This window comes from Gobio gobio (genome assembly GCF_949357685.1).
Source record: "Gobio gobio genome assembly, chromosome: 25".
Lineage (NCBI taxonomy): Eukaryota > Metazoa > Chordata > Actinopteri > Cypriniformes > Gobionidae > Gobio > Gobio gobio.
The window spans coordinates 13,509,280-13,653,458 of NC_137121.1; the positions used below are offsets into that span (position 1 = coordinate 13,509,280).

General features: G+C 40.0%; 5 protein-coding genes across 26 annotated transcripts in view; 2 read left to right on the forward strand and 3 right to left on the reverse strand.

Annotated features, from left to right (window-relative positions):
• Positions 1-25,868: 25,868 nt before the first annotated feature.
• LOC307121338 (major histocompatibility complex class I-related gene protein-like) lies at positions 25,869-31,538 on the forward strand. Of its 2 annotated transcripts, XM_079808867.1 has the most exons (6): positions 25,869-25,985; positions 26,509-26,766; positions 27,494-27,772; positions 27,862-28,134; positions 28,207-28,323; positions 28,985-31,538. In XM_079808867.1, exons 1-6 carry the CDS (start codon positions 25,922-25,924, stop codon positions 29,056-29,058), a joined length of 1,065 nt encoding a protein of 354 aa, XP_079664993.1. In that variant the 5' UTR covers positions 25,869-25,921; the 3' UTR covers positions 29,059-31,538. The 2 variants fall into 2 exon arrangements, with proteins under 2 accessions (XP_079664993.1, XP_079664994.1); XM_079808868.1 differs by lacking the exon at positions 25,869-25,985 and having other exon boundaries at positions 26,547-26,616.
• Positions 31,539-38,429: 6,891 nt separating this feature from the next.
• Positions 38,430-39,420, reverse strand: mespab (mesoderm posterior ab; the record flags this gene model as incomplete). The annotated part of the gene is made up of 3 exons (XM_079809582.1): positions 38,430-38,483; positions 38,577-39,227; positions 39,310-39,420. 3 exons carry the CDS (start codon positions 39,418-39,420, stop codon positions 38,430-38,432), a joined length of 816 nt encoding a protein of 271 aa, XP_079665708.1.
• A 6,211-nt stretch (positions 39,421-45,631) lies between these two features.
• mespbb (mesoderm posterior bb) lies at positions 45,632-46,716 on the reverse strand (the record flags this gene model as incomplete). The annotated part of the gene is made up of 2 exons (XM_079809676.1): positions 45,632-45,682; positions 45,985-46,716. The coding sequence occupies 2 exons, from the start codon at positions 46,714-46,716 to the stop codon at positions 45,632-45,634; spliced, it is 783 nt and encodes a 260-aa protein (XP_079665802.1).
• Positions 46,717-50,737: 4,021 nt separating this feature from the next.
• sv2bb (synaptic vesicle glycoprotein 2Bb) lies at positions 50,738-99,986 on the reverse strand. Its single transcript, XM_079809937.1, has 13 exons — positions 99,672-99,986; positions 69,841-70,540; positions 58,710-58,890; positions 56,792-56,943; positions 56,560-56,693; positions 55,300-55,389; positions 55,053-55,166; positions 54,885-54,973; positions 54,469-54,633; positions 54,234-54,367; positions 53,966-54,163; positions 52,790-52,949; positions 50,738-52,035 (listed from the first exon to the last, which is right to left on the reverse strand). The coding sequence occupies exons 2-13, from the start codon at positions 70,301-70,303 to the stop codon at positions 51,852-51,854; spliced, it is 2,064 nt and encodes a 687-aa protein (XP_079666063.1). The 5' UTR covers positions 70,304-70,540; positions 99,672-99,986; the 3' UTR covers positions 50,738-51,851.
• Positions 99,987-118,987: 19,001 nt separating this feature from the next.
• akap13 (A-kinase anchoring protein 13) overlaps positions 118,988-144,179 on the forward strand; it is a 149,017-nt gene continuing 123,825 nt past the window's right edge. For 18 of the 21 annotated variants that reach the window (XM_079809941.1, XM_079809948.1, XM_079809949.1 and 15 more), the window contains exon 1: positions 118,988-119,364. The gene's annotated coding sequence lies outside the window, so the exon portion shown is untranslated. The remainder of the gene's footprint in view (positions 119,365-144,179) is intronic. The other 3 variants (XM_079809943.1, XM_079809951.1, XM_079809950.1) reach the window with 1 other exon arrangement.

Sequence of the window (144,179 nt, forward strand, 5' to 3'; positions counted from 1 at the left end):
TACATCTGTAATTAATTTATGTAGTTACATTTGTAATTACACAGTTGACACTTCCCTTACACCTAACCCTACCCTTAAACTTACCCTTACCAACACACCTGTCCCTAACCCTACCCGTATCCCACCTCAATATCAGCAAAGGTGTTTTGCAATACAATTTGAACACAGTAAGTACATTGTAGGCCTACTTATTTTTTTGATGTAAGTACATTGTACTTAAGGCCACCTAATATAAAGTGGGGCCAGTTATTGGACATATTAATTAACCCTCTATGGCATAGTGTTGCCCTCAGGCAACAAACCACCTTTTTGGACCTCACACCGCCCCTTTAACTTTTTTTAATATTTTTTTTAAATATATAATATCACCTGACATGTCTGTTCAATGAAATGAGGGGCTGAAGTGGGTGTGACTTTTTGTTTGGGGGTGGAGCAGTCCTTTCACGAAGCAAAGCCACATGGGACACAGTGCCATCAATTGGTTGGATAAATATCACTTTTTAACATGTTTAAAATGAAATACATTTATTAAAAAAAATCTATGCATGTGCATCAGCATGTAAAAAAGTATGTTTGATTGTTTAAAAATTGTTTATTTTGTTTTTATTTATATACTAAAACTGTGTTTTTTTGTTTGTTGCCTCAGGGCAACACTATGCAGTTAGACCACTTTTGTTCAGGCCATATCATAGTGTTAGTACCATATGGTGCATTCAAGTCTTCCTGGGAAGTTTGTTTTTACACGTTCAGAAAATTCAAAGAATGTGCATTATGAGTATCATTTATGTTTTTTATTATTATTATAAACACAGATCAGGCATAACATTATGACCACCTCTCTAATATTGTGTTGGTCCCCCTTTTGCTGCCAAAACAGCCCAGAGCCATCGAGGCATGAACTCCTCTAGACCCCTGAAGGTGTGCTGTGGTATCTGGCACCAAGATGTTAGCAGCAGATTCTTTAAGTCCTGTAAGTTGTGAGGCCGGGCCTCCATGGATTAGACTTGTTTGTTCAGCACATCCCACAGACGCTCGATTGGATTGAGATCTGGGGAATTTGGAGGCCAAGTCAACACCTCAAACTCGTTGTGCTCCTCAAACCATTCCTGAAGCATTTGTGCTTTGTGGAAGTGTGAAAGAGTTAAAGAGGCTACAGCCACCAGGGAACACTGTTTCCATGAAAGGCTGGACATGCACTGCAATAATGCTTAGGTAGGTGGTGCATATCAAAGTTACATCCACATGGATGGAGGACCCAAGGTTCCCCAGCAGAACATTGCCCAAAGCATCACTGCCTCTGCCGCCACACCTTCTTCCCACAGTACATCCTGGTGCCATGTGTTCCCCAGGTTAGCCACACACACGCACCCGGCCATCCACGTGATGTAAAAGAACATGTGATTCATCAGACCAGGCCACCTTCTTCCATTGCTCAGTGGTCCAGTTCTGATGCTCACGTGCCACTGTTGGTGCTTTGGCCGGTGGACAGGGGTCAGCATGGGCACCCTGATGGGTCTCAATTAGCCTAGACAGCCATGACCCTGTCGCTGGTTCACCACTGTTCCTTCCTCTGAGCACTTTTGATAGAGACTGACCACTGCAGACCGGGAACACCCCACAAGAGCTGCAGTTCTGGAGATGCTCTGACCCAGTCGTCTAGCCATCACATTTTGGCCCTTGTCAAACTCGCTCAGATCGTTACGCTTGCCCATTTTTCCTGCTTCTAACGCATCAACTTTGAGGACAAAATGTTCACTTGCTGCCCAATATATCCCACCCACTAACAGGAGCCGTGATGAAGAGATCATCAGTGTTATTCACTTCACCTGTCAATGGTCATAATGTTATGCCTGATTGGTGTATGAATATAATACATGAGGTGTTAGTTGTAATTAGTAGTAGTGTTTTTGTATTGTTTGATGTTTTTCAAAATATAATTTTATCTAATGCACATATTGCTTGTTTTCCCTATTGAAAATCTATGTAGAAAACCTTGGAGTTTTAGTACCCTTATGGCACAGTGTTGCCCTGAGGCAACAAACCAAAATCTGGTTCAGGGGTGGGGGGGCGACACTTTTTATGATGGATATATTATCAGGGACCCCCAAGCTCCCAAAAAATGGGGTGAAATATTTTTTTCCCCAAAAAATAAAAAGTCATGCCATAGAGGGTTAACTACATGAACTTACTATAGAGTTATGGTTAGGGTTTGGTTTAGGGTTAGTTACTCATAAATATGCATAATTTTATAATTTGTATTACTATAGTAAGTACATTTAGTAAAGTGTAACTGCGTCACTTTAAAATAAAGTTACCGATCTTTCATACAAAATATTTTTTTTAATAGTTCCTCTAAATAAAGCTACGCCTTGTAATTAAAATACTATTTTAATTTTTATAATGCACAATATAATGTTTGTTCATCAAAACAAACAATAAATGTTTAGATAGTTTTTTCCCCACAATTTTTCATATTCTAATTATTATATTTATGCAACAATAACATTTTCACAGTATTTCAATGTTTACGTAACATCAGATTATACCTTCTTCATACATTTCAATATTCCCTCTAATTTGTTTATGTGACCTGCTGTCACGGTGTATTTTGGTTTTGTTTCATGTTCATGTTTCATGTCTTTTATTTTGAAGTTTATTACAGTCATGGTTCCTGTTAGTCATGTGATTCCCTTGCCCTCATGTGATCTTGTCATGTGCTTCCCTTGGTTCAAGTGTTCTGTTGTCATGTTCTGATTGCTTCATTGTTCACAGGTGTCCCTTGTCTTGTCATTAATAGTATGTGTATTTAGCCCTCATGTTTGCCATGCTCCCTTTTCTAGCTTTGTTTGTGTAACCCATTGTTGCTAAGTTCAATAATCATGCCATTATTTATGTTTTGTGGGGTTTTTTTATGGATTGTTCACGCATCTTGTTTAAAATAAACTGCATTTGGGTTCTGCAACTTGCCTCCAGTGGACTCAATCATTACACCTGCCCTACAGAATCCCCACTACAATTCACTGTTAGCATGAAGCCTATATTTCAAGGACACACCCACAATAGGGGAAATTTCATGAATATTCATTAATACTCTACCCGCTGGAACAGTTTTTCATAGGAGCTGAATAATACGCAACAACGGCTTATTAAAGTAGTCAGGATTAAAGTCATGTGGGACTGAAACTACAGCTGACAGCCTGACTCAGTTTTTCACTGATAGGCTGCTGCTCAAGTAAATAGTTCACATGAAAAGTTTGTCTTACAAGACTCACAGTATTCCTATTTACATGCGAGATGAGAACATGATGATCAAGTTGTTTGTTTTTCTGTGGGTGCTTTCAATTCCAACATCTATTACAACAGGTGGGTGAGGATTTTGGATTTGCCAAAAAAGCAAAGTAATGTATAAAAGTATTGAAAAATAGGTTTTGTGTCTGGTCACAATTGTGACCGGTGATAGAACACAGGGAGTCTGGGTCTATGGTGTTAATGCATTTACAAAATGACAAACCTCCAGCAATTAGTTTAAAGACTAGGTTAAATAGTTGAATTTAGCATTTTATTGCATTAACAAAGAAGAAAACCTTGTCTGGCTCAGTTTCAAAAAGGGATAAAATAGCATTCCTATGCAGCAGTACGGTTCAAGATAGATAGACAGACAGACAGACAGACAGAGAGGACAGATGATTGAGCTTCCTCAAGAACCAATGAGGTTCATTCTGGTGTGTTACGCGGCACGTTTGAGCTTCTGCAAGAACCAATGAGGAACCAATGACTAATTTCTGGGTTTCAACTCACTAGTTAAGAAGTGCTTATATAAAGTAGCCTACATTTCAGGGCCCGTATTCATAAAGAGTCTTAATGCAAAGAGTAGCTCCTAGTGACAAAATTCTAAGAAAATTCTTAGAAATGTGGGCGTTTACTCTTAAAATTAACAAAAAAATCCTAGTAAAGAAAAAAGGAATTCGGAAAGCATCTTAACCCTTAAAAGAGGTCTTAAGGTCAAATTTGTTAGGAGCACGGACGAGGACTTTTAAGAGGCTTAAGTTTCTTTAGCAGCGGAGAAAATGGCAGAAAGACAAAGAGGGAGAAGAAATGTGTTGCAGACAATGGAGGACAGTGACTTAATAAGACGCTATAGATTAGATCGTGCAGGGATCATGTTTGTTGCATTAAACCCAACTTTCAAACCACCAATTAAATAGACATGCCAGCAATTGGAAAGAGTGGAACAATGTTTATAATTCTAAGCCAATCAAATACCTTATAGGAAATTAACAGCATGGTAAAAAATAAAAGGATTTATATACAAATATATAATGTGTGTGTGAGTGAGAGAGAATGGTAAAATAGGACAATTTGCGCTTGTAATTTCAAAGTGAAGGCTTAGAATAGACCCTATACTTAAAAGCGCTCCTTTTTCCCCCTTTTTGGACAACCAACCAATCACAGTCTTCAAAAGACTGTCATACGTAGCAACGGGGTCAGCCCGCCTCTTCACTAAGATAAAAGCTTTGGTATTTTCCTTGCTCAGAGTTGCTCTCAGATCGGTCCCGAATAGCTCTTAAGCTAAGACTCCTACGTAAAAGTTTTTAAGCTAAATTAGGAGTTTCCAGAGAGGACTCTTAGAATCTTTATGAATATGGGCCCAGGTTTTTTTTTTAGGGTAGGTCATTTTCTCGGATCTCAAGAAAAATCTGAGATAGAAGGTCGACTTTGTTTGGCAGTCTTTTTTTAATATTTTCAAACGCCTATTAGTGGCCGAAGCTGGTACTGATTTTACAGTATGTTGACCCGACATACGCAATAAACTTTGTGATGTGAAAGACAGAGTGTCTGATGTTTTGAAACATTTAAGTAGAAATTTCTCCTAACCAGAACAGTACATAGACCATAACAGCATTATTTCATATGTGTGGAAGTGTAGTTGCATATCTCGCATATAGCATGAAAGTACGGGAAATTTTCGGGGGGAAATTGACGCTCGCCATATGGTTGGCCTATACGAAATTTGATGTGATTTTGTGATTTTAGATGGAATTTTTTTTTGTAAATTAAACCCATATTTCCTGTGAGAACATGTTGCATTTACTTTCCAATCACTTCCACCAATTCAAGCACTTCTTTAGTTATCCAGTATCCCATGGATTCAGTTCCATGACAATGTTTGCTAAAACACACTGGAGGATCAGACATGTTTAAAACTCATCCACATATCTGCATAGCACTTTTATAATTTCAATTTAATTGAATTTTGTTGCTGATGTCTTACAGCCAGATTAAGGTTACTGACTAAAGACTTTCACATTGTGTACAATAAAATTCATATAATGAGCTGTAATTTTTCACGAAGAAGATTAAACATTAAATTGCAACATAAAATTGTCTTGCCTCAAAACAACATGAACAGAGAAACTTCAAACAATGAACAGCGACAGAATTATTCTGATAATCTGTCTGAAGGGTTCATTTCCCCCAAAGATAAACTATACGTTCCCAGTATTTTGCATATTACAGTTAGTAAATGAATGCTGTAAGACATGTTATGGTTATGGTGTGCTGGTAGAGGCCACTGTTAGTGGAAGGCAGACAAATGCAAAAGACACATTCATTTTTTATTGCTAGCTAAATAATAAAAGCTATAAAGTTGAGTCAAAACACTCACTAACCAAGGGTAGAACAAGTTTATTTCAAAGTTGCAAATGTGCCTAGGCCTGTGTCAGAAACATGGACAAAAGTGTTCTTCTTTTTCTGCTTTTGCTTCCAATAGCTGCTTCAAATGGTAAGATTTCAAAATAATTCTATTGAACCAATTTTTGTAAACTTCTATTAAAATTTGCTTTATTGTCACACATTTCAATAGGTTTTTCAAATTTCAAATTTTCATAGGTGACCACTTCATTGAGTTTTGTATAAATTGTATTTTAATTTTGATCAATGTTTCATCAACTAATTGTTTGTATATTTAATAAATAAGAAGCAAACCAAGAACGTCGGGAATGGATTGACGTGCGTAATGAACACTAGCCTATTTCTGTGCAGCCTTTGAGTAAGGCTCAAAATGTGTGCTTTGGGCACTGCCACTAATACAGGCAGTGGAAGAGCCTATTTTATGCTGAGCTTGCTTCTGCTTTTCAAACATGGAAGTGTGACAAAGGCACATAGTGTCAGGGTTCTGTCACTTCGGTCTAGTTTACTCGTGGTTTTTCAAAACACGGCATCATGAAGCTTCGAAGCATTATGAATCAGTGAGTCGATTCATGATTCAGATCGCGTGTCAAACCGCCAAACTGCTGAAATTTGGCAATCCAAACTGCTGAATCGACTCACTGATTCATAACGCTTCGAAGCTTCATGATGCTGTGTTTTGAAATCGTCATCACTATATAAGTTGTTATTTAGGGTTTTTTTGCGCACAAAAACGATACTCGGTTACTTAACGTAACCTCGGTTCTCTCTAGAAGAGGGAACGAGTATTGCGTAAGTTCCTTACGCTACGGGAAAGTATTCTTTCTTCGAGATTTCTGAAAAACCCAAAATAATCCTTAATTTTGTAACATTGTCAACGCAGTGCGGCAGCCTGGCAGACCATAGCAGGCTATTCCAGCGTGCTATTGGCTGCTCTGCTGGCAACTGCAGCAGCCTATCGGTGAGCCCGCGTGACGTGGCGACCAATGAGGGCGCTTCGCGCCCACCTGGCTTAATTTGCCTACAGGTGGGGCGTGGCCACGTGTATATAAGCAGGGCTCACGGGCTGCATATTCGGTTTTCGTAGTTCTGAAGCGTAAAAGCCCGCGGGGCGCACGGCAAGGAACGCAATACTCGTTCCCTCTTCTAGAGAGAACCGAGGTTACGTTAAGTAACCGAGTATCGTTCTCTTACGAGAGGTTCTCTCGTATTGCGTAAGTTCCTTACGCTACGGGAACATATTGTCAACGCCGTGCGCGCCTCGCATACAGCATATGTATCCCAGGGAACCGGGGACCATAACACTGCTCGGGCAGGGTGGCCGGTAAGGAAAACGGGCCACCACATATACAGACACTTCATTCGAACTGACGGGTGGTTTACGACAGGTGGTTACAACACCCTGTCCCATGAATGAGGGAACGGCACCTGCCGGTCTCCTTCAAATTCACCACACCTTGTCTCATGAATGAGGGAGCGGCAACGCCGGTCAAACTCATCACCTTCAAACTCACAACAGCTCGTCTCGTAAATGAGGGAACGGCACCGCCGGTCTCCTTCAAATTCACATGAGCCTAGTACCGAACTTACTACCAGTATGTGAGCTATGTCTGCGCAGAATCACTGGGCAGAACCAACGGCCCTATTGAACTGATAACACTTTCGCCTGTAAGGCAGGAACTTCCAGATTGTAAAATCTCACGAACGTAGACGGGGAGGCCCAGCCTGCCGCCATACAGATATCGTGGATGGAAATCCCTCTGGCCCAAGCCCACGAAGAGGCCATGCCTCTGGTGGAGTGTGCTCTGACACCTAGTGGGCACTGCAGGTGTTTGGAAGCGTATGCAGTTGCAATCGCGTCCACTATCCACCTGGACAGGGTCTGTTTCGAGGAGGCGAGACCTTTAGTGCGCCCACCAAACGAAACAAATAGCTGCTCAGAACGCCTGAAGGCGGCGGAGCGTGTGACATAAACCCTCAATGCCCTGACAGGGCAGAGGAAATTGCCACCGTCCCCCTCATCGGATGCTGGCAGAGCCGAGAGGGAGATAATCTGCGCCCTGAAGGGAGTGCCGATCGCTTTGGGGACATAACCATGCCTCGGTCTGAGAATTACCTTAGAGTCATTAGGACCGAACTCCATACACGTCGGGCTCACTGAGAGCGCGTGTAGATCCCCCACGCGTTTCACTGAAGCCAGAGCTATCAGAAACGCGGTTTTTAGCGAAAGGAACCTTGGTTCCACAGTCTCGAGCGGTTCAAAGGGATGAGCCTTCAGGGCCTCTAGGACCAAGGCCAGATCCCATATAGGAACCGACTGGGGCCGCGGGGGATTCATCCGTCTGGCTCCTCTGAGGAAACGGACGATGAGCTCGTTCCTTCCTAGCGTGCTACCTAGCGTCGTCTGAGCGAACGCTGCTATAGCCGCCACATACACTTTGAGCGTGGAAGGGGACCTGCCCAATTCCAAAAGCTCTTGGAGGAAGGAGAGCACCCGCTGGACTCCACATTGCTGTGGGTCCAATCCCTTGGAAACACACCACTCAGTGAACACCGACCACTTAGAACTATATAACCGCCTCGTCGAGGGGGCTCTAGAGTGTGAAATCGTGTTCATAACCCCTTCGGGCAGGTCAACGGGTATCCGTTGGTCACCCATACATGCAGAGACCATCGCTCTGGATGGGGATGCCAAACTGACCCTCCTGCTTGAGAGAGAAGGTCTGCTCTCAGCGGAACTGGCCAGGGGGGTGAGTGCGACAGCTTCACCAGCTCTGGGTACCAAATCTGGTTCTCCCAGCGCGGTGCTATAAGGAGCACCGGACGGCGCGTTTCCCTGATTTTCGCTATGACCTGAGGCAATAGGGAGATCGGCGGGAAAGCATACAGCGGGAGGCTGGGCCAAGTTTGGGACAGCGCATCCTCGCTTTTGGATAGAAACGTCGGGCAGCGGGCGTTCTCTTTTGTTGCAAAGAGGTCGAGCTCCGCTCTGCCGAACAGGCGCCATACCAGCTGGACTGTCTGGGGGTGCAGGGACCATTCTCCTGGGAGAATGAGGCCCCTGGACAGCTTGTCCGGACCCACATTGAGGTGGCCCGGCACGTGCGCAGCTCTCAACGAGCGCAGCGAGCTGTGTGCCCACACGAGCAGGCGTTCTGTCAGTTTGCCCAGACCTCTGGACCTGACACCGCCCTGCCGGTTCACGTAGGACACCACTGTGGTGTTGTCCGACCGGACTAACACATGGTGTCCTCGTATAAGCGGGAGAAACTGCTTGAGCGCGTTCTCTACCGCTATCATCTCCAAACAGTTTATGTGTAGGAGTTTTTCCTCGCTCGACCAAAGGCCCGAGGCTGATCTGCCCTCGAAAACGGCGCCCCAACCCGTGGTGGAGGCGTCCGTCGAGATGACCTTGCGGTGTGAGATGGCTCCCATCGTCACTCCCCTCTGGTACCAGTCGGCTACTAACCAGGGCTCTAGGGCTGACACGCAGCCCTGAGTCACTCTGATCCTGAAGCCACCGGACGCCCAGGCCCTGTGAGGCACTCGGGCGTTTAACCAGCATTGCAGCGGGCGCATGCGCATTAAGCCCAGCTGGAGCGCAGCTGCAGCTGAGGCCATACGTCCCAGCATCCTCTGAAACAACTTGAGAGGTGCGATTTTGCCCGGCCGAAAGTACGCAGCCATGCGCCGAACTTGGCGCGCGCGATGGGGTGACAGGCGGGCTGACATTGCCACAGTGTCCAGATTCAAACCCAGAAATGAGGTTGATTGCGTGGGCACTAATGAGCTCTTGGTCCAATTGACCGTGAGCCCTAGGCTGTCCAGATGGCTGAGCAGCATTGCCCTGTGGGCGAGGAGCTCGGCCTCCGACTGCGCCAGGATGAGCCAATCGTCCAGATAGTTCAATACTCGCATCCCTCGATTTCTCAGAGGAGCGAGGGCCGCGTCCATGCACTTCGTAAATGTACGGGGTGCTAGTGACAGGCCGAACGGAAGGACGGTGTATTGATAAGCCTGGCCGTCGAAGGCGAATCGTAAGAATGGCCTGTGACGCGGCGTTATCTTGATTTGAAAATATGCATCTTTCAAATCTAGGGAGATTAGCCAGTCTCTCGGGCGAATATGCGCGAGGATCTGCTTGGTCGTGAGCATCTTGAACGATCTTTTCATAAGAGCTTTGTTCAGACGCCTCAGATCCAGAATCGGTCTGAGCGACCCATCCCTTTTTGGCACGAGAAAATACCGGCTGTAAAAACCTGACTCGCTCATAGAGTGGGGAACCGGTTCTATAGCCCCTTTGCACAGCAGCGTGGCTATTTCTGCTCGAAGTAGATGTGCTACTTCCTCGCTCACTCTCGTCTCTGTACGCACACAGAAGCGCGGAGGGCGGCGAGCAAACTGCAGAGTGTACCCGTGCTTCACTGTTTTCAGCACCCATTCTGATACACCCGGAATGGCTTCCCACGCTCTCGCGTGCGCCACACGGGATAGAACGGCCTCCGGGCTCGAAACGCCGCGCTTCGCGGGTTTGACGGCCTGTATAGGAGGGGCGGGCGCAGTGCGCGCGCTCTCTGTGCTGTGGGCCAGCCGATCGCTCGCGATGGCTGGCCGCCCTACACACTGCATCTCTGCCGCTTCGAGCGGGGAGTGGCTTGTGTGCGGCCCTACACTCATCGCTCCGGCCACCCTGGGCGGAAAACAAATGGTGTGTGGCGCGGCGCGTGGCGCCTGAGGCATAATGTTCGCGAAAATGTGTGAGCGCGTTTGAGCGGGCACAACTCTTACGCGTGGAACATGACCGGTTAAGAGTGGCTGTGTGACAGCGCGTGTGGTGGTTAGTCGTGGACGCAAACAAGCGGACACGTGACCTAACTCTAGCACTCGAGCGGCCGGTGGCCGCTTTATGTGAGTGGGGGACACAGGGTTTATAGTGCTTGTGTGCAGGGGTGAACACAGAAAAGTGGGCACATTTACTGCATTTGAAACACATACGGCGCGAGCCGTGCGACCAGAAATAATGCAACTTTTGTGATTTCTCTGGTTCGCCGTAAAAACGGCGGTTATTGACAGGCGAGAAGGCATTTTTGCCGGCTCGTTGGCTGCGTGAAATCCATCTGCAGCAGCCACAGTGGTGGGGGCTGACAGGAAAAAGAGTTTTGACGGTGGTCCGGCCGCGGCGGGACTTAACCGTCGTTTCTCGCCTCTTGCTAGGAGGACTTTGGAGGCTCGGGCTTCAGCGTGATCCTAGGCCGGGGGCCCCGAGGTGGAGGCGGCTTACCACGGCTGGAAGAGCGCGATCTGGGGCGGCCGCTCGGTCTTCTCTGAGACGAAGGGGGCCGCGCTGGGCGCTGCGCAGAGCTCGTTGCTGGCTGGTCACGAGGACGGCGAGCAGCGGAGCTATCGCTAGCGCCGGGGCGTCGAGGCAGGAAAAGGTTCATGGCCTGCGTCGTTTTCTGCACTTCGGAGAAACGGTCGACGATCCCCTTGACCGCTGGTCCGAAAAGCCCAGACGGAGAGAGCGGGGCGTTTAGGAAAGCCGCGCGCTCTGTTTCTCGCATGTCCGCGAGCGTGAGCCAGAGGTGGCGCTCAGCTACCGTGAGGGAGGCCATAGAGCGTCCGAGGGCCTGTGCTGCGGTCTTGGTGGCGCGAAGGGAGAGATCCGTCGCGCTTCGCAAATCCGTGATTAACTCAGCGTCACAGCATTTCTCGTCCAGGTCGCGGAGGAGATTAGCTTGGAGGATTTGCAGCACGGCCATAGAGTGCAGAGCGGACGCAGCTTGACCGGAGGCAGCGAAAGCGCGGCCGATCAGCGATGACGTCACTCTGCAGGCCTTAGACGGGAGGGCAGCCTTTGAGCGCCAACCAGAAGGCGGGCAAAGGTGCGCTGCGACCGCCTCTTCCACCGGAGGGATAGCGTTGTAGCCTTTCTCAGCCGCGCCGTCAACTTGTGAGAGCGTCGAAGAAGCCTGAGACGAGACCCTCGCGGAGAATGGCGCGTTCCAGGACTTTGCGAGCTCCTCGTGAAGCTCTGGCAGAAAGGGTGCAGTCCTGGAGGTGGGCGCACGGCGGTGCCACCTTGGGCGGGGCCCATTTGAGGCCTAGCTGCTCGACAGCCCGGGTGAGAAGGCGCAAAAGTTCGGCGTCCTCACCCGCTCGAGAGCGTCCGGAGCCCCGGACTGAAGAGGTCGCGGAAGACCAGTCCTCGCTGTCGGAAGCCATGATGGAGCAGCTGTCGGCGCGTTCCGCGGCCGCATCCGCGGCCGCATCCGCCTCATCCCCGGAGGCGGCAACAGAAATGGCGGCCTGGGGTGGGGGCGGGGAAGGCGAGAGTGAAGCGGGCGGGAAAGGTTCCGGCGAGCTTCTCTCGGCGAACTCCGGAGTCCGCTGCGAGCGGCGCTTCTTTCTGCGCGGCGTGGCAGGGACTGGAGGGATATCATCTTCGAACAGGACGAGTCGAGCCCGCAGGGCTCGTGCGCGTGACACGAGCCGCAGGTGGAACGAGACATTTGTATCAACGCTCGGCTCTTTTTGTGAAAAGTGTGACGCAGCGGCGACAACACTTTGAGCGTAAAAGGATATGGGGCTGCCGGATAGCAGAGCAGGCACGGAAGGCTGAAGGTGGCGCGATGCTGCCGGCTTCCTCAGGCGCTGTCCTCTGCTTGCTTGTCTGCGCGTTCACGGCGGCGGGTTCCAGATCCAGCGATGCGAAGGGCTTCGCTGAAGAAAAGAAAATCGAATATGCAGCCCGTGAGCCCTGCTTATATACACGTGGCCACGCCCCACCTGTAGGCAAATGAAGCCAGGTGGGCGCGAAGCGCCCACATTGGTCGCCACGTCACGCGGGCTCACCGATAGGCTGCTGCAGTTGCCAGCAGAGCAGCCAATAGCACGCTGGAATAGCCTGCTATGGTCTGCCAGGCTGCCGCACTGCGTTGACAATGTTACAAAATTAAGGATAATTTTGGGTTTTTCAGAAATCTCGAAGAAAGAATACATTCCCGTAGCGTAAGGAACTTACGCAATACGAGAGAACCTCTCGTAAGAGAACTATTCTCGTCACTCCATAAAGTTATTGTAGAACCACTGTAGTGAGATGGACTTTGTAACAACGTCTTTAGTACCTTTTAAGGGTCTTGAGAGTGAACCGTGCATTGTGCCAATGGAGGCCTTTCAGAGCCATCAGATTTCAACTAAAATATCTTCATTTGTGTTCTGAAGATGAACGGAGGTCTTACGGGTGTCGAACGACATGAGGGTAAGTAATTAATGACAGAATTTTCATTTTTGGGTGAACTAACCCTTTAAGTACTGCAACTGTTCACATTTTCAAAACAATGCATACTTTGTGTAATATGATACATTGTCTGCTGTTTTGCTTGATTGATTACAGGCATTCATCAGATAGGTAAGGACACAGCAGAGCAAACGAGTAACAAGGCTCAATTTTATACCCTAATCATTGTTAACATGTATCCTTATTTCACTTAGTCCCATTGTCTGTGCCTAAATTTGTTTTTTATATTGATTAATAATACATTGTTATTCGTATGCATATATTTCTGAAATACATAACTTACAGTCTCCTCTGATAACAAATCACTTTAAATTGTAATGTAGACGCATGCATTTTCTGTGAAGCTGCTTTTACAAATAAATGTGAAAAGCGCTATACAAATAAATGTGAATTGAATTGAATGAATACAGTTTTTACTCTTTGATGTGTTTAGCTTTTTTATTTCATTTGTGAGGCTTTAAATTTGATTAGCTAAGCTGTCATTCGGTGACTAGACTGCAGTGTGTTGACAATGCCTGAAGTAAACCTCTACATATGTAGGGGAGAGCGGGGCACAACCTAACGCTTTTTGACTTTCTCAGTTTGTGTAAATCCACTTGGGGTTCAGAATATTAATTACATGCACACACACACACACACACACACACACACACACACACACACACACACACACACACACACACACACACACACACACACACACACACACACACACACACACACACACACACACACACACACACACACATTTATTTTCTCATTTTACATTACTTTATATTTTTGTGCTTAATTTTTGTGCTGACAGTCGATATTAGAATATCTTTTATCCAAATTATTTTTGCTTTTGAATAGTTCCTCTAAATAAAGTTAAGCCTTGCAAGTAAAATACTATTTTAAAGTTTATACACAATACAGTTACAATATGTTTGTTTATTAAAACACACAATTAATGTTTAGATGGTCTTTCCCCACAATTTTCCGTATTCTAATTATTACATTTACTGTATGCACCAGTAATATTTTCATTTCAATATTTAAAGTAACATCAGATAACCTTCTTCATACATTTCAATAGTCCCACTAATTTATTTATGTGACCAGCCCTACACAATCCCCACTATAATTCACTGTCAATACTATGGTAACGGTCACTGTTGATTATTGTAACCCTTTTGATTTGTTGACCTATAATGCAAAGTTGAGAAAAAGTTTCAGAAAAATGTACATAATTACTATGAGCAATTTTCACACTCACCACATTTTTATTCATGTAACTGTTGATGTTTTGATGATGCAATGTCTGTACATATGAACCTTTAATATAACATTTTTTATTTTCTTAAGTAAGAGAAGGTTATTTTAATAAGGTGGATTCATGAATTTTCTATATTTTTTACTCTAGGTGAATAATTATGGAAAAAAAAATTTTATTTATTCATTTGTATATTATTTTAAGTTATCTTATTTCATTGATAAACCAACAGGCTACATGCTATAGCCTAAATGGCAGAAGGATGCCACAATGAATTTGCTTTTAGGGTCAACCAACAAATTGACGTAAAGACTGGTCAACTCTATTGCTAGTAAAATATGAATTTACTATTGGTGCTGATATTACATGCTGAACTAGTTTAAAGGTTAACTTCTATGGTCCTTTCACTTTCTTGTCTCTTAACTGAGCTGTTTGAAACAGACAGCAGGACATAAGCTATCTTTGCGAGGGAGCGTAAAGTTTTTTTTATTGCTTCTGTCAGCTCCAACAAGTGTTTCAATTGGTAGGATTCAATTTGATTTGCATTTTGGCATATAGTTGCAGTTCATTTTTAGCGTGTACCCCGTCAATTTGGGCGAGGAGCTCGGCCTCCGACTGCGCCAGGATGAGCCAATCGTCCAGATAGTTCAATACTCGCATCCCTCGATTTCTCAGAGGAGCGAGGGCCGCGTCCATGCACTTCGTAAATGTACGGGGTGCTAGTGACAGGCCGAACGGAAGGACGGTGTATTGATAAGCCTGGCCGTCGAAGGCGAATCGTAAGAATGGCCTGTGACGCGGCGTTATCTTGATTTGAAAATATGCATCTTTCAAATCTAGGGAGATTAGCCAGTCTCTCGGGCGAATATGCGCGAGGATCTGCTTGGTCGTGAGCATCTTGAACGATCTTTTCATAAGAGCTTTGTTCAGACGCCTCAGATCCAGAATCGGTCTGAGCGACCCATCCCTTTTTGGCACGAGAAAATACCGGCTGTAAAAACCTGACTCGCTCATAGAGTGGGGAACCGGTTCTATAGCCCCTTTGCACAGCAGCGTGGCTATTTCTGCTCGAAGTAGATGTGCTACTTCCTCGCTCACTCTCGTCTCTGTACGCGCACAGAAGCGCGGAGGGCGGCGAGCAAACTGCAGAGTGTACCCGTGCTTCACTGTTTTCAGCACCCATTCTGATACACCCGGAATGGCTTCCCACGCTCTCGCGTGCGCCACACGGGATAGAACGGCCTCCGGGCTCGAAACGCCGCGCTTCGCGGGTTTGACGGCCTGTATAGGAGGGGCGGGCGCAGTGCGCGCGCTCTCTGTGCTGTGGGCCAGCCGATCGCTCGCGATGGCTGGCCGCCCTACACACTGCATCTCTGCCGCTTCGAGCGGGGAGTGGCTTGTGTGCGGCCCTACACTCATCGCTCCGGCCACCCTGGGCGGAAAACAAATGGTGTGTGGCGCGGCGCGTGGCGCCTGAGGCATAATGTTCGCGAAAATGTGTGAGCGCGTTTGAGCGGGCACAACTCTTACGCGTGGAACATGACCGGTTAAGAGTGGCTGTGTGACAGCGCGTGTGGTGGTTAGTCGTGGACGCAAACAAGCGGACACGTGACCTAACTCTAGCACTCGAGCGGCCGGTGGCCGCTTTATGTGAGTGGGGGACACAGGGTTTATAGTGCTTGTGTGCAGGGGTGAACACAGAAAAGTGGGCACATTTACTGCATTTGAAACACATACGGCGCGAGCCGTGCGACCAGAAATAATGCAACTTTTGTGATTTCTCTGGTTCGCCGTAAAAACGGCGGTTATTGACAGGCGAGAAGGCATTTTTGCCGGCTCGTTGGCTGCGTGAAATCCATCTGCAGCAGCCACAGTGGTGGGGGCTGACAGGAAAAAGAGTTTTGACGGTGGTCCGGCCGCGGCAGGACTTAACCGTCGTTTCTCGCCTCTTGCTAGGAGGACTTTGGAGGCTCGGGCTTCAGCGTGATCCTAGGCCGGGGGCCCCGAGGTGGAGGCGGCTTACCACGGCTGGAAGAGCGCGATCTGGGGCGGCCGCTCGGTCTTCTCTGAGACGAAGGGGGCCGCGCTGGGCGCTGCGCAGAGCTCGTTGCTGGCTGGTCACGAGGACGGCGAGCAGCGGAGCTATCGCTAGCGCCGGGGCGTCGAGGCAGGAAAAGGTTCATGGCCTGCGTCGTTTTCTGCACTTCGGAGAAACGGTCGACGATCCCCTTGACCGCTGGTCCGAAAAGCCCAGACGGAGAGAGCGGGGCGTTTAGGAAAGCCGCGCGCTCTGTTTCTCGCATGTCCGCGAGCGTGAGCCAGAGGTGGCGCTCAGCTACCGTGAGGGAGGCCATAGAGCGTCCGAGGGCCTGTGCTGCGGTCTTGGTGGCGCGAAGGGAGAGATCCGTCGCGCTTCGCAAATCCGTGATTAACTCAGCGTCACAGCATTTCTCGTCCAGGTCGCGGAGGAGATTAGCTTGGAGGATTTGCAGCACGGCCATAGAGTGCAGAGCGGACGCAGCTTGACCGGAGGCAGCGAAAGCGCGGCCGATCAGCGATGACGTCACTCTGCAGGCCTTAGACGGGAGGGCAGCCTTTGAGCGCCAACCAGAAGGCGGGCAAAGGTGCGCTGCGACCGCCTCTTCCACCGGAGGGATAGCGTTGTAGCCTTTCTCAGCCGCGCCGTCAACTTGTGAGAGCGTCGAAGAAGCCTGAGACGAGACCCTCGCGGAGAATGGCGCGTTCCAGGACTTTGCGAGCTCCTCGTGAAGCTCTGGCAGAAAGGGTGCAGTCCTGGAGGTGGGCGCACGGCGGTGCCACCTTGGGCGGGGCCCATTTGAGGCCTAGCTGCTCGACAGCCCGGGTGAGAAGGCGCAAAAGTTCGGCGTCCTCACCCGCTCGAGAGCGTCCGGAGCCCCGGACTGAAGAGGTCGCGGAAGACCAGTCCTCGCTGTCGGAAGCCATGATGGAGCAGCTGTCGGCGCGTTCCGCGGCCGCATCCGCGGCCGCATCCGCCTCATCCCCGGAGGCGGCAACAGAAATGGCGGCCTGGGGTGGGGGCGGGGAAGGCGAGAGTGAAGCGGGCGGGAAAGGTTCCGGCGAGCTTCTCTCGGCGAACTCCGGAGTCCGCTGCGAGCGGCGCTTCTTTCTGCGCGGCGTGGCAGGGACTGGAGGGATATCATCTTCGAACAGGACGAGTCGAGCCCGCAGGGCTCGTGCGCGTGACACGAGCCGCAGGTGGAACGAGACATTTGTATCAACGCTCGGCTCTTTTTGTGAAAAGTGTGACGCAGCGGCGACAACACTTTGAGCGTAAAAGGATATGGGGCTGCCGGATAGCAGAGCAGGCACGGAAGGCTGAAGGTGGCGCGATGCTGCCGGCTTCCTCAGGCGCTGTCCTCTGCTTGCTTGTCTGCGCGTTCACGGCGGCGGGTTCCAGATCCAGCGATGCGAAGGGCTTCGCTGAAGAAAAGAAAATCGAATATGCAGCCCGTGAGCCCTGCTTATATACACGTGGCCACGCCCCACCTGTAGGCAAATGAAGCCAGGTGGGCGCGAAGCGCCCACATTGGTCGCCACGTCACGCGGGCTCACCGATAGGCTGCTGCAGTTGCCAGCAGAGCAGCCAATAGCACGCTGGAATAGCCTGCTATGGTCTGCCAGGCTGCCGCACTGCGTTGACAATGTTACAAAATTAAGGATAATTTTGGGTTTTTCAGAAATCTCGAAGAAAGAATACATTCCCGTAGCGTAAGGAACTTACGCAATACGAGAGAACCTCTCGTAAGAGAACTATTCTCGTCACTCCATAAAGTTATTGTAGAACCACTGTAGTGAGATGGACTTTGTAACAACGTCTTTAGTACCTTTTAAGGGTCTTGAGAGTGAACCGTGCATTGTGCCAATGGAGGCCTTTCAGAGCCATCAGATTTCAACTAAAATATCTTCATTTGTGTTCTGAAGATGAACGGAGGTCTTACGGGTGTCGAACGACATGAGGGTAAGTAATTAATGACAGAATTTTCATTTTTGGGTGAACTAACCCTTTAAGTACTGCAACTGTTCACATTTTCAAAACAATGCATACTTTGTGTAATATGATACATTGTCTGCTGTTTTGCTTGATTGATTACAGGCATTCATCAGATAGGTAAGGACACAGCAGAGCAAACGAGTAACAAGGCTCAATTTTATACCCTAATCATTGTTAACATGTATCCTTATTTCACTTAGTCCCATTGTCTGTGCCTAAATTTGTTTTTTATATTGATTAATAATACATTGTTATTCGTATGCATATATTTCTGAAATACATAACTTACAGTCTCCTCTGATAACAAATCACTTTAAATTGTAATGTAGACGCATGCATTTTCTGTGAAGCTGCTTTTACAAATAAATGTGAAAAGCGCTATACAAATAAATGTGAATTGAATTGAATGAATACAGTTTTTACTCTTTGATGTGTTTAGCTTTTTTATTTCATTTGTGAGGCTTTAAATTTGATTAGCTAAGCTGTCATTCGGTGACTAGACTGCAGTGTGTTGACAATGCCTGAAGTAAACCTCTACATATGTAGGGGAGAGCGGGGCACAACCTAACGCTTTTTGACTTTCTCAGTTTGTGTAAATCCACTTGGGGTTCAGAATATTAATTACATGCACACACACACACACACACACACACACACACACACACACACACACACACACACACACACACACACACACACACACACACACACACACACACACACACACACACACACACACACACACACACACACACACACATTTATTTTCTCATTTTACATTACTTTATATTTTTGTGCTTAATTTTTGTGCTGACAGTCGATATTAGAATATCTTTTATCCAAATTATTTTTGCTTTTGAATAGTTCCTCTAAATAAAGTTAAGCCTTGCAAGTAAAATACTATTTTAAAGTTTATACACAATACAGTTACAATATGTTTGTTTATTAAAACACACAATTAATGTTTAGATGGTCTTTCCCCACAATTTTCCGTATTCTAATTATTACATTTACTGTATGCACCAGTAATATTTTCATTTCAATATTTAAAGTAACATCAGATAACCTTCTTCATACATTTCAATAGTCCCACTAATTTATTTATGTGACCAGCCCTACACAATCCCCACTATAATTCACTGTCAATACTATGGTAACGGTCACTGTTGATTATTGTAACCCTTTTGATTTGTTGACCTATAATGCAAAGTTGAGAAAAAGTTTCAGAAAAATGTACATAATTACTATGAGCAATTTTCACACTCACCACATTTTTATTCATGTAACTGTTGATGTTTTGATGATGCAATGTCTGTACATATGAACCTTTAATATAACATTTTTTATTTTCTTAAGTAAGAGAAGGTTATTTTAATAAGGTGGATTCATGAATTTTCTATATTTTTTACTCTAGGTGAATAATTATGGAAGAAAAAAAATTTATTTATTCATTTGTATATTATTTTAAGTTATCTTATTTCATTGATAAACCAACAGGCTACATGCTATAGCCTAAATGGCAGAAGGATGCCACAATGAATTTGCTTTTAGGGTCAACCAACAAATTGACGTAAAGACTGGTCAACTCTATTGCTAGTAAAATATGAATTTACTATTGGTGCTGATATTACATGCTGAACTAGTTTAAAGGTTAACTTCTATGGTCCTTTCACTTTCTTGTCTCTTAACTGAGCTGTTTGAAACAGACAGCAGGACATAAGCTATCTTTGCGAGGGAGCGTAAAGTTTTTTTTATTGCTTCTGTCAGCTCCAACAAGTGTTTCAATTGGTAGGATTCAATTTGATTTGCATTTTGGCATATAGTTGCAGTTCATTTTTAGCGTGTACCCCGTCAATTTATGTGAATGATACATAGCCTGCAGTGTGGCAGATATGATACGTAGCCAATCAATGACAGATAATGAAGTTCTGAGAAGTAGACCTGAGCCGTTTGCATAACTAAAAGCTATATTGTCTCAAATGTAGTCAGCACAGATATTAGCATTTATTTTAGGAATAATCTGATGAGGACATTCATTGTTTTGGGATTATTCAAAAATGAAAGTGAAAAACCTAAAATGTATTGATTACCTTTGGGGGAAAAAAAACAAACGTGTATATATTTATCGAGTCCAAAACAAGTAAATAAGATGTTTTCTTAGGAACACGCCGACTTTTTGGAACTTTAGCTTATTCACCGTATCTCCCAGAGTTAGATAAGTCCATACATAACTCTGTCTGACGCACCCACCGCTAGCCTAGCTTAGCACAAAGACTGGAGGTAAACGGCTCCAGCTAACCTACTGCTCAATAAGTGACAAAATAACGCCAACATTTTCCTATTTACATTTTGTGATGTGTATAGTTACATCGTGTACTAAGACTGGCGGAAAATGAAAAGTTGTGATTTTCTAGACCGATATGGCTAGGGACTATTCTCTCATTCCTGCGTAATAATCAAGAAACTTTGAGCCGTACCATGGGTGCTGCGGCGCAATGATATAACGCAGCGCCTGAAAATAGTCCCGCAGGTTGTCACGTTGGTTATGTTGACGGAAGTTAGCCTATTTTTATGCGCTGTGTAATATCAATGCGCCTGTTGAACGATCTGTAAATGCAACACAAACAATGGGATTGCCAAAGTATTTTAATGTAAATAATGATGTTAGTGAGTGTAAATTTGTCTTGCACTATGATCTATTAACCTTATAATTTAAGGCAGTATGTTTTGCTGAATGATTTCAGGGTTATCTAATAGATTAAATAAACTATATATAAATAAAATATTTTTTCATAAATGTTGGTACTTGAGTTTACATTCCTCACTCCTTCATTTTACATAGAAGCATAAAATGCAACCCACAAGACAGAAATTTTAAATAAAAATATATTTTTTAATTACTGGCTGTGTACTGAACAGACCCAGAAGTTACCACGAATTAACCAAGATAACAATGATCAGTTTTCTGTTGATAAATGTATCAAAACAGTTGCTCATCTGTCAGTTGCTCAATAAAACACATAGCCTATTAAAGCGTCTTTGGTGTAGGCCTATCCATGGTTTCTAATCAAGGGTAGCATGGAAATTATGACGCACGGACACTGTCCAGTCCTGGTTAAAATGGCCTACACAAGTTTTTTTTTATTATCTAAAAATCTTACATATTGTGCCTTTAACTGTCCACTTCACGAAGTGGAAGGCACTTCAAAATGGCAACGGGGATTCCCCACTGACAGCATAGACTCTATGGGACTGACAGGAAGAACGAAAGACTCAAACTCGAACTCGAAAGAACGAATCTTTTCTGTTTCCGCTACTGACAGCAAAGACTCTATGGGACTGACAGGAAGAACGAAAGACTCAAACCCGAACTCGAGACTCGAAAGATGAACTAATAATTTTTGTTCTTTCCAGTACAGATTCAGCGTAATGCGCATACGCGGTCAACACAAAATGAACGAATCACTCTCTGAGACAACTCGGTAGTCCCGAGTCATATTAAAGATTCGTTCAAAATGAACGAATCGTTCATGAACGACACATCACTATTCCCCAGGGACATTGTCGGTCCTCGCTCGCATCCTAAGGGGTTATGCAGCGAGGAGATTAAGGGGGATGCACAAATAAGAAATGAGAATTCTCCCATAATAATAAGCACCCTTAGACCCTTCGAAATCCCTTAAAATGCTGTCTGTTCGCTTCCAGTGTCAAAAAGCTTTGTATCTACCATGACTAAGTTTTATAAACATTCTTTACACGCACATGGCAGTAGTTTTAGTGCATCAATAGCCCACTGCGCAGTAAACACTGCGGTAAAGTTTGACATTCGAGATTTCCATCGTTCTTAATTCAGGCGCATATCTTGTTGGTTAAACCTGAATGTATTTTGATCGATACAAGATTTTTTGAAAGCATTAGATGAAAACCCAGTACACAAATACAGCTGTACCGAATCCCTGAAACATTACTTCCCTTGTTGAGGCTGCAACCTGATTGCCTAATCCTAAACCTATATTAGTATTGGGGTAATATGACGGAGGGTCAGAATTCGGCACCTCGGCGCAGAGATCAAAGTAAGGGAGTGTTGCAAAGTGCAACACGTTCAACACCTTTGCCTACAGGCATTTTTCTATGACAATTCAACTTAATGTTGTCAAAAACGAAGTAGCCATCTAAATTCTGTATGATCTGTGTAATATAACTATTCAATATACAGGTTATGCTTAAATAATATTAACTTATTGGTGTTTTGACCTACACATGTCAAACCACATGTATTGCAGACATAGATGAAGCTCATGTCACACATTACGCGGCGTTATTTTAAAAATTATATTTTTGTTGATTTTTTTGAAATATTGAAATCTATTTAACTTAGTCATGTGACCTGATGTTGTCAGACCCACTTCATTAACATTTGCCACACGTTACATGATTTTGTTTTTAGGAATATGTCTTTGTTGATTTTATTCAAATTTTGAAATATTGCAATCAATTTAGGTTGATCATGTGACATGCCTGTCAAACATTTGTATTAGTAGTAGGCTACTATTGCAAATTTTTGTACTATTAACTTGACACTTTCTAGAATTTCATGGGTTCAGGCCTTGGTATCTTTTTCTGAGAAATGCATAGAATAAGAATTTTATGTTGAAAAAGAAAAATCATAATTTGGTAGGGGTTTGTCTTTGTTGTTACATATGTTTATGAATAGGTGTGTTCGACATCGGCTGCGGCCGGATGCAACTGATCGGCGAGAGTAGCCGCGTACAGGCGGGGAGGAGCTGCAAACGGAGACGTGAAGTCGGACACTTCCTGCTTCCCGCAGTGACGCTCGCGCTGTGTTTGCATACTTTATCACAGCTGAAGTGAAATAAATGCAATATTTGGCAATACACAGATGTTTCAGAGACATTATTGTCATGTAATACTTTATGCACTGCTTAATACAGCGCGTGTTTGTACAAGAATAAAGTTCAACATACAAGCAGCTACACTATCAATGAAGTGAGGTCTACGTTTTTATCAGTTTTTGATAAACATGACAATATAACAACGTGACTACATGAAAGGAGGTTTTATTGTTATAAAAAAACAGATTTGTGCACATAAGTGGAGCTGAAGGTTTTAGAATAAACACGAAACACATGTGATCGCTGCATGCGGTGAATCTGGCCAATCGTGGAACAGCTGTGACGTCATCAGAGTCCGTGCAGCCTCATGCAGCCGCTCTGGAGAAACTGCACTGGCTGTATTAGCCGACTGCTTTCGAAACGCTTTGCGGCACTTTGTTGACATACGTCACTGTCACGTGGCGTCGGCGCTGCCTCAATCGGTCTGCGCATAGCTATAGGCTTGTTCGACTTCACCCAGCGATGCGCAGACCGATCGGTGGCTGACTAGAAGTAGTGCATGCCGGATAGAAATTTTGTCCGACTTGAGGCAGCGCCGACGCCACGTGACAGTGACGTATGTCAACAAAGTGCCGCGAGAGCGATTCGAGAGCAGTCGGCTAATACAGCCGGTGCAGTTTCTCCAGAGCAGCTGCTCGAGGCTGCACGGACTCTGATGACGACACAGCCGTTCCACGATTGGCCAGATTCACCGCATGACAGCGATCACGTGTGTTTCGTGTTTATTCTAATGTGGCGTTCACACCGGACGCGATTCGCGCGAATAATTCGCGCTAATCGCGCGAAGGTGGACGCGTGTACATTTTGAGTTTACTCGCGCGGATCGCGCGTGAAATTCGCGCGAATCGCGTGTGACATTCACTGCACAACAGATGCGAATTCGCGTCATGGGCGGGGCTTCCGCCAGCAGCTCGTCTCGTTGAGAAATGGCTGACATGGGCTGTGTTTACATGTCTTTTTTTTTGTTCATATCTACTGTTAATGTGTGACAAAACGTAGTTTTAAGACTTTTTCAGTCGATAATGTAGTTGTTTAAAGCTCAAATCTGTGGTTTATTTACATAAACAGTGCCTATTTGAACATTTTATCTGCCGTTGTCGGAGCTGTGAGCTCCAGCGGACAGCGCGCTCAGCGCACGTGAAAGCCGGCGAGGGCAACCTTTCCTCGGCCAGTCCTTCTGCCGTCTCCCGCTGGCTCTGATGTCTCTGTGGTGTGTCTCGAGCTATAATTCGTCTTGTAACGGCCGATCTTTGGTCTCATGGATCTATAATTTGTTCCCTGGCAAATCGTTTAGGCTGAGGGCAAAGATAAGTTTCATTACTTTATATTTTTAGGCTATAACTGTAGGTTGCAGTTGTAACGTTAGCCTACTAGCACTGACTTTGAATGTTTGACTGCATTGTTGCTTTGTTTCATGTATAGCTTGTTATACATTACTGATACTTTTGTATTATTGGTCATACATAAACTTGCATTTAACAAAAAGAGACTGGGTTGTGTTTCATGTAATTTAATGTTATCACAGTGATAATCATATTGTCTGAACCAGATATCAATATACAGATTTTCTCTTCATTGTTGTCACTACTAGAGCAAGCTCCTGATTGGTTAACGCGGCGCGAAATATCCGCCAAAGTTCAGATTTTTCAACTTGAGCGTTTCGCGCGATTCGCGCGAATCGCGCGTTCAAAACGCTCAAGTCGCGTCCTTCTCGCCGCCTCAATCGCGCGAATCGCGCGAATCTCGCCGCCTCATTCGCGCGAATCGCGCCGCAGAATGCCATTTCGCGTCTCTGCATTGACTTAACATGTAAATCACTCGCGCGAATCGCGCGAATCGCGTCCGGTGTGAACGCACCATAAAACCTTCAGCTCCACTAATGCGCACAAATCTGTTTTTTATAACAGTAAAACCTGCTTTCATGTAGTCGCGATGTTATATTGTCATGTTTATCAAAATATAACTGATTAAAAACATAGACCCCACTTCATTGATAGTGTAGGGTTATATGTTGAACTTTATTCTTGTACAAACACACCCTTAAGCAGTACATGAAGTATTACATGACAATAATGTCTCTGAAACATCTGTGTATTGCCAAATATTGCATTTATTTCACTTCAGCTGATAAAGTATGCAAACACAGCGCGAGCGTCACTGCGAGAAGCAGAAAGTGTCCGACTTCACGTCTCCGTTTGCAGCTCCTCCCCGCCTGCACGCGGCTACTCTCGCCGATCAGTTGCATCCAGCCGCAGCCGATGTCGAACACACCTTGTATCAAGTCGAACAAGTCTATTATAATACATGTGACATCATCAGGTCACATGACAATAAAGTTATATAGATTGGAATAAAATTAAAATAATTAACAATACGCAAAATAATGTTTTCAAAATCCAAGACGTGAAAAATGTGTCTCATGTTTATGTGAATGCACTGCAGGAGCTACAAAACACCTCTTTCTATAAGATAATAGCACAACAATGTAAAAGTAAAAACAGCTACTGTAACTACTGTTTAGTGAATACCCCATTCAAACCTTTACTTGATTTCTTCCTGGCTACTTAAGTCACACTATAAGGTACATTTATAGTTAAATGCAACATATTTTGGAATGTTTGAATGATCTATGTTTATTATCGTCATGCACTTTTATGACATTCCCTTAATTTGCTCAGTGAATGTCAAACGATTGTCCAAATTCAAACCATCTTTACTGCGGTAGCAGAGCACAGGCCATGTCAAGCATGAGAGTTCTTCTGCTCTTTCTGCTTTTATTTCCAGCAGGTGCTGCTCCTAAAGGTAAGATTTTAAAAGACTTGTTGCAAACCATGTGCCTTAGCACCTAGAATTTGCACATCAATTTGCACAACCAAGTTGTACCTCCTGCTTCGTCACCATAGAGGACATATCAGTAACAATGACAGTAGAAAAATAATAATGCAAGATCACAGATTAACTAGTGTAACTGTTAACAGCTATTAGCTAAACAGAACAATGCGCTTCGGTCTGATACACAAGCCTGAAAAGAACACATGAAAACAAACAGTTTGCTTAAAGACTTTTTTAGAAATAGGCTAAGCATTCATGGATGTAGTTTCTACAGATTTGTTAGCCCAAGACTTCGACTACAAACAAGTGCACTTTGTTCTTTTTCACATTGTTGACTCATTTGAGTTAATCTGCGTATTTGACTTACATTTCCTGGTTGTAGCAACTGCTGATGCCAATAATTATTAAATGGAACACATATCAGTTGTTTAACATAGCTACTAGCACAATTTTGTAAATGGTAATGTTTCCAATTACCTGTTATTTTTCACAGGTTCTCATTCGTTGTGGGTGCTTGCAACATACATTAAAGGACAAACGCCATTTCCTGAATTTAGCTATGTAATGATGTTGGATGATGTCAGAGTTCTGTATTATAACGGTGAGACGAAGACTCTCATTCCAAGAGGAAATACAACAACTGAAGATGACGTGTTCGATTCAAATGTTCTTCTTACCATAAGTGACAACATACAAACATCTTTTATGGAAAAATGGGTAGTAGCAACACAATGCTTAAATGAAACTGATCGTAAGTATTTCATTTAGTAATTGAGTAATTCAAATAAAAAAAAGGATTCGGAAAGGCACGGTAATGGCTTCAAAACAAACAACGAATTCTGCCGAATAGAAAAAAGAGTAGGCTAATATCAACTTACATAACATCATACACATTTTCTAATATTTGATATCTGTTTAAATGATTTACACCTTGTACGACATGATAGGCTTTATTTAGGCTATGCATTCTTTATAATTTGTTCATGCACAGTAAAATTTGTTTTAGCAGGTTTCAAACACTGAATATTTTCTTTCAACTTCCATGTTCTCTAATCAGCTATTTAAATAGTCTCTATCAGATTCCTCTTATTTGTGGATGACTTTCCTAACATAACTGTAGCAAACCTCTGGGAAATAAAGATATTTTTACTAGAATTATAATAAAATGAATCATTGTTTTATGAGTTATTTGTTAAATGATAAGTACTAAGGGAACAGATATACATTCCCGGCCCGCCTATGTCCATTTTGATCTGAATAGGCAACAGATACAAATAATTTTGAGATTGCTACAGATACAGATACAAATATTGGCTCCGATGCACACCCTAATAATAATAATAATAATAATAATAATAATAATAATATATTTTGTGTGTGTGTGTGTGTGTGTGATTGTAAAATGCCTAGGAAGATTTCTGCATGTATTGGAATACTTTAAATAAACACTAACTTAAAACTTTATCTCTCCATTAAAGGTGTTCTTGCCCTTCAGAGGTTGGTTGTGTGTGAACTGAGGGACGATGGTGAACCGGGACAAATGATCACACGGGATGCTGTCAGAGGCTCCACCACAGATGAGTTGCTTTATGTTGACAAGAACTTCACATACCAGGGTAATTTAAATGTCTCAACCCAAGTGCTTAATATTCATCTTGAATTTAGCATGAGGCGTCATGAAACTTTTTACCAGCCATTCTGCATCAAAACACTCAAGGGTTATCTTGAAAAAAGAAGGACTCAAATCAATAGAAAAGGTATGATTACTGACTCTCAGCCAAACTAGAAAAGTTTAGCATTTTTCAGATCATGAAATAATATCTTTCTGTTACCTTTTTTCCCACAGTAAAACCCAAAGTCAGGCTCCTCCAGAAAGAACTGTCTTCTGGGTTTCGTGTGAGTTGTTTGGCAACAGGATTTTACCCTCGTCACATCAACATGACCCTGTTCAGAGATGGGCAGTCTGTATCTGATCATGAGATCACTGGAGGAGATCTGCTGCCCAATGGTGACGGGACGTACCAGATGAAGAAGAGTCTGGAGATCAGTGCAGACAAACACAAATACACCTGCTCTGCCACACACCTCAGTCTGGACAACAAACTGGACATCACTTTGGGTAAAAATGATAAAATCTTCCATTATTGAGTTTGTCATTTGTTTGTGACCTTTTTAATGTGTTTGTTTTTAGAATTTGATCCGGGTGAACCATTTAAATCAGTGATTCCCTCAGTGCTGATAGTTTTGACTCTGCTGTCTGTCTTCGGGACTGGAGCCGCCATATATAAATGCAGTAGGAGACCAGCAGGTAGGATCTACTATGGAAGGAATGAAAAATGCATAGGCTGCATCTAAAATCTCATATTTCCCTACTGTATTGTAGGCGAAAAACAGTATGTGACAAAATAAATATGTCCGAATTCACTGTACTCATAAAAGAGTAAGCAAATTCACATACTACTTTAGGAGAGATTCTGAAGTGTGCATTTGATGGACACTTCACTATCCCATGAGGTCAAGGGATAGGATTTGTGAATGACAGTGAGAAGAGACGCAACTGCAGGTCACGTGATAATAAACATGGATGTAGTACATCCAAATTACATTCATACTATATAGAACATACTACTTTAGCAGTCGCAAAGTAATTACTTATTCAAAATAACTACATACTCAAAGAGAGTATGCGATTTTGGCGGCAGCCCTAGATATTTCCTAAAGGAATTTGCATTAATGCTTTTTAACTTCCCTTCATGTTCTATCAGATTTATCATCTAAATCTGATTATTCCTCTGTAATTACATTTTAAATATTATTTTTGTATTATTGTCACATCAAAGTGACTAAAGAGTAAAATGTGTTGTTTATTACTGGATAAATTCTATAAATATATTTATTTTATAATTAATAATGTATTAGTTTTAATTTGCACATTCTGTTGACTAATCAAAATTTTATTTAATTTTCAGAATCTGAAGAAAGCACACATGAAGCACAACAGGAAGCTACACAGATGAGTGAAGCAAATACATTAATGAACTAAGCACCTCTTACAATTGACTTGTGGAGTATCAGTTGCGCTGAGACCGGAACTCGTCTCGGACATCTTTAGGTTTCAGCGCCATAGAGAAACATTGGAAAATACGAAGCTCTCGTCAGTTTGATCGTGTTTATGCTACAAAAATGGTAAAATGATGTGTCTGGGGTACTGTAAAACTGATTCCTGGTATCCTGAGAGGATTTTCTGGTTGTCATAATCTTGTTAAATTACGATTAAAGTTAGTGCTAACGTACAAACCGAAATAACTTAACTGTTCTCACGTCATGTAATGTTTACAGTGTAACTTAGGTCAAAAACACATAAACGAAAGTCTACATTTCAGTGCATCTCTCCATATTAAACTGGTTAAATGTAAATTAATTTAATTTTACCCTGCTGTACATGAACCGTGTTGATCCTAGATGTTGATCAGCTGCGTTCGTGACGAGCGTAACATGAGGCTTCTCCCGCTTGCATTGTGATCTGTAAACCCTCGCTTCCAAATTAATCTCCCACCATATTTATTTTAAAATCTTTTATATATTTATGTTTAAGGTAGTAATGGGCGATATAAACGATACAAAATTGGCCTACGATAGAGATTTTAAGTCTATTGCACTATTGCGATAATGCACGTTGATGACAGAATCTACCCGCGAAATTTAGAGCCACGAGCTGCAACTGGCAGCAATGCATCATCAAATCCCACATAGCAAAATTTGTCTGGCCCAGCTCTGGGCCTCACCCTTGCTTCAGTTCTGGCTGGGTCCCCGGCCCAAAACTGGCCCACACACTGAAAATGGACACAAGCAATTTCCTCTGGCCCAGATGTGGCCCACACCATGTAAAACGACATGTATTGTTTTATGTGGCCCAGGTCTGGCCCAGCCACTGTAAGACAGATCTGGCTGAGAGTCAGGAGAGGTCTGAGAGGCTGAGAGTCAGATCTGGCAGATGTGGCCCAGAAACTGGCAGTGAAACACAAATTCAACCATTTAAAAAGATTAAGGATTTTTTATTATAAATTAACAAATACACTTTAATATAAACATGTATTAACAATAAACAAATAAACTGTAATTTTTTAATCCACAAAATAACTAAATTATATTTACTGTGTATTATTAAAAGAAAATTCTCTTTCACACACAAAAACTACTAACTACTAACTAATTTAACACTAAATAATTTCCTTTTGCAAAAGTCAAGTCACATATAATATATAGTCAATATATAATGCTTTATACAGTAAAGACTGTTTCAAAGCAGCTTTATAGGGAGTTCAATAACTGTGTAATGTTCATAAATTATAAAAAGAGTTAATTTAAACTATAAAGTAGCTCTGGAGAAAGCAGTGTTCGTCCAGCTCAGTTCAATTCTCATCCAATAGTGTCAATGCAGTCAGATCAATAATAGTCAGTGATTTAGCATTAGGCTTTGTATCAGTAGAAACCCGGTAGTATATTCAAATTATGGTACTTTCCCCCCTCATATCCCATTGAGATGAGAGAATTATGCATTTTATTTCTGGAAAAAATCCTCAGATGACGCCAATATCGTCATTTTGCGTCATCGGAGCAGAGTAAAGTGAGTGTTTCAACTTTTCAATGAATTCCTGTGATAGTTTAGCTTTCATATGCGATTAGAAAACGTGCCAGGCTGGCGCTTATCTCAGTTCTGCTCAGCTCTTCATGAGGAATGAAATCTGACACTGCTGCGCCTGTGCCATGACTATTGTTCGGCTCACTCACACTTTATTGAAAAGACACTTTCAGTTTTTAATTGTTGTGTTTATTCTCTAACTGAACGAAATGATTGTATTACTATGAAAATCAAAACGACGGTGTACGGAGTGGCTTTGTAGGGCAGCGAAGCAAGTGCATTCTGGGAGTTGTTGTCTTTAATCCACATGAGACAAAAATACATTTTCTGTATTTTCTCAGTCTAGAAGGCACCAAATTCAAAAATAATTTCACATTTCTACTGCATAAATGACCCAGTTTAAATACAAAGCGTAATGCTAAATCACTGAAGTAACCCTTTAAATGTTCTCATGGCCTTTGTTGAGGATCTGTACCGATGACTGTTGTGTCAACGAGGTCTTCACAGGCAGTTTGTTTCTAGGTCTTGTCTGGCATTCAGGGCCGCACTGTGGTCATCTTAGGGTGCAAGTCCACCATCTGATCTGGATATGGACGAGATCCGGCTGACTACAGTAATCTTGGGATAAGAATGAGACAGACAGACTAATATTACCATCCTCTTAAGAACATTCTGTGTTATGATAATTTTTTTCGGTTCTTGACTTAATTTATGGAGTCTAACAATCCTTTATGGGATTTGAATTATAGAAATGTGATGGTGTGTTTTGTTCATGCATTATCTAATTAACTAATGTTAACAAAATATAACTTTTCATTTGAATAATTAGTAAATGTTGAAATGACCTAAGATTAATAAATTCTGAAGTACTGTCCTTTCTTAATCTATGTTAACTAATGTTAACAAATGAAACCTTATTGTATAGTATCTGTAAAAGGTTTTAGTGTTGATTTCCAAACTGAGCATTCAGATGAACCTTCAGTTTATGTTCGCTCATAATCATAGTAATCCCAACTGCAGTAAAATATATTAAGTACTACGATAACTATGGCGCCGAAAGCTTAACGTTAACTGTAAGTCCGACTGATTCGAGAGCCTAATAACTCTTTGAACGAATTGACAAAATTTTAGCAAACAAATGGGATATGACTCAATATCATTTCATTAGCAACATTGCAGTTCACTGTATATAGAGCAGTTTAAAAAATACCCAGTTTTATCCTAAAAAGAGACCGTATAGGCCTTCATCAACACTACGGGACCGAATGGGTATTCTGCCGTTATGTAACGTAATAATCATTGCAAACCATTTAGATATTAAAAAACAATAGGTTACTGTCATAACCACGGTTCTCTGAAACATCGAGTGGAGAGATCCACCTATGGGAAGGGCATCCATACCTGACCTCTGCAGAAGCATCCAATTGCACCAAGTCCCTTACCTGCGGGCATATATAGCCTGCACGCGCTACTGTACTCCAGTAAGAATATTCGCTTCTCGTGCAGCAAGCGGGGCAAGGCTGGTGGATCTCTCCACTCGATGTTTCAGAGAACCGGGGTTACGACAGTAACCTATTGTTCGCTTTCATCATCTCGTGTTCGAGATCCACCTATGGGAGAGACATGGACAGCTCCCCGATTGCCCAATACACTCACAGTGAGGTTCTGTTAGCCAGAAAAAGACGGTCACCCCAAAGGGCGGTGCTTAACACGTCTCATACTCATGAATCCGCCACACCGACGCACACACGTAACTGCGGTGTACAAGCAGGTCATGAACCATGTGTGTGGCACACACAAGAGAAGGCAGGGTTAGGAAGACCCCACCTCCAAAACCGAATGTGCTACCGGAGTTTTGGTTACATCCAGCCTATAGTAACGCACAAATGTATGGGGAGAAGCCCAACTGGCAGCAGAGTAGATATCCTGCAGTTATACTCCCCTGAACAGAGCCCAAGAGGCCTCGTAGAATGAGCTCTGATGTCCCCTGGAGGTTGCACTCCCTTTGATTCGTAAGCCAAAATGATAGCGTCCACAAGCCAATGCGAAAGGCGTTGCTTAGATAGGGGATCCCCTTTATCCCCTTTCAGGGATCGTTCCCTTAATGACTGGCAACAAGCGGCGGGCACCCTTCATAAATCTGCGAATTAGAGGATGTTGCCCAACCGTTGAGCCCTCAAAGCCCACATGATAAGCAGAGATAAGTGACAGATAGACCTTAATAGTGGAATAGGACCTGCCTTTATCCAAAAGGTCTTGGAGGAAACACAAACTGTCAGAGACTGAACACTGATATGAAGTGAGACCCCGCCCATCACACCACTCATCGAACACTTGCCACTTACAGCCATATAAGGGCCGTGTAGAAACGGCCCTGGCATTCTGTATAGTAGCCACCACGCGCGGGGGAAGCCCTAATGCGCTCAGGTTCGTCCTTTCACGGGCCAGACCCAGAGAGCTACCCTGTCCGGGTGTGGGTGATAAATCTCAAGAGGCAAACTCCTGAGAGATACGCGCTTGCATGGAGACTGAGTTCAGCTCCAGGCCCAAGAAGATCACATTCTGGCTGGGTGCAAAATTGCTTTTGTTCACATTCACCCTGAAGCCCAGGGATGTGATGTGCGCGAGCACACAGCAGGTGTTCTGCAACACCTTTTCCTTCGAGTCGGCTATGATGAGCCAATCGACTATGTATGTCAAAATTCGTAGACCAGACATTCTAATGGTGCATTCACACCGGACGCGATTCGTGCGAGTGATTTACATGTTAAGTCAATGCAGAGACGCGAAATGGCATTCTGCGGCGCGATTTGCGCGATTGAGGCTGCGTGAACGACGCGAATTGAGTGTTTTGAACGAGCGTTTCGCGTGAATCGCTCAAGTTGAAAAATCTGAACTTTGGCGGATATTTCGCGCCACTTTAACCAATCAGGAGCTTGCTCTAGTAGTGACAACAATGAAGAGAAAATCTGTATATTAATATCTGGTTCACACAATATGATTATCACTGTGATAACATTAAATGACATAAAACACAACCCAGTCTCTTTTTGTTAAATGCAAGTTTATGTATGATCAATAATACAAAAGTATAAGTAATGTATAACAAGCTATACATGAAATAAAACAAACAATTCAGTCAAACATTCAAAGTCAGTGCTAGTAGGCTAACTTTACAACTGCAACGTACAGTTATAGCCTAAAAATATAAAGTAATGAAACTTATCTTTGACCTCAGCCTAAACGATTTGCCAGGGAACAAATTATAGATCCATGAGACCAAAGATCGGCCGTTACAAGACGAATTATAGCTCGAGACACACCACAGAGACATCAGAGCCAGCGGGAGACGGCAGAAGGACTGGCCGAGGAAAGGCTGCTCTCGCCGGCTTTGACGAGCGCTGAGCGCCGCTGTCCGCTGGAGCTCACAACTCCGAAAACGGCAGATAAAATGTTCAGACAGGCACTCTTTATATAAATAAACCACAGATTTGAGCTTTAAACAACTACATTATCGACTGAAAAAGTCTTAAAACTAGGTTTTGTCACACATTAACAGTAGATTTTACACCGGACGCGATTCACGCGAAGGTGGACACGTGTACATTTTGAATTTACTCACGCGAATCGCGCGTGACATTCACTGCACAACAGACGCGAATTCGCGTCATGGGCGGGGCTTCCGCCAGCAGCTCGTCTCGTTGAGAAATGGCTGACATGGGCTGTGTTTACATGTCTTTTTTTTGTTAAAATCTACAGTTAATTTGTGACAACTTAGTTTTAAGACTTTTTCAGTCGATAATGTAGTTGTTTAAAGCTCAAATCTGTGGTTTATTTATATAAAGAGTGCCTATTTGAACATTTTATCTGCCGTTTTCGGAGTTGTGAGCTCCAGCAGACAGCGGCCTGTCTTGTAACGGCCGATCTTTGGTCTCATGGATCTATAATTTGTTCCCTGGCAAATCGTTTAGGCTGAGGGCAAAGATAAGTTTCATTACTTTATATTTTTAGGCTATAACTGTACGTTGCAATTGTAACGTTAGCCTACTAGCACTGACTTTGAATGTTTGACTGCATTGTTTGCTTTATTTCATGTATAGTTTGTTATACATTACGTATACTTTTGTATTATTGATCATACATAAACTTGCATTTAACAAAAAGAGACTGGGTTGTGTTTCATGTCATTTAATGTTATCACAGTGATAATCATATTGTCTGAACCAGATATTAATACACAGATTTTCTCATCAATGTTGTCACTACTAGAGCAAGCTCCTGATTGGTTTACGCGGCGCGAAATATCCGCCAAAGTTCAGGTTCAAAACGCTCAATTTGCATCCTTCGCGCCGCCTCAATCGCGCGAATCTCGCCGCCTCATTCGCACGAATCGCGCCGCAGAATGCCATTTTGCGTCTCTGCATTGACTTAACATGTAAATCTCTCGCGCGAATCGCGTCCGGTGTGAACGCACCATTAGACTCAAAACAAAAGTCAGGACCTTGAATTTGTAACAAACGCCTTGATAGGCGAAACGAAGAAACTTCCTGTGTGGTGGATAAATGCTTATGTGGAAAAAAGCATCTTTCAGGTCGACCGACGTGAACCAATCGTTCTGTTTTATGGCCCGGGCGAGCGAACCATGAGTTAACATTCTGAAATTGTATTTCCTTAAATGTTTTTTCAACACTCTGAGGTCCAGAATGGGTCAGAGAGAACCGTCCTTCTTTGGGACCAGGAAATAACGAGAATAAAAACCCTGGTTTATCTGATTGGGGGGTACCACCTGAATCGCACCTTTGCTCAGAAGGGAGGAGAATTCCTCCTTCAGAACGTGGGCAGTGCTCTCTTCTGTGTGTGAAAAGAAAACGCTGCTGAACCGCGGGGGTTTCATAGCAAACTGCAGACGATAGCCCTGCACTATTGTGCGCATCATCCATTCGGGGGCCGCTGCAGTTCGACAAACTGACGCACGGCTTGCGAGTGTACCCACCCGAGCGATGCCGGCTTCGTGTATGCCCTCATCGGCCAAACATCAGGCAGGCCGCTTGCGTTTAGAGTCGGTGGGGGTAGAGCTTGGGGGTTTTCCCGCGGCGGCAGCAGTAGGTTTCCCCCAGGGCTTGGTCGAGGGTGGGTTGCTCTGCCGTTGCGGGCCGGGCTTGTTGCGGGGCCTTTCCTTGCCTTGATGAAAGTGATGCCTCGGGGCCGGGGGGCAAACGCGGAGGGGGGCGCCTGGCGTGGAGCCGCCTTCCTAGGAAGACATAACTCATTCTTTTTGTCGTCGCACCGCTGTTGCATTAGTGTGATGGCGCGCCGCCATGTTGCCAGATCCAGTAATTATAAGCGGTTTTGGACTTGTTTTTTCCCACTTAACGTGACACTTTAGGAAGTTAATAAAGTGGTAAGTTGCATGTTAGGGTTAGTGATATATTTATTATATATCACTAAGGAGGCGCGCCCTCACTTACAAAAAGCTCCCGAGTCCCGTTCTCTCTTCTCGCAGCAACATGAATCGCAAAAAGTCATATGAGCCTATAGGAGGTGGTTCACACGGCTTATTAGTCATTTAGAGAGCTTGACATTTTATTTTTTAATATGAAAAAAATTACAGAGGTCCGGACCTCAGTGACCTCATAGCTGGCTACGGCCGTGGTTGCATGCAATTTCACATTTTTAACTTTAGTTAGTGTGTAATATTGCTGCTTGAGCATAAACAGTATCTGCAAAGTTACAGCGCTGAAAGTTCAATGCAAACGGAGATATTGTCTTTTAAAGTTTTGGCAGTTTATTGCCTACAAAAAACGGCCGGTTTGGTCTACAATAAGCTTCTTCCCGGGTTGGTAAGCCCTTGCTATTAACATAAACACTGTCCCCACGAACACGCAACAAAGTGGGCGAGGCCACGTCGCAGTCATTACGAAAGAGAGAGAGCTGTGGCAGAACTACAAACTACATTTGGCCATCTAACCAATCTAAGACCATTGCGTTTTTCGGAGGGATGGGCTTCACAGAAGCAGGAAGCAAACGAGCCGTTCAAAGGTCAGTGGAGACAGCGGTGTGGAATAAAGGTAAAATATACGAAAAATACAGTGTTTAAAAAAAAAAGAAGTATTAAGACATGTTATACTGCACCCCATAAACACAACCAAGCCTAGAAAAAAAACCACGGAACCACCCCTTTAAAGGGGCAGTAGCCTTTACTGCTGTCTGTTTAATGTCAAACAACAAAAGACAAGGACATCACTCACTGCTCTTGATTGAAATGCGTTTGTGAGTTTAATAGGATTAATCTTTAATTTATACAGTCAAATATGCAATGTTATTTTACATTTGATCATTTTCTGTACCTGAAAACTAATGTTAGACGTAGGCTACCTGAAAAACCTGAAAATCATAGTTTATTTTATTAGTTTCTTTGCTCAAAAGTATTTATTTGTGCTGCTGCTTGTATTTAAATAATTTGTTCTTATTATTTTCTTTATTTTTATTTGACAGTAGTCCTATTTTCCCTGAATTCAAATACTATTATTATTTACTTATGATTAGCATCATAAATAATAACCTTATTGAATTGCATTAATTTTTTTTAAATACTTAAATACTTGTGGTACTGAAATTGGTACAGATTTGGCACGCATCTCCCTGTATCATTGCGTGATACTTTTGTATAATTTTTGTTATACATAGTTTTAGCCTGGTCGCTATTCACTGCCATTATATTGATAAGCGCGTACAGGACGTTTTTAAAACTTTCTGCTTTTTTTTGTTAAAGTCTCTGCAGCTAGTGTACTTGAATTTTATTTATCTGCAACAATATGTTATAATTACAGTTTTGCACAATAAATGTTCTCAAAACTACATACGTTTCTTTCTTTAAAAAAAAAAAATACATTTAGCAGTTTGGCTTTCCTTATGGTCTAACCCGTTCTGAAATGGTTCTATTATAATTTTTATATCGCAATATATATCGTTATCGGAAGAGGCTGCAATGTATATCGCAATATGGATTTTAGGCCATATCGCCCATCCCTAGTTTAAGGTCTGCATTATATGTCTTACTAAGTAGGGACTCCAGATTTTACTGCGTATTATAGTCTACGGAGCAATGCGGGCACCGGGCAGTGCAAGGGAGAGCTCGCAGTCGCAGTTTATCGGAGTTGTTGACAGATACGTTTACAGTTGGCACCCCCGAAAAGGCACACGATCTGTATGCTTGTTTACTGTTAGTTTTATGAGTGCTCTTGCCTAATTATTACAGACGTATCTAATTATGCAATTCATTCAAATCCCAAAGGTATTTCACCATACACTGTAAAAAGATTATTGGTATACATTTTACAAGAAAATACTATTCCAGTTTTTCTACTTGCTGTTTCTTTGTAATTATTTGTGAAATTTGCTAGCAATTTCTAAGTAAAAATGGTTTCAAAGTACACCCATTTTTTCAGTGTAGCCTGTGATTTTTTTTTTTTTCTTTCTTTTTGCAGTGATTTTGAAACTGTTACCAAGGTCATGGTTTTATTTATGCTCAGGGTTTGAATTGTGTTTTCAAAAATGTATGAGGAAAAAAATAAAGAAAATGCAGACATTTGTAATAAAGCATTTAATTGAAAAGGACAATAAATAAGCAATATATACAAATGTATTCAATATAAAAATATGCTATCTGATAAGTAATTACAAATAATTTATGCAACAAACAAATTTAGTCTTTAGGTGACACAGTGACCATCTGGTTTTGGCATAATGCGATCTCAAATCCTCTCTGTTCTTCATTGAAAAAACTGATGGCTGTATGAAGCGTCATGTGGTGTTGTGCAGGGAAACTGTTAAAAGAAGAAAAGGGGATTAATCACTGTGCAACAAACAAATACAATTAAGTTAACATTCAGTATCATTGTAAAGAAAAGCCTCCTCACCGTATAGGATTGTGCATCTCTGAAGTGTGAAGTAGAAGGAAAGTTGTTTTCCATCGGTTGTGTTGAATCACTGAAGGCTGTGAATGTTGGACAGTACTGGACATTGTCTTGCAAGTGTCCCTGTGGTTCTTCCAGACACCAGGTTTCAGTCTGAAGCTGTTCTGAAGTGTCTTGTGAAAAGCATCTTGCTGTTGTTTCATGGTTGGAGGACTCGGACTGTTCCAGCTGGGCAGAAAGGTATGAGATGTAGCTAATAGTGAGGCGAAGAGTCTCAATCTTGGTCAAGGTTTGTCCAGGAGGAGCCACAGAAGGAGGTAAGTAGGTTCGGAGATGCTGGAGAGCTTGGGTCAGATCCCTCATCCTGAGCTTCTCTCTTTCGCTGGCCGTCTGACGCTTCCTTCCAGGGTTTTTGGACCTGGAACGTCTCTTTGCCTCAACAGGTAGAGTTATTCTGGGTTTTTTTGCCATTATGCAGTCGATGTTGGGTTTTCCAGCAGCCTCCAGCTGTCTTCCAGCTTCCCGACATCTCGCAGGAGGAGAAAAACATCCAGAATCAACGGAGGAGCTTGGAGAGAGACTTCCACAGGCACTGAAGTACCCAGGATCAATGCTGGTAGGTGATCGCTCATATTCAAACTGGGATTTGGCTCCCTGGAGCATATAAGGAGAGAAGTTAAATTCCATGCCTGTGATCTTTCAGCAGAGGAGATGTTTCCTTCTTGTTCTCTGGTACCTGAGTGAATGCTAAAGAGCTGGAGGCAGCAGCCCAATATATCCAGGATGAAGAGGTGTGATGTTGCACCTCCACAAGGCGCTTAAGAATTTCAAAGCGGCAGAGAGACATCACACCAGGGGCAGGGGGTCTCTGGGAAAACTCACATCACTTCAAGCACAGGTGGGAGGTGGTGAATGCGCGGGTAAAATAACATTCATTGGTGCAGGACAAGTTCAAGATAGATTTAGAATTGAAGTCTGGAGGGTTTTTTTTATTCGTTATTTAAGTTCAGTACTACATGTCACATGTTTAAAAAATCAGTCAATTTATAAATATATTTTTTTTTAGTTCAGTTTTAATCAGCAATGCAAAGCTAGGCAAACAAAATAATGCCATTCAAAATTATGTTTCTTATTGTGTTTTATTGTATTTTGTAGATTTTTTTTTTCTCTCTCTCATTTTTACACACACACGCACATGTTGTGTTTTTGTGTTTTATGGAGACTTTCTATAGACATAATGATTTTGTAGCTATATTTTGAAACTGTATTCTGTCCCCCTACCCCTAAACCTACTCGTCACAGAAAACATTCAGCATTTTTTCATTTTCAAAAAACATAACTTAGTATGAATTATAAGCTGTTTTCCTCATGGCGACCAAAAAATGTCCCCACAAAGACCAGAATTCTGGATATTGCCATCTTTGTTGGGGACAATTTGTCCCCATAATGTAGGGTTTACAAGGACACACACACATGTTGGGTTTTTATGGGGAAATTTAATAGAAATAACGATTTTTATATGTACAAACTGGATCAAATTCTAACCTACGCACGTATCTAAATTATAAACCTATGCATCACAGAAAACTTCGTTAAAAAACGATTTAATATGATTTATGTGTTTTTCTCATGGGGACCAAAAAATGTCCCCACAAGGACAAGGGTTTCGTACGGGGACAAGAATACCTGAACCACACACATAAAACTTTCGGCAATTTTACATTTTCAAAAATAAAATTTAGTATGATTTATAAGCTGTTTTCCTCATGGCGACCAAAAAATGTCCCCACAAAGACAAGAATTTTGGATATTGCCATCTTTGTTGGGAAAAATGTGTCCCCATATTCTAGGGTTTACAAGGACACACACACACACGTTGGGTTTTTATGGGGACTTTTCATAGAAATAATGATTTTTATATGTACAAACTGTATCAAATTCTAACTTAAGCACGTATATAAATTATAAACCTATGTATCACAGAAAACTTTGTCAAAAAACTATTTAATATGATTTATATGTTTTTCTCATGGGGACCAAAAAATGTCCCCACAAGGACAAGGGTTTCGTACGGGGACAAGAATACCTGAACCACACACACACACACAAATTTTTCGGCAGTTTTACATTTTCAAAAATATAATTTAGTATGATTTATAAGCTGATTTCCTCATTGGGACCAAATAAACAGGTTATCCGGGGAAATGTGGTCAACGTACACCTCTAAAAAATAGTTTCAACCCATATTTGGATCAAATATGTAACCAACCATTGGTTTAAATGTTTAGTATAATTTTAAACCCAACGGTTGGGTTTGTCCATATTTGACCCAAACACTGGTTGAAACAAACCTAATTTATGCATTCATCCTTTTTTAATTAATTTGTTTTTTTATCTAATAAAAAGTTAAGAAATGTTAATGTCTTATGTTGTGCTTTTTATTAAACGCTTGCTCAGAGTAACACATCTTTTCGTGAAGTGTGTAGCCTGTAATCTGTCAGTTGTTCACAGGTTTTTGTTTAGACAACTGACTTTTACCTTTTATGACCTCATGGGAACTCAGGAAGGACTGTTTTTTTACAGGGCATAAATGGTTGATTTTTAAAACTGTTTTACCTAACTCCTCATTTCTACTTTTGTATAAAATTGTAAAATACATAAAATAGAAAGCGGAATAAAAATGTTATTCTGGAGTAAGATGAAATCTCAAAGGTTGTATATGCAGTTGTTGTTTTCTTCTCTGAGGTGTAAGGTGACCTCTTCCTCAGGCCTGGGCTTGTGGATTACGGCTTCAGTGTGAGTAGCTCTGAGGAAATGGTTCCCAGACCACAACGTGTCACTTTTTGCTCCTTCCTGCCCGGTGCTGACCTGAAATAATTAGATCTGGACTGTTCCCAGACAGCACGCTGATCTGACACAAGATCAAAAGAATCTGTGACACTGCTGATGAACAAGGGATTTCAAACGACATAAAGGTCTTGTTTTTTGCATTTAACACGGCCTACTAGGTTAAAAAATAAAGCAAACTTGCACAATGAGAAACTAAATAACAAACACAAATTGTGCGCTTAACTCATTAAAAATGTCACTGGTCCCTGTTAATTCAGCGAAATGTTGATTTAAAGTCTCAGACTTCCCTGCAAATGAGTTCACTTCTTCCTTTTCAAAGCATCTTAGTTTTTCCTAAAGCATCAAAGGTCGATTAGCACATCAATGTGAAGTGTTTTTCTTATCCTGCTCGGTTAAATGTTGATTTGAGGTAAACAACTAAATTGTCTAAATCCTTTCCTCCCAGTGCCCTGTAAACTGTGTATTGAGCTCCACATTAGCATATCAGTCACAGGGTCAAGGGTATCTAAAGCAGAGTCCTAGTTCTAATTACCTTGGCACGGTCCTGAAACGCATGCAGCGGCCCGACCCCTCTCGCATTAGAGGATTATGAAGATAAGGATTCATGAAGTTTAGGCTTTTGAAGGGATCATCCACTCCAGACTTCGAGGTGCGAGATGCTCTTTTTTGTTGACCTGTAGTTCATTAAGAAAGAGCTTCTATTTGCACAGGCCTGATTAGTACTTGGCTGAAGGTTTTGTGTAATGAGCTGGAACGGCTTTGGGAATATCTTTAGTTTTATTTGAATAGTAGAGTTTTAATAGCATTAAATATCATTTAGCTACAGGGAAAAATGTAATCTGGAAATGTAATCCGAAAAATGTAATGTTTTTTTTTTAACATTTAAAAAAATAACAAAACAAATATAAATATAAAGTATGAATTTATCATGAATAAATGAACAAATTTCTGATCAAGATACAAGCTGTTTTTTAAGTTTCTGACTGATTTGAGATTTTTAATTGTCGATATCTCGAGCCAATATATTAATGCAATTTAATGATGTAAACGAGACATTAAACATGCTAAAATTAGACTAATTAAATTTGCTGAAAAGAAGAAAATACATTTTGAGATGAAAGCAAGGTTTAGCAACCTCTTTTGTGAACATTTAAACAAATATTGGCAAATGATTTGACCTGGCCAAATTTAAGGTCTACCTGCATGCTTGAAATAGGTTTCAATTAAAGGGATAGTTCACCCCAAAAAAAAGAAAAAGAAAAATCTGTCATAATTTACTCACCCTCCAGTTGTTCCAAACTTGTAATAGTTTCGTTCTTCTGATGAACACAAAAGAAGATATTTTGCTGAATGTTGGTTACCAAACAGTTGCTGTTCCCCATTGACTGTAGTATTAAAAAATACTATGGAAGTCAATTGGGTCCATAAAAAGGTTACAAACATTCTTTAAAATATCTTCTTTTGTGTTCAGCAGAAGAAAGACATTCATACAGGTTTAGAACAACTTGAGAGGGAGTAAATGATGACAGGATTTTCATTTTTGGGTGAACTATCCCTTTAAGCAACGTCTATCTGTGTCATTTAGTCTGTTAGACCACCAGAGGGCCTCAAAGGGGAAATTTAAGAGGTTATATATTTTACAATTTTTTTTATTTTTTATAAGTAAAATAATACTGTAAAACAGGATGTAAAATGTAATTTAAAATGCATATAAATTTGTAAACTAAAAATGTCATTCTTCAAGAATAGTGTCTTTTTAAGGAGTTTTTCTAGCCAGTGTTTCCTGTGAACCTGCTTGAAAATGAAAATGTATTATGAAAAGTCAGTGATATGCAAGTAAAGTTGGATTTAATTTAAATTATTCTAATATTGGGAAGAAAAACATATTATCTTGTTGTCAAGAAATAAGAATTTTCCAGATGATATATTGTATTGGCTTTAAAATATAAGTCAATATGTCTTTATCAATGTTAATAATATTAATCGAATTTTCTCACAATCTTCACATATAGCTGCTTTTATTTTAGGAGCATTTAACCCTCAAAAAAAGGATATTATTATTTTTTATATTTTAATTTTGTCTTCTTGCTTGAGCAATTGAGCTGTGCTGGTTATTTTGTTAGGGTTTTAACTGCATATTAAATTTGCTTTATCTGCCGGAATCTGCTGTATACAGGAATACTGGCTGAAAAAGCCCATTATCAGGATTTGGGGTTTCATTTACATGTTAATGACCAAGGTGAGACTCAAAGCTTCTCCACTAACACTGTAACTGCCTGTCGCTAGGGCCTGTATTAGATTTCTTCAATTTTTGTAAATTCCAGTTGATCCGAGATGTAGCGGATCCCAACCCATTGTATTTATTCATATATTTTGAATCAAAATGCTGTCAGGGGTAATGTAGACCTACTCGAATCGCCTAACAGGCTAAATGGAGACCTATGAAAGAATATTTGCTTAAAGGGTTAGTTCACCGAAAAAGCAAAATTATCCAAGCCATTAGCCATCCTATGTGTATATGACTTTCTTCTTTCAGCCAAACACAGAAATATTCTGGCTCTTCCAAGCTTTGAAAATGGGAGTGAATGGTACCTTAGATTGTGAAGCCTTTAAAAGCCCATCCATTCATCCATTCATCCATCCATCCTAAAAGTAATTTATAGGCCTACTTATACTGGAATTAGACTCGTATACGGCCGTTACCGGAAGTAAGTGATATAAAGTAAAGTTATAAATATGGATATTTATCGCTTCACTTCAGAAGGCCTTTGTTAACACCCTGGTTCTTTTATGATGGATGGATGCACTTTTTTAGCCTTCAAAGTCTAAGGTAGCATTCACTCCTATTATAAAGCTTGGAAAAGCCAGGATTTTTTTTTTATTTATAACTCTGATTGTGTCTGGCTGAATGAAGAAAGTCATACACCTAGGATGGCTTGAGGGTGAGTAAATTGTGGGATCATTTTCATTTTTGGGTGAGCTAACCCTTTAAGTTTAAGAAAATATTGACACAGTGTCAGGAGTGACATGAAGAGGAGGGGTCATGCAATAAAGCATGGCTATGTGTGCAGCTGCCTGTGGCTGTATAATTGCGCCATCTTGTGGCGACATTAGACATTTCACCACAACAAAACAAACCAACAACCAACTGAAGAGTTGAACTGAACTGAACAGTTTCAGGACAGTAGCACCAGCCCATCAGTCTCAAAAAAAGAAATTGGGGCAGAGCTTATATTATCATTTAGGTTAGATTTAGTGGTGGGGTCAGGATTGACATTCGTTATGGTGGAGGAGCTAGTTATAGTGAAGTTGGGGTTTGTGTTTGGTGCGGGTTGGGTTGGGCAAACGTCAGCTCCACCCGAATTTCCGTCTGAGGCTGCTGTGCTGTCCTGAAACTGCTGTCACGTATATACACTTTTCAGAGCAGCGCCATGACAAGTATGAAAGTATTGGGAGAATAGACTTTAATAGGTTTTAATGACACCCACTGTAAAAAGCTGTATAGGCCTTTTTTGTCTAGCCTACTAAAATATCTTGGAAAGATATTTTTGCAGCGTTTCGTCAGCAGAACAATTGAAAAACACATTAAATAACAGTACAACCCACTGAAAAATGTATGTCTATCCCTCACAGCCTTGCTGTCATTCCCGCTAAAAATCAAAGATGGCGCTGCTGTTCTGCAATTAGACATATCTTCTAAAAACAGGGATTCCCATTGCATGTGATCAATCTGGAACACGTCGAGAACATATTCATAATCAAAAATTATTGAAGTGAATTGCAAAAATGCTAAAAGGTTATAAAAAAATGTTTTAAATATTTGTTTTATGTTATTGACACATTAAGGCAAATAGCCTACTAAGTCGAATTACTGAAGTGACCTGCAAAAATGCTTAAAGTTGATTTTAAATAGTGAAAACCTTTTTATTATTATTTTTTAATAGTTAATCAAGATCTTGAAGTTTAAAGTTAATGTCATTTTCAATTTCAAATTAATACACACAATCAAAACGTTGACATTTAGATCATTTTTTATTATAAATATCAATAAATTAGTACTTTTGTACACAAAGGTAACATACAAAATATATAATATTAAAAATAGATATCTTAAAATAAGATAAAACAATATATTAAAATACATTAAATACTGTACAGTGGAGAAATATTTGAAAAGTTTTAAATATGTGAAAAGTCCAATGAGAGTTTTATCCCCAAAATTCCGGTGCAATCTGACAGTGGACGGCTTTGTTGTAGCCCTAAAAAGAGAGGAAAAAAGATGGTAAGTATTTTATACAGCATTTAGAAACACATTTGAAAATTAAACTACACTGTAAAAAACAATTCAGGTCTCCAATTGAAAATGTTCTAGTGACCTATCACATCTACATTTTTCAGTTGGCCAAATTTTAATTCACAGAAATTCAATTTGGCCAACTGAAAAATGTAGATGTGATCAGTCACTAGAAAACGTTCAATTGGAGACCTGAATTTTTTTTTTTTTTTTTTTTTTTTACAGTGTATTAATAAATCACACAATATGCATAAACAAAGTACACACCTGGTATGTTGTGGCTGTATCTGCATACAAAGGGCTTTCCAGAAGAGATTCTGAGCTGGAGTTGAAGGAATCATCATAAGCAGGTGTTTCAATGCTCATGAAAACCTGATGACAATCCATTTCTGTCTGCCTCAAGACATGTTCTGAAGGTCTGAAGGTGCTTTGACACAGTTCCTGATGTGACGTGCTGAGTCCCAAGTACTCTGGTGTTGAATTGCCTTGATATTGAGGTGATTCTTGGTATCTAGAAGCACTCAGGTCCCTCATCTGGCAGAGAGACTCTTCGCTGAGGCCTAGTTGAGCAGACAGATAGGAGATGTAACGGATGGTGAGGCGAAGGGTCTCGATCTTGGTCAAGGTTTGACCGACAGGAGCCACTGAAGGAGGTAAGTAAGTCCTGAGGTGATGGAGAGCTTTGGTCAAGTCCCTCATTCTGAGCTTCTCTTTCTCGCTGGCACTCTGTCTTTGCTTGCTCGGGTTCTTGGAGCGCGTTCTTCTTGTGCCGACACGGGAACCAGCACCGCCCTGATGTAATGAACCCAAAGCGGGTGCTTTGACACCTCCGGGAGGTGGAGAAGAACTGTTTTGAAGCTGGGCTGAAGGAGAGAAGTCCATGTAGGAGGTAGGAGACACTGCTTCTGGAGATGAGATGTTGTAGAGCTCAGAGTCGGAGCTCTGGCAGCTCCAGGAGTTCTGTGTGAAGTAGCGGAAGAGTGGAGAAGACACGTCCATTCTGTGTGGTTAGAGAGGGTCAGTGATGCTGGAGGGTTTGCAGGAGGGCTTTATACCGGCCTCAGGCCTCAGAGGTGTGAAGTGACACCTCCACAGGCCTCTCCAGGCCACCGCTGTCTGTCTCAGGCCAGACTACAGTGAGAGAGGGAGAGAAGGCCAGTCCCGATGTGGGAACCTACAGATATGAGTCATCATGTAATGTGTGATTTTTCACCCCTACCCAGCATGAACTTTTTTCTGTTTTTAACATCAAGATCTCCAGTAGAATTTGGATTATTTTCAATCCATAAATAGAAACACTATAAAGTGGTATTAAAATACATGTGGGAAAAAATGGTTCATTGAAAAATATTTATGCAAAGTATTTGGCAAATTAAAAAAGAGCTACTGCATAACAATCTGAATTCCATAACATATCTATCTAATATTTATATTTAAAAAATTGTATCACTATTGCTGTCCTATGGTTAACTTTGAATACTTAAGTCACATATATTATTGAAAATATGATCAAATAATATATTTTTTAATAAAAGCAAATATTTTTGTATAGTTTTATGCCAAATAAACATGGCATTAATTATAACAAGAAAATTCACTAATCTAAAGTTTATATTGTATTGCCATTATGTTTAGAAATATTAAGAAATATTATTTGTAACATATTTATCACTATCTATCTATCTATCTATCTATCTATCTATCTATCTATCTATCTATCTATCTATCTATCTATCTATCTATCTATCTATCTATCTATCTATCTATCTATCTATCTATCTATCTATCTATCTATCTATCTATCTATCTATCTATCTATCTATCTATCTATCTACAATAATACAAAATTTGATAGCCATTTATAAACATTTAAAGGACAAATCTATATACCCTGCTCTGATTATACAATGATGTGTGGTCAATAGGTCGTAGCCTAGTTGTAAGAGGACAGAGGCTTGGGTCATTCTCTCACAGCCAAGGTGTTAAACGACACCTCTAATGGGTCACATTAAAGCCAACTCCACTGGTCCACTGTCTGTGTGAACCTTTAATGGAATTTCACACCACACATGTAGGCTACCTAACTGAGCTAATGAGGCTGGCTAAACAATTTTAAGAGCAATCACACCAATACAGCCATTGACTTTGAGAAATAAAGCCTATTGATATGTAGACTGTTAAAAGCTTTTAGATTCCTTTTTGTAAACGTTGATTAGCATTAGCATTGATTAGCATAGTGTGCCACAACATGTCATGTGCTGCTAATTTCAAATTTACAAAATGGCTGAACACTCAAAAATCACTAAAATGTTATTTGAAAACATCTTAGAAAGCTGTTGACTACACAGCTATTTAGACTATTTGAAGGTGTGTGGGTGAGTGTGTGTGTGTGTGTGGGAGTTTTGAGATTCCACTGTTTAGACTGGCACCTCGAAGTGGCACCTTGAGAACTAGCCTACTATAGGTGCTAAACCTGTGAGACACAGTTCTCTGCGACCTCACCCACCTCAAGTCAAGAGTTCATCTTCTCAGAATCTTTCACTAAGTCACCATATTGAACAATGACTAATATCTATTTAATAATAATCTATTTGCTGATCTGCAATAAAGGGGAGAGAAGGAAAATAGATTTAACATCAGTAATTTAATAGGCTACAAGGATATCAGCTTCCCAAAGTAATGGACAGTGACACGAATATATACCTATTATGCGACTTCTGTGTGAATACATTAAGTTATAAATTATATTGACATGCTAGTTCCTTCACAACAAGAAAGAGATACTGTTTATTTTGGTCTCTTACTTTTTCCAGAGCTATATATGTATATATATATATATACAATATGTGTGTGTGTGTGTTTAGAAATATTATATATAAGAAATAATATTATTTGTAACATATTTATCATTATTTCAAATTCCCCATAGAGTATAAATATTATATATATATAACTGAGGGTGCAAAAAAAAAAATCGAAATATTGAGAAATTTGCCTTTAAAATTGTCCAAATAAAGTCCTTATGCATAATTACTACTACTAATATATTTTTTTATATATTTACGGGAAGAAATTTATAAAATATCTTCATGGAACATGATCTTTTCTTAATATCCTAATGATTTTTGGCATATATTGCTGTTTTTACTGTATTTTAGATGCAGTCTTGGTGAGCATAAGAGACATCTTTCAAAAACCAAAACAAATCTTACCAACCCCAAACCTTTGAATGGTGTATTTTTACTAATCCAGCAAATATGGTTTGCTTTGCAGCAGGTTGTTGAGACATCTCAGCTAACATCTGAGTTTTTGCACTATGACTTGTCTTTTCAAGGCCTTGGTATGACCTTTGTGATTGTGAACTTTCCGAGCCCTGATCTCGCCCTCTGGGAGCCGGGAGGTGCCAGGACTGTGGTGATCTTTGGCACCTCAGAGGCACGGAGGGCGAGACAGTTACAATCCATCAGTTCAAAGTCTTATAAGACCACAGTATTCGCATCTTTTCACAATCACAAAAGGATAAAAACAACTATTTTATTAAGGCACATGTATCTATTCAATCCTTACATTTAAAGCAACAACTTTTATCCGAATCAACCTCTCAACCTTCTCATGGGAACGACAATGTTTTCTCTTTTTTTCCCTCCTCTCATGGCGTGCAGCATTTTGCACCCTGAGTGTGAATCAAAACAAAATATCTTGAGACAGAGGTGCTGCAAATCAGGAGAAACATGACATTGCATTGTGAGAACGACACAAGTATGTGGTGCCCAATGTGCAAAAAGTATCAACATCTGAATCTCCAACAATCTAGTGTCTGTTATTCAGTCATTTTTGACCAGAATCTGCATGTAAAATGATCTTTGCACTCATCTTCCCACCCACTTCCACAGTTCCAGTGACCGTAAGAGCTGAATAGCTTGTCTACAAACTGAAACCTCTCAACCAAGCGAAAAAAAGGGACTCTGCTCCAACTCAGTTTCCCATGTCTTGTTGTTACATCTTTCACACAGTTGCTCAAACCCCAGGACGAAATGAGCTGGCAGGCAAAGGAAAGTATTCAGCCAAAAACAAAAACCTGTGCAAATCACATAAATGTTTATTTTTTTATTCATAAATGTACAGTCACAAAACAAAAACATCAGAACGGAAAACATAAAATTAATTATTTCTGTGACAGACAGAAAATATATGCTATAAAATGAAAAAAGCAAGTGCTAAATATGTATTATGCAGAGTTTATTATTAATTATGCATTATAAGAAAGAGGTTTTCATTGCATTTTCCTGCTTTTCTGAAGTGGATCTTCAACCGGTCCGATCTTTCAGGTGTATAAATTACAATCTGGTGCATGTATTGTTCATAATTTGATGTTTAAAGCAAAATAATAATATAGTGAACATGCACATTGTTTGTTGGTTACTAAGGTGACAGTTTCATAAACCTTAAAGGGATAGTTCAGCTAAAAATGAAAATTCTGTCATTATTTATTCACGCTTATGTCGTTCCAAACCTGTATGACTACATTTATACACTAAAGAACCGTTTTTTGTCCATACAATGAAAGTCAATGTGGTCCAAAAGCAATGTTGGACCCCTTTGACTTTAATTGTATTCCACATTAGTTTGTATTCCATATAAAAAAGTCATACAGGTTACTGTAAAAAAAATTATATTATCAATAAGTTATGACAACATATGTTTTTACATTGCTTTAACTCATCAAAATAAGTTCAGCAATTAATCACATTTTTTGAGTCAGTTTGATGTAATTTAAGTTGAAATGACTTAAACATTCAAGTTGTTACTTAGAAATTTAAAGGGATAGTTCACCCAAAAATGAAATGGGTGGGGGCGAGATCTGCTTGGTTACAAACATTCTTCCAAATATCTTCTTTTGTGTTCAGCAGAACAAAGAAATGTATACAGGTTTGGAACAACTTGAGGGTGAGTAAATGATAGAGTAACCCATTTTTTGGGTTAACTATCCCTTTAAGGCATTTTTTTCTTTCTTTTTTTTACAGTGTGACTAAATGATGATAGATTTTTCGTTTTTATGGGTGTACTGTCCTTCCTATAACCAGCTCATCGATGTCGAACTAAAATGATACAGGTTACCAATGACTAGTATGGTCTAACCAGTTTTATTTGCAGTGAGACATACATTAGATCATCCAGACAGCACATTGAGAAAAGACACAAACATTACTTGGCAAGTTACACACATGCAACTCAGTCAACAACAAGTACAGATATGTAGCTCTGTGAAGCTCAAGTCCAAAGTGACCAAACCATCTGACTTTTTCAGGATTCACAGGATGCAAAATAATAAAATAGAAGGGCAGTAGAGAAAGAGAGTTAGGAGAGCACTAAGAAACAACACATTTAGTGAAAGGCAAGGTAAAAATAGGCTAGCTTTTGTAAGGTGTTCCGCCAGATTGGTCAATTTACAGTTAATAAAGCAAAAATAGAAAATGGAGGAAGCACAGGTAATGGTTTCCGCAGTGACCTAACAAACACAAGCGCACATTCTGCACCGAACATCCGAGCGTACAGCGACACACTGAGATCAGTCTCTTGATAGGACACTTGCAAACACACAGGACAGAAATACACCTTTTTTTCAGGCGGAGATTATATCATAAGCAAAGGCAGAGGGTGAGACGCTAGCAAATTACAAGCTATAGAATAAGATAAAAAGAAAATCTTCAACAGTACCTGAATTTTTTTGACCAAGAAATGGCACAGGATTGAGACTTCCATGACTCCATGACTCATTCAAGCAAATCTGGAACAATTTTATTTTTCACTAGAGAGTTTTTCCTCTATAATACTCCGTGTAGACTTTTCTGAAACTATATAGCTAGTGCAGATTTTTTTGAGGCTGCAAATGACCGAACAGGCCTTTAACATACTGTCTATGAAATATCAGGCATATCAATTAATAGTTGACTAGGGTTAAAACCATCATTTGGTCCTTGTAGTTTTTGAATATTGGACACTATATCACATATTATTAATATTTTGCTTGTTTGTTTTCGAATAAACCCAATTTTGCACATGCCAGCAGTTGTTATCTCCACACTATAATAGTCATATAGATTGGCCTGGACCAAACTTTAAGCTTCAGATTTTCACAGCAAGATCTTTTGCCTGGTCTCAGGCAGTTTCAGGGCCAGCACTCCGCCACCGACCAGAGCACCGAAGGACAGAAGAATGGGGATGACTTTGGTAATGCCAACGAATGAGGCGAAGATTGAGCTTCCCAATATAGCCGCTAACTTACAAATGGCATTTAAGACTCCAAATGCTGTGGCTCTGAAAGAGAGATTGAAAACAGGCAATGAAAAGACATTTAATACTTTAAGGGCCAGATTTACTAAACAGGGCAAATTAGCGTGCAGCCAAAATCTAATAAAAGCGCAGATGGGAGTGGGAAGTTCTGTGGGTGATCTACTGCGCAAATTCAATGTCATGTCAGTTGCAAAAGTGTTAAATAATAGCGCAAATACCAGTAAATTGACTATTGCAAACCTCAAATTGCATGATTGATTTAAATACTTTCCACCCAAAATGTTAGTGGTCTGACAGGGAAACTGCATGTGCAATAATGTCAAGCACAAAAATATTGCATTTTCCATGGCTTTTTGAATTACTAATTCCTCATTGCCTATCTTTAGTAAATCCTGACAGTAGTTTTTAATGCCAAAAGTAAAAGTTGGCCTAAAAGTAAATTGTACAAAAGAAAGTTAAACAAACAAATTAAGACATCAGATGTAAAAACCTCAAAGTCTGTATGACAGTTTTCTGACCTTTTTCATTTCAATGAGAATTTTTATGTTTTTAATTGTACTCTTATCACCTTTTTTGAAAATAAGGCTTTTTAATAACTGACTTAAACCTTGCCATTGCCATTATAGTGAAATTACTGAACCTAAATATATAAGCCAGATAAAAAAAAAAAAAATGTCAGACGGACTTAGAGGTTGTGGCATCTGAAATCTTCAAATATACGGTTATTTCATCAAGCATATGATTGCAGTGTGTAATATGGGGGCAGGTATTTATATACCTTTTTGAAGCTGGGTAAAGTTCCACGGTGATGACTTGAATGCCGTTCCATGCTGCTACGCTAACGCCACAAAACAGACACTGCCAGGCTATAATGGCTGCCTGACTAAAGCTCAAGAAAAGGAAAAAGGTGCACCCAGCAGAGATAAGCATTGAACCACCTGTAGAGAGAACAAAAAGTGGATTTCACAAGGCTCTTTTTGGTTAGAAAATACATTAGTGACATGCGTAGATTGCATCGCTGAAAATAACTACCCAGCTAACAAAAACATATTATAAGAACGTTTTGCTAACATTCCCATTAAAGCCTTAGTTCACCCAAAAATTATAATCCCATAATTTACTCACCCTTCAAGCCATAGGTGTATATGACTTTCTTCTATCAGCCAAACACAAAGATTTGTATTAAAAAATATCATGGCTCTTTTTGAAAGCCAAAAAAGCGCATCCATCCATCATAAAAGTAATCCATAAGGCTCCAGGGGGTTAGTAAAGTGAAGCAGTGGGTATTTGTAAGAAAAAAATCCATACTTATAACTTTATAAACTATAAACACTAGTCTAGTTCCAGCAGAAGAGTGACCTCTGACCTGGCGCAGGATGTAGGAGCAGCGTAAGCTTAGCTGAGAGTAGAAGCCTCTCACAATTCAAACAGATAGGGCTGGGCAACAAACTCAAGTCAGAGGTCACTCTTCCACCAGAACTCGACTCGCATAGGGCCATTACCGGAAGCCAGTGATAATAGTTTATAAAGTAATAAATATTGATATTTTTCTTACACAAACGCATTGCTTCGCATCAGAAGGCCTTTATTAACCCCCTGGAGCTGTATGGATTACTTTTATGATGGATGGATGCACTTTTTTGGGCTTTAAAATCTAAGGTACCATTCATTCTCATTATAAAGCTGGGAAGAGACTCAGATTGTGTTTGGCTGATAGAAGAAAGACATATACACCTAGGATGGCTTAAGGGTGAATAAACTATGGGATCATTTTCATTTTTGGGTGAACGCTTTAAGTTCTGAAAAAGTTATTTCTGAATATCCCCTGAATGCTCAAAACATCAATTGTTTCACATTTAAATAACTTTTTTACTGAAAGAACGCTTGTTCATGACTTTAAGAGAACCTTCTCAGAATGTCTTCTAACAGAACCCTGTAAGCAGGGTAAGCTCACCTATAATCTTGATTCGTCCAATTTTGTCCATGAAGAGTGCTGAGATGATATTTCCAGGCAACACGGCTAAGCTGCCTAAGAAGCTGACCAAGTAGACGAGGACGTCGTTCTCCTCCTCATAGTCTAAATGGCATCCCTTCTTGTTGTGCAGGAAAGTTACGTTCTCGAATATGCAGTCAATGAACTTTTCATGTAAGTCTGTGGAAATTAACAAACCATGAGGCCAAGTGCGCTAAAACAACTTTGGATTGTGGGTAAGATCTCTTACCTGTGTTGTAAAACAGGGAATTGCGGATGGTGCAGTTCTCAAAGAGCGTTTCTGTGGATCGGATATTCTCGAAATAGCAGTCCTCGAACAAGGAGTCTTCAAACTTCACAGACTTCATCTCAATGGAGATGAACCTGCATGTAGCCCACAACACGCATTGAGAAACTGTTGCCTGATCATTTTACAAAGCACTCATGCATTACAGACCTTAGAGATGGTGTTTCTGTCAACGTACTTGTTGTTGATGTATTCTCCTTCTCTATGGACTTGGTTTTCCAATGAAAAGTTGAAATAAAATTGCTCCACCTTCTCCCGATGGAATACTTTCAGCTTGGATTCATACTCCTCATGCTGGAGGTGTTTGATCATGTCAGGAAACCACACCGAAAGCCCATAATAACTGAAATATACCAAAGAAACACATGAAATTAAATGTAGAGTGTAAGTGTGAATACTCCTCCAATGGTGTGAGTTTGGGGTGGAACTATCTTTTTTAGAAGGGAAGTGTTCTGGTGTTGCAGTTCCATTTTCTGACACTATAGGCGCTAAAATACACAATTTACATTTAACAGATGAAGAGTTCAAGAAAATAATCAACGCGCCAGTGTTTCAGGACTTCAAAACGAATTAGTAATTAGTAAAATGGTTTACCTAAATGCCATTGTGAACCATATGATGGCCATTAGCAGAGTAGGGAGTCTTAGATCACGACCCAAGAGGGATACAATATTTTTGATGACCTGCACACAAAAATAGCTTATTTCAAGATTACATACTGAATAACTTAAGGTCAACTGAACTGTTAGATTTTGGCTTTACCAGCTTGGTCAGTGTCAAAGTTCGAACCGCCCATCTCTGGAAAGCAGTTCCAGTTGCAGTCTGAATCTCAATAAACTCATCTTCCTGTGTCTTTGGAGTCTTGATTTGAGTTACCTGGATTAAAAGGTTTCATTATTTTTGAGGCATTATGGTAAAAGCCAGCTTTCACCACGTTATCATAGTACATATAATTGCATTAAATTTGAATCCAAACATCAAATCAGCTCTTTAAAAATATTAAACGTACAGTAAACACTCTCTCGGGTTCTCCTTTGGCTCTCCAGTTGGTGTCATGAACCTGTTTCAGGATCATCCAGGCCTCGTCATGTTTAGCATTCTGGAAGAGACAGATATTGTTTTATCACAGCTATGTGAATATTACTCATAATGGCTTGAGTTGTGAGATACATACTCTACCATTAAAAAAAATGGTATTACACTGCAAAAAATGCTTTTCTTACTTAGTATTTTTGTCTTGTTTTCAGTCCAAATATCTAAAAAAGTTTTTGTCTTGTTTTGGGGGAAAATAACTCAAAATTAAGGGAGTTTTTGCTTAAAATAAGCAAAATAATCTGCCAATGGGGTAAGCAAAATAATCTTGTTTTCTGTTTGAATTAAGATTATTTTGCTAATTTTAAGTAAAAACTCACTTAATTTTGATTTATGTCCCCCCAAAACAAGACACATTTTTTTATTTGGCTAGTAAATGCTTCTTGTTTTGAGAACTTTTAGATGTTTGGACCAGAAACAAGACAAAAATACTAAGTAAGAAAAGCATTTTTTGCTGTGTATAATAATAATATTTGTATTCAGCAAGGATAACAGTTTATTCAGTGACAGTAAAGACATATATAATGTTACAAAAGATTTCTGAAAAGAAAAAATTATAATGATCAATATGATCAAAAAGATCATCAATGTTTTTAACACTGATAATAATAACAAATGTTCCAAATTCAGCTTTGTCATCATAGGAGTAAATTATTTATAATATTTTACTGTTTTATCTTTCAAAAACATTAAATAAATTGCACTCACCCTAAACTTTAGAATGGTAGTATAGTTCAAGAAACAACTATATGTGCTTACATTCATTTGTATTTATACATTTAAAAAGGACAATTGCACATTTGGTTTGTTTCAAAACCTAGCATAATTAAAACCCTGCTTATGAAGACCTGTGAATAAAAAAAGCTAAAGAACAAGGTGAAATCTTGATTGTAAAAAAACATTTTCACTCAGTACTGAACCATAGAGATAAAAACATACATTTTAAAAATTGTACCCACATTAATATTTGTGTGTGCTGTTTTGTTTATTAGAGTAGGCCTATCACTTGGTTAGCGTAGCAACATGCTAACGTCAAACTTAGCTCGGATTTGTGTGGTGTGAGTTGCTGCCTATGAAAAATGACAGGTTATGATGCCGTCTGTGTAGGCAGCGAGACAGCTCACTAGGTCTTGGAACAAAGGTAAAGCTATTGTATAGCTGAAATATAGTTATTTACCTCCAGTAGGAAGCGTGGGCTCTCAGGCATGAACATTAGCCCAATAAAAGCTGATATTGCTGGGAGAGCACAGACCAACACAAACACCCTCCAGCTGTGGAATTGGAACTCTGTGCCCATACTGAAACCCCAGCCTGAAATACAGCAAAACACAAGCAATAATGTAAAAACAAAGAGGAAAGGGGAACTTTATTCTTACACCGCTCTACAAATACAAGGTATCTGTTTGTACCATATCGAGGGATGATGCCCCAGGCTGTGAAGGAGGCGTAGATGCCCCCCATCATCCAGAACATACAGAGCCAGCTGAGATGTTCTCCTCTCTTATCCATCTGCAGGAACTCAGAGAAGTATGAGTACACGATGGGGACAGAGCCCCCGATCCTGCAAGACAACACAGGGCCGCAGTTATCTTACAATGCAATTATTCCTATACCTGCAAACCTCTCTCTTGTTTACAAAACAACGGGACGTGAGGAGACCTCTAAAGTCATGATGTAGCCCTATAGCTTGAAAATACTACCAGGCAGCTAGATTGAGAGTTCCCCGTGGATCAGTACTGTAATTACCACCCAGCCTTGCTTGGTTTAAATTAGAAGTTGAGCCAAGGGAGAAGGGCCTGAGCCTGGACAAGCCTGATTTAGAGAAGGGCTTGAGCTCCAATGGAAAACAATCACTTATTGTCAAGCAATTACATCGCTTCCAGGGTGGAGGGCAGACCTTTGTGTTTTTCTTAATATACCATTACTTCTCTTTCTTCCTTTGCTCCAGTAGAGGCTACTGGACGTAAATTTATAGATTCCGGGTCTTAACGCTATAGTTTAGGATCAGCATTTTTTGTAAGCTTTGTCTTCTAATCGCTGAACACACGCAGCACATTTTTGGCAGAGGTTGCATTATTCAGCCTGAGGGTGGCGCTCTAATGTTGATAGACAGGCTTTAAGTACACACGGCACACACTTAGCGTGCGCCTCAATCAGCTCCCTAGTTCAGTAGTCAGGACACTGATCAGGACATAAGTCAATGGGCTGACTCCCTGATCAGTTTCCTGACTACTGAACTAGGGAGCTGATTGAGGCACACCCTTAGAATTGCCTTAACGTAGCACTTATTGCCTCAGAATGTTGTTTTAAAATATTACAAGTTGTGGAGGAATTCCAGTGAGGAAAAGAGTCATTTCAAGTACCAGAACAAACATAAAACAAACACAAGTACTATATAAAGGCTATTCACACATGAGCATGTTTAAACTAAAGGAATTATACTTTCATTAATTTGATACGCTAGTCCACATGGGAAGAACAGACATGCCAACTAGTTACTGACCCGATGCAGACTAATATAAACATGAAGAGGATTGATATAATCTTGGTCTGGAGCGAGGTTTACGTATAATGCAACGTGAAAATGAGCAGGGCAGTCTGAAATCTGCCCTAATGGCCTAATGATGTTAAAATTGTCACTGTTTGAGGGTGAGCAAAAACGTGCTGTTACATGTCCCTTTAAATGCAAATGAGCTGCTGCTCATGGGGCGGAGCTTCAATAACTCCATTTAGCAGCTCTGATAAACCTCATGCAGACAGGCATTGGCAATGAAACTGTTCAGCCTTTTATGTTCAATGGAGAGACTCAAGAAAAAGTGACAAGATGTAGAATGAAACAATATGTTCCTGAATGGTTAGTTGATGAATTTATGTAGCTGATGTGGAGTTAACTATCTTCAAGTCATTGATTAGCATATTCTGTCATGATAATCTCACCCCCTTTGTTGCGTGTTCCCGGGGGCAGGGTTTATGTATATTTCAGGGCTTGTGATGTCACTAACCCGGGAGGAAGCTTGTGTAGTCCCTACCATCTGTTTGTTAGTCCTTAAAAATCAATTTCTTTAAAAGAAAATATCTTCCTTTGCTTTGAACTTTGAGCGTCGCAACTTTGCAAATGTTGTTTATGCTCAAACAGCAACATTACACACTAACTAAAGTTTAAAAAGTGAAATCATAATCAACCACCTCTTTAATCTCACTTCATTGACCAATGTAATTGCTGCAGACCTTCGATGATTTAGTTAAACCATAAGGAAAAATGACTTTAGATTTTTATCCATACAGACGAGCTGCAGCTGCTTTGCTTAGTGTTTTCCTCCAGCTTACCCGAATCCAGAGAACAGCCTGAAGAAGAGGAAGAACCCGTATCCCTGGGCGAATGAGGAGAAGAAGGCAGAAGTGCAGTTCATGGCCAGGACGATGATCAGACATTTCCGTCGGCCCACTTTATCAGCCAGGCCACCCCAAAAACATGCCCCAAACATCATTCCCAGAAATACTATCAAACCTGCAGGAGAAACGAGAAACCATGTGAGATCCATTGACTAACAGTGGCTACATTTATATAACTTATATAACTAACTATATATATATACATACATTATACATTAAAATATTATATATAATATTATTCTAATGAGCATTATAATATTATATTTTAATATTATAAAAAATATTATTTGTTTAGATATTTACAGTGTAAAAACAACACATGCATACAGAAATAAAAAATGTAATATCTAGTTAAATTTAATTAAATTGAATATTTTCTGTTATCTCTTCATGTGGCATCTTAAACATTTTAGTAGACATTGTTTGAGTACCTCTAGGGGGCGTCCTCTCCCTCCTTTCCTCCTTAATGGTGTGCAATATGATTCTGCCACCCCCCCCCCCCCCACACACACACACACACCAATACAATTTCTGTGCAGTGTTTACTTTTAATCACTCTTATCTAATGAGATTCAATAGAGCCTACATGTGTGTTTTTAAATTACATAGAAATATGTACGATCAGAACTCAAATAACCACAATCAACTTAAGCTAATGCAGTCTCAGAAATGGAGTGAAAGGAACATCAAATGAGCAGTCACAAGGTTAAGTGTTTGCAATAATGGTTTTGCGGTCCTGGTCAATCTTGAGTGCCAGTGGGTGTTCCGAAGCTACAGCAGGACTCACAGGTGTGTTATTTGGCTGACGCACGTTTAGTGAATGTACCTGTCAGCGGGATGCTCACTTAAGAGAACACTGAAAGAGCTGGCATTCAATTTGAACCTTTGTGCAAATGCCATACGATGATGGTGGAAGCATGTTATCATTATGCCAGTAGATTAACAACTTTTTTGAAAGGAGAGATTATTACAATCATACTTCAGGAATGCAATAGAAATATAAAAAGTTTCATTTTCATTTTAACGCTAACAAGCATGGCTTCAGTTCCCAGGGAATGCATGACCTTATCACACATGTTTGGATAAAATCATCCAAAAAAATGCATAAACATTAAAGTTAGTTCAAAATTTAGAATTCAGTTCTGCATGATTTGAGCAAAAAACAGGCTCATTTTAACATCATATAAACAGCCTCATCTCAGACTGCAATTCTGAGTCTCTTTTACATTTTAGAAAAACTTATTCTCATTTAGTTTGTGTATTAAATATGATTAAAAAATTAATATATAAATATTAAATACTTGAATGAAAATCTTTTTCTAATTTTACTATATTTTCAGACACCAATACTCTCAACTAATTTTATGGAATCTGTTCTGCATAATGCCCGCCACCCCACCCCCAAACTATAGCGTTACAGAGACATGAAGCACGAGGGCCTGGCGCGGAGTACAGTCTACAGATGGTCATGTGGTGAAGGGAGCTTGGTGTCGGAGTGGTGGGAGAGTGACAGAACTGTCCTCTCTGAGCAGATCAACATATGGAGCTGAGCTGCCATTATCCCCCATCGCTCAGCAGGAGGATCCTCCTAGCATCCTATTGGTCAGCCTTAATCCACCGAGTCACACAGTCGTGACAGTGTTTTAGAGCCAAAATGAGGGCTGTGAAATGCTATGATTCATTCTTTATTGCCATACATATTTAAATGACAACTTGAGTTTATATTTCCAGGGTTAAAGGTGATGTGTTTTCAATATTTTCACATATCCCAGATTAATATGCAGAGACTATAAATAAGATATTCAGATGGATCCTTCGCGGCCTTGCGTATCCCAGAATTAATTGTGATTATGATTTTTGGGAGAGAAATTGCCAGTTAAATGCGAGTATTGGGTTTCAGCTTACTTAAATTTATATCTAATGATACAATGTAAAAATGAAAAGAAAACTTTAAAGTGGTTCAAATGTTGACTTAAATCTTCCTAAAATGTGATTATATTTAGTTTATAAGCTTTATTATAAACAGAAATGTACATATTATTTAGACAGTTTGTGAACCCTGTAATATAAGTTTCAAAAAAGTCTAGTAAACGTTACTGTCACTCATCAGCGGCAACTGACATAGTTGCTAGGCGACAAGAACAGTCCTCTGTAGGCTAGACCGTCCCATTTAACAACACTTGTGGCCTTTGAAGTCCGAGTCCTTCGAAGGATGCAGCCTTTGAATTGGGACACGTTAGGTGTTTCTCAATGTCAAGGATCCTTCCTCTGCAGGACTGGTCCTTCCAAGTCACTTCCTTCAGAGACGAGGCGAGGCGAGGCTCTTCTTTAGCATTTAGAGAACACGTAAATGGAACAGGCTAGCAAGTGCGCGTCAGCCTCATTACGTCAGTGAAAAGGTCCGTTAGCCATCAATAACGTCATTTGTATAATATCAATACGGTTGTAATTTGTACTGGCATTTAAAAGTTAAACTTTACTTATATTTACTATGGTTATAACAAATGTTTGGTAACGTAAATACTTACACTTGAAAGCATATTGCCTCGTTAACGCTCAGACTCCGCCAACGTCCGATATTTTATATTTTTTGAACAAGATAGCAAAGCTTAGGATTGTGGGTGATCTGAGAACGCTAAGTGCACGAAGTCTACTCGTAAGCATCCTTTCCTGAATATGGCATATTTTTCGAACGAAGGACTCAGACCTTGGTTGAAATTCCGAGGATCCTCGACATTGGAACAGCCCTTCAACGGATGTCGATGACGTAGCATCCTCGGAATTCTGGCTTCCGAGGATCCTTCCTTGACATTGAGAAACGCCTTGTCAATTTAAATTGCTTTAGCAATTCACCCTTCGCCGTGAATTTGATTGACAGGCAATCTGACCAATCACATTGCCAAATCTGCCATTTTGTCCGACAAAGCAGTCAGGAGAGTTAGTAGATTAACGTCGGTGGACTTGAACTTGAAAAACGGTGTGTACTGATGTCTTTCCGCGGTTTAATTTTTTGTTGTTGTGTTAATTCATGTTAATTTGATGCTTATCAGTGAACTAAAAGGAAGAAATGATCGGTTCACGAGCAGCTTTAACTGAAGCGCTAGAGTGATCACGACACATTAAAGACCAACAAAACTGTATTTGTTGTTTATATTTCTTAAAAAATGACAACATTTAAAAAAGTAACTGTCCTGTCTGTTGGCGTGCTGTCAGTGTCCTCTTTGCTCCTTGATGTATTTTCTCTACCTGAGAACATGTATTTGGTGTGCGAACGGCATGGCTTGTCGGACATAGCAACAGTAACTAAAGGGGGCGGGTCTTTGCGAACGGTCAATTCCGTTTTTTGCCACTAGTGGCACAGAAATGACACACATTTCACCTTTTAAGTAGACATTTTTGTTTCAATGTTTCATTGCAAATCAGGTAAATATTTGTCAAATTTTTTTTACTTGATTAGTAAAGGTCAGAAAATGTTGCGCGGTTAAAAAATAAATATGACCTCACGTTAATCAATCGCGTTTACACACTGCCTCCGAATCTTTCGTCCGTCATAAAAAAATTCAGATCGGGTTAAATTTTCTGCGTTTTTCTCATCCGTAGCAAGCGTTTTGAGAGGTGTTTTGACACCTCAGAGCCACAGAGCCACCGCACAATCAAACGCCAAAATCCAGAATGGAATCTGACAAGTTGATCCACTTCGTCTCTGCACTGCATGACAAACAAAGTGTCAATATATAATAATATGTGACTCCAGTATCGCAAAGCATCAAACTGAGCCACTGACATCCTGAAGTAAACTTTGAATCACTCTGGATAATCCCACAGCTCCTTGATAAGGAGGTGGAACTCTCCTTCCTCTATCTCTCTTTCTTTTTCTCTTTTTAAGAAGAGAGAGGGCAACAAAATCCTCCTCACTGCTTGAAGACTCCATTTTAATTGTTTTGCAACAAATGAATTAATACGTATCAGACTCAGTGTGCAAAGTTTCTGTGTGTGAAGAATTTTTAGGATGATGAAATATACGAAAAAAACGCACATAAAAATCTCCAAAGACCTTAAGGCTGACTAGTCTAACATTTGTAAAATATCATAACTGGGTTTCACTTTATTTTGATGGTCCATTTAAAACATTCTGTTGACTATAAGTAACGTTGAACCTACATGACTACTAACTGTACTGGTAGGGTTAAGATTAGAATAGGTTGACATGTAGTTGCAAAGTTATAGTCAGTAGGATGTCTGTTGGAGGACCATAACAATAAAGAGTTAGCAGATCTTAGACAGTCTACTAATACTCCAGTGAGTTAGTTGATATGTAGTTGCAAAGTTACTGAATGTTCAAAAGGGACCATCAAAATAAAGTGTTACCCATAACTGAAAAAACACTTATTATTTTTGATATTTTTAGTGCTGGTGCTTAATTTGCATGCTGTGCTTCAGCTGCTCCCTGTCACACCAGCCTAATTATTCAGGCATAAAAGTGCAGTCAAATTAAGCGGTCACATATTCTGTGAAATTTTGCTGACAAAGATGGTCCATGTTTTTTACCTTGTCTATCAAGATAATATTGTCTATCAATGATGTAGCGATGCATAAAGCACAGCTCACACAGAAGACACTTTCAAACCAAGCAGCTTCCTGGTGGTCAACATGGCGAATAACTAACTGAACCCAATGCGAAATTCATGTGGGGAAAATCCAGGTCAAAATTCGCCAAACAGCTATAAATGTGACGCACTTTAAAAGTGATAAGTTGACTAGAATTACATTTCTGTACACCACTAAAATCGATATGAACTCTGCAGTGTCATGTAATCTGGCACAGCGCTAGGCCAAAAACTAAATCAACTACGAAAACCTGTAAAGTGGCAGATCCATCTATAAGACTTTGTGTCCAGTTCTAGACCTGCAAAAAGCTTCAATGTCTCTGTAAAGACGGCAGATCAGAATCAACCCTGTTATTGATGTGAAGTATATGAAAAAGCGAGTGATGAATATAAGCCGATGGCGATTGCAGGGGGAGGTGGGCACAGGATTATGTATCAGAGCAAGGTCAGGAGAGAAGCTATCGATCTGTCGGGCTACTGCTGACTCAGTTGTTCTCCACCGACGGGCACACAGGATGGAAAGTGCTCACTCATTCTGGCTCCCTGAAGCTTGCAGACAGTCTTTACTCTCTCATACACACTGCCTCGGCACACACATCAATATCACTTAACCAAACAGGGGGAAGGTTTTGCACTCTCACCTCTGGTGCCTTGAAAATTTTTATCTGAATTGTAGTTTGTCTTTATTAGTACAAAGTAAGCCAAAGTCTTTAAATCTGGCTTCCTGTTGTAACTAATGAATTAAGGAGTAGATTAATACAAAAATATCTGGCTATAATAAGGCAATTTTTAAGTAAGACAATTTTTCACAATTATATCAAAGCTTCTGACAATACATTTGGGGTCCATTCAAGACAACTTCCTCTCACTCCGATTTCTATGCTTGCTTGGTCTTGCTTAATTATTTCTCTGAGGCTTTAGTTTGGCGAAAACTAACCCATTTTAGTCTTACCTATGGGAGTCACGAGTCAGTTTCCCCAACTGCTTTACTAAGCAAGAACGGATTGATGTAAGGCCGAGTGCGAAACCAGGTGCATGAATCTTAACCGTCGAGTGCTCCATTAGCTAATTTGAGAACATTCTTAATTGATGGTTTCCTTAAGTAGCAGCTGGCTAAAATGGAATGTATGCCATTACTCAGGTCTGTTTAAATTCACAAAACCACTAGGATTAATTAAGCTTGACATTTTTCATCAGCATGTTGCAGGACTCCAAAACCATCTAAAAAGTATTAAAAATAGATTCAAGAAAAATTATATCTGCATCTCCATTCATCCAACAATCACCATACACTGAGAAAATCATTCCTATATCATCTCAAGTTCATTTGTTATCATTTTAATTGTCAGTACACATTTGTGATCATTTTAAACTGAGATGCGATGCTAACAATGGGATGCTAATGTAGGCTACTGCTAACTACATACTGCACACACTATTCCCTGCATATACCGCTTACTATGTTTAAAAATAGTATGTGAAACAGTGCACATTATGCAGTGGTAAAGGTTTCAAACAGTACACTATACTTTCGTCCCACAACATCACTGCATGTTTACTGCAGCTAATGGTGTCCAGTTAGCATTTCTGCTAAACACTGTTTTAGCATTTTGTTTATGGCTGCATCCAATATTGCATAATTCTTTACTTCTTTAAAACATTATGTGAATCTGAGTCTGAAATTCAGACTCACATTCACAAAATGTTTTAAAGAAGTAAAGACTCTGAATTCACAGTATAACAAAATAATACAGTAGGCGCAAATTACCGGATTACCAACTTTTGGTGAGATTTTGAAGTGAACATACAATGGACTACTATCCCATGAGGGCACAAGAGAGGATTTGTGACAGTGAAGCTAGTCAAGTGCAACTGACACAAATAGGCCACATGATAATGACAACATGAGGAATGTAGTAGGGGAGAGCGGGGCACAACCTATCCTAGTCTCAGTTTTTGTAAATCCACTTGGGGTTCAGAGTATTTATTTTTTCCCACATTAATTGCACACATGTCTACTACAATTATGTAGTTTTGTTTCATTAATACAGTGTATCATTTTTTCTTGATTAACCCCGAAAGAATGGAAGTGAAATGTGACAACATGCCCCATAGGTGGGGTATATTGTAACATGTGAGGGGTAAATTGTAAAATGACCATATGAAAGCTTTAATTGTTATCTGATATAATTAATAAAAAAATATCCAAGACAAACTAAAATATTTTGCCAATAAAATACAATTATTAACTTCTTAAAATAAAATAATCAAAATTTGTAATCATTAAAAATATATTATTTTTGAGTTTGACAACAAACACATAGCTAAATACAGCATAGTTAAAAAACATAATAATAAGAAAAGAATTCATAAAAGTATAGAATATAATAGCATATTTCTAATAGGGGCAAATTGTAACACAGTGTTACAACCAGAGGTTAAATTGGGCCGGAGCGCACCGGAGCGCAGCTCCGCCTCCTCAGGTCCACAACACACCCTGCTGGAGCTCAGCTCCGTCTCCTTCAGCACGAAATATTATTATTAGACTTTAATTATTGTTCGTCTCCTGACAAATACAGGCTATATGGAATTATCAGATGCCATAAGGCATTAATCGATGCGTTCTCTGGTTCAGCACCGCGCCCACAGCCATATCAAGGTTAAACCGTCACAATTCCAACAGTGAGTTACCATGGAGATCCGCGAACGGCTAGAGCAGCGGTCGGGAACCTATGGCTCGCCAGGTCTCTCACACTTTACCAACATATCTAACATTTACTAACATGATCGATAAAAAGATTAGACACACGCATCAACAGAGATCCGTTCTCTGCAGAAAAAAGCAGCCAATTACAATTCCCCTGTTGTAGCCTACAGCCTACCGAAGTTAATGACAAGTTTATCATAATATTCAAGTTGTGTGTTCAGTGCTGTTCGCGAGTGTCATGATAAAATAAATAATAAAAGCATGATAAGTCACGAAAGACAACTGAATTACTGACAGGATGCTGTGCGCGCTCCGAGCGCAACACGGACAAACGGACACGCGCACTAGCCTTTGTCTTCGGTTGCGCGCCTAAACGGCCAAATAAACACAGAAATATAGGCTATCAAAAGTATTCGAGTATTCACATAAGCATAGTAGATGTAAGCACTGTGGGCGTTCACACACACGAAGAGGATTTATACTCATCATTTGGTCAACCTCACAGTGAGAGCCCTGCACAATTAATTCCATATTGCAACTTATTTATTGTTTGCTGCATAATTGTTTGTTTTTAGTTGTGGACCTAATAATTACTATTGTTGACATTTTATTGGGGAAAAAAAAGCTTTTTAATAATAATTTTATATAATTTTTGATTGTGGCTCTTTTGGAAAGATGCATTTAACAAAAATGGAAAAAAAAATGGCTCTTTGGTCAAAAAAAGTGCCCAACCCTTTTCAGGGACACTCATCTTTAGGGGAGTATTGTCAAATAATCTACTGCCCACTGACAAGCTATTTATTATTCATTTTTTGGCCTTCAAACTTATTAAAAATGCACATAATGTAGATCAGAGAAATCAAATTTTTCTCGGGGGAGCAATATTCCCCCGAACCCCCCTAACTACCTCAAATTTGGGACTTCACTGATTTAAAAAAAACCTGCTTATGGTCCTAAGTGAACTGTAAAGTATTTATCTTTGTTTGAATAACTCAACTCTAACTTACACAGTAATAGCCTACTGGAAAAAGAGCCCCTTTGGTGTAAAAACACATTAAGTATTTTTCCGGCGCGATTTTGAATGACCATTCACCGTAAATAAGGGCTCCCCCTCCCTACAAAAGCCAATTTAACCACGGGTTACAACACACCCCATCTGCGCTACTAGGATTTAAACTGCGGCTCGTGTCTTCTACTGGTTAGATCAGCATAAAAGCTGCACTATGTAACTTTTCTGTCCACTAGGCGTAGTTTGATGACGCCAAGTTTGAGCGCAGAATCTTGGGACACGTGGTCTTCATCTCACAGCCGGTGGAAAAGAATCGGGATAGCACTCAGGCAAAAATCATGTTCGTGGACGTGATTATTAACGTTGCTGTAGTATGAAACAGAAGCAGGAGCGATTGTTAATAAGAAGAGCGCAACACCTCGCGAGAAGCAGGACCTTTATTATGGCATAGTCGCCGGCGCCATTTCCGCTTTTCCGGTCATGAGTATGAGGTTACGCAGCTCTGTTTATCATATCATATACATTTGAGTGTGTTGAAAATGATGTTGTGACGTTACTCTGTGCGTTCGCTCGGCGGTTGCTATGACACTTGTTGTAACGCTAGTAAGAGTAAAGCATTTCTGCTGAATAAAACTAGAAACCGAGGGTAACTCAGATATGACGCCATCGACAGGCGACTCACTCATACATCCCGGTTCCTTGGTTAAAATAGCAATTTTCTCATGATTTACAAATAGTTGGAAACATTTGGGATATTGTAAGTACTTAACTGAACAAAATATATAACACTGGCCTAGAGGTTTTTGGATATTTTACTGAAAAAATGTTACATAGTGCACCTTTATAGAATCTCAAACTGTTCTCAATAACAGATTAAATAATATCAGATTTGTCTTATTTTAAATAAACACAAAAAACAGAGATGAAAAATTAACTTAAGGAGACATTTACTTTTGCTATGGTTAAATAAATGTTCAGTAATATCTTCCTTTTTTTCATTTTGGTGCATTTTTTTCTCTAAATAATGTTGATATGGCAACTAGTAAATACACTAAGTTTCGTCATCCTGGCATGTGTGGAAAGTTTTAAACAATGCGTGTTACAACTAATCCCATGATTGTGCACCGCGCTCCCCTATATCCAGATTACATTCATACTACACACATTCCCTATAGTATATAGAAGATATTTTTTAGGCACGCAAAGTAATAACTTATTAAAAAAAAGCACCAACTCAGAGAGTCAATAATCACAAGTTGGCAGCCTGATAGGTTGTTAACAGTGGAAAAAACGGTTGTATGCAATGCATTATGGGAAACCAGGAAACAGAGGTAACGCATTTTGAGTTATGTAATCAGATTCCTTTTTTTAAGTAACTAGTAAAGTAACGCATTACTTTTAAATTTACAATTAAATATCTGAGTTAGATTTTTTTAAATAAGTAACACAAGTTACTTTGTTTTCCCATTTCTTGACTGACAGCTCTCAGTCCACATGTTGAGAAAAAAATCGTGAATAAGTGCAGAGGAGTTGTGTGTGAACATGATGGTTATTGTAGTTCTGGACTAAATGTAAGCATGTATTTACTAATCTCACTTGTACAAAGAAAGATTTACTCAATACTCCTCAAAATGAATAAAATCAGTGAAATGAGAAATACTACGCAAACCTCCAATAATTAAATATGTTAAATACAACAAATATTTTTATGCATTTAATCTCACTTTATTGACCAATGTACTTGCTGCTGACCTTGGATGATTCAGTTAAACCATAAGCAAAAATTATTGCAAAAACAAGCCCAGCCCAAGTGAGAAAAAGTAACGCAAAAGTAACTTAAAGCTACACTATGTAACTTTTCCGTCCACTAGAGGTCGCCTGTTCAAAACAAAGGCGTAGTTTGATGACGCCACGTTTGAGCGCAGAATCTCGGGACATGTGGTCTTCACCTCACAGTCGGTGGAAAACAGTCAGGATAGGACTCGGGCAGAAATCATGTTCATGGATGCGATTATTAACATTACTGTAGTATGAAGCAGAGCAGGACCGAGTGTTGTGGAGCTGAGCAAGGCCGCAGGAGCGATTGAAGAGCGGGACTGTTATTATGGCATAGTCGCCGGCGGGACTTTTATTATGACACGGTTGCCGGCGCCACTTCCTCTTTTCCAGTCATGAGTATATGAGGTAACGCAGCTCTGTTTATCGTATTAGATATATCTGAGTGTGTTGAAAAGTAAGTTATGATGTTCGCTCGGCGGTTGCTATGACACTTGTTCACACTGCAGTGAGAGTAAAGAGTTTCACTGAATAAAACCGGAGACCGAGGGTGACGCAGAAATGACGCAATCGACAGGCGACTCCCTCAAACGCATAGCTCACACGTCCCGGTTCCTCGGTTAAAATAGCAATTTTCTCACGATTTACAAATAGTTGAAAACATTTGGGATATTCTAAGTACTCAACTGAACAAAATATATAACACTGGCCTAGTAGTTTCTGGATATTTTACTGCAAAAATCCTACATAGTTCACCTTTAACACATTACTTTTCTTAAAAAGTAACTAAGTAACGCAATTTGTTTCTTTTTAAGGGAGAAATGCAATATTGTGATGCATTACTTTTTTAAAGTAACTTTCCCCAACACTGCCAACACTGATAGCGTAGTATACTGCAGATGTTGGCTAATTTAATGGATCATCCATGTGTGGCATGCTATTCCGAACTCTAAAATGGTGACTTACCCAGCATTCCCTTCTCAGAGTGGGACAAACACATGTCTTTCTCTGCACTGGGCAACACCAAGGCCACTACAAAGCACTCCACGCTGTCCGCCATTAGTGCCAGGCCCAACACCACGAATAGGGTCCACTGGAACCTCCCGTGTCCACAGTCCTCCATGATGTCCTCGTATTGTTCAGCCAGCTCCTCCTGATCTGACACGGTGTCCGCCGTGGTCCTCGCTTTCGCTCTCGCCGCCCTCCGGGCAGTCTTGGCCTCATCTGGGTGGGGGATGCCCTGGTACTCCCCTTCATACATTTGATCATCTTCATCATGTCCCTCCGTGACGTCACTGGCGGCGTCTTCCTCTTGGGCAGGGTAGTCAGTCTGATAACCGTAGCCGTCCGGTCCTCCCTGTCCATATGTCCCATAGCTGTCTGCGTCTCCCTGGTGGTAAACGTTGTTGTGGTGGTAGGGGTCCGCCATGGTTTCAGATATGTTCTTACTTAAACTGCACGTCGGAGCCTATATGGGCATAATCCGTAGCAGATTTGGTTGTTTCTGTGTTCGTTTGAACTGCTTGCGTGTTTACAGCTAAATAAATCTTAAGAGGTCCTCGAGGGTCCAATCAAATGGGTCTCTTGAGTTTGACTATAAGGATGGCGGTTGGTAACTTCTAATCACCTTTGAGTTTCGGAGTTCTCATTGGGCCACATGCTGAGCCTGCAAATAGAAATCAACACTGAATCAGCAACACATAACCTTGGAAAAATGCTTCAACATTAGGCATAAATGAAGGACACATTTACTTTTATACCCACTCATGACATAAATTAATTGCTTCTTATGTTGGTTGGTTGATGTCCAAGCTGTTTTTAAACATGGATGGGCACCAAGGAACCACACTGGATTGAAAATGGGGATCTGGGGTACTCTAGTGATGGCGAAATGATGCTTTGAGAAGCACAGAGCACAGTTCTTATCAACTGTTTTGTAAAATGGTCAAACTTACTCAAAGGCTGCATCTGAAATAGCATACCTCCTATAGTGATCGAAAAACAGGATGTGACAAATTGTCAGAATTCAAAGTACTCATCATTTATAAATGTGTCATAAAAGAGCATCCGGATGACCTACTTCTTCTGGCGGGATTCCGAAAGTGTGTCGATGGACACTTTACTGTCCCATGAGACCACGGGAAAGGATTTGTGAATGGCAGTGAAGCGATGTAACTGACGCTGGTAGGTCAGATGATAATGACATTAAATTCATACTACACACACACATATTTTTTTAGTGGTCGTGAAGTAATTACTTATTCAAAATATGTTTAATTTCGGATGCTGCCACAGCTTTTGACGCCAACTAGTGGTAAAAAAAGATGATGGTTTCAATATATATATTAATTAATAGTAAAATAGTAGTTTTTTTATTACATTTTAATTAAATCTACAAAGTTGCTTAGGTATACTGGCACTAAAATAAGTAAAATTATATGCTAAAATAAAACCATTTTTTTTTATTTATGTATTCATTCCTTTGCAAGATTAGCATCAAATGCAATATTGAAGGCAATAAATAAATAAATAAATAAAACGAAGAAACAAACAAACTTATTACAACATTACTATAAAAACTTCTTACTTACTATAATTGTACTTATAGATACCATTGACCAGTAAGCATATTTTACTTAACTGTCCTGCATTTAATGTTAGGAACACTACATGTCAATATTTATATCTAATATCAAACTGAAATGTATGTAATTTTTATTGTAATGTTGTAAGATGTTTAATTTAATATTTGTTGATATTTAGCTGAGTAAGAATAAAAGCAGAGGAGTTCAGTAAAATATGCATATACAATAAATCAAACATGCATTCCTGAACAAAATCACCTTTTTTTACTGTAAAGCATGTCACAGCGTTCCGCATTAATGTTTCTTCCTTTGTTTCACACTGACCAATTGTGCTTATTAATGAAACCCAGACTTGTCAGAAGACACAGAGACCTCTTATTTGACAGCTGTTTGGGTCTCCGCTAATGCAGCAAATGAGATTGGTCTCACACAACACATAGCTGTCTTTCATGGCTCAAGCAAGGATTTACGCAAGAATCCAGTACATATCTTATTCCCACTGGTGGTCCATATATTCACATCACCAGCAGGCAGACATGCTGTGAATTACAATGTAGAGGAGTACTCCACCACCACACATATAATGCCATCCGTCCAATATGTTAAGGCCTGCCGACTCATTACAGGAAATGTTGCTGCTGAGACACTCATGAATAAGGTGTGTGGGTTATTAGTTCAGTTAAACAAGGAACCTAATTTAAATTTCTTTGGTCAGAGCGAGAGGGTACAAGTGGGATCATCCTTTGAATGTTCATTTGAATAAATTGTATAATGAATGACGAGGTCATTCACATGAGCCTGTTCCAGATTAATTAGTGCTGATGAAGAAGACATGAAGATGATGTATGTATAGCCAGACTCGTTCACTTCGTATTTGTTTAAATTAATTATATTTATGAGATTTTTATTGCTTTAATTATTCAGGATAGCAGAGAAGAGGGAGAGAGAGAGAGAGAGAGAGAGAGAGAGAGAGAGAGAGAGAGAGAGAGAGAGAGAGAGAGAGAGAGAGAGAGAGAGAGAGAGAGAGAGCGAAAGTAACATGAAACATTGTCAGGAGCATGTGTGCTAAGGTGGTCTACTAGGCTAACTGAGCTAGCCGTTAGCATCCCATGTATAGTCCCATTCACTAGCAAATATCCCGAGCTGTGATGTCAAAGGTAAAAAGTCAAATTTATGCTTTTAAGTGCAGTCACTAGCAGAAAAGTCTAATGTAATTAAATGAAATATACTCAGTCAGTGCCAGATAAAAATAACCTTGTTAGCAGTTGTGCTAACTGTGTAAATACAACAATTAATGGATTTCAAATACAGTAGTATGATATTATTAAACTTTTGTTGTTCGGTTAGCTGACTAGTCTTGCTTAGTGCTAGTTCATTAACCTGTGAAGCATATGCTAGCTGATTAACAAGTGGTTGCTAACAAGTAGCTAAGTGAGACACTGCATTAAATGTCATCGCTCTGAACGGGGAATTCTGATCTACTCATTAGTTTGCTTTCACATGTTCACAAGTTCACTTTCAACACGCTTTGTTGTTTTTATAATTATGCTCTTGCAAACTAGTAGCCTACGTCTCAAACTTTTATCTGAAGAAAAGAAAAAGACTAAAGAGTTGTGGGAAATGTAACAGTGATGGCATTAAAGTCATGCAACCGTATAGCCCATGTTTAGCTTTTTACTTCTGGCAATTGAGACTTATTTGTGTTCATTTGTGAAGATTATCATGATAAACAAAACATGTAAGAATCATAAACTTCTGTTGTTCACAGGGTATATTTTCTGCAAGAATCTAAAAGGCAATGTGAAATATTCTATTTGTTTTTTATCGAGGTAAACTTCCAGAATGGTCTACAAAATATATTAACATTACAGCAATCTGTTGGGCTGCAAGTTTAGCATTCTGCTAGCCGATTAGCCTGCTAGATTAGTGACCAGTGTTGCAAATGAATAACTGGAAACACTACGTGGATTATCTGATTATGATGTTAATCCATTATGATGGGTGACAAAGAAGCAAGGGGTTAAAAGTAAAACACATTTGGTGTGTGTGAATGTTCTTCAGCGTCATCAACAATGCAGAGAATGAGATTTCCCTCAGGAACGGATCCAAACAAGGCCTATTAGAAAACTGATGTTGGGACAAAATCAATTTGCAATCATTTGCAAGCAGCGCACTCCCCTCCAAAATCCCATGTCTTGTTAAGCATTACTCCCCATCTGTGCATTATATGAGAGGGGCGATTCTGGCACAGCGCTGTGCAAAACTGCTAGAGCTCATTAAATGGCTTTTTATTCAAGATTGATTAACTTTGGTTTTTTCGGCTCCTGTGAGGAAAACAATGTATTTGTTTATTGTTCAGGAGAGGATTGCACTGAGATGAATGTGCAATTTGGCATTTTCTCAGCCTGCCGGCATCTGCGACAAAGTGTCTCATTCTCTTTCGACAAAGACGAGTGAAGGTCAGAGTTTCCAGATGGGCTTTTCTCAGTTGCAGGTTCATCTGATACCTTTTCCAGCGAGCCAGCAGGAGACTCTTTGCAAACCGACACAAGATGCATATTTCTAGCTGTACTTTGTGAGCAATAGTTACTATGACAATGCCAATAGTTTCTATGACAATCAGGAGGACTTGAGAGTTAAGGCAATGACTGTTTTGTTATTCAGGCTAATTATAAATTTTAAAAGAAAGCATACTTGAGGAAATGTATAATCAATGCTTGTTTGTTTGAACGGTCCTTTAAAAGTATAGTGACATAAATCATTTTGTAAGACTTGTAAAATGTCTAAGCCATCAGCCAATAAATTCTTACACTGAATATAAATGAGGAAAAAAAATGAGAGGGTGTCTAAGTATATGCACATGTTTTGTTGTACTTTAAGTATTGTGAGGGACTTATTCACAAATAGTAAATGCATGTACCAGGTATTTATATAAATAAATAATATATGTATAGCCCATATGTAACGGAGTTCAGCTAGTAGTTGCTGTGCAAGTAAACCTCACTCCTCTGATCTCAAGAGATGATCTAGCGACTGATGCTAGGGGTTGCAGGCTTTAGCCTCCTTGTTAGAGTGTCTGACTCTCATGCTGGCAGACCCGGGATCGAGTCCTGCTTAGAACAGGGTGGTTCAAACAGGAGGGGTTACACATAGTGCTGTCAATCGATTTAATAAATAATTAATTAATCACAAATGTTTCCGTAATTAAGTCGCGATTAAAAATATTGAGTTTTTAATATTTTTATATTGTAATAATTTCACAGTTGCTTTGTGCTATTTGTTTATAGTCATCTTTTTTATGAATGAAGGCCAGTATCACTGATACTAATACTGCTTCTGATGTCTTTATGAAATAGATTTTTTAAAAACATTAATGATAGACATTCAACACACCAGTCACGCCAGTTCGTTCTTCGATTTCGCTTGAAGTATATCCGGACCTTAACTCTTTCCCCCCAGCTTTTTTTTTTTTTAAAGTTGCCAGCCACCTCCAGGGTTTTTGATCATTTTCACAAAAATGTAATGGCCCATATTTGTTGTATGAATATCTGAGCATGCAATATATCAAAAGAAAGAGCAGACCCTCTGCTTTTAAACAAAGAAACATTTTATTCTAGCTTCATGCATTCCTTTTTTTTCAACACTTAAATATGGGTAAGTTTCATAAAAAAAAGCAATATTTTGAACAAAAAGTTGAGAAAATCTAGCCTAGAAATCTAGACGCACCCTAGTGGCAGCAAATCTAATTTGCAGCCAGGGTAGTTTAGCAACTCACCGTTGGCTTGCGAGCTGGAAAAACCAAACTGTGGTCAGGCCAATCACATTGTGTATAGAGTCGGTGGGCGGTTCTGCGTGCTATGTGTAAACAAAGAAGCTGGCGAACAGTGGTCTTTCGAATCGGCTTTGGCTGTGACTCTGGAAGACTTGGAGTTAAGTTTTTCTTTGAGAAAAGATCAAAGAACTGAACAAAGTCATTCTTAAGAAAGGAAGATGTGTTCAGAGGTTTGCCAACCGGATATGACAAAAGTTTGATCTATCAACTAGCTCCGCTTCACCTTCTGCGTTGCTCTGGTTGGTTGTAGCGCTATCCTATTGCGTGCAGAGGGAATTTGAAAGACAACCGTTTATCCCGCCCCTCGGATTGATCCCTGCCAATGGTGAGTTCCCAGACCCAACATCTTGATATGGGTCTGGCTTGTCAGGCTAGAGAAAATCACGTTTTTGTCAAAGATTACATCCAGATCAGATTCAGAACGATGATCAAACACAGATGGAGTAGATCGAGTCCATCAACACCCCTAATGCTTGCACATTCCTATAGCTCGTTCTATGACAATATTTCATACAGTAACATTAGGCAGTTTTGATTTATATGATGTTTAATGTTGATGATCATGTTATTTTACATATGCATCTGCTTACAAATGATTGCTTGTTTTTTTGCCATTTTCTTCACCTGTGTTTTGATCAGGAGATTCTGTACTTTTTCAGAAGATGCATAATAGTGCCCCCTATAGCGTATAACAGTGAAAACACGGAAACCTGGAAAATTCAGTGTTTGGCGGGGAAGCGTTTTCTCACAAATAACGGAAAATTCCATGTTTGGCGAGGAAAGACTTAAAGCCCCCCTGAAATCAAATTACATTTATTTAGCTTTTAGTATGAATATGTTCGCCTTAAGGTTATTAATACGCAGGTGTGCTCCAAAACAATGGCAAAATTTGCATATATGAGATTAAGCATTCAAAACTTAGTCTCTCACTTCCGTTAAAATGGATCGTGGATTTTTATGACATCATCGAAGACTTCAGCTTCCCGCCCCCTAAATAGACGCAGAAGCTGCGGGTAAAACCGGTTACTTGTTCACAAATTTACTATTTTCTAAATGGTGAATGGCACATAGTGCACTATATAGGGGATAGGGAACGATTCAGACAGTGTAAATATGCTTTCAGTTGAGGTGAATGAAGTCTGATTTCACGTTAGTTTCATGCACAGCGCCGCAGCGCACACACATGGTCTGTTCCGGTCCAGAGACAGGGAGCGAATCACATGCGCGAGTCAGAATAGACAACAAAACATATCGGACCCATTTCAATTTCAAAGCGATATGGAGGAGATTATGATGAGAAACGGTTAGAGATTAGGAGGAAACTGCAGCTTTATCAAGCTGTAATGCTCTAGTCAAACTGTGATATAAACAAAACGCTATTGGCTGTTTTAAAAAATGGGAGGAGCTGCTTGATATGTCCCGCCCTGTCTTCCTGTTTCAGGGGAAATTACGTCAACACATTGAATAATGCTGTGCGTTTCAAGGCACTTCAATGGGCCTTTAAAGTGGCCCAAAACTTAACTGCAAATATACAGAATATTTTCAAATAAGTAAAAAAAAATGAACAAGCTAGTAACTCAAAAATAGCATTGCGACTGTGTCATCTTAGGTGAGTGATGTGCGTGTAGCAAAATAGCTGATTTATGCATGGCAGGGCCTTCAGAACTTCCCTCAGAGAAAACACACTGCAGCAAGAAGGCAGCCGTGGTAAAAGACACTTCTAGTGCACTGCACCACACCCACGTCAAGCCAAATATTCAACACATGCATCAAACCATAGAAGCCTGAACATGAAAGATTCAGTAGGATAACACTCTTTCACGTGGAGCCCGTCATTCATTATCCATGGGGATAACAAGATTCTGGTTAGTTGGTGGATTCATCTAGCGATATTCACAGCTTGAGCACAGAGACGGCAATTCCAGCAGGGAAGCGGGGAAATTTAATTAGGTCTATGCTCAAATATTTGGAAGATAATGGATCACCTGTTACATGGCGGGATGAAGGTCTCCCAACAGGGAAAAGATCAGAGAGGTTTGTGGTTTGGGATTATGATGCATTGTGGGAAATAATGTGGATGACTATGGTAACTTTTCAACTTTTAGGTTCAATTCAGGTGTATTTGGCAATGCGTCTATATTACAAACAAGTGTAAAAGTTTTGGTGGTGACATATGGGTAGTTGACATGAAATACTTATGGGTTGATGTGTTGGTGATAATTTGATGTGTGCTATACTCCACCTAAAACATTTTTAAAAGAATTTTACTCATTGTTTTATGCATGCTGTTTTAATGCACAAATATTTATTGAGGAATACAGATCAACTACTCATATATGCAAAAAACTAAATCCCCATACAAAACGAAAATCACAAAAATGAATCACGAATTTCTCTGACAGGAATGTTGCTCCTGTCTACCTCATCTTTATGCATAAAATGCCCTTTAGAGAATATTCCAAGATGGCAGAACAAAGCAAAAGATGCCAAAAAGTCTGAAAAGGAGATCAGAACAAATAAAAAAAATATGAGGGAGGCTGCTGTGAAAGAGCTGATGTGATATCTCCCTCTCATCATATTTTATAACTCATTATCGCAGACGTGGCACAGGATGAGAAATGACAGGCTCTTCAAACGGCCCTCATATAACACTCTTCTCCAAAATGGAGGAAAATGTCACCATAACTGCTGGATTGTGGATGGTGTGTGTGTGTGTGTGTGTGTGTGTATAGGCCTACAGTTTTCGGGATAAAACTAAAGCCTATTACATCTCAATATTCATCATACATCTGATCATCACGGACCTGACTACTCACTATTCTACTAACCAAGATAATGAGAATGCTCTGAGGCAGTCTACTACTCATCTACTATAGTGTATATCATAACATCCATGCAGTGTGTCCCACGTCCAATGAATGGCATTATGTGCTGTGTGTTTTTACAAAGCATAAAAAGTACTAATAACCTGAGAGATATCACTGAAACACATTTTTTAAAATCAACCAGAAAACTAGCCAACAAGAATCTCTCTATATATATACTATATTCAGCATTGCTGATATTGAATTGGCTGAGAATTCTGAATATTGATCAATGAATCATTCAATAAGACGGTCAGTTGTCGCAACTTACTGGAGTAACCAGTAAATAACCAGGTAAAGCCTTGGAACTGCCAGTTAATTTCTCTTTCTTTAGTGGCACATTCAGGTTTTTAACAATTCAGCAACAGCGCAGCCCAATTGAACACAATCTAATGGCTCATAATCAAATACACAGATTGGTCTTCCTGGGTCTAAATGAGGTTAATCAAATTGGTTTGAAATCTGCCGTGATAATATTCATGCTTGTTACTCATTTAGATCAGTTAGCAAGTGTCTTGTTCTGATGCAATCCCTGAAACACACCAGCACTGGCTGGGTTTCTTTGTCTTGCGTTGGTCTGACTTCCCTAAACATTACACATGTATCTAGGCTATGTGCAGTCCATCCCTTTGGTATTGGATCTTTCTAACTCTGTAGGTTTGGACTGAATCTGGGGCTGGAACAAATACTTGGGGTTCATTTTTCTCAAAGCACGCCCTAAAATAAGGAGTGAGGGGTAATATTTTGTAACGGAGAAGTTGCTGTACTGCACTTGGCACAATGCAGTCAGGTAAGTACTGATCTCCTGGCAACCGCCAAACCCAGACTCGTCCACCGGATTGCCAGACAGAGAAGCGTGATTGGTCACTCCAGAGAACATGTCTCCACTGCTCTAGAGTCCAGTGGCGGCATGCTTAACACCACTGCATCCGACGCTTTGCATTGCACTTGGTGATATAAGGCTTGGATGCAGCTGCTTGGCCATGGAAACCCATTCCATGAAGCTCTCTACACAATGTTCTGGAGCTAATCTGAAGGCCACACGAAGTTTGGAGGTCTGTAGCTATTGACTCTGCAGAAAGTTGGCGACTTCTGCGCACCTCAGCATGCGCTGACCCCGCTCAGTGATTTTACGTGGCCTACCACTTCATGGCTGAGTTGCTGTTGTACACAATTGCTTCCACTTTGTTATAATACCACTAACAGTTGACCGTGGAATTGTAGTGAGGAAATTTCACGAATGGACTTATTGAAGGTGGCAACCTATCACGGTAGCACGCTTGAATTCACTGAGCTCCTGAGAGCGACCCATTCTTTCACAAATGTTTGTAGAAGCGTCTATATGCCTAGGTGCTTGATTTTATACACCTGTGGCCATGGAACTGATTGGAACACCTGAATTCAATTATTTGGAGGGGTGTCCTAATACTTTTGGCAATATAGTGTATGTATATATGCTATATTTGTATTTAAACCAGCTCAACCAGGTCCCCAACAGTTTTCTGAAGATTTTAGTGTGATAATTTAACAACATACTGCTGTGACAGTGATAAATGTGAAACTATAATGTAGAAAAACTTGACAAAGTTCAAAGAAAACACTCGCTGACAACAAAACCACAGTCAAAATCCCATGTGGTAATTTCAAAAATGTCACATCTTTCAAAGCTACTGCGACCACAGCTCTCATGATGACAGTGACATGATCTTCATTAACAGAGATGCTATTTCTAACCCAGTGCAAAGATGATCTAATTTAGCTCTCGTTGAAAGCGTTGATTGACTCAAACTTGTGAGGGAATCCGAGAGAGGTAAGCTACAGCCTCTCCAAACACCGGCAGCCTGCTGTGAAGCCCCTGTGAAGCTCCAGGAATAAAAGCTTAAAGGGATAGTTCAACCAAAAATGAAAATTCTGTCATCATTTACTCACCCTTATGTTGTTCCAAACCAAGTCAATGGCTATACCGTTCTTCAATATATCTTTTGTGTTTGTAGATTAAATTATAGGGTATATTGCAGGTTCATTTTTTATCAAATTGAATAACCTTGTATGAAAATGTAATGCAGGATTTAACATGTTTTAAAAAGACATGAGGGCACAAGTCATTTTATTTGTAAAAAACGCTTTTTTTTTTCAACATTGCGTCATATTACGTCACGAGAGGGAGTCGTTTGCCGGGCTCTGCGTTGCCTCAGATCATGCGAGCAACAGTTATTTTGCCAAGATCTCTTATTTGTTATTTTTAAATGTCAGCATAAGAGAGAAAGACCGTTTTCTGGAGAGATGTAACATACCCAGCTTTTCATCTTTCTCTTTTTCTCTGGACAAAGAGGTTGAGTTTTTTACTCCCAGAAGATCATTGTTTCCGTTAAAACTGAATATATAGCGAATGAAGTCAACATATGCATTGGAACTTACACTCTGTCTGTGATCCTTACACACATGTTCATGCAATCAGTCTAGCTCTCCCATGCCTCTCTATCGCATATGTATTCAAGCACAAAATACAATGATTACAAATTATAATCATAATACAGGGAAAAAACATTGAACAATAAAATTGTAGTCTTCAGTGTTCAACAGAATCGTATACAGGTTTGGAACAGCATCAGGGTGAGTAAATGATGACAGAATTAAAAAATGTTTTGGGTGAACTATACCTTTAATATGAATCACAGCTCCAGGACCACAGATTCAGACATCATTTTCATGGCTCCAAAAACCTGCAAGTCTCCAACCAGGAGCCATTGACGTCAGAGACTGGGCGGCAGGATGATGTCTGCACCGAATGAAGTTTTCAGAACAACAACAACAACAACATCTCTGGCAAGACTAATGCAAAACATGCTTCAGGCACTTTATTTCAGTGGTCCATTTAAAATACAATTATTTCAATGATCTAAAACACATATTTATATTATAGGGAATGTAATTATTTAAATGACCGAAATACAAATGTTCATTTGAAATATAATTATTTAAATGATCTAAAATACAACTTTTTAAGTTACATAAAATAATTGAAATGATCTAAAATACACATTTAAATTATATAAAATATAAATATGTGTGAATTATAATGTTGCTTTTTTATTAAAAGAAGGTTCCCTTTCAAGGGAACTCCCATTGCATCGAATGACGCTATGGGGAACGCTTGCGTGATGAAGTCATGAAGCACATGTGAAATCAGTCCAATAGTGTGAGGGAACGTCAGAGGCGGATGACGTCATGAACCAGGAAGTATAAATCCTGCCAAAACAAAGCCGCGCTAGCTTCTGTTGTCTTCAGTAGCGCTTTGTGTGATCAGTGATTCAGTGTTTTTCTAGTTCAGTAAAATAACTTTAAACAACATTATGGCGGATAAGCAGCAGTTTAGAGTGAGTGTTCACCCTTGCCCTCGTTTCATTACGGGTGGGGACACACACATTCTTTGTGTTGCTTGTTTGGGAGAGGAGCATGCACGGTCAGCGCTCGAGGGCGCTGGCTGTGAGCACTGCGAGGTGCTTCCTTTACGGACACTCCGATCCCGCCTGGCGTTCTTTCGCGAGGACGTTCAGGCTCGCGTTCCTCAGGGCTCTGGTCCCGCTGCTGCTGAGGCACAGCGGCGATCACAGTCCTGGGGTTCGCAAATGGATGTATCAGCGAGGATAGAGACGGGCCCAGCCTTATCTCTTCCTTCACCTGATAGATCCAGTGCCTTTTCTCTGGGTTTGGAAGCACGCGCTGCGGTTTCTTCCGCCCCGATTGAGGCACCTCTGATGCAGCTTTCCAGTTCCTAGGATCTGGAAAGTGTTAGTGTCAGAGAAATAGAGGATTCGCCACCTCAGTCACAAGCATTTGAAGAGCTAGTTGAGGTTGTGACACGGGCTGTAGAGCGATTAAACATTGATTGGCCCGCTGATAAGCAGGACGTTCGTTCAAAAAGCAAGTTAGACGAACGTTATCTGCCGACTCGATCACAACCTCAACGCCGGGGTCTGCCGTTTTTCCCTGATCTCCACACTGAGGTGACGAGATCATGGGAGAAACCAGTTTCATAGGGTGTATAGTGCACAAACATCAAACTATTCCACTATATTAAACTATAAAGAGCACGGTTATGGGGAGATGCCCAAAATAGAAGATAATTTAGCGAGCTATTTATCCCCTGATTCGGCATCTTCCCTAAAGGCCCCGGCATTGCCCACTAAGCCAGTTCGCACAACATCTGCTCTAGTGGGTAAGGCTTATTCAGCTTCTGGTCAGGCTGCAGCATGCTTACACACCATGTCGCTGTTGCAGGCCTACCAGGCTGAATTATTAAGTGATATTGATGAGGGTGGGGGAATTGGGCCCGAAGTAGTGTGTGAGCTACGTCGGGCCACAGATTTGTCTCTTAGGGCTACCAAGGAGACGGCTAAATCAATCGGCCGCTCTATGGCAGCCTTGGTGGCTACTGAGAGACATCTCTGGCTGAATCTCAGTTCGATTAAGGAGAAAGATAAGAACTTTCTGATGGACGCGCCCGTGTCTCCTTCGGGCCTCTTCGGCAACACAGTTAATGCTGTTGTTGAGAGGTTCCAGGAGGCATCCAAACAGACGGTCGCGTTCCAGAAGCTCCTCCCCCGCCGCTCACATTTCACTGGGGCTGCCGATCACAGAGAGCAGCCCCAAACATCAAAAGCCAGCTCTTCATACCGTGCCACTCAGAAACAGAGTGTGGCTTCCCGTGCTCCCCCTCAGAAAGATTGGGGACACGGGAAGCGCAATCTGCCGCAGCCTTCGAGGGGTAAGACGGATCTGCGGACCGTCATTACTTCCAAGAAGGCTGCGGGGAAAAGTCCTGACGCCCGAGGGGTCAGGATTATGGGGGCGTTCCTCCCCGAAGGGAAGCAGTGTACACCTCATTATACGGTGCCTGTCTCCCTTCGGCGCCCTCTGGAGGTCGGTCTGCCAACCCTGCCACCTCTGGTGTTACAGGGCGCAGCGGTCTCCCAAGAGTGTGTATCCCAGGGTCCACCCAGAAATGTAGTGGTCCTGGGCTGCATGCCCCCTCCAAGGAGGGTCCTAGAGCAGTCAGTTCAGGTGTTCCCTGCCGGTTCGCCGTTACAGGGCACCGTTCTGACAGTTCAACAAAAACCAGAAGCCATTCTCGAGAGGATGGTACCTCTAGAAAACTTCTTGGCAGCGTGGAAGCTACTGCCAAATGTTTCTCGTTGGGTCCTGCACACTATAGAAAAAGGGTATCAAATACAGTTCGGGTCTGTTAGAGAAAGGGGCCATAGAATATGTACCTCACTCAGACAGGGAAGCCGGGTTTTACAGCCGGTACTTCATAGTTCCAAAGAAGGATCTGCGTCCCATTTTAGATCTTCGGGTGCTGAACGAGGCGGTCATGCAACTCAAGTTCAAGATGTTAATCTTGAGACTAATCGTGCCACAGATCAGGTCCGAGGACTGGTTTGTCACGATAGATCTCAAGGACGCATATTTCCACATTTCCATCCTTCCATATCACAGGAAGTTCCTGAGGTTTGCTTTCGGGGGGAAAGCATACCAATACAGAGTTCTTCCATTCGGTCTAAGCACTTTCACCCCGCACTTTCACGAAATGCGTAGATGCAGCCCTGGCGCCTATGCGCCTGCAGGGGATTCGTATCATGAATTACATCGACGATTGGTTGATTCTAGCTCATTCGCATCAGGTAGCGGTTCGGCATCGAGATGTCGTTCTCGCTCACATGAAGGAGTTGGGGTTACGGCTGAACGCCAAAAAGAGTGTGCTTTCTCCACTTCAGAGGACCACTTTTCTAGGCGTGGTATGGGATTCAGTGTCGATGCAGGCGCGCCTGTCACCGGCACGGATAGAGTCTATACTGTCAGCAGTAAAGAGAGTAAAACTAGGCCAGTCACTCACTATAAAACAGTTTCAAAGAATTCTGGGTCTGATGGCAGCAGCATCCAACGTGATACCTTTTGGACTGCTGTACATGAGACCCCTACAGTGGTGGCTCAGAACCAAAGGGTTTTCCCCGAGGGGCAACCCCTTTCGCATGATCAGGGTCACGCGGCGCTGCTTACGTGCCCTGGTTATGTGGAAGAAACCTTGGTTCCTGTCCCAGGGTCCTGTGTTGGGAGCTTCTGGTCGTCGCAAGATGCTAACGACAGATGCTTCTCTCACAGGATGGGGAGCGGTCCTGGAGGGTCGCTCAGCTCAGGGTCTGTGGGGAGACCACCATCTCTCGTGGCACATCAATCGCCTGGAGATGTTGGCGGTGTTTCTTGCCCTCAAGAATTTCCTCACAGACCTCAGGGGCCAGCATGTGCTGGTTCGTACGGACAACACATCGGTGGTCGCCTATATAAATCACCAGGGGGGTCTGCGTTCACGTCCGCTATGCAAGTTGGCACGCCAGATCCTCCTGTGGTCTCAGGGGAAGTTCCTCTCCCTCAGAGCGGCTTATATCCCTGGGGCCCAGAATATAGGAGCAGACGTCCTGTCGAGGCAGGGGCTGAGGCCCGGGGAATGGAGGCTCCACCCCGAGGTGGTGGAGCAGATTTGGAGGGTGTCCCAGGCTCCCTTTGAGCCGCTAAGTTCAGGCTAAGTTTCTGACTTTAAAAACTCTGTTCCTCCTTGCCATTTCATCTCTTAAGAGGATAGGAGATCTTCAGGCTCTTTCTGTTGCACCCTCGTGCTTGGAGTTTGCACCTGGCATGGTCAAGGCTTTCCTTCATCCTAGGCCAGGTTATATTCCTAAGGTCCCTACTAACGTAGCTAGATCTATTATTCTTCAGGCCTTCTGTCCTCCACCTTTCCTCAATCCGGACCAGGAGAAAAATAATTTGCTTTGCCCTGTGAGGGCTTTAGATGCGTATGTCCACAGAGCTGCCCTGTGGCGTAAAACAGATTAACTGTTCGTGTGCTTCGGGCCCCCCAACAAGGGGTCCCCAGCATCTAAGCAAAGAATGAGCAAGTGGGTGGTTGAGACTATCTCACTGGCTTATGAGTCGGTCGGACGGCCTTCTCCCTTGGCCGTCCGGTCCCATTCTACTAGGAGTATGGCGGCCTCTAAGGCCCTTATTTCAGGAGTGGCTCTGCAGGACGTTTGTGATGCGGCGGGTTGGTCCTCACCGCATACATTCGTCAGGTTCTACTCTTTGGACTTGGACTCTACACCAGGGTCTGGGGTTTTGTCGTCCTAGTGCTGCTTTTTCACACTGGACAGGCACGTCTCGCTATGGTGGCGTTGGTATTAACGTTCCCCATAGCGTCGTTCGATGCAACGGGAGTTCCCTTGAAAGGGAACGCCTCGGTTACGACTGTAACCTCGGTTCCCTGAAGAGGGAACGAGCGTTGCATCGTCCTGCCATATCTCCTACATGACTGTCAAAGCGACTACTTCAGACTTTCGAAGCTAGCGCGGCTTTGTTTTGGCAGGTTTTATACTTCCTGGTTCATGACGTCATCCGCCTCTGACGTTCCCTCACACTATTGGACTGATTTCACATGTGCTTCATGACTTCATCACGCAAGCGTTCCCCATAGCGTCATTCGATGCAACGCTCGTTCCCTCTTCAGGGAACCGAGGTTACAGTCGTAACCGAGGCGTTTTGACGGCATAAAGATGCTGAATTAAATGACTTTAGCTGTTAGAATATCTTTTGAGCTAGTAAAACAGATTTGTGAAGGAATCTATAGTGTCAAGAAGATTATGGTGGATCTCTATATTTTCATTAATATAGATTTTCATTTCATATTCGGCATATTTACTAAATATAGAGTATGAATCTTATGAACTGCTTTTGTGGTGCGTTTAAGTCTTTCATTGCAAGGAAAAAAAAGATGATACAGAAGAAAATATAGCTGCAAGCAGCCATTAAATGCTTCTGTTGGGCCAAGCACAACAGAAGCAAACAAGGAAGCTAGCAGCAGACCAAGACAAAAGACATTTGGAGACAATTTTAAGCAAAAAGGTAGAACCCCCACATTAATACATTGAGTCATATAGAGCCAATTTCATGTTTTGTTGCAGTTCGACCGCTTTTTTGTGTGTCCTCAGAGTGCCCCGTGTGAAATTTGGTGAAAATATCTCATTTCGTTTCGGAGTTATAGACATTTATATGTATGAACACATACAAAATGACCCACTCCTGACTTTGATTGCATGTTTTTGCATGTTCTTACAATCAAAATTTTGACATTTGACCTATGCCATTTAAAAACACGCTATGATTCCAATTATCCTATGGTGGTTTCGTCTCAATCAGACTAATGGTTTCAAAGATATTCGCAAAAGTTGTTTAAGCGCTATATTACAACGTTGCACAAACCAAAAGGCGAAACCTCATCGTTGGACTCTGTAAGGATTCAGGAATCTAAAGAGATCACTCCCGTGAAAATAAGTCAACCACATACAATGTTATAAGTTATGTAAATATTTTTCGACTCTTTCAGGACATTGTGTCGAAGACCCATTCAAAGTTTTGTTATGATACGTTCATAAAATACAGCATTTTACAACAAAATTCAAAATGGCTGACACCCAAAATGGCCAACATGGGAAAATTGGATATCACTCGACAAATGCACGCTGCCCCATATCTAAAAAGACCACTTTTATAATTTTTGGGCAAACCGTTGAGAAGTTATAAGCAAAAATAGCCATTTTTCGTATCTCCGCACCATAGGCTCCTATGGCGGAAGAAGAAATGGAAGAATATTAATAAGAATCTAACGATTACAATAGATGCCTCCGCACCTTCGGTGCTTGGCCCCTAATAAACTCAGGTTTGGATTGGTTGGATTCAAAGTTTAAGAATCTGTCAATATCTATAGTGGTTAAGGCCCTTGAAAGAAGACCAGCGCATTCATCCCCCTGTCTACAAGTCAGTAAATGATCTGTATTATCACTGACCTTTATCTCTCTGAGATGTTAGGGTGTGTTTGAGGGGAAAATAACAGAGAGAATCAGCTTGTGAGATCAGTTGTCGTCATGACAGATGAGAGCTGCAATTTAATCCTGCTTAATACTGCGGAAATTTTATTCTGTCTACTGGCCACGAATGGCTTTAGATTACTCTCTGTCTCTCGGAGCGGGAGCATAGATGACAAGAGAAAAGGATTTATCTGTTCCGTGTCTCTCTGTTGTTTCATTGCATTTTATTATTGCCACAGACAGCTGATTGCAGCTAGTCTCTCTCATCATTGATAAAGTATGGCATGGACACTGTCTTTGCTCACTTTGAGGAGGAAATTACAGTTTGCCTCTGTGAAACAAAGCTATTCCTGTTTGTTTTGTTGTGTTTACCTGATTGGTTCATGAGCCGCTCACACACTGACAAGTTTCAATCAACCTAATTGTATGCACATTTTGGGATATCACATAAAAAAAAAAAACAATGGATGGAGGAGCCCTCTAAAAATGCGCATTAAAAAACTGAATTAAGGCGGATACATTTTTCTATCCGATAAGAAGATGTTCATTAACTACTAACTAGAGGATCAATTTCATTGCACAGCATCTCAAATGTTGGTTTGATCATTCTGAAATGCCTGAGCCAAACTCAGAATAACATGACAGCTTTTATTGCGTTTCGACTGTGCGTTGAGACGAAAGTCATTTATGATGTACCAAAAAAAGAGCCAAAGTGGCTTCCATTTTTATATATTTTGTGCCATTTTCCCAGGAGGTGACCATTTTGTTCTCTTGAACACATGTGATGGAAACGCTGTTTTATTCGCAAATGTTTTATGCGATATTCCAATTTTGCGCACAAGTTAAAGGTGCAGTAGGTGATTTACGAACAAACACGCCCCTACTCAAAAGGATCACACCCGTATCTTGATAGCCCTGCCCCTAAATTCATGATTGTATGCGCCCCTTACTGCCGATTGGCTACCAGTTTGTTTTTGTGCTCGTTCAATTTCAACAGCGTTTCTCAGAATTTGCTTACTGCACCTTTAAAGTCGCAACTTTGGATGGAAACATAGCTATTAAGATCAATATAAAATAAAAATTTAACCCAATTGACACTCCTGATCTGATTGTAAGGATTCATTGGTCTTAACTCCAAGAAAAATATTGTTTAGCTTTTTTAATTGTTCATTAAAATTGAATAACGTCTTCCTCTGTAGTGAGTTATCTTTCCAACACCCACTTTTCATGATGCAATCAATTCCCACAGTTTTTCTTGTTGAAGACCCAGTTTCACTCGGAAATACGTCACATTATGATGGTAAAATTGAAAACTGCAAAAAACAATATTATTTTGTTGATATTCTGTTTTTTATTTTAAATATGTATCTATTTTTTTGTTGTTTGTATTATGTTTATTATTTCTTTATATTTTTTATTGTATTTATTTCTATGTAAAACCTGTATAAAATGTAAATGTACAAAAAAGAATCATATAAAAATATAATATATAATATATAATAATTATTTAATGGATTATATATAATTTATAATAATTTAAGTCATTTACACCCACAACTTTGGTAAGAAGCTTGCATCCTGATCAACAGCAGCGGCATACACAGCAGCACAGTGCATGTTGATGTATGTTTCCACACAACCCCACCCAACACTCCCCTCTTCAGCTCTCCCTAGATGAAACAGCCAGCTGGGTGTTGCATAACCACTGCTTTCTGAGGTCACGTATGCACCTATTTTCCTGCTCCCGTGTGCAGTTTCTCTCCCTTTAATCATGTGCTGTAATGCACAAAAACAATGAGCTTCATAAAGACAGATATTTACACAATTCAGGAATAATATACTGTGCTGTATGCTATATTCATAAAAGAGTCAATCTGATGTTTTCACTGGATATGAGGGTTCGGTTTCATTGTAAATTAATTACAGTAAGACATTTCAGTCATCGGGAGAACCAAATTTAGATGCTTGACTGGGATTTGCTATTTTAAAGGGATAGTTCACCCAAAAATGAAAATTAGCCCGTAATTTACTCACCCTCAAGTCATGGTGTATATGACATTCTTCTTTCAGACGAATAAAATCAAAATTCCAGGCTAATCCTAGCATTAGAATTTAGTAATAGTTGCTCTGTTTTTGAAGTCCATAAAAAGCCCATCTGCCCATCAAATAACGTGCTCCACGCGGTGTTAATAAAGGCCTTCTGAAGCGAATTGATGCGTTTGTGTAAGAAAAATATCCATATTTAAAACTTTATAAAGTAAACTTTCGGCCGACCGCCTTCCCTGTTCAATTTATGGAAAAATTGTTGAAAGTTCCCCTGCCGATCAAAAGACTAACGCGACCAGGTAGGCTCGTCATGACGTCAAGTACGCATCTTGAGTTTCACTTTCAACACTTTTCCACGGAAGGCGGTCGGCCGAAAGTTTACTTGATAAAGTTTTAAATATGGATATTTTCTCACACAAATGCATCGATTCGCTTCAGAAGGCCTTTATTAACACCCCGGAGCCGCGTGGAGCACGTTATTTGACGGAGAGATGAACTTTTTATGGACTTCAAAAACAGAGCCACTATTACTGCAATTCTAATGCTTGGATTAGCCTGGACTTTTGTAATATAATTCCGATTTTATTCGTCTGAAAGAAGAATGTCATATACACCTTGGATGACTTGAGGGTGAGTAAATATGGGCTAATTTTCATTTTTGGGTGAACTATCCCTTTAAGATGCATTATTAAATCATACATTTCTTAAATCATGAGAATAAATTACATGAATTATTCTCATGATGTAATAACCATGATTTAATAAATATATTAATTGAATGAATAATTCAACTTTATATACAGTATATACACCGATCAGGCATAACATTATGATAATATTGTTGGTCCCCCTTTTGCTGCCAAAACAGCCCTAAGCCATTGAAGCATGGACTCCACTAGACCCCTGAAGGTGTGCTGTGGTATCTGGCACCAAGATGCTAGTAGCAGATCCTTTAAGTCCTGTAAGTTGCAAGGTGGGGCCTCCATGGATCGGACTTGTTTGTTCGGCACATCCCACAGATGCTCGATTGGATTGAGATCTGGGGAATTTGGAGGCCAAGTCAACACCTCAAACTCGTTGTGCTCCTCAAACCATTCCTGAACCATTTTTGCTTTGTGGCAGGTGCATTATCCTGCTGAAAGAGCCACAGCCACCAGGGAATACAGTTCCCATGAAAGGGTGTACATGGTCTTTAACAATGCTTAGGTAGGTGGTACGTGTCAAAGTAACATCCACATGGATGGCGGGACCCAAGGTTTCCCAGCAGAACATTGCCCAAAGCTTCTCACTGCCTTCGCCAGCTTGCCTTCTTCCCATAGTGCATCCTGGTGCCATGTGTTCCCCAGCTAAGCGACGCACATCCACGTGATGTAAAAGAAAGAAAATGTGATTCATCAGACCAGGCCACCTTCTTCCATTGCTCTGTGGTCCAGTTCTGATGCTCACATTCCCACTTTCTCAGGTGAACAGGGGTCAGCATGGGCACCCTGACTGGTCTGCGGCTATGCAGCCCCATACGCAACAAACTGCGATGCACTGTGTATTCTGGCACCTTTCTGTCAGAACCAGCATTAACTTCTTGAGCGACTTGAGCTACAGTTGCTCGTCTGTTTGATTGGACCACACGGGCCAGTTTTCGCTCCCCACGTGCATCAATGAGCCTTGGCCCAGGACCCTGTCGCCGGTTCACCACCGTTCCTTCCTTGGACCACTTTTGATGGATACTGACCACTGCAGACCGGGAACACCCCACAAGAGCTGCAGTTTTGGAGATGCTCTGACCCAGTCGCCTAGCCATCACAATTTGGCCCTTGTTAAACAGGTGCATTGATGAAGAGATAATCAGTGTTATTCACTTCACCTGTCAGTTGTCATAATGTTATGCCTGATCAGTGTATACACACACACACACACACACACACACACACACACACACACACACACACACACACACACACACACACACACACACACACACACACACACACACACACACACACACACACACACACACACACACACACACACACACACACACACACACACACACACACACACACACACACAGATCAGGAGGGATAAACACAATCTGAGAGGTCCATTAAGCTGAAGAGGAGACGCACGTCTCACCCACGTCTATTTGAGAGCTTGGAGATGCATACATTACTATGACAAATTTAAAGTTATTGATTGATTCCCGTGCCTTGCAATTCAGCAGCGCACACATAAAACATTCTGTGTGAAAGGTTATCAGGATCTCCAATAGCTGACGAGACTCCATTTGTAATATAGCACGTGTTAACTGAAACAACAGTGCTAGATTAATTTACAAAGAGATTTAGTGCAGATGAGCAGATGTGGAACACACACCGTATCACATCATACCACTATGGCAACCAGAGGTCTCTATTAGTGGGACCATTAGGAACACGCTAAGTATTATTGATTAACTTGACATGACAGGGGTCACAAAATGTCCTCGTAACCATTAACCAAATGATACCCTTTCCCAAGCCTAAATGATCTTTAAAGGCTAGGTGAATGAGAGTAAGTCTATAACATGAGATATTTTATTAACTCTGATTACAGCTATATCATTTTAATTTAAAGAACAATCAGTAGTCTCTGAATCAACTCCCCTTGGACCACAAAATTTGTATTGTTTTTGAAATGACATGGGCGTGTAAGAAATAACTGAACAGATTGGCAACTGGCGAGTATAGCTTTTATGAAATATACCCCCGGTTTCATAGACAAGGCTTAAAAATGCATATTTGAGCTGTTTTAACTAAGCAACTCTCCATCCACACTGGCGTTTTCAAGCGTTTTCCAAATGTTTTTTGAATAAGAGTAAGTAAAATTTTGTGTCATCTTTGCAGGACTGCGATTTGAAGAGTTCACAAAGTAACATATTTTAGCAACTGTGTGAAAGTGAATAGCACATAACAGGCACAATACTGGTATTAACATTAATATCTGTATAATATGTTTCTCATGACTAAACATGCATCATCGTTTTCACAGTCCACACCACAAACAAGCGGCAACCTCCGGTCTCTCTTGAAGCCAACACGGAAGTGACTTAAACTGCAATTCATCGACCAGACGCTAGAGCAGGGTCCAAAAGGGAGTCAAATCTGTATCTCCCCCATGTCAAAATGCCCAAATTTACAGCAGAAATAATATGTTTACACCTGGTACAAAAAGTGGTTTTGGTCTATACGGCTAATTTTGCCCTTCATGACAACTGTGAGGTGGGTGAATTTTTTTTATAACTCTTGAGTGGCCACTTGAGTGACAGGTGGATTGCGGTTTCTCTGCTGTCTGTTAGCCATCAAGCACCTCAGCTCCACTCACGTCCCGCCTCTTTGCCCATTTTTGGTTATCCGGGAGTGACGTGCTGCCAAGATGGTGACGGCTGGCTCTGCCCACTTTGGGCTTCAAAAATCCTCTTCAGAAACCAACGGGTGACGTCACAGACACAACGTCCATTGTTTTATACAGTCTATAACTACAATGCGAAAAAGCATTTTGAAATGTATCCACTTTGGAGAGCGTTTTCAAATGAAAACATATTAGTATAGACAAGGTCTTGATAACCCATTATAAAAACCCAAAGAAATCTTGAGGGAACAACTGGCGAATTAGTCTTCCGGGTTTTGACATCATCCCTGCACCACTCTACTGCAAAACTCCGCCCTCTCTATCTTTCATTGGCCAAACAAACAACTGACCAGATTCATGCTATTGGTGGAGCCTGTCGCTATGTCTGGCTTCTCAAACAAATAAAGCAGTGTTTTGAAAACACCACAGGGTTTAGACTTTTTGAGACATCAAAATAAAAATGGCTTACTTATAGTCCAACCTGATCTCATGAGAAAATGTAATTATTTTATACTTTGGTGAATTGATGGCGAAATCATTTACAATTTGAATTGTAATTAAAAAAATAAACTTAAACCTAACTCTTAGTGGAGCATAAAACAAAACAAATGAATGAGATTCACCTCACTTAAGCCGCGTTTCCACCGCAGGAACTTTCCCCAGGAACTAGGAACTTTGGGCTGGTACTCTTTGTTTCGACCACAGGAACCAGGGTCTAAATGAAGTTCCGGGTAAATATTTCCCCCTCCAAACGGCCCTGCTCCCGGGGTAGTACTTTTTCAAAGTTCGGGAACTTTCGGGGGTGGGACTTGGAGGGAACATGCTCATTGGTTGAACTCACGCAGCATTTTATTTAAATCGTCTTTTGCAAGGTTCGTTCGTTCTGCATTCAGTAAATATCAGTCTTGCTCTTTCTGTCTGATGGCACGCGTTTGTCTCAGCAATCGCACGGTCAATGTCCGTAATAGCTGATAAAAACAAACTTTGTCTTATTTTAAATCTAGCTTTACAAGCTTTCAGAATACGCTTTAGTATTAGTACTCGTCTCTTTTCCGGCGTTTTGTTAATGACCTCTTTAGTAAAACAATACATAACTACCAAAAGCAGCGCTGCTTGCATCTCCTCCACTTGCTATTGTTGCAGACAGTATCGCGCTAAGATGATTCCTGTCCATCTCTGACTGGGAGGAACATTTGTGCGCAGTCCCACATCTCTAGGCTAATTTGCCTAATCTTCACGGTATTTTAGACCGCAGTGGAAACGTAGACAGTAGCAGATCTGGGGGGAAAAAGTTCCTGTAAAAAAAGTTCCTGGTACAAATTGTTACGGGTAATTTCGGTGGAAACGCGGCTCTACAAATTCACCTCAGATTCACCAAACTGTAAAATAGTTTTGAGAGTGTATTGTATAGTCTTAAAGGGATAGTTCACCCAAAAATGAAAATTAGCCCATGATTTACTCACCCTCAAGTCATCTGAGGTGTATATGACATTCTTCTTTCAGATGCATAAAATCTGAGTTATATTAAAAATGTTCTAGCTAATCCAAGCTTTATAATGGCAGTAATAATTGCTCTGTTTTTGAAGTCCATAAAAAATGCATCTGTCCGTCAAATAATGTGTTCCACGCGGCTCCGGGGTGTTAATAAAGGCCTTCTGAAGCGAATCGATGCGTTTGTGTAAGAAAAATATCCATATTTAAAAATGTATTTCATTTTTTTCTATGGCTCTGCATCAGCCGTCCCCGCGCCATCACTTCCGGCGAATAAGGTCAAAATACATGCAAAATACCGGCGCGATCTTAGATATAACCATAGAGCCCTCATTAGTGCCTGCGCGGATCGGTCGAATGAGGCATCTACGTATATATATCTTTGATCACGTTAGTATTTTGACCTTATTCACCGGAAGTTATGGCGCTGGGAAAACTAGATGACATTCGTCTGATAAGAGGTAAAAAAATAACAAATACTGTTCGGTTTCTCGAAGAAACCGATCGTTTCGTGTCTTAAGACATCAATGTGTCGCCACGAGCCGCATGGTTTAATAAGGATTCGTATGTCTATGTGTTTTTACTCTCATTGCTCTCATACTCTAAAATATCCCCAATGACATGCATTATACGACTATCACACTGCAGCGGTTGGAGTTAAAAATCTTAATTGTGTTCTACTGAAGAAACAAAGACACCTACATCTTGGATGCCCTGGGGGTAAGCAGATAAACATAACATTTTCGTTTTTGGGTGAACTATACCTTTAAGGCTGATTTATACTTCTGCGTCGAATCTATGCTGTAGCCATGCCGTAGGCTGTGTGAAACACATGTAGCCTGTGGCGTAGCCTGAAGTGCACCTCTCCAAAAATGTCCCTCAGGTCAAACAAAAAAAATCTGCGATAGCATCGCATGCGCATTTCCGCTTGCGAATTATACATTTTCTGTTCTTCAATATTTAACAAGCTGCAAAAAAAGTCACTGTCTATTTGCCGCCGCCACTGCTTCGACAATGTACACAACAAGCTGCTTCTTCTTCAGCTTTTGCCTTGATATTGTGGGTTACACCATCAACATGCCCGTGGCGCTGCCTGCTAGTGGTCTGCATGTGTAATTGCATGTCGAAGCCGACAACGGCGCAGATGTATGAAAAACGACACGTAGACTATGGCGTAGGTCTGATGCAGAAGTCTAAATCAGCCTTTAGTATATTAAACAAGGATAAGAGAACTTTCAAAATTCATCATCTTTATAAGGTAAATGTGATATTTTTTTTTAAATATATAAAAAATTAAAGCTTTTTTTGTCAATTGCTAATTATTTGTATGTTGAAAAGTGGACGTTATGCACCAGAATAGACTGACATCAAGTTTTCTAAAACAGTGCAGCCTTAGTTGTTTCAGGAAGATCACGTTTTGATTAAAAATTGACAACAGCAAGCAACTTGCAGCAATGAATCATTCATAATAAGACCAGAATTGCACCATAAAATTGGATTTCATATTGACTTAGACATCTAAAAAATTACACACATTACCTTTAAAATCATGCACTATCCAATCAAATGTACACCACAACACTTAAAAACATGGAGGCTCAACCTCTCCAAATGGATTTCCATAGTTGAAACCGAAGAGTTCATCAATACGTAGGCATAAAATGCCTGTTCAAATGCATAGTAATTCAATTAAAAAGCAGCACAAAGGGAATAAATCACGGAGGCTCAGGGTGAAAAGCCGCCATGTTGATCTATTAGCAAGAACCCTGCTGTGAGCAGAGCTCTAGTGAAATATTAAAGAGTCTGCAGACATCCACGCACTTCCTCAATTCAGCAACATTTTCTTCTACGGTTGACTATAATTGCATATACGTTTTTATTTATTCTTAATTATGTTTATTAGTCAAAGAAAGCTCCTCACAGACAAGGAAAGTGAGCTTTTGTGATGCTTAACAAGACTATTTGTGCGCCATTGTGTTGATGTTGCCTCTGACACCCGTCATACTCTTGCAGATAAACAGATAAAAAGGTTCATCCTCATGGCTTCAGGAAGCTGGTTCAAACAAAGGCGAGGAAGAGCAGGAGAAAAAGAGCTGTTTTTGCTGTAAAGCATGGTTTTCAGGGACATTCTGCTCCAGCTTTTTTTTTTTTTTTTGCTCCCACTTGAGATTTACAGTCCAGAAAAAAGCTTCTCTCGCAAACATAAAACGCAAGCCAACTGTAGGACTGCAAAATTGGCATTACATTAACTGCCAATGCTAGGTTGTGAAAAACAGAACTCTTTTAAAGCGTTCCACTCTTTGCACATGCTCAAATTCAATTCTGTCCATGTAGCTTAGTTACAGATGATTAAAAATATGAGCATTAGATAAAGACAGGTTAAAAGTTAGTGGTGAAATTGAGTGTGAAGTCCCAGTTTAGGTAGACAGTAATGGGCCAAATGTTATACATGTATATATAGCCTAATTCTAATGATCTTATTGGCAAAAGCTAGTAGGCTACATTTCACATCTTCCTTTTATATTTGGGTCATTGAAAGAGAGAGTTTAGATTTAATCCTACTGAAGAGCTATATTTATCTGAGAAGTGTATATAGCCTACTATACACATTACAGATGTAGGCCAGTAAGAGCTGTGTGTGTGTAAACCCCACTCCCCTGGCCTCAAGAGGCGCACTAGCGACTGACGCTAGAGACTGCGATCTTTAGCGTCCGTGTTAGCCACCCGCCTCCCACGCCAGAGACCCTGGATTGAATCCCTCTTGAGTAGGACTGGTTACATTTGGTGCGGTGACCTGGATGGGAGCGAGGTTTAGGGGGGGGAGTATAACGGATGCATGTAAACCGCACTCGCCTGGCCTCAAGAGGCGCACTAGCGGCTGCTGTCTTTAGCGTCCTTGTTAGCGTGCTCACTTCTAATGCTGGAGACCCCGGTTCGAATCCCGCTCGGATCACTTCGAGTAGGACCGGTTACATACATGTATATAACGATCAGGCATAACATTATGACAGGTGAAGTGAATAACACTGATTATCTCTTCATCACAGCACCTGTTAGTGAGTGGGATATATTAGGCAGCAAGCGAACATTTTGTCCTCAAATTTGATGTGTTAAAGCAGGAAAAATGGGCAAGCGTAAGGATTTGAGCGAGTTTGACAAGGGCCAAATTGTTATGGCTAGACGACTGGGTCAGAGCATCTCCAAAACTGCAGCTCTTGTGGGGTGTTCCCGGTCTGCAGTGGTCAGTATCTATCAAAAGTGCTCCAAGGAAGGAACAGTGGTGAACCGGCGTCATGGGCGGCCAATGCTCATTGATGCACGTGGGGATTATTAGGTCATAATGTTATGCCTGATCGGTGTATATCTATATATATATAATTATTAGTATCTGCAGAATTGAAACATTTAAAAGAAACGTCTACGGAGGATATCTGTGTTTGGATGGGTACAAATGCAATTCTAATAGAAATTATTTAGAATGGCAAAATGTTGCTTTTCACTTATAATAGTGACACAAGGTACCAAGATCATTCCACTCTAAAAAAATCTGGGATAAAAACAACCCAAGTTGTGTTGAAAATGGACTAACCCAGCAATTGGGTTGTTTTGACCCAGTGAATGGGTTGTTTTAACCCTGCAATTGGGTTGTTTTGACCCAGTGAATGGGTTGTTTTAACCCAGCAATTGGGTTGTTTTGACCCAGTGAATGGGTTGTTTTAACCCTGCAATTGGGTTGTTTTGACCCAGTGAACGGGTTGTTTTAACCCAGCAATTGGGTTGTTTTGACCCAGTGAATGGGTTGTTTTAACCCAGCAATTGGGTTGTTTTGACCCAGTGAATGGATTGTTTTAACCCAGCAATTGGGTTGTTTTAACTGAGTGAATGGGTTGTTTTAACCCAGCAATTGGGTTGTTTTGACCCAGTGAATGGGTTGTTTTAACCCTACAATTCGGTTGTTTGGACCCAGTGAATGGGTTGTTTTAACCCAGCAATTGGGTTGTTTTGATCCAGTGAATGGGTTGTTTTAACCCAGCAATTGGGTTGTTTTGACCCAGTGAATGGGTTGTTTTAACCCAGCATTTGGGTTGTTTTAACCGAGTGAATGGGTTGTTTTAACCTAGCGGTTGGGTTAAATGTTTGCTTAAAACAACCCAATTGCTGGGTTAAAACAACCCATTCACTGGGTAAAAACAACCCAATTGCTGGGTTAGTCTTTGTTTTTAACCCAGCATTTTTTAGAGTGGATGCTCAGTAAAGTTTGTGTGAGCTAGCAACAGTAACCATTCCAAGCGGGCGGTTGTTTTGTTTTTTAAGCAAAATATGAATTAAAAAACCTTTTTTTCCCTTTGCTTTTTTAGAAAAGAGAGACGTTCTTTTTGGGAATTGTGAGCTATTTTGAAACGTCTGAGTATTTGTCATCTCTTCTATAGAGCTTTAGACTCGTTTCTGGCAGTGGAACATTTTACACTGAGATGAAGAAAAAAAAAAAACTGGTCCAAATTTGATGTAGTGCTTCTGCTAACTCAAAGCAGTGTTTTCAGCCTGCATTCCCTCGCCGTGAGGGGCCTCTAATAAGTCATATTTCTATAACATGTTCTCTGCCTTTGATCACCAGAAATCCACAGAGGAACAGTTTGAAAGCCATAGAAGACAGCTAATGATCCAAAGAAATCTTGGAGGGTGAGTTGAACATTTTACTTCTAGGTTTTCTTGTCGGGTTAAGTTGCCAACACAAATAAGTTCACCTGGAGTTATATTAAGCATACAGATTTACTACATAACTAGCTTCATCATGAGCATAAAATGAATTTTTCCTGTATCTGAGAATGGCTATAATGGTGCTTCTGGTGCCCGTGAGACATTTAGAGGATATAAATAATGCATATGTTTTCATCCATTGCGAGGAGATCCCCCACCCTTCGGTACACAACTAGCACGCACATAATTTATAAATACACACTAACACACAACATGCATTCGCCCACACATTTCTGAACACAAATACACACACTCCCATGCAGTGAAGTGCGCTGAAAGTGATGCATCAAAAAAAAATCAATTTTATAGTTTAATCAGTTCACACGCCTGCATCATTGCACATCTCATTTTCATAAACTTAATGATGCTTTTCATGTCAAAAAGAGAAGGCCAGCATATCTCTCTTCATTCCTGCGACGATCTACAGTAAGCAAGCAAGTTTTGTAATGCCTCTAGCACAACTTCTCTTCACGATTGATAATCGTTCCACTTTCCGAAAGTGGCGACGATTGTGCACTTTATCATATTAGATTATTGCATCACTTTGTCTCTGCGGGAGAAATATTTTCACTATGTATTGATTATGCAACTGCTTCCAAAATCTACTAGGCAGCAACCAGACTCTTATTGATTCATTCTATAAATGGAAGCATCACCTAAACGCTTCAATGTCCTCGGTTACAGTTATTTTGAAAGAAAAACTCCCTTTAGCCTTGTTTTCTGTGCAGTGAAGCTTAGTTTTCATGCCTCTGTGAGCTTCAAACATGGTTCTTCCCTTTAATATTTCATAAACTTTAACTCTGCAGAGACCCCCACTGAAACCACCGGTACTTTCATGGCAAAACAAAACAGAAAAAAACCCTTTTATTCACTATATCACTATACATACACACTACACAAAGAAACAAATTAACTTTCTTACCTTTAAATTATGCTGACTATGCACCAAAATAGTCCTCTATTTTTAAAAATGTAAAAATTTGAATTCCCTTAAAAAGCTGTGTATCCGGTAATGACGGCCTGTGTTGAAACATGAGAGAGAGAGAGGGATCATCCGGACAGCCAGCAGAGATGCTGAACAGGAAGATTAGGATGCGAACGCTCTCACTCTCACTCGCACTCTCCATCCCTCCTCCCAATCCGTTCATTATAGGAGGAGCTCTCTGAACACGCCCAAGCAACTCACAATGGTAGCGTCCATCCCTACCTCTGCTCCTTGCTCACTCCCACTTGTGCCAAAGCTGGTGTGAGGGAGCAGCTACTGTTTGTGAGAGAGAGAGAGTGAGAGAGATGGAGGGAGAGATACTGTAGAGAAAACATGAATTCACATCAGGGAGGATGAATTGGGCTATCCATATATCTATCTTACATTCACCCCATGAAAAGGAAATGCACCACTATTCTTCACATATTGTTTACTGCAGTGCTCTCACCTGGCAAGGTGTGTGTGTGCGCCAAAGTGCTTCAGGGACTGCCATATGGAAGTGCTGCGTAGTCTGTATTTAAGAACAATGAATTGCCTAAACCCTGATGCAAAAACCTCCCACAAATCACGTGCATAAAGCAGATGCCGTAAACACTGTTATTGTTTCACCATTTCGAGGCTTTCTGCTTGACCTGACTTGCACTGGATGTATTTAGTTACGCATTGAAATATTATTATGATTCATTCATGTTGACAGACGTATGTGACTTAACAACATTCTGATTTTACTTGTGTTCCCACGTATTGTGTTGGAAATCATTAAGGTTTAAAAAAAAAAAAAAAAAAAAGTATGCTCACCAAGGCTGCATTTATTTGATCAAAAATACTGTAAAAATATTGTAAATAATTTAAACGTGCTGTTTTCTATTTTAATATATTTTAACTACTAAAATTCAGCTTTGCATCACGGGAATAAATTACATTTAAAAATATTGAAATCGATATATCACCAGTAATTCATTATATTTTATATAATTATATAAAATTATATATACAAAAAACGCTTGCCCATTTTTCCTGCTTCCAACACATCAACTTTGAGGACAAAATGTTCACTTGCTGCCTAATACATATCCCACCCACTAACAGGTGCTGTGATGAAGAGAAAATCAGTGTTATGCACTTCACCTGTCATAATGTTATGCCTGATCGGTGTATATGTATATTTAATAAATGATTTCAAAAAATTATTTAATGTCTTTTTATATATAGCGTGTGTGTGTGTGTGTTTCATATACACTCACCTAAAGGATTATTAGGAACACCTGTTCAATTTCTCATTAATGCAATTATCTAATCAACCAATCACATGGAAGTTGCTTCAAAGCATTTAGGGGTGTGATCCTGGTCAAGACAATCTCCTGAACTCCAAACTGAATGTCAGAATGGGAAAGAAAGGTGATTTAAGCAATTTTGAGCGTGGCATGGTTGTTGGTGCCAGACGGGCCGGTCTGAGTATTTCACAATCTGCTCAGTTACTGGGATTTTCAAGCACAACCATTTCTAGGGTTTACAAAGAATGGTGTGAAAAGGGAAAAACATCCAGTATGCGGCAGTCCTGTGGGCGAAAATGCCTTGTTGATGCTAGAGGTCAGAGGAGAATGGGCCGACTGATTCAAGCTGATAGAAGAGCAACTTTGACTGAAATAACCACTCGTTACAACCGAGGTATGCAGCAAAGCATTTGTGAAGCCACAACACACACAACCTTGAGGCGGATGGTCTACAACAGCAGAAGACCCCACCGGGTACCACTCATCTCCACTACAAATAGGAAAAAGAGGCTACAATTTGCACAAGCTCACCAAAATTGGACAGTTGAAGACTGGAAAAATGTTGCCTGGTCTGATGAGTCTCGATTTCTGTTGAGACATTCAGATGGTAGAGTCAGAATTTGGCGTAAACAGAATGAGAACATGGATCCATCATGCCTTGTTACCCCTGTGCAGGTTGGTGGTGGTGGTGTAATGGTGTGGTGGATGTTTTCTTGGCACACTTTAGGCCCCTTAGTGCCAATTGGGCATCGTTTAAATGCCACGGCCTACCTGAGCATTATTTCTGACCATGTCTATCCCTTTATGACCACCATGTACCCATCCTCTGATGGCTATACTTACAGCAGGATAATGCACCATGTCAAAAAGCTTGAATCATTTCAAATTGGTTTCTTGAACATGATAATGAGTTCACTGTACTAAAATGGCTCCCACAGTCACCAGATCTCAACCCAATAGAGCATCTTTGGGATGTGGTGGAACGGGAGCTTCGTGCCCTGGATGTGCATCCCACAAATCTCCATCAACTGCAAGATGCTATCCTATCAATATGGGCCAACATTTCTAAAGAATGCTTTCAGCACCTTGTTGAATCAATGCCACGTAGAAATAAGGCAGTTCTGAAGGCGATAGGGGGTCAAACACAGTATTAGTATGGTGTTTCTAATAATCCTTTAGGTGAGTGTATATGAAACGCATATGGGCATTTTACTAACATAAATACCAACATTTAACTTATTTTGTAACTATTGCAATACATATAAAAAAAGACAAACTTTATATGCTGCAAGGTGCAAGGCAATGAAAATTAAAAGATATATGACACAAAAAAACAGTGTATCTTTTCCAGTTTATTTTAAGTGTTTGTTGTTACTAAAAACAAGGCTACACTGTTAAAAACATTGTCTATTAGACAACAGAAACACGCAGGAAAGTAAGTAGTTTTGTTTATTTTAGTTAGTTACTCTCCAACACTGCCTCTACATCAGAGGAACTCATTAGCACGAAATGAGAAAAGAAAAGATCAGATCATTTTGAATCATGCTCATATGGATAAACAACCATGTTCAACTCCTGTATGTCTGCACCAGGCTACTGCATACTAGATTTTGAACCTGCTGAGGAATACAGTCATGCAGCATTTATATGGTGCAGGAGGAGAGACTGATCTCAAATGGATCTCCAGCAAGTGCAGTGCAACTCAAATGCTTCCTACATGTGTTCCTACCCCTGCCCCGCCCTCTGGTCCATCCCCTGTTGGCAGACCCAGTTGGTTTGACCTGCTGCTGGGCCGTCATTATAAAGAGTGGATGTCCCACACAGGAAAGGGAAAAACTCACTAATCCCACACAACATAATTCTGCTTGCAAGAGGATTAGGGTCGAGCATTGGGCACAGCCCATGACCAGATTTAAATCATACACCCTTGCCCACTCCTCATCTGCCATCATCATCATCATCATCATCATCATAATCACTGTCCTGTACCCTTAAATGCATCAAAACAAGGGACCTTTTGCAGGTGGGAAACAGCCTCTGTTTCTGCTTTCTGCATCCATGGTTGAGATGCCTCTTGAGACATCTTTAGCAAGATGAGAGTTTCCTACAGTCTTCACTTCAAATGAAGGACAAACATTTCTAAAGTCAAACATCAGAGACAACATTTTTTAACACTTTACAATATGTTAACATATTTCATTTGTTAAAATGAACTAACAACGAAAACATTTATCAATCAAAATGTTCTAATACATCATTAAAATAAAAAGTTGTATCTGTTAATGTTATTTAATGGACATGAACTAACAATAACAAACTTGCACATTGCTAGTTAAAGGCACAATATGTAAGATTTTTGGATTCAACTATCCAAAAACCACTAGAACAATGTTATACTGTATATTTTGTTAACTTGTGTACTTACATTGTCCCAAATGTTTCCAAGAATGTTTAAATCCATATAGATTAGGGAACACATATTCACTATTAAGTAGGAGTTTTCCCTCAATAAATTCCTAATTATAGCTTACGGATAGTATGGCATTAATTACTAATCAGCCAATATGCTAGTAATATGCATGCTAATAAGCAACTATTAATAGTAAATAGTGTTCCCTAATCTAAAGTGTTACCGATAACATGGTATTAAATTATAAGACTTTTTAAAGATGAACTTTAGGTGAATGTTAGTTGATGGCAGAATTAATTTAAATTAAATGCACAAATAAGTATCCAATATTAAACCATATAATAAATAAAATAAAACTGATAACTGATGTGGTACCAATATTGTGCATTTATAAATGTGCTAACCGGTGCTTAAAATACAAGTAATATGCTAATATATATAAAGTATAATGACTCGATAAACACATAATATTCATTCTAAGACCCAAAGCACAGCCAGATTTTCCTTGCAGCACCACAGAATTATTACTTGATGCAAACATTTAATTTTTGAGGCAGCTACTTAAGAGAAAACACTCAGACTGGATCTGTATAATGCAGACTCATTGTGCTTATATTTCCCCACTGCTTAAGTACTCTTCTGGCTCGGAAACAACATTTCTTGTCCATCACTTGACAGATGGGCCGTGGATTGACCAAATGCAGTATATTCTGCACTGGCTTGCATTTAACTTAAATTAGATTTTTTTGGGGATGTAAAAATCAGTCTGGGGCACTCTAGTGAATCAATAAATGTGAAACTTCAGATGCTGATCACAACTTCCATCAGCTATGCCTGGGAAAAACAGTGACTGGCTGTTGTTGGCATCACAAGCCCTGCTCTCTCTGAGTAAAAACTGGGCTGCTGGGATTTGTAGTTGGTATTTGGTGACTTGAGTTGTTAATGGATGTTTGGTAACCCTCGTCAACAGATTAGTAGACAAGCCTTACATTAATCAAACTGGGCCAGTCGTCAGTAAGCTCTGGAACAGATCATCATTAAAGTCTAAAAAAGACTAGAGAAAGACCCCAGTCCCCCATGAGGTATAAATCAGACTAGCAGTAAACGCTTTGTCGAAGCTCTCATCTGCTGGAGTATCCACCAATAAAAGCAGCAATAAAAACTAGTGATATACTGCAAGAGTGAGAACATGGTGCTGAGATTCACTGGGACCTTAGAGCATTTATTCATTACATTTTCATAATAGATCTATTCAATATGAATTCAAACACATTAAGTAGATTAGACTTGCTTGGGTTTTCATTATTCTATTTTTATATGAATTTTGTGATGTGACAAAAAAATGCTGGATGTAAACAAAAAATGAATGAATTAAAAAATATGTATAAAATCTTGATATGATATAGATAAGAAGACATTCACAAACAATTACTTAAAAACATTTGCTAAATAGATTCCTAGATGCCAAAAATCTCATGTGGCTGTGCCTCAACAAGTCATGTGATTGAATAATGATAATAATAAAGAAAATATGTTGTTCCTTTCATTCCACTCACAGTCAGAGTCACAGTCTGCCCTCACAGTCACATTCTGTCCTCAAAATTCTGTGTACAATTACTTGCCAGAACTGTCCGACACATTTTACTGATGTCTTAATGAAATCAAAATTTGTGTTTTTGTAGCTTTTAGTTCATGACTGTCAGCTTTGAGATAATTTATTTGCTTCTGCAATACATTTCCACGACTTTTCCATGACTTTTGAGGCAAATATTTATGACCTAATGTTCCACGAATGTCTGTGTATGTAAAATAAGAATAAAATAACACTGACACACCAGTAAGACGGTTAGATCAAATAATGTGTCTCTCAGAACTCCACTTTCTAATTTATGTTAAAGCAAGACGATGTTTTATCTTCTTTTCTGTTCTCCTAACGTTATCCTCTAACATTCCCTTAACATCATCCTCTAACTTTCCCCTAACATTATAATCTAACATTCCCCTAACATTATCCGCTAACATTCCCATAACGCTATCCTCTAACGTTCCCCTAACATTATAATCTAACATTCACCTAATGCTATCCTCTAACATTCCCCTAATGTTATCCGTTAACATTCCCCTAACTTTATCCTCTAACATTCCCCTAACGTTATCCTCTAATGTTCCCCTAACATTATATGTTAATGTTCCCCAAACGTTATACTCTAACATTCCCCTAACATTGTTATAACGTTCCCCTAATGTTATGCTATAAAGTTCCCCTAACATTATAGTCTAACATTCCCCTAATGTTATCCTCTAACTTTCCCCTAACGTTATATTCTAACGTTTCCCTAACGTTATATTCTAACGTTCCCCTAACATTATATTTTAATGTTCCCTTAACGTTATACTCTAACGTTCCCATAAAGTTATGCTCTAACATTTCCCTAACGCTATCCTCTAATATTCCCCTAACGTTATCTGCTAACATTCCCCTAACGTTATCCTCTAACATTCCCTAAACATTATATTTTAATGTTCCCCTAACGTTATATTCTAAGGTTCCCCAAACATTATCCTCTAGCGTTCCCCTAATATTATTCTCTAACATTTCCCTTACGTTATATTCTAACATTCCTCTAATGTTATCTTCAACATTCCCCTAAAGTTATATTCTTAGTGAACACCAAAAAGTTGACCAAACTAGCTCATATGCAAAAGTAAAATTTACAGTTTTTCCCTGTACAGGGAAAATGTCTCAAAATATAATGTGACTTGCATAATACTATTCAAAAGTTTGGGGTTGGTAAGATTTTCTTAAATGTTTTTAAAACATGAATTTAATGGATCAAATATTAATCGGCACTATGATTTAAAATAACTGTTCTAATAATAATAATTTGTTACATTTATATAGAGTTTTTCTGGGTACTCCTGGATAATGCAACGGCAGCCATATTGCACCAGAACGCCCACCACACAGTATATGGGGATTATTAGGAGGCCATGATGGACAGAGGCCAGTGGGCAAATTTGGCCAGGATGCCGGGGTTACACCCCTACTCTTTTTCCCAAGGACATCCTGTGATTTTTAATGACCACAGAAAGTCAGGACCTCGGTTTAACGTCTCATCCAAAAGACGGTGCTTATTGACAGTATAGTGTCCCCATCACTATACTGGGGTGTTAGGACCCACACAGACCACAGGGTAAGCACCCCCTGCTGGCCTCACTAACACCTCTTCCAGCAGCTACCTAGTTTTTCCCAGGAGGTCACCCATCCAGGTATTGACCAGGCTCAATCCTGCTTAGCTTCAGAGGGAAACCATTCTTGGGCTACAGGGTGATATGGCTGCTGGTAAGCCATACCATTTCATAAGGTGTGACATGAAATCTTATTTTCAAAAAATACTCTCACTCAGCTTGGCTTGCTGTCAGTATCACCAAGACTCTTACCCTTTAAAAGCAGAATTTGTCGAAAACATAAATAGTACCTGGCAACCCACAGAGAGGCCAGGTGCACCCGGTCTGCATGTGAGGGGGTGGATTATCTTTTCAAACAACTGAATAGAGGCAGGGCTGCTGAATAAACAAACCACAGAGGTGATGTCTCGGCCGCCTTTGCTCTCTTGAAGCAAGCAGCAGATAAGCATGCCTCTCTGGATGCCCAATTACCGTATACTTCAGCGTACAGCATACACCATAGTGAGATAAAATACTTGCTAAGAACTTGTTTATCCAGTAGAATAAAATTGACATTCGGCTTTCTTGCTTAAAGCGCCCCTATTATGCTATTTTTAAGGTTCCTAATTTTGATTTGGAGGTCTCCTACAATAGGTTTACATGCCTAAAAAGTTCAAAATACACTTAAATGTTCTCATGATATACATTGCAGAATCAACTCTTTTCTCACAGTGCCTGAAACAGTTCGATAAAGGATTCGGTCTCTCTATAACCTTTCTTTCCGAGAGCCTACTCTGCTCTGATTGGTCAGATAGCCCAGTCTGTTGTGATTTGTCTACCATTTACAGCGTCTTTTGGAAATGAAATGCCCTTTCGCATTCAGAGTGCAGAAAACGGCGTCTTCTCGAACATGTCAACAACAAATCTCCCAACAAACTCTTCCAGGCTACAACTGCAGTGTTTGAGACCAGGAAAGTACATATCTTTCAAGGGCAACCAATGAAGACCATATTGGTTGGCATTATCCAAAATTTGTTACAAACCTATGTATGTTCGAGCAGAAAGTAAGGCCCAATCCCAATTCTATTTGATACCCCTTCACCTCCCCCTACTGAAACAGAGTGGCAAGGCGTAGGCGTGAAAATATTCCCCTATAAGAAATGGGACACCACTACTACACCATTTCACGTCATCATACCCCATTTCTTTTATTAGTGTCCTGTAGCATTTAACCAGTATGAAGAGAAATCAGGCGCAAGCACGTTTAACAGATTACCCACTCCCAACGTTGTTTTGCACTGTATTTGGACTTAATAAAAGTCCAATATTTTTCTAAGTCTGAGCCGGCCGGTACGGATATGGTTTCGTACTGCGATAACAGAGCTCTTTGCAATGTAATACAAATGGGTCAGTTGTTGCCTTGGTAATGCAAGTTTACAGACTATACGTGATGTAAGGATGACCAGATATTTTTTTTAACTGTATTATTAATTTTTGTTCACACCACTCAAATAGCGCGTTTAACAAGGTACGGAGAAACTGACAGCCAGGCAACACACAAGTGATCGATCCCGAGTGGCAACATCACTACACGCAATCTATCAACATGGTAGTCGGTGTATGCAGGGAAATTCCTCATACCCCTTCGTTCGAAGTGTGGTCCCAAAAAACTTAGTTTGAAGGGTCTTCTGGCCCTTCCCCTTAACCCCTACCACTCCAGCCAAAAGAGAATCGAGACCCCCATACCCCTTGAAACGAAGGGGTAGGGGAAAGGGAATGGCTAAGGGGTAGAAATGGGATTAGGCCTACGACTGGAATTACTGACCACTCATTTCAAACAATTCAGAATTGATTCTTTCTTTTAGAAGACAATCATTTTATTTGCACTTTGATCTTTGAAACTGTGCAGACCTTTTACATTCACAAACAGCCATATTACACACTGCATGAAATGTAATATCCCAAAAAAAAATTCCATGAATGCCTCTTATAGTCTCTTTATAGAATGTCTCTTTACACACCCACATGCCATTTATTCACAATAGAGTCATTATGTTTACTATACCTCCAGGGCACGAGTGCTTTGTCTAAAACTCTGTCACTTGCGCATTGTTGCGGCTAATGGATTCTGCTGGGCTACGTGCTGTTTGTTTACATCCACTAGTGAATAGCTCAAATCATCAGCCTTGGTAATTATAGACGTCACTTAGTTCAATTGAACCTGCTCAAGTCTGGTAAATTCAACTAATGAGAGATCTGACATTTAGTAAACTCTCAAGTCTTGTATCCCTTCTGCCTTTGGTGTCTCAGTTGGAGCCCTCAGCAGAAAGGTCAAGCTCATCTCTTTGAGCGATTGCCTGGCTGAGTGGCCGTGACTCAGATTGGAAAGGTGTTGATGATGTATGAAACAGATCCGGGTTTACCTGGCCGACGTCTGGTCACATGCATCACACCGGCTCATTAATCAGACTTCAATAGTCTTCATTTAGCTGCCTTCCAATGGCCTTGTACAATGATACATCTGACGTAGAGGCAAAAAACTATGTCAGTGCAATAAATTACCAAACACAAGTGGTTTATATAGTCATAAAGACAATTTAAAGGTGCAGTAAGCGCTTTCTGAGAAACACTGTCGATATTTGAAATCAACTGAAACAAATACAGTCCTCCCTTCATTGCTCTTACCCCCAAATACACAAACTTTAGCGAAGATGACGAACGAACAAGGAAGAACAAAAAATGAACATACAGTACACAAGAGTAGACAAGCAAGTGTTTGTTAAAGGCAGGGTAGGTGATTTGTTCCAGAAACATTTTTGTTATGCTGGTTGAAATTCTCTTCACATCCTGATAGCAATCACTCCGTTAAGTGGTCTAAAGCCCCGTTTCCACCGAAATTACCCGGAACAATTTTTACCAGGAACTTTTTCCCCCCAGACCTGCTACTGTCTGCATTTCCAATGCGGTCTAAAGTACCGTGAAGATTAGGCAAATTAGTCCAGAGACGTGGGACTGCGCGCGGCTGCTCCTCCCAGTCAGCGACAGACAGTAATCTTTTTTGTGCGATACTGTCTGCAACAATAACAAGTACGGAGGAGATACAAGCAGCGCTGCTTTCCCTAGTTATGTAGTTTACTAAATATGTAATTAACAAAACGGCGGAAAAGAGACGAGCACTGATACTAAAGCGTATTCTGAAAGCTTGTAAAGCTAGCAAACATTGACCGTGCAATCGCTGAGACAACGCGCGCCATCGGACAGAAAGAGCAAGACTGATATTTACTGAACGCAGAACGAACCTCGCAAGACTTTTAAAAATGCCGGTTGAAATAAAATACTGCGTGAGCTCAACCGATCAGCATGTTCAGCGCCCAAGTCCCACACCCGAAAGTTCTGGAACTTTGAAAAAGTACCACCTCGTGAGCAGGGTCGTTTGGAGGGGGAAATATTTACCTGGAACTTAATTTAGACCCTGGTTCCTGCGGTCGAAACACATGAGTACCACCCCGAAGTTCCTAGTTCCTGGGGAAAGTTCCTGCGGTGGAAATGCGGCTTATATGTATTTACACTCACCTAAAGGATTATTAGGAACACCTGTTCCTAATTTCTCATTAATGCAATTATCTAATCAACCAATCACATGGCAGTTGCTTCAATGCGTTTAGGGGTGTGGTCCTGGTCAAGACAATCTCCTGAACTCCAAACTGAATGTCAGAATGGGAAAGAAAGGTGATTTAAGCAATTTTGAGCGTGACATGGTTGTTGGTGCCAGACGGGCCGGTCTGAGTATTTCACAATCTGCTCAGTTACTGGGATTTTCAAGCACAACCATTTCTAGGGTTTACAAAGAATGGTGTGAAAAGGGAAAAACATCCAGTATGCGGCAGTCCTGTGGGCGAAAATGCCTTGTTGATGCTAAAGGTCAGAGGAGAATGGGCCGACTGATTCAAGCTGATAGAAGAGCAACTTTGACTGAAATAACCACTCGTTACAACCGAGGTATGCAGCAAAGCATTTGTGAAGCCACAACACGCACAACCTTGAGGCGGATGGGCTACAACAGCAGAAGACCCCACCGGGTACCACTCATCTCCACTACAAATAGGAAAAAGAGGCTACAATTTGTATGAGCTCACCAAAATTGGACAGTTGAAGACTGGAAAAATGTTGCCTGGTCTGATGAGTCTCGATTTCTGTTGAGACATTCAGATGGTAGAGTCAAAATTTGGCGTAAACAGAATGAGAACATGGATCCATCATGCCTTGTTACCACTGTGCAGGCTGGTGGTGGTGGTGTAATGGTGTGGGGGATGTTTTCTTGGCACACTTTAGGCCCCTTAGTGCCAATTGGGCATCGTTTAAATGCCACGGCCTACCTGAGCATTATTTCTGACCATGTCCATCCCTTTATGACCACCATGTACCCATCCTCTGATGGCTACTTCCAGCAGGATAATGCACCATGACACAAAGCTCGAATCATTTCAAATTGGTTTCTTGAACATGATAATGAGTTCACTGTACTAAAATGGCCCCCACAGTCACCAGATCTCCACCCAATAGAGCATCTTTGGGATGTGGTGGAACGGGAGCTTCGTGCCCTGGATGTGCATCCCACAAATCTCCATCAACTGCAAGATGCTATCCTATCAATATGGGCCAACATTTCTAAAGAATGCTTTCAGCACCTTGTTGAGTCAATGCCACGTAGAATTAAGGCAGTTCTGAAGGCGAAAGGGGGTCAAACACAGTATTAGTATGGTGTTCCTAATAATCGTTTAGGTGAGTGTATATCGTCTGTAGAGGGTGTAGGACCACAAAACGTCCGTCCAATCATTGCATTCGGACTGAATACAATGATATGATGTCCTACCTGCCTTCCAACAAATGTATTTCCATTCCTCCGTGCCCATTGCCATAAACTTATAAACACGTAAAGACGTTGATTTTACATAATCCCAGTGCGAGTCCGAATCGATGATGAAACTTTGGAAGAACTAGTTATGAGCAGGACGTTTCTCAGTGATGCTAGTTTGAGGTACATTATGAGATGTTTCAACTGTAATTCCTCACCATCAACATTCATTGCGGTGCACATGCAGGAACTGTATTAATAACAGCACATACGTTAGCCGAGCATTAACGTGAATGACTGATGTAACAAATGTTTGCAAAACAAATCTCGCTCCATCATTTATCTTTACTCAAAGTAGTAAGAACGGCAGACAATCTGCATTAATAGACAGTTTTAGGCAATAGTGGCACACAGCTGATTTACAGTAGTTTTTTAGTAAGACAGTAACACGAGTTAGCAAGATACCTATTCAATTTGAAACAATAAAGACATTGTAGAGCACAGCGTCTTCTCGACAGGATTCTATACAGTATACACAGGAATCAGCTACAGTGTTTGTTATGGGTGTGGTGCTCATGAACAGGCAGAAGACGTAGGAGATGCAAATACAAACAGGTTTTAATAATAAATAAACCAAAGGCAGGCAAACAGGCAACTGCACAACTAATCATAACGGTGACCCGGCCAAAGAGTGAGGGAACAAGAGGGACTTATGCCGCGTTTCAGGCAACCCGTAACCCGTGTTTTTCCAACCTTCTAACTGTGAAAGTGCACTGGAACGGCAGTCAAACCTGTGACTTCCCACCCGTGAACTCGTACTAGATTGATGTACTCCCAGTTATGAGCTCTGACGTCACATAGCCCGTGAAACGAAATGATGCAGTGTTTATGAAACAAATATACGAATAACGTAAAATAAAGGTATAACAGCTTCTCTTGCCATATGCGCTGTTTTTTCTCCTCCGTTTCCCTCAAATAAGCCAAGAGTAAGCGCCTTTGGCAAAATAAATGATTGTTAATGAGCATAAGCCCCAGACGGTCTGCCTTGCTTTGTTTACATCTAGCTACCGCTATTCCTCACCCTCAGGCAGTTTGGCGTGATTTTGCCTGGACCTCGTGAGTTGTGGTTTGAAGTTGTAACTTGCGGGCTCAAAATCCTGCCTGGAACGCAGCATCAAATGGCAAACTGAAACGAGATAATGAACTAGACACAACTGGGACAAATTAACTAATGAGGGTAACTATGGAAACACAGAAATGGCGGGAAAGAGAACAAAGGAACATGAGACAAATCAAAACACAAGCAAGAGTTGGTTGAAGTTTTCCCTGGTGTCTGCGCTCGCATTAGGTGGACCGGCAATATGCTAATGTTTCTTCTTGACGTCGCAATGAAATGGCTTGGTATTCGTTTAAAAAACAACTCATTTAATTGACTCAGCGTCGACTCTTACTTTTGAGAGACAATAACTTTAAATATAGTGCACTTTCAGATTTTTAACTTTGCAGGATGTTTTCATTCACTTAGAACCATGTTACACACTACATGAAAGGTAATTTTCAAAAATCTATAACAGTTTAATGAACTACCCCAAAAAAACAGCAAGGTGGACACGCCCCCTACTGCTGATTGGCTAAAAATGTATTTTAGTGCTCGGTCCACTTTTTCAGAAATTTCTTACTGCACATTTAAATCAAAAAGAGATTAATAATGAGAAATATTATTTATAATCTGTGAAAACCATACTGCTTTAAAAAAAATATGCCTGAGGGAAAATTTAAGTGTATATAAAATGTTTAAGATTTCAGTATAAAAAAATATGTATATGGAAAATATAGATTTGTTTAAACTTTGCACAATATAAACATACAACTGTACGAGTTGTACGAGTAACGTTTTTTATTTTTATTATTAATACTTTTATTCTGCAAGAAAGCATTACATTTACAAAAAATGACAGTATAAATAAATGTATAATATTTCAAAGATTTCTATTAAAAATAAAAATAAAATACTTTCTGTTCATCAAAGAATCCTGAAAAACAAAATGTAAAAGAAGTAGCTGTTTCAACATTGATAATAATAATAATAAATGAATGATTTTTGAAAGATCATGTGACACTAAAGACTGGAGAAATTATGCTAAAAATTCAGCTGAATGAATTACACTTTATAATGTGCATTTCAACCATCTATCTATGAAGTCATGCTACAGGTGTGTTCACCCCATAAAGACCAATTTCTCGGGGAGGAAAAAAAGCACCAGGATGCCACAGAAAAGATTCTTTAATAAATATTCTGCAGATAACATCTACAATTCCTTCATGCACACTGATTTGTTTTCCTTAAGTTGTTTGAATCTCTTTGCTCTAGTCATTTGCTCTGGCAACTTAGAACATGTAAAAAATTACCTGTTGCCGAAATCTTTATCACACAAGGTGTTCCTTTTGTTTTGTATTGAGGGGTTCTGGTCCAAGAGAATGATGCAGAAAAAGGGGGGGAGAGAGAGTGAGAGAGGCTGGCCGTGGAGTTCCTTGATGCAGTCTGTGCAAGGACTGAATGCTAATCAGACAGAGGCCTTCCCCCATGCTTACAGCAGTGCACATATATCTTGTCACATACGCACACAGCCACAGATCCAAGGACCCTCCCTTACAGCATTAATAACTCAAACCCTGTTACTTTTGCTTTATTTGTGGTGTGAAAACACACTAAATAATAACAGGCAAACCGCCTACATGTACATATTAACATTTTATAGACAAACAAATGCATATGTAAATGATTCCCCCATGGGGATCAGATTGATCGTCTGTCATCGCCGCTGCAGCAGCTCTGGAGACAGATGTTTTAAAAGATCATTTAAAGGGTAAATCTCACTTGCCTGAGTAAAATCTTTTCTGAATGGTAATGGCGAGGGCTGCCTCTAACAGCTAAATAATTCAGCAATATTGATGTGACAGTGAAGCTCTGCCTGCCATTTGTCATACAAAATGAGAGCAGGAAACGAGAGATGGAGATTGGGATGCTCTGTTGCTCACTTTTGTGTTTGAAACAAACCAAATGATTGAGCAATAAATTAATAGGCTAAACATATTTAAATATTTCTGTCTTAAGTGAAAAAGCTCATACATTTGTATTTTTGCATAAACACTAAAATTTACATTAAAAATAGTGTTGTGACAGTATTTTTACATTTACAAAAATGTACCATGGTGTTTTTTTGGACAAACTACTCTATTCTATTCTATTTTTGTTTTTTTGCTTTGGAAAAACACAAATTATTTAAATAATTTAAAGTAATTAAATGAAATACATTTATTATTATTATTATTATAAGTGTATATTATACATACCGGTAAATCAATAATCTTACATCATTTTCTAACAAAAAAAGAGAAAAAAATGATTGGGGTGGGAGATGCATGGCTGGAATGTTTTGTATACTAAAACGATCATATTCTGAGGTCAACAGCGTCCTCTACAGGTCATACTACAGGTGTGCATGATTTTTTATTTATTTATATTTTTTTATACCTGATAGGCCTACAGTATATTTGGGACAAAACTCCCAAACCTAATTTAAATAATGAATCCATGTGAGATCTGCAAAATATCCGAAGAACTGTGTTCAAAGCCATGAAAACTAGAACAATTGAGAACAACTATGAATAATTCATACATTTTTTGCATCCTATTTTACAGTTTTTCTCAGTCGCCTTGGTACATTTTTCGAATCATCCTCGACATTTGCAAAACAGTAAGTGCATTTCTCAAAACAATTCGTACAAATAGAAAAACACTGGATTACCTGCAAAAGCCAGTCTCTTGCTCAAAATCCTTAGTTCATCTCTCAAAATTAAAGATGCCATCAGAATGACAAGTCCTTGAGTCATTGTGTACAGATATAAGACAATGCTCTGGAGGGATGTTCTGATGTAAACTATGGCTAAAGTTTTGATGACAATTATTGTAAATTGTAGGGTACACCTTAGTGTGTGTGGGAGTTTGATTGTAAGAGACTGGACAAGATTCACATTTACGCTTTTACTGTTTGTACTGTCATGTGAACTTCTAATGGAAATGTATAGAAATATGCTTGACATAGACAAAGACTTGTGCTATTAATGCCTAAATGTTGTGTGGGGCGAGACTATTCAACAGAGACCCATTATAATACATTTTGATCAACATGACATAAGCAATTGATAATGTATAGGAAACAGCAGATAATTGTACATAATAATTTCCATTGATGTACAAACGCATAATGCACAATATCAAAAGAATTGCTTTTGGGACGAATTTGTTCTTCCATTTCCCTATTTATTTGCACAGCAATGCATGGTTTCTATCAATGAAAATGTAAAATTCACCAATACATTTTTACCTGCACTTACCGAATAAATAATTATGTGGATATGAAATATTTATTTGAGTTTAAATTATTTGATAGTTTTACTTGTAGGCCTATATTATCTTAACTTTCTAGCTAAGAAAAAATAGACAATGTACAAAACCATATTGCAGTAATATTAATATAGAAGTCCCAGTTTCAGTTAGCCAAAATAATCATTATTTAAGCTATTATACATTATAATACATCATGGCCTGCATGGTTTCACAGACAGATCTTAATTTAAGCCAGAATTAGACCTTAGTTCAATTAGGACATTTCTTTTATAAACATGCCCTCGAAAAAAAAAACATTACTGGTGTGCATCTTAAGACAAGACAATGGCACTGATATATTTTAGTTGCATGCATTCAGCTAAAACAGCTCAAACATGCAACTGGGGGTATACAAATTATACAAACAAACATATATATATATATATACCATCTTGGCAACACCAGAAGTTCACAAACATTCAAAAACATATTGTGGGTCTGTTCTGGGCAGCGAGTTTCTGAGATCAGTGTGTTCTGGAGCAGCCCAGCATGACAGGAACCGGAGCAAGCGTTCCTCATGCTCTCTTATTTATTTAACCCAAGACAAACCCCGAAGAGAGAGAGAGAGATACAGAGATACTGAGATACAGACTTACAGAGAGTGAGAAGAAATAAATGAGTCTTGATTCATTCTAAACCCAAAGAAAGCACCACAGCCCTTGATAGACCACAGACACGTGGTAGCGGTGAAACCAGAGAAGACTCTTGGGTCTTGGGTCTCAATCTTTCATCTGAGCTGCAGCACTGTGAGGAAGGAGAGGAAATAAGTGTGAAAATAAAGAGGGGGATTATTGGAACTCCACAACTAAAAGAATGCCCAAATTAGCACCACATGGTTTGATAAATTCATCTAGTCTTATCTTAATTTAGGATATGTAGACAAATAATGGATGGACAGACGGAAGATAGACAGACAGCCAGACAGACGAATGATAGATAGATAGATAGATAGATAGATAGATAGATAGATAGATAGATAGATAGATAGATAGATAGATAGATAGATAGATAGATAGATGATAGATAGATAGATAGATAGATAGATAGATAGATAGATAGATAGATAGATAGATAGATAGATAGATAGATAGATAGATAGATAGATAGATAGATAGATAGATAGATAGATAGATAGATAGATAGATAGATAGATAGATAGATAGATAGATAGAAGGACGGACGTACAGACAGACAGACAGACGATAGACAGACAGACGATAGATGGATAGATGGATGGACGGACGGACGGACGGACGGATGGATGGACGGACGGACGGACAGACAGACAGACAGATGATGGATGGATGGTTGGATGGACGGATAGACAGACGATAGACAGACAGACGAGACAGACGATGGATAGATGGATGGATGGATGGATGGATGGATGGATGGATGGATGGATGGATGGACGGACGGACAGACAGACAGACGGATGGATGGACGGACGGACGTATAGACAGACAGTCAGACGATAGACAGACAGGCGATGGATGGATGGATGGATGGATGGATGGACAGACGGACAGATGGACGGATAGACAGATGATAGACAGACAGACGATAGATGGATGGATGGATGAACAGACGGCTGGATGGACGATAGATGGATGGATGGATGGATGGATGGATGGATGGATTGACGGACGTACAGGCAGATAGACAGACAGACGATGGATGGATGGATGGATGGATGGATGGATGGATGGACGGACGGACGTACAGACAGACAGTCAGACGATAGACAGACAGGCGATGGATGGATGGATGGATGGATGGATGGACAGACGGACAGATGGATGGATAGATAGATGATAGACAGACAGACGATAGATGGATGGATGGATGAACAGACGGGTGGATGGACGATAGATGGATGGATGGATGGATGGATTGACGGACGTACAGACAGATAGACAGACAGACAATGGATGGATGGATGGATGGATGGATTGAGGGACGGACGTACAGACAGATAGACAGACGATAGACAGACAGACAGACGATGGATGAATGGATGGATGGATGGATGGATGGATGGATGGATGGACAGACGGACAGATGGATGGATAGACAGATGATAGACAGACAGACGATAGATGGATGGATGAACAGACGGGTGGATGGACGATAGATGGATGGATGGATGGATGGATGGATGGATGGATTGACGGACGTACAGACAGATAGACAGACGATAGACAGACAGACGATGGATGGATGGATGGATGGATGGATTGACGGACGGACGGACAGACAGATAGACAGACGATAGACAGACAGACAGACGATGGATGGATGGATGGATGGATGGATGGACAGACGGACAGATGGATGGATAGACAGATGATAGACAGACAGACGATAGATGGATGGATGAACAGACGGGTGGATGGACGATAGATGGATGGATGGATGGATGGATTGACGGACGTACAGACAGATAGACAGACGATAGACAGACAGACGATGGATGGATGGATGGATGGATGGATGGATGGATGGATGGATGGATGGATGGATGGATGGATGGATGGATGGATGGATGGATGGATGGATGGATTGACGGACGGACGTACAGACAGATAGACAGACAGACAGCCGATGGATGGATGGAAGGATAGATGGATGGATGGACGGATGGACAGAGACAGACAGAATGAAATAATGATAACAGTTGTAATATTTCGACTGGCCACAAGAGGTCAGCCAAATTCATTGTATACATTTTAATTTGGCATTTGGATTTTATTCTGAAACAGAACAAAAATCTCATTGGCGTTCAGCAATATGCCTTTTTAGACAGTCATCACTTATACATATGCATTAATAAATTAAAAAAAAGAATTAAAAAAAAAACATTTAAGTGACATTAGACACTAAACACAACAGTCATGTCTTTAACTATACTCGTGTAATTTGAATACACCACAATATCAGTATCCGTATACGGTAACCTACTTCAAGACCCATAAATGAGTTTGAACAAAATGTTTTATTCAAGCTCATTGAATGCATACACAGTCAAGCACGCGACAGGCTGGGTTTGTATGAGACAGCTCATAGCTCCAACTAACTGTTGGTCCCGCCCTATGAGGCATGCGGACTAGAAGAATAGAAGTTGCTACACTGTAACAAGTGATTTGTGTCTCTACATGCTGAGACTTTTTACATTCGTCACATAAACAGCGTAGAATAAAAGTTGCAGCGTTGTAACAAGCGGTTTGTTTTTTAAGCTTTTTAGAACGGTTTTTTTTTTTAAACTCCAGTCAAACGCTGCAGCGTAACATTGTAACGAGGTAGTTTGTCTCGCTGCGTTCATTGCACAACTAGTGGAATAGAAGGACATCTCGGTGTGTTTGCGGTAACCAGCCAAAGACTCGTAGGAGACGATGTTGGATGGTGTTTTGTGAGCGTTTAAAGGGAATGAGAGTGAACGAGGGAAGCACGCTTTGAGCACTGCAGCGTTCGAGGTAAGATACCCTTGAATTTCCTACCAGGACTGCTGTAAAGTTATTGTGCAATCAATGTGATGTTACCTGGTTGTTGAGGATTCTGCTTTGAGTGCAAATTATGTTTTATGTGAATCACAATAACTTATCCTCACCAAGATGCTAACCCCTGCTGGTAGATCCAGCTTATAACTGTGTGGAACATGGGAGCTGGTTTCTTATAACTGTGTGGAACATGGGAGCTGGTTTCTAGTTGATTCGAGCTGGTCTTTAGACCACGCTTGACATATTTAAACATACTTTTCTGATTAAGATGATGTTTTTATTCCGAAAAAGGTGTAGACGATTTCCATTTTTTTGCAGTATAATTCCGAATAAACGAAGATGCTTTGACTTGTCGCTATATTGATGTCTAAAGCAAAGTCGGAATTGTTCTGTATTATTTTTTTATTTCTAGAAAACACAATATTGACTTTATCTAGTTATGGCCTGTAAATAATCACAATATTTCGTATCCATACTATATACATATTTTCGTAGCCATACTATATACATATTTTATATTAATCAATCATAATATAGCATAATAAATGCATCATTATCTGGTCTACCAGCTACCAAAATTATCTTGACTAACTTAAGATGGTATGACCAGCTGGTGGTTTTGGACCAAGTATAAAACTATCATGTTCCAAAACACGACTATCAGCTTTCCAGCAGGGACTTTTATTTTTTATTTATTTTTTGCAGTTACTTTATATATATATAGGCCTATATATATATATTAGTGCCGTCAAAATCGATTAATCGTGATTAATCACATCCAAAATAAAAGTTTGTGTTTACATAATATATGTGTGTGTGAGTGTGTATAATTATGTGTATATATAGATACACACTCATGTACATATTTAAGAAAAATGTGCATGTATATAATGTATTTATATAACTTATATTATATAAATAAATAAAAAATGCATGCATGTGTATTTATATATACATAATAATTATACACACATATTATGTAATTATGTTGGATGTGATTAATCGCGATTAATCGATTTGACAGTCATATATATATGTGTATGTGTATGTATGTATGTATGTATGTATAATATATATATATATATACATACATATATATGTAATGTATATATGTATATATTATATATATATGTGTGTATGTGTATGTATGTATATATATATATATGTATGTTTGTATGTATATATGTATGTATATATTATATATTATATATATATATATATGTATGTGTGTGTATAATTATATATATATATATTGTTTTACAATTTTTAATGCATTCATTGCATTTATTTAATTTAATATTTCATTGCAATTTATGTGAACTTTTTTTGGAGTTATGTTTGTTTTTCTACTTTTCTCTTTGGTCTCTTACTTTATTTTGTCTCCGTTCTGATCTTGAAAGAAAGATGATTTTATAATTAGACTAAATACACAAGTTAAACAAAAGCATTTGAACTATTGGGTGTCAGGTGTCTTTTGGACGATCACGCCTTTGATGTTGATCTGAACTCACCTGACCAATATGGCATGTTTATGTCAATAGACCAGAACTCAGTGCTGTTATTCTAATCATTCTGCAGTCTGATAGAAATGGCGTTAACATTTAACCCGAGTCTTTTATCTTCAAAGGAGCCATATTCAAAGCATGAAGATATTTACATGCATCTGTATGTAAATTCATCTCATCAGATGATGGGACTTGACTGTCATTAGTTGTTAATGTATTAGTGATTCCTCCTGAGTTGAAGGAAACTAGCCTTTGAAAATGACTTCATCAAAGGCAGTATAGTAAACATAAGTAAACACTATTACTAAACATACAATTGTCCATTGCATTTTATGGGAAATAACTCCACAGTCCTCAGATTGTTGTTCTTATGGCTAGAAGCTTTGGAATTCCCAGGGTGTGTTTTGTGTTATTGGTTCGTCTGTTATTCCCGGCCTTCCTCTATTATTCATTTAAAGCAGTGCTTCTCAATTGGTTTTTACTTCAGAGTGAAATTAGTGAAATAAAGTGAAATACAAGACCATTTATTTGACCTAACTGTACATGATATTTGCATTTTATTATTTGCATTATTTTTTCCCTTGCTGTCAGGTACTCACCTAGCCTGGCTCCGCCCTCCTACGTACTTCTGCTCAATTTTCCTTTTCCTTCAGTACTCCGTCTGGGACTGCGGTATATTCTTAGGTTTTCTCTGAACACATTTTTACCGGTCCAATCAGCGAACAGAGGGAGTGGCTGACAATGATGACGTTGATGTCATGCGCTAGTTTGAGTTGTAGTTCAGTAATGGCGGCGGAGAAAGATGCGAGCAAAGCTATTCATTCTGTTGTGGCACCGCTGCCGAATGTCCAGAAGTTAAAGCCGGAGAAAGAACAAACTTTGCTGAGTTTTGTTGGTGGCCATGATGTTGTGTCCCGGGAAAAGTTTGATTTTCCAGCTCGCTCCGTTAGTGGTGAAGGAGTTGGCTGAAGCCCTGTTTCTCATGTGGTCGGAAGATATTGTTATAATTTACAGGGGCTAGTTAGTGATTTTATTGTTGTCCGTCTCCCACCACCCGCGTAAAAATCCCCGGCCGAATGACCTACTGTTTTAGACAAACACCAAGGTCGTGTGGTGATTTAATTGCTGTCCGAATCCACATCTCTGAGTTTTCAAGAATATATCACTTCAAAATTCACTGTTTATATCCTTTTTATACCCCTGCAGAGCACCGTGCGGTTGCGCTTCGCTGTAATTTGGATGCATTTCTAGACTTTTATTTCTTTAAATTAGGGCTGGGCATTTTTGTCAATTTCTCATTTCGATCATCGATAGGTCTCAAAAACGAGTACTCGAGTACTCGGGGGCGGGGCATGTGCAGGGAGCGGGGCATGTCCGTCATTGAGATAATGAAAATACTGTTATGAAAATGGTTGTTGACAAATACAAACGTGACATGAAAACGGGTATATGAAAACATGAACATATAAAGCAAAAAATAACTGCTAGATTATGATGCATAAATGTCTTTGAAAAAGAAACATCTTTATAAAATGACCGTCTCAAATAACCAAGTCAGTAATATCGAGCATTGCCTTTGAGCTGAAACTGTGAAATAACACCACCCTGCAGAGCTTGCTAGCTGGTTAATAAACTCAACCAAACGCACCCTATATCAATATTAATATGAAGATTATTATGAACCTATTACGACATAAATCAACACAAAAGGACGTGAATGCGCACGTGAACTTCAGCGTGCTAGATTTTACAGGCGAAGGGTTTGAAACGGAACATTTTGAATGCGCTTGTCCCTTAACAACGCTCATATACGGACAACGAAAGCACACAGAAACAACATTTTATTAAAATAGTGTTCTCATTATAATGCTTTGACAGATTGACTCTGCACATCATGCACTTAATTTCGTGATCGAAGTGTTTACAGACATCACTGCGCGTTTTCGAACTTATAACGAAAAACAACTTTAAATAAACTAGGTCTACTTTTAAAAAATATGAGAACAGTATAGCACTGCTGCATTACTAATATCAATGATTCTGAGAAATAAATAGCCTATATCTAAAAAGAATATGACCGTCTCTAACCCATAATGTCAAGCATTAATGCATTTGAGCTGAAAACGAAGAGAATGAACAACAGCCGGTATAACGGCAGCGCTTTTCTAGCTTATTAAGTTCAACCAAACGCTTCTTATATTAGATTAATCAGATATAGACAACATACAAGTAATCTTACAACGTGCATCTGCAGAAAAGGACGCAAATGCACACATGAACTTCACGCGCTAGTCTGAGTGTTCTCGCTAGTTTCTCTATGGATCAGCTGATACATGGGGAAGCACACAGAATTTACAGCATTCTATTTCCATCGTGTTCTAATTATAATGCTATGTAGGCTATGACAGATTGGCGCATCTTGCACTAACCATTTAATGATCACAGTGATTCCAGACATCACGCAGTGCATGCCTCAGTTTCACTTTATTTCGCCGCGGTCTGGAGGCGTGCTGTATAACGCTAACCAATCAGACCTCCGGTACTGCACAAAATGACGCAATAACCAATAAAAAAAGAGACAAATATATTTTTTTTAAGTCAGGGCGATCATCGTTCTCATGATCGATGATCGCTGTCACGTTCGAGTACTCGATTACTCGACCACTGTTGCCCATCCCTACTTTAAATGCTGGCAAGTATTTACAAGAGCAATATATTTCATCACCGCTCAAAAAGTAAAAAGAAGAAAAGCACGTAAACATTTGAATTGGGCCTTTATTTACGGCAGCATTTATTCTTATCGTACCAAGCAGATGATATTTTATTTACAGCATACAATCATGTTACGGACCACGTGAGCAGCGCATTCCTGATCACAAAACTCTCCCCTCCACCGTGAATAAATCACAATCCGAATGCACAAGTTTTAGGTTTTATCACTGAGGTGGCGTGCACAATCTGCACATTTATTTTTACGGACTTCCATGTGAGAAACAGAGGCGAACGGCGCATGACATACATCAAGACCAAACGTTAGCGATTGGTTATGGCAGATCCAGAGTGGCTCTGGGCAGATCCAAATCCAATAGTTTTAAACTTCAACAGAGTACCCGCCTTCATGGAAGTAAAGGCTTGTCTATGGAGAGTGGCCAGACTCTCTGTACAATTGAAATGTACGAGGCTAGTACTCACCAGTTAAGGACAACTGATTTAAAGGTTTTTGTATCTTGTATGTTTGCTCCTTTTGGAATTGCTTGTGGAAATATTGCTTCTGCGGGCCAGATAAAAAATAGAATAACCTTGCATATTTTTTGATTCCCTCGTTACTCTAAAGGTATTTGCCACCTTAATGAACCACACACTTAAAAATGTAATGGCATAAAAAATAAATGGCAACGTTTTTATTTTTCCTCCGAATTCCGAGCTTGTGCCTTTATCAAAACATAGTTGTCAAACAGTGAAAGTGTCCGCAAATGATTATGGAGATAAATCCACTGCCAGAAGAAGTCCACGAGGGTTCATCTGTATCCCATTACAGAGAATTCAGTTTTAGCTTCTTTGGTAGTTCAGTACCGAGTTGACTGATTAGAATTCTTGGGGGATTGATCATTTAGGAAAGATTGCGCTACAGTAACATTCATAATCTAATCTATGTCGGTGGTCATCATTGACCAAAAAAAGGCATAATGAGGTTTTGCATGATGGTTCCAATTTAGCTCCCCTGTTTTTAAGGTATGTGCATGGTGGGTTTGTTTTGAAGATAAGTTCTATTCACTTTCAGATTTTGCATATTCAAGACTGAATATTTTAAGAGCCTCCAGCTCTCACTGTACTTTGCCCTTCCAGGCAGCAGAGGCCTATGAAATGACATACAATATCCGCACGTAGATTGTATGTTGTTGCAGCTGCTTATGCTATGTACATTACCGTTTAAAAGTTTGGGGTTGGTAATATTTTTTTGAAAGTAGTCTCTTATTCATTTGTCTCTCTAATTGCTTTTATTTGATCAGTACAGTACAGTAAAAACAGTGATATTGTGAAATGTATTATTTCAATGAATTCATCTCAATCAATCAACTTTATTTATATAGCACGTTTAAAAACAACAAACATTGGTCTGAAGTGCTTCACAAGAAATTCAATAAAATAAAAAAACTACACACACATTATACAGTATATTTATATTACATACGATTAATCAATTTAACAGCACTATAATCAATGTTGAAAACAGTTGTGGTGCTTGATAATTTTGTGGAAATTGTTATAGGTTTAGTTTTTCAGAATCCTTTATATATTCACTTTTGATCAATTTAAAGGGTACATAAAACACAGTTTCAGCCAGTCTCATGTTAATCTTGAGTACCTATAGAGTAGTATTGCATCGTTCATATCTCAGAAGAGTCTTTAGTTTTATCATATTTATAAAAGACAGATGCGCTGTACCGATTCTTTCCGAAAACAGCCAAACTCGTGGAGGCGTGCGGTGGGCGGAGCTAAAGAGTCACGAGCGAACACACACAATACATCATGGCATTATCGCTGGATAACGTTCGATTCACTATACGTTCGTGTTGTTGACATCATATGCACTTACGCACCAGCTGCCAACAAAACACAGACATTTGATGCAATTTCACTCACAGGTTTCGACTCATGACCGGGAACAAACAAACACACTTGCACAGCTCTGTTGCTCCTGGAAAAATAAACTGCATCCACTGTTTCCTTAACTCTGGGTTATTTGGGAAGCTGAACATCTTTCCCTCACTACCAGAAACACGCTTCTTTAGGGACATTGTTGATTTCATGGTCTAAAAACAAAATGACAGCACTGCTGACGGCTTCCGTAAGCCGAACGAAGCTCGTTGATGGGCGTGCTCTTGCTCTCGCACTGGTCGATTTGCACACGCGCTCGTCTGGAAATGAACAAAGGTCTAAACAAATGAACAAAGGTCTTACGGGTTTGGAATGACATGAGGGTGAGTAAATAATGACAGAATTTTCATTTTTGGGTGAACTAACCCTTTAAAGGTGTTTGCGTTAGGGCTGCTCGATTATGGAAAAAATCATAATCACGATTATTTTGGTCAATATTGAAATCACGATTATGTAACACGATTATTTCACATGACTTTGGGAATGTGTTGCATTTATTAAAAAGACACCTTTCAACAATTCTTAAATTGAAATTGTAACATTTGTTGTACTTTTTGAACTATTAAAATAAATAATATAACATATATTCAAATCAAAGTATAAAAGTATTCAAGTAAAAATGATAACCACAAATAAATAAGATCAACAATAAAGTGCACTTCCACAATCTCTTGAAAACAAGTAGGCAACATTTTGGCAAAATATATTCAACAAATTCCAGCTAGTAACTCGATCAGAATATTAATGGCTGGCTCACCATCAGCCCCCAGAATTAACAGCAAATAAGTTAACTAATATGTAAGACAAAATAAAAATGATTCATGGTTGTGGATTGCTGTTTTTGTTTCTTTATTAGATTGTCATAGGTCACTCTGTGTTTAATTTTCAAGTGGTTAAACAAATTCGTGGTGTTCCCTTGCGTTGCAGCCACTACCTTGTAGCAAATCTTGCACGTAGCATGTTTCTGCTCGTCATCTGATTCCTCGAAGCCAAACTGTTCCCAGACAACGGAGTTGGTTTTGCCTTTTTTGCTCACCAAATGCTGCTGTAACTGCCCTCCTTCTGCCATCTTTACTCGCGCCAAGTTTTTAAATTCCAGCGGATGATATGCGCACGAGTCACGACCTGAATGGCTTCAATTCAATTAATTGCACAGCCCTAGTTTGCGTGTCTTTTGTGATACTTCAGTGTAAACGCCCACTGTTGTGACTGACATCTTTGAATTTGAAATGCGCATTACATGTGGAACCCCTCTCAAATACTTTTACTATGTTTTTTTACTATTAAAGCTGTCGAGATTAACGAATCGTGAAGGTATTGATAATAGCATTATTTTTTAGATCTTTTCCCATCACATGAAAGGCTGCAGTGATGAGCATTGAGTAGACAGACAGTCTGTTTATCACATGAATGCAGTTATCTCGTCATTGCAAAGCTATTTCTCTAACAAAATGCTTTAACCACAAACTAACAGCAAACACGACATCGATATGAATACAGTAAGAGCTTCGTTGTTCAGCATAACAGCGTCATTCATATAACGGCAGTTCGGACAAGTGTGCAGATACACTCGCGACGTGTGATTCACAACTTCAGCCATTATAAAGAGAGTATTCTTTGATCGCTTTCTGTAGTTTAACACAATTTAAACAACAGATTTGTTTCATGCTACTAACAGAAACGATGCAAAGTTGATCGTTTAGTCACTGGCTTGATCAGTAAGATGCATAAACTGTATTAAATGATTTCGAAAGAAAGTCTGTGTGATATTGAATAATTAGCTACACATCAGAAATAAAAAATGAATGAACACTGTTACTCACTTTGTGTAGCGGTGCTGTCGAATCCATGTCGTAAAAGTCTGTTTGTAAAGCCTGTGTTGACATTATGACTGAATTAAAATGTAAAAAATAAACAAAAAAATTCCAAATTCTCCAAATTCTCTGGGCGGGCAAAGCAGAGAAAGGGGAGGTCACGTTTCCCTGTATGACGACATATAGGGAAGATTCCAGATTGGCCCATATGAGCTTTAATTTTCTCAAAGGCAGAGCAGGATACCCAGGGCTTGGTTTACACCCAACCCCATTTCTAGCCACTGGGGGACCATAGACAGGCTAGGGAAACTCATATTAATGTTAAAAAACCTCATAAAGTGAAATGTTCATGTCATGGGACCTTTAAGGGTTGTGTTGATGTGGAATCGATATATGAGTAATATAAATCCAGTCTTTCTCAATGTAGTCAACCTGCTATCTTTTGGTTAATTCTCCGTTTTTGAGTGCTTCCATCAGCGAACCGATATTACACAAGTCTCCTGGGCCTCCTGCTTTTTCATAAAAGTGGCCAGGCAGACCGTGTTCTCTGATTCAGCACATACTTGAGGAAAGTCCAGCCTCTCAGACTCGACTGGTTTGGAGTAGCTTTCAAACAACAAGACCGTTCCAATGAACATCCATTGCTTGCCCAGAAATGTCAGATATTTTGTTTGTTAGAGGAAGAGCTGCTTTTTACTGCTGCATCGCATGTACATCATGCTGTTTTCACTTTGAACAATGAATGAAGAACATCGTCAGCTAGATGAAGTTTGATTGATTGGTTTTAGAAGTAGTTTTAGTAGTTTGTTTATGGAGAGAAACACTCACGTTTTGGAAAGTGTTTTCGTCCTTGTCCTGATTCTCTTGCTGTGTGGAAAACCACATGAATGTTTCAGAGTGTGTTGGCCCCCGAATTTTACTCTGCAATGCTTTTTTTTTTGTGTTCAACAAAACAAAACTTTTAAAAGTAGCCCTAGAAAGACACTTGTGATGCAACTTTTCCAGTAATGTTTTTGCCACAGTTCTCTGTGCTCAAGAAAATCTAAACAAGAGCACTGTGTTATACTACAGTAAAGGCATTATGTAATTTCTCAGCAAAGAAGAACTAGTTGGTCTGTCAGCTGTAACCAAATATTGAAAGTGCCTCATTAGTGTCAATCTGAGGGTGCCTGACATGTGCAGGAAGCACGTTGTGTTTTCTCTAAGACTGCGTGCGTGTACGTGCTTTCAAAGACTATTAGCGAGGCTCTTCTCTTTGTTGTCGTACACCTGCCAAGTGACCTGGCTCTCCCCTTTCTGTGTGACGTCATATCTTTTATCTTTTATCTACCCTGAGGTCGTCAGTGCACGCTGAGTTTTGCGGAATTGGTTTACTTGCACAAATGTCATTGTTAAAGACAACTTGAACTCAATTTTACCTTATTTTTACCTTATTTACTTTCGTAATACACATGTTCCTAGTCTTTTTTTTTTCTTCATGATTCCTTAGAGCACATTATTCCAAACACAATGTTTTTGTCTGAATCTAACTCTGTTCTTACTCTGAAAAGGCAATTTCGCTGACGTCACCTTGGGTAGAAGATAAAGTTAATAGCCAAATAACTATTTAGCCATCGTAATTGTCGAGGCAAATTTATTTGTTGAGCGCTTTTCATGATGTAGGGGTGTGAGATTTATATATATTTTCTGCGATTAATATCGTAATTGTTGTTTTAACAATGTGCGATCTGACTTTATCGAGTATGTCCCTCACATCCAGAGAGTACACTACGTGTAATCTAGTGTGCATACGCATTTAGAGTGTATGCGTTCACTGCGTGATTGAGTCTATCAAAATGCTAAAATGTCCCCAAAATTCAAGATAAGGCATCAAAAACGCTCCTGTATGTAATTTATATTTTTAAATATAGTTAATCAATACCACACAAAGAGTGTCATTTTTCTCCAGATATCAGCATGAAAACAAATGTAACCCTGGACCATTAAACCAGTCATACGGGCCAAATTTTTGAAATTGAGTTGTATACATCATCTGAAAGCTGAATAAATAAATTTCCATTGATGTATGGTTTGTTAGGATAGGACAATATTTGGCCGAGATGCAACTATTTGAAAATCTGGAATCTGAGGGTGCAAAAAAAGTCTAAAAATTGCCTTTAAAATTGTCCAAATGATGTCCTTAGCAACGCATATTACTAATAATAATAATAAATGTTTGATATATTTATGGTAGGAAATGTACAAAATATCTTCATGCAACATGATCTTTACTTAAAATCCTATTGATTTTTGGCATAAAAGAAAAATGTTCATCTTTGACCCATACAATGTATTTTTGGCTGTTGCCACAAATATACCTGTGCGACTTATAACTGGTCCAGGAACTTATAAAGGACACTTGTATATATAATAATATAATATAATATAATATAATATAATATAATATAATATAATATAATATAATATAATATAATATAATATAATATAATATAATATAATATAATATAATATATAATATAATATAATATAATATAATATAATATAATATAATATAATATAATATAATATAATATAATTAATATAATATTTATATTTATATTATATATATAAATATATATCTCAAGATTCTAGTGAGTGGAAACTTGAACTGAAGCGATCATATTGGCGCCAATCAGAAACGCACCACAATATGGAATTGAAACTGGTTGCAAATGCTGTTTCTTTTTGTATAAGTTCTGAAGAGTAATTTCAACCAAATCAGCTCTAAAATTGAAACCTCTCAGCTCTGCTCAATTCCCCATGTTAGATGTAGCCAGCCAGCTATATGCATTGGAACAATAGATCTTATGTGTCTACAGTGAAACTGGGACATCAGCTGTGCGGCTGGATGTGACCGTCGGTAACCTCTTGTGCAGGCAGGGCCTAGTGTTCCTCGTGCAAACATACACCTCTTTATAAGAGCACACATCTGCAGTTTTAATGGTGATGTGCGTCTGGCCGGTTTCCTGTGAGGACTCTAGCACTTTGCAGCCTCTTGCTGCCATTCCTGCTACTTTCTGGCTCATTTATACAGTTGGTTACGGTGGCTGGACAGATTATCACGAATTGGAATAGCAACGTCTACTGGGAACATTGATGGTTATCATGATGGTGATACGCAAATCCACGCCTTAGGTCTTTCTTTTTTTCATTATCAAGTAATTTTCAATATTCATTGTGGATGTTGAACTTGTTAAATCGCACAGAATGCCTTTTAGCTGCTTATTCATAAAGCATCCAACAAGGTTCAGATTCCGGATAAGGAATGAGATTGTAAACAAATGTCAGTCTTGATAGTTTTATTATTGCCTTTTTTGTCTTTGAGGCAAGCGTTGAGTGAGTGGCCATTTGTTTCTGTTTTTCTTTGTTCATTGTCGTCAGTCGGAATGTCCATGTTCGAGTCTGAAGTATTTTAATGAAGAAAAGATTGAACATTTTTATCATTTTTTTTTCATCCGCTGGCTTAATCTCTCCAAGATTTTCAACATTGTCCTCAGCTTAGTGGAATGTACGTTTGGAGATTTCGTACTGTAAAATGACTATATTTAGTCTTTGGGTGTGGGTTTCGGTCTGGGAAGATTTTATCTTCTTTATCTTACTGAATATGTGTTGAAAATTGCCTTTAATGAGGCTTGTTTTATGGTCCCCTTGACTCACAATGCAGCAGGCCACTTCCTTCTGGGAAGCCTAAATATTCATGTACTTTGATCAGACTGCTTTGCTGTACATTTATGAAACTCTAGATATTCACATTAGAATTTAGGATTTTGGGCTGTATTTGCATTATAAAAGGTGTTATGCTCTATTGTGAAAACACTTCAACTTTTATGAATTCCTTGTTCTGAATTACTTCCCTAAAATGTACTTTCTAAAATTGTGCAAATGTCACTTTTTCGTTCTGTACTGTAATATTGGTTTTGACATCACTTCGAATGTTGACATTTTCTGATTTTCCAAATGTAATCAGAAGATCAGAAATTTCTTTCAAATGCAAATGCATTGTTATCATAAATGGATTGGAGAAACCAGTTTGGCACCAAGCTTAGATGCTTTTGTGAAATGGGTAGTTGACAAATAAGTAATAAAAAAATAGTAGTAAAACACCCCTTTTGAAGAAAAATGCATATTGTTATATAGTGTGAAGTCTGATGTTTGAGATAATATATAAAGGGTCACTAACTTTGTCAATTCTTTCAATGTTTTTGAACATTTTTACTGAATTGTGTCCTATGCAGTCTTGGGGAGTAACTAGTTACATGTAACGAAGTTACGTAATTTAATTACAGAAAAAATGTGTAATTTAATTCAGTTACTTATGAAAATGTTAACGATTAGAAATGAGAAAAGTAATCAAAAAGTAATCAAATGTAATCAGTTACATTACTTTAATAAAGTAATTAAAATAGTTACTTACACTTTTATTACATTTTAAATAGGGTAACTTGTAATCTGTAACCTATTATGGCTTGTTTCCACTGAGTTGTACAGTTTGGTAAGGTGCACAATTTTTGCCGTCAGAAGTTGTGAATGGTACCCTAATTTCTAACCATATACGTACTAGAGCCCTGCGCAGGACCGTTTTCTTCATCCCGCTCCCGCCCGCACCCGCCGAATTTCTGACCATTACCGCCCGCTCCCGCAACGTATGTGTTACACTCCCGCCCGCTCCCGCAATATGTATGTCCACTCCCGCCCGCACCCGCAAAACTCTAAGAATTTATTCCCGCACAATAATAGAGATGCATTGATTTTGTGTCTTCTCCCATCCCGCAGGGAAAAAAAACATGTATTTGTATTGATATTATTAAAGAGATTCATGGGGTTGTTTGTTTCGTTTCCCTGGCCTGCATGTAAAAAAAAAAGAAAAAAGACAAATACATTCAAATATAATTTCGTTTTTATCAAAAACTTTGCACATAAAATTAGACTGCTTTGCAAAACAGAAAACAGAAAAACAGATTGAGAAACAAAAAACAGATCCCAATTCGTCGGTCAGTTCCGATGTACGTCGGACGTGACCGACTGAAAGGAAACCTGAGAAAACATGCTTCAACAGAACGTAATGTGAACACAAAATAGCAAACGGACATTTAGAAACAATCCATTTCCACTCACTAAACTTCTATGTATTGTTTGTCAAAAACACCAAACAGTCAACTTGACCTGCAGGGAGTGCTGAGCGTTTTTGGTGAGGTATGATCAAGTAGCTATGTATTTGCCAGCTGCGCAATATGTGGATACATATAACGTTATACCGCATGATTTTGCCTACCAAAACAATTGAGAAACTTCTCCAAATGTCAGACTTTCCTTGCTTAGCTTTTGTGCTGTAAATACCTTGTTTGAGGTTCTTTTCTACATCATCTATTGACATCTTCTCCATCATGTCGTTAGGCAACCTCCCTATCCCGCCGATTCCCGCTGTGTTTTTTTTAGCCGCCCATTCCCGCCCGCAGCAAAATTCAAACCGCCCGCTCCCGCGAGATTTACGTTGGGTCCCGCGGGACCCGGCGGGACTCAATCCCAATGCAGCCCTCTAATACGTACCACTGATTTGGCACCCTTCTGTTGGGGTACCTAGCACACCGCAGAACTCACTGCAGAACATTGATTGGTTGCCACATGCCGAGAAGCAACAACAAGATCTGCTGTATGTCGTCCACTGTTGTTTACTGTGTCGCTCTTCTCCATGCGAGAATGACGTTGTTTGCTTGCATATCAATTTCCTACGCTTTTATAAATATATGGATGAAAAATAAATAGTTTTATAGTCTATTTTACTAAAATAGACACTTGTAAAATTATGCCTGAGGTATTTATTAACATTTGTATGTTTTTCTTTTTAATTTATATAAGTTGTAAATTATTGAACCATGCTTGAGACGGTCACACCATAAGACAATTTTGAGGTTTGGCTCAAAAATGATTAAAAAAAAATCGAAAGACAAAAGCAGTTTTTATTTCACCAGGTCCATGTACGACAAATAATTGTTTAACCGTTTACTGCATTTTAAATGATGACAATACTATTTATATTAATTTTTATCTTGTGTGACCGTGAAAATATCATGTCACATGACTCGCATCAACAAACCCAAATACAGTCCTGGTCATTTTATGCATTTTGTATGACAACAGGATTCACTGAAATGTGTTTAAATGTGAAATGGTCATAGACTGTAAAAGAATATGGACGTAGTGTCCTTGACGTCACCCATAGGATTCTGAAGAGGCGTTTTGAAGCACAAAGTAGGGACGAGCTGGCCGTTGCCATCTTGTCAGTGCGTCATCATACGTCACTCCCGGATAATAGAAAATGGGCAAAGAGGCGGGACGTGGGTGGAGCTGAGGTGACGCGATGACTAACAGACAGCAGATAAATGGCTATCCACCTGTCACTCAAAGTGGCCACGCCCTTAATTATGCAGGAATTTAAAGCTTTATATAATGTAAACGAATGAGTTATAAAAAAATTCACCCCCCTCACAGTTGTCATGAAGGGCAAAATTAGCCGTATAGACCAAAACCACAACTTGTACCAGGCTGTAAACATGTTTTTTTTTTTCTGCTGTAAAGTTGGCCATTTTAACATGGAGCTCAATGAGATTCTGCTCCCTTCTAGTGGCCAGTCGATGAATTGCAGTGTAACTCACTTCCGTATTGGCTTCAAGAGAAACTGCGGGAGGTTGCCGCTTGGAAATAGTACACTAGTACATTACATAATGCAAATTATGTTTGAAAATGTGCCTCCCTAAGAACCAGAAAACAAATATTGACATTGGTGGACTTTGCTTGGCATATTAAAGCATCAATATTACCCTGACGTCACATTCATATGACCCATGATTCAGATGACTTAACTTGAGTTTTGGTTGTGTGAATGTGTGAATCCATTTGAGTGTTTTTAGGTCAGAAAACACTTGCATGTTAAGCAGTATGGGAAACCAATGAATAAATCATTGAATCAATGCTTCAGTCAGGTTAGATTGATAAAGCAGACCTCTGCACTTAGTCTTCCTTTGGGTACGGCACGGAAGCGGAAGGCATGGCTTAGTTTTGCATTTTAACGGCCTGTCCGGAATCTTCTGTGGGTCACATCCCCCTTGTGGAATCATCCTGTCAGAGGTTCGTCAAATGAAGCTCTCTGTGGCCTTGAACCGTCTGTCTGGTTACAGCAAGACGAAGAATCAGTGTCTGCCGCTAATAAATAAGTAATCTTCCAACATACCATTAAGCTCCAAATTTCCACCAGCACACGTCAGGATAGTTTCCCCTGTTTTTAAAGTCCTTATATTCTCAATATGTCAGTTTTTCTAGGAACATTTAAAGGTATAATTCACCAAAAAAAAAAAATGCCATTGTTTATTTGCCCTCATCTTGTTACAAACCTGGATCACTTTCTTTTGTTCTTTCATAGAACAGAAAAGGAGAAAAGACAATGCTGGTCACTCCCGTGCAAATGCAATGGTATGCAAAAGAACCATAAAATAATCATAAAAGTAGCTAGTTTGATATATTTAAAGATACATTCCTACATTGGTAGGAATGATTCTTTTCTCATGTTCGCTGACTCAGTCTGGTCGCAGTGTTTAACATTAGCAGGGTTCCCACTCATCCTGGAAAACCTTGAAAACCTGGAAAATTGATGACAAATTTTCCAGTCCTGGAAAATTAGAGAAAATGTAAAATGTCCTGGAAAATCTTGTTGTTGTCTGGGAAAATTCTTTAAAAAAAAAAAGTTATTTCTTTAGCCGAGTATAAAGAGTTTATCGCTGGCCCAAACAATTAGCGCTAGTTGCAGAAAGCACATGTTCAGGAATGCTGAGTTTGATATTTGTGAGTAGTATTTTTAATAATGATGTTAAGTCTTGTGTTGCCACTTGCAGCCGTTAGCTAATGCTATAACTGCTCAAATGTATGCAGCGAATGTTAACTCGTAAGTTGCTACCTAATCACATAATTTTTATATAAAGTCACATTTCTGTGTTATAAAGTCAGAATTGCGTGATATAAACTCGCAATTCTGACTTTTTCTTAACAATTGACTTTTTTGCGCAGTTGCGAGTTTATATCTTGCTGACTTTCTGACTTCTTTTCTCAGAATTGTGAGATCTATAACTTGCAATTGCAATTTAAAGTCCAATTCTGAGGAAAAAAGATTTGCGACAATTTTCGCGTTTATATCACAAATGTAAACTCGCAACTGCGAGAAATCTCGCTATTCTGACTAAAAAGTCACAATTACCTTTTCTTTCTATTCTGTGGTGTAAACAAGCTTCCATAGTCATAACGTATGATTAAGAGCTCATATTGAAAAATGCTGGATTGTTAAGCAATGGCAATAAACTGTACGGCTTTTAAAGACTTAGAAAGCAATATTTGGCATGATCCTTGTCTTTTATTCCTGCCGTAGTAAAATTGAAAATGTCCTGGAAAAGTACTGGAAAATGGTTGCTGAAAAAGAGTGGGAACCCTGATTAGGGTAACATTAACAAAAAAAGTATGACTTAAGAAGACTTATGGTGCTTTTACATCCTTTTTTAAAGCTTGAAAGCTTTAAGGCCCCGATAACTTTCCGGAAAAGTTCACTACAGATGGTAAATGCCTTTGTACTACTTTTGGGCCATGGCTATTACGTTGGTAGGTGTGTGCAGAGTCTCCGCCTTCTTTCACACGAAAATCTCCTCTGGTTCATTTCTTCTGTTGAGTACGTCAATGTCAGACGTCCGCGAGTGAAAACATGAACACACTGGAGAGCTGCTTTATAGTAGAAAATGAAGTTGTACTTTGGATGAAACTAGACACTGTTTTGCATGTTTAATACGGTAAAGCTGCTTGATTTTAAGCAATCTATTGAATAAAGTGCTATATAAATAAACATGACGAGACTTTACTAGAGTGCCGAATTGCAGAGCTCGTGCAAACAAACATATCCAACATTGTGATCAGATGCTTTTCTAATGATTTATAAAAAATGCTTTGTTATTGAGAGGAAAGCATGCAGCACATATTTACATATTCTTCAAATTGCTGCTCTCAGCTATGTGGGTGGCGTCAGATGTTCACTAATCGCTGGTCACATATTTTGAACTTCGTTTTACCCCCAAGCGAAGAACTAAAAAGAACATTGCCATGAGTATATTGGGGCCTTTAGTCCACATTCTTTGTAATTTGAATAAAAAATCAATCTATTCCTTTAAGATCCCATCTTGCCTTTTCGGCAGATGTCCCATTTGCTTTTCCTTTATCTTGACAGCACACCCGTCTATCTAGGGAACCTTCTCATCTTAATGTAGACACCAGTGAGAACTAGCAGGAAGCAGTGGAATGCTCTCTTTAAAAGCCACGAACACCAGACAAGAATGCTGTGGTAGTTCGATATAATTGTTTGCAGCTCTGTCCTTAAAAGTTTGCCAGATTGTGTACAAACATGCAGTATTGACCCATCTCCTCTTCTGGGCATGTGCCATCAAGGGTTGCTGAACTTTTTAAACTCACGCAAGTGAGTGTTTTTGTCAGCCTGCATTTTAGTCAATGATGGTACAATCTGAAGTTCATTATGAGTAATGGTAATAAAATTAAGACTGTAAGTGCAGTGTGTTCTGTTTTTGCATGTTGAGGCTTGCGTATTATTGAAGTTCATCGACCCTGTGAGTTTTGGGTGGTGCTGGTTTGGCGTTATTGTGCACTCCGAGAGGGCCTGTTTACTAACAATGGCGTACTAAGCCCCATCTCTAAACGCTCACCTCGTGGACTTGGTAAAAAGCATTGTTGGCTTTTAATTGGCTGATAGTTGCTACACAAAGGCCCTTTCTCCATTACACAAGAGCCCCACCTTTCAGTTTCAACTGACTGTGGTACTTTTTTTTTTAGTTGTTTACTTCCTTATCTGTCTCAGTTGTTCATGTTAACGAGAGTTGTAGAGTTAAGGATGGCAGTTGCATTTGTCTTTGCTCGTTGCAAGTTGCTTGAATCCATGGTAAAGGTATTCCTTTTAAAGTTTTCCTATTTGTCACAGTTGGTGGCTGCTAAGTGAAATCTTGTGCTGGAATCGGGGATGTTGAAAAGTCGGTTGCTAGCTGAGATAGTTGAATGTGTTCAGACAGAAAGAGTTTTTCAGGCCCGCTATATATCAAGCTAATTAGAGCTACCCTTGGAGAGGTGGAAGCATGCCCTTACTCTGAGCTTTGGCTTTCACTGTTCAAAGATGGATGATGGTTAAACAGTCACCCAGTCTAACCTCTACAGGGAATGGAAAAGTTCGAAAAAGCTGCAGGAGGGACCATCATTTGGGTTATACTAACAGCTTGAACGTTTGGATGTCTGCTGCTTCTTTGAATAACTGATTGATTACTTTATATTTTTATTTGGATATCAAGAGTTTGCAGGATATACTTATTGCTTGCTTCCTAGTGTTCGCCAGCTTTTTGAAGTTTTAATATTTGGGCCACAAAAATCTGAGTTCTGACAATTCAGCCAGATGTTTTTGTTCTTTTTAGCCAGATTTAGATTTAGGCAATGGAGTCTTCAGCTGTTCTTTGTGTCTAGATGTCTTGCTTTTTCACAACTGATAATTATGATTGATATCCAGAACTGTTTGTTTGTATATGATTCATGAATATTTGTATGATTATTTATGCCATGTGTTTATTCAGTGTTGTTTTGAGGTCAAAATAGTCTATGAAAAAAGTTCTATGAATTGAACCCTTAAAAATGAATAGCTACAGAAGTCGTAGGTAAAGGTACAGAAACAGCTGTAGGTACACAGAAGTCACAGCTCGATATGTACCTCAGTTTTGGGGTCAATAGTTCGGTACAATAGGAAAAATGGTCACACTTTAGTTTAGGCTCCAATTCTCGCAATTAACTATGAATTTTGCTTCATTAAACATCTAATTACTGCTTAAGACACGTTTCCACCGAAATTACCTGGAACAATTTGTCCCAGGAACTTTTTTCCCCCCAGACCTGTTGCTGTCTGCGTTTCCATTGCGGTCTAAAGTACTGTGAATATTAGGCAAATTAGTCTGGTGACTCTCCATTTCCCACTGGATTTCGTCCTCCGCAAATAAGTTAATAAAGCCTGAACCTCATCGTCAGTCCATCGGTCGTATTTCTTAAACTCCATTGTTGATTCGAATAGCAAACAACTCTTACTGCACGCACTGCAACAGACTTGGTGGTTGAAATAAAATGCTCTGTGGAGTCAACCAATTAAAATTCTGCGTGATCTCAACCAATCAGCATGTTCAGCGCCCAAGCCCAACCCCTGAAAGTTCCTGAACTTTGAAAAAGTACTATCTCACGAACGGGGACTGTCTGAGGGGGAAATTTTTACCCGGAACTTCATGTAGACTCTAGTCCCTGCGGTCGAAACACACAGAGTACCACCCCAAAGTCCCTAGTTCCTGGGCAAAGTTTCTGCGGTGGAAACGTGGCTTTAGTTAGTAAGGTTGTTAAGTTTAGGTATGGGGTAGGATTAAGGGATGTAGAATATGGTCATGCAGAAAAGGCATTAATATGTGTTTTATAAGTACTAATAAACAGCCAATATCCTAGTAATATGCATGCGAATAAGCAACTCGTTCATAGTGGATTGGACCCTGGATTTGAGTTAATTGGACCCTAAACTAAAGTGTTAAAGGAAAAAGCAACATATCCACAATTCTAGGTTTCTTCTCTTTTCTTTTGAACCGACCGTAGTGCAAATTATAGTTTTGCCATCAGGGGGGACTCCTTTAAGCACTAAGCAGTAAACAGAATGCACTCTTGCATAGCTCGTATATTTAAGCAGGGCTGATAAAAAACAAAAGGTTTTTGGTCACAAGCAGATACAAAACGGAAAAGCATCTCATGTTATAAAAGTACAAAATAAATAGAAAAATGAAAAATAAAACTTTGCGCACAGTTGAGTATGCAAGCCTTTCAATGGATACTACTGTGAGCACCCCCTTCTGGATTGGAGTGCGCATAGACTGTGACTGAATGTATTCGTCTTCTGACTGCATGCACCGGACCGTGACATCCGCTCCATGACTGTTGGGGATGAATAGATGTACCGTTACACCCCTACTGTTAACACTGTTGTTTTTCGCAGTGATGTAATTGTTTGCATTGTTTGCTGCTGTTCTTTAAAAAAAAACAAATGGGGGCATTTATTGGTTAACTCCATATTAAAGATGCATTTTTTTATTCCTTTTTTGCAAAGTACACATTTAATCTCTCAAATAATATGATGACATGCACAATAATTATAAAATAATTAGCAAAATGTAGTTTAAAATAGTTTTAGATAAATTGCAAGTCACTCCATAACGTGTTATCAGCTACCTATAATTGGAGTCCTGCAGCAGCCCTAACCTTTGTATCAAATGCAAACCTGTCAAGTTTTGCAGAAAAAGGTTCACCATCTCGACCTGACCACAGTCCTTCAGTTGTCTGTTCACCATTTTGACTGCCTGATCTCCATCTCGTCTCTTTGGAGCTGCTTTGTGTTTAGTGGGAGGCCAGCCGCTCTTGCACTGACCCGTGGAGGGGGGCCGTAAAACAATCTACCGGTTAAACTTCAAACTCCATGAAGTCCTCCTCCCCCTTGATTCTGTCCACACACACACACACACACACACACACACACACACACACACACACACACACACACACACACACACACACACACACACACACACACACACACACACACACACACACTCACACACTCACACACTCACACACTCACACACTCACACACACACACACACTCAAGCCAAAGCCGATGATCTTTTGTTTGAACTAAACCTGAGAGGCTGTGCATAACCTCTGACAGAATCTTAAATATGTTGTCATTTTTAAAAAAGCTCCCATTTTGTATTTATTCTGCTCTTATCTCTCGTTGTCAGCTGTTGTGTTTGTTAGAAGTCTTTGTTGGAAGCCATAATATTTTCCCTTCGGACTGGCCAGTGTTTCGCTAATTCTTGGGAACGTCTCGTTCTCTGGTTACACACAAGTGTGGTGTTAGCTTGCGGCCTGTCTCACTCTCACTGATATGCCTGAGCTGGTTTTGTTTGTTCGTTGGCATGGAGACTTCGGCTGTATGACAACTGTCTCCTGTGATTCCAAGATGTGCTACTTTATCATTTGAATTATAAAACTGAAACTCTTATGTAATATATTACATAATGTTCATCTAAAGGTTGATTTAATCATAAAGTGGACTTTTTTTAAGAACTCCACAAAAATCATCAGTGCTTACTGCATTAGTGCTTGTGACACCCCATTTAATTTAAATATAATATAGTTTAATTTTTGATTTTGCTCTTGAATATTATATTAATTATAACACAAAAAATTGATTAATTATAACACAAAAATGTAAGTGTAGATCTCTGAACATGGTGTCTCTATAATAATAGAATTTGTTCATTTGTTGCTAGAACAATCAGCAATAAATATCCTAAAACTTAAAAAGGCAGTGTTGTCCAGTTTCCAGTACTGTAAATCTGTCTATTTAAAGAAACAATATGTAAGATTTTTGGATTCTAAAACCACTAGAACAATGTGATACATTTTGTTGACTTATGTACTTACATTATCCCAAATGTTTCCAAGGATGTTTAAATTCAGAGAAATCCTCAATTTTAACCAGTGTAATGGCCCGTGTCATTGTGTCTGCTGTTAATGACATTACCGCAAATAAAATGTCAGAGGAACACTATTTTGTCAAGTGGCTAACATAGCATAATCAGAAAGAGCTTTATTTGTAGTAACAGTAATACAGTTTTTCCCACCATACAATACATTTTTTGTTTACAAATACAATACAATTAATTGCATGTAATTTAGGAACATAAATCATCCAGCTTTTATTATCATGATATTCTAATTGAGATCTAGCTTACTGCAGTGTGCAACAAGTAATGTTATAACATAACTTTCAACACACTCAAAAGTATTTTTAGTATAATCGTTTTGACTGTCAAACATCGTTGCGTTACCCCACAATTTAAATGTCAGATAAAGTGACCTGTATGAGTAGTAATTCAACAATTGTGGCAATTTCATTAGAAAATGATAAAATGATTTGAATTAAAGTGATTGTAACTATAACAAAGTTCAAGTTCAGTGAAAGAGGCGGGAACCGACTAGTGTTGTCAAAAGTACTGACTTTGGTACCAATTCAATACTGAAATGTTAAAGGGTTAGTTCACCCAAAAATGAAAATTCTGTCATTAATTACTTACCCTCATGTCGTTCGACACCCGTAAGACCTCCGTTCATCTTCGGAACACAAATGAAGATATTTTAGTTGAAATCCGAGGGCTCAGAAAGGCCTCCATTGGCACAATGCACTTTACACTCTCAAGACCCATAAAAGGTACTAAAGACGTCTTTATAAAGTCCATCTCACTACAGTGGTTCTACAATAACTTTATGAATCGGCGAGAATAGTTTTTGTGCACAAAAAAACCCTAAATAACGACTTATATTGTGATGACCGATTTCAAAACAAGGCATCATGAAGCTTCGAAGCGTTATGAATCAGTGAGTCGATTCAGCGGTTTGAATCAGCAGTTTGGCGGTTTGACACACGATCCGAATCATGATTCGACTCGCTGATTCATAACGCTTCGAAGCTTCAGACGACTGCATGCGACTTTCCTGAGCCCACTGGATTTCGTCCTCCGCAAATACACTTAATAAAGCCTGAACCTCGTCGTTGGATTATCAGTCGTATTTTTTAAACTCCATTGTTGATTTGAATAGCAAACAACTCTTACTGCACGCACCGACTTTTAGGTTGAAATAAAATGCTGCGTGAACTCAACCAATCAGTATGTTCAGCGCCCAAGTCCCACCCCCAAAAGTTCCTGAACTTTGAAAAAGTACTACCTCGCAAGCAGGGCCATTTTGAGGGGGAAATCTTTACCCGGAACTTTATTTAGACCCCGGTTCCTGCGGTCGAAACACACAGAGTACCACCCCAAAGTCCCTAGTTCCTGGGGAAAGTTCCCGCAGTGGAAACGCGGCTATATATGTTTAGGGCATGAACACAATGTCCAATCAGAGTGTTTAAGAATCCGCTCAACAGTGTTTAAAATGCTTGGGGGGAATGCTGGTATCATCACATTTTTTACATTTCAGTACCAAAGTCTGTACTTTTGACAACACTAGAACCGGCAAACGTTAAACGGAACTTAATCGTAAAATAATAATAAAAAACAAAACAAAAAAGGAGCTGGGGTTTATAAGCATAATAAAAGCTCCGGAGCTTATCTGTGGGATTTGAGACCAGTGTGTCGCACTGGTGTCTCATTCCGCTACCATGGCTCTTGGCCCTCCCATGCTTCATACCACAGTAATGTTAATAAAACTTTAATACATTAGCTCATCCATTAACATGATTTCGGTCCGAATTCTGTCGGTTTGCTTTCCATCGGCTGTGAAATTGAAGAAGACAACTCCCATGATTCCATACTCATTAATGGCGTCATCAAGCTACATTGTTATTGTTTTGAATAATCAACCTCTAACTGCAAAACTTGCACACTGTGCCTTTAAATCCTTATTTTTGTGCTTGTTTGATAAAACTGACCACCATGAGCACATGAAACTGCAACATCAAACCCTGCAGCAGTCGCTTTCTTGGCACAATGTCCACCTATCTGTGCTCTGTGTTGCGGTTTGTGCTTTGCAAAGACTAAATATCCTCTTAAATAGGGGTTAGAGTTACTTTAGCCTCACCGCCACAAGTATTTGTAATGGTAGATTCAAGGCTTCACTATGGCAACGCATTAGTGCCATGAGACTCTTTATTATAAAACATTATGGTGCTTTTTCATGATGCTTCAGGAGTGATCTTATTGGAAGAGGTGAAGGTTAAATGTTACATAAACCGTGTGTCTTTCAATGCATAAGTCAGATGGTTATGTCATGTTCTTTTTTTGTCATAGTCTGTGGGTTGTATCTTTCTCTCTGAATGGAGAAAAGCTTGACTTGTTTGCACTACAAAGCCCATCCAAATTTCCCAAGGGGATGTTCCACAGGGAGAGCAACACATGCTACATCCTGTTCATGTCACAGGGGCAAGAGGGCCCTCTCAACCCCTCAACACGCATGCAACTACCACAGCCTTGAGACTGACATCCCTGCCATTTCGGCTGGCTCCCGCAAATTAACGCAAGGGCCTGTAGTGCGGATTGTTCATGCATTCCTCCGGCATGACTCCGGCATGCACATTTAAACTGCTTCTCTGTGCCTGTTGTAGCCATTCAAATGAAAACCCTTGGCTATGTTCGGAATGGAGCACTTGGCTTACTGCATGCCGACTATTATATATTGAATGCAGGCCACTCATGTTTATTTAAAAATGGCATGTGAAATTGTATGCATTATCAAGTAAAATTATTTTACGTTAAGTTTTTATAACTTTTGCAGATCAGATCAAAAATGATATCACACCAGAAATGAAAGGTTGCCTGCATTGCATTGAGAGTAATACTGTATTGTTCTATGTGTGCACTTTTATATGCTACATATTTTGAAAAAAATGTAATAGGCCATGTTGGTTTTTCATTCAGGAAAATTAGCCAAAACCAGGACTGTGCACATGCAGTATACTTGCCGTATAGCAGGAGTGTCCGGTCCTGCTCCTGAAGGACCACCTTCTCGCAAAGTCTAGGTCCAACATTAATTAAACACACCTGAACCAGCTTATCAAGGTCTTCAGGATTACTAGAAACTTCCAGACAGGGAGGTGGCCCTCCAGGAGCAGGACTGG

Coding starts and splice junctions, on each gene's coding strand:
- LOC307121338 (XM_079808867.1), top strand. CDS start 25,922: ATGTCAAGCATGAGAGTTCTTCTGCTCTTTCTGCTTTTATTTCCAGCA. Junction 26,767..27,493: donor ATGCTTAAATGAAACTGATC/GTAAGTATTTCA, acceptor TCTCCATTAAAG/GTGTTCTTGCCCTTCAGAGG. Junction 28,324..28,984: donor ATGCAGTAGGAGACCAGCAG/GTAGGATCTACT, acceptor TTTAATTTTCAG/AATCTGAAGAAAGCACACAT.
- sv2bb (XM_079809937.1), bottom strand. CDS start 70,303: ATGGCGGACCCCTACCACCACAACAACGTTTACCACCAGGGAGACGCA. Junction 55,167..55,299: donor AACCCGAGAGAGTGTTTACT/GTACGTTTAATA, acceptor CTTTTAATCCAG/GTAACTCAAATCAAGACTCC. Junction 54,164..54,233: donor TTCCCTGTTTTACAACACAG/GTAAGAGATCTT, acceptor TAATTTCCACAG/ACTTACATGAAAAGTTCATT.